Genomic DNA, 144,179 nt, shown 5'->3' with positions numbered 1-144,179 from the left:
CCTTTGTACACATGTTAAGTCACAATATCAATCTCCACTACCCCACCCTGAATGCTAGACACCTAGGATCACAAATGTGGTATTAGCCCCTGGAACAAAACAACTGTTCATAGTGTTAGGTGCAGCTGTGCTCTTCGCCTGTTGAATTCACAAACATTTTTCTTTAAAAAAAATCACCATGTGGTTCACACCACGTTCGCACATATCTGAAATACTTCAGATGTTGGTAATATCAACCAGCATCTCTGAAAAATTGCTAAGTTGGCAGGATTCACAGTGACTTTTGCATAAATTATGCAAGCACTGATCACTTCTCGTGTGCAAGATACCTTTCACAGTGACACTCAGTGGGTCACTCTAACACTTGCCTATTTAAAAAGAATACAAAACAGATGCGCAGCAAAGTTTACAATTTGGCCGCATGTTTCTAAAGCACTGGTGGATCACTGTTCTGTTAACATAGCAGGGTAAGAAAAGGGGCCAGATGTACAAAACGTTTTGCATGGTACAAACAGCGAATTTCGCTGTTTGCGCCATGCAAAACGCGCATCGCGATGCTCATTCCCATTTTGCGAGTCGGTAACTGGGTTACTGACTCGCAAAATGGGAATGCGACTCGCAAATAAGAAGGGGTGTTCCCCTTCCTATTTGCGATTCGCATTGCGGTGCAGAATTGCTTTGTGACCGCGAACGCGGTCGCAAAGCAATTCGCAGTTAGCACCCATGTGAAGTGGGTGCTGACCCATTCGCAAAAAAGGAGAGGTCCCTATGGGACCCCTTCCCCTTTGAGAATGGCACTGAAAAAATGAAACAAAAGATTTTCATTTTCTCGAGTGTATTGCAATTCGTTTTCCTTTAAGGAAAACGGGCTGCAATACAAAAAAAAAAAATCTGCTTTATTAAAAAAGCAGTCACAGACATGGTGGTCTGCTGTCTCCAGCAGGCCACCATCTCTGTGAGTGCAGGGAATTGCAAGGGGGTCGCAAATTGCGACCCACCTCATTAATATTAATGAGGTGGGTCTTTGCGACCCCCTTGCGATTCGCAGATGGTGTCAGGGACACCATCCTACATTCTGGATTGCGACTCGCAAATCCATTTCTACCTACATCTAGCCCAAGGGTCCAACCAAGAGCAAAAGTTACCCGAAGAAGCACACACAACTTAGTGAGCTAAGTTCTGCCACGCAGCATTCCTCATGTGCCATGTCTGAGTTACAACTTTGAAGTTAAACTCTTGTTTAGTGACATATGTTTTGAAGATGGTCAGATACGTGCATAGTGAAACACAAGAGTAACAAAGGGCACTGCGATAGCAAACTCTGTTGTTACCAATGAGCGGGCACACAGAGCTGAATTCACAAGTACAGCTCACTGAGCTAGCTTCTGAGCCCTTGGTGTCAAAAGGTACTGCTTCTCATTATTTGTAGTGCCACGAAGACCACATCAGGTGCTGCACAGAAATGTATCTTATAAATATATACTGAAAGGTCAGGCAATGTGCTGCTTTCGTTCATTTAAAAGATGCACACAAGTTGAACAATGAAAGTGCCTTGAGACACGGCCTTGAAATGGGTAGGGGTGCAGAGAACATGCATGGACTGAAGATTACACATTAGAGCTATTTTAAAACATGGTTACCTGGCACTGTTTTGTGGGAAGAAGAATCCAGCTCACAGGCACCTTCAGGGAAAACTCTGTCTTTGCATGAACAGCAAATGCTAGAAAGTAACATTTACAGCCCTGTTTTTTTCTAAGATTTAGCCACAGGGAGACGAGGACAAGGGGAGGTGGGAGGAGGACGAAATGAAAGCAAAATAATAAGATAAAAGACAAGCAAATGCAATAGTCTGTGCACATTTTGTACCTCGATCAAAATCCAAACATGGCAAAAAAAAAAAAACCCAAAACAGGTAACTGATTACGTTTTGATATAAAAGGCAAACGGGTTAAAAAAACTATGAGTGTGTTTTGTTCTGGATATTTACAGGACCTTTTTTTCAAAGATTTAGCGGATACAAGGTTTGGGGGGGACGAATGAATGCAGTCCCCCTTGCTTTCCTTCTTTACTACTTTGAGGCCAATGAAAGGAGTTTCCTCTTCTGAGCTTCCGGGGTGAAGTCGGAGCAGGCCCGGTCAGGTCCCGGAGTAGGTGTGTGAGTCTCCAGGCACACCAGGCATCAGGCAGCATTAGAAAGGAAAGGTAGGTTACTCTTTGGGCTTCGACCTTCTTCAGTCTTTCAAAGCAGTTCAGGAAGGACCTCAAGACCTGGCTCTTTGACTGAGCAGCACGCCTACATTCAGCGCCCTGAGACCCTAGGGGTGATTAGCCGCGCTTCACAAATCCATGATTGATTGATTGAGTCTTTATATTTTTACCAGGTATTGTGAGGCTCTGTGATTATTGGTCTATGAAAACAGTATATCGATTGGTTGGATGAGAACACAGGCTATTTCGATTGGTCAATTTTTTTAGCATTGGCAAGGATTCTTTTACATGAGCAATTCCCTTTCTCGCTGTCAGTGGTGACACTATGGAAGCGTAGCGCTAAGTGGCGGTCTCTTTTTTTTTTCTTTGTCGAGACAGAGTGCCAGATATCAGCAAGAAAGATTTGGGGCCATATGTATCATGCATTATTGCAGACCGCAAAAATGCATTTTGGTATGTTGCAATTGTAATTCAGAAGCTCTACACTCTTGAAGATTTCAATGATAACTTTGCCTTCGACTCGTAAGATTAATGCAGTTTTGGCTACTCTGATTGGTAGAATTCCTTGAACCCAGACTGTTCGATACCTGCCAACTTACAACATATTTTCACAGTGTGAGGAGGGGACGGGGCCTTGGAGGGGGCAGGGCCTAATGCCAAGAGCTAAGAGTCAATCTGCCCCTCACCACCCCCGCAGCTCCCCCCCAAAATCAATAAAGCGGCATTGAGGCAAAAACAAGGTTGTTGCCTATGTCCTGGGGTGTTTTTCACACCTTTTATGTACATCAACTGCTTACAACCTCCAAAACTGAGCAGGAAACTCACTGACAGCAGTGGATTTTCAGCTTGTTTTCCCTGCCACCGTGTGATTTCTGCTCGTCACTGGGTGACTGTGTGAAGGGAGCCAAAATCGTGTGACGTACATTGGCACCGTGTGAGTTGGCAGGCCTGCCGTTCTCCCACAGATTCTATGGATAGAAAGCTTGAAAGCACCTTGAAGAGGGTCTTTTCAGCTTAAAACCTTTCATTAAGATCTTCAACTTTTGCAGCTACTCAGCTCAGTCATTGGTGAAGGACTTTGATGGGCTGACTACAGCTATACAGAATGACTCTGACTGCTCTGATCTACTTTTGGCCATAGAACAGCAAGCAAAGCATTGCGCTGACATCTTCTCAGATGTTATGAGAGCATCTTCAGTGGCTGTAGGAGCTCTAGTAGCTGCTAAATGTAACCTTTGTATGCATGAGTGGAAAGCAGATCCAGCTAACAAATCACATTTATTAAACATTCCCTTTGACAAAAGGAAGCGGTAGGGGAATGGTTGGATGAAAGGATCACAAAAGCTTTTAAAGATAGAAAGGACACCCTCCCCTATAAAGGGAGGTCTTCAGCATCTTCCTTCCATCAGAAATCTTGGAGCCATTGTAGAAGATTGGGTTATTGGTTGAGGGGGTGAACACCCTTGTAAAACAACATCCACAATCCTCGTCAGGGAGAACCACAAAAGTCACTAAGTGAACCTGTGCTATGCAGCACACAAACAGTGATAAAATAAAAGCGCAACACAAGAAAAATCCCAAACCAATTTGCAAACATAGTATACATTGTATTAAATAAAATGACACCAAAATTAATTAAATCCAATTATGAGAACTGGAGTTAGGAATTTCGGAAACTTTTAAGTGTAAAAAATTATCAAAGCGCCAATCGTAGGTATCTGGTTGCATGAGACTGGAGCGTGGTCCTGATACGCAAGGTAGATTGGGCCCGGTCTCGGCTTCCCTTTGGACTTAAAAGACATTTTGGAGGAAAAGTTCCTGAGAAGGTAAAGTTAAGGAGGACAAGGGAACCAGCGGTGCCAGAGGAGGAGGTGTCGTCATCGGGTTGCCACCAGACGGAGTCGTGGTGAAGATTCCTACCTTCGGTCATTGTCACTTTTTTGGCAATTGAAAATCTCCAGTGGGGCGAAGCTGCAGGTGGTAACCAACAAGGGCTCCAGAATGCTGCATACCTTTGATGAGCTCTCCCGCTGAACAGGATTTGCTGCTGTGGAGAAAAATATTGATGGAACTACCACAGAGTCAGGCCGACCTGCAATGCACCTTGGCTAGGACTGTGAGCAGTTAGACCCCAGTCGTCTGTCGGCTCTCAGGGCACTTATTAGTGAAACATTTTCCTAATCCCAACTTTTAGGATTAGACAGGAGGCATCTTCAGCAACACAGCCAATGGTCCAGGACTGGGGGGCCATAACCTGGGGCAGGGTTGGGAAGCAGTGGTTCTGACTTCCCAACAGAGACCAGTTGCAGAGTTCAAGGTCTCTGCAGTTTGTTATGCCCTTGTAGTTCACACAGAAGGCCGGCCAACTAGCCCTTGGAGTCACTCTGGCTGTCCTGGGTTGAAGCAGCAAGGCAGGCCTCAAACAGCAGGGCAGTCCTCTGGTAGCAGTGGGGCAGTCCTCTGAGGTATAAGGCAGTCCTCAAGCAGCGGGGTAGTTCTCTGGGGGGGCCAAGGCAGTCCTTCTGAATCCTCCATGGGTCTTGGAGTGTACCAAAGAGGTGTTCTGAGGGCCCAATATTTATACCCGGTGCCACCCATTGAAATAAAGGAATTTCCTATGCCCTACACATCTGGTTCTGGAAAGTTTTTCCCTTCCCTTGCCAGGTTCCAAGATATCTGGGGTGATTACAGACTAGTGCCAGATTCCTGTGTGTGTATGCTGGAGGCAGCCAGTTGAAATGCAAGTGGAGTGGGCAACAGCACCATCCCCAGCCATCCTGGCAGGATGGCTCATCCTGCCAACAACTATTTCCCTTGTCTCACTGTCTGGGAGGAATACACAAAGTCCAAGTTTGTGTGATCCAAGACACTGGCAGCTGCCAAAAAATGAGTATTACAGGAAAATACCAGGTTTCTAAAAGTTGCATTTTCAGAGTTGTGACTTAAAACCCAACTTCACAATTAAAGAGGATTTAAAGGTACAATTCATTTGAGTCCAAACTTGATATCCCTATCTGCTCCCAGTCAATAGTTTGTACCTATTACATGTAATAAGGTATCCCAGTGTTATATAATGGGAGAGATAGGCTGAATGTAGGAGTTTTTCACTATTAGAACATATAATACCTAAGAACACCTGGCCTACCTTTTAAATATACTGCACCCTCCCCTATGGGCCTTTAGGACCTAACTTAGGGGTGACATATGTATTAAAAAAGAAGGTCTGTGCCTGGCAAAAGGTTTAATTTGCCAGGTCGTATCAGCAGTTTTAAAGCTGCACATACAGGCTGCAGAGGCAGGGCAGTAGACATGTTTTAAAGTGCCACTGTTAGTGGGTGACATAATGAATGCTGCAGGTCTACTAGTAGTGTTGGAAATGGCGTTATCCCCAAACCTTTTGCCTTCTTCCTCTTATTTTTTCTGATTTGTTTTTGCTGGTGTATTGTCTCTGCACACTTTACTACTGCAGATTAATACTAAAGTGCAAGTACTCCCTGTGTAAATTGTATTGGTGATTGGTTTATCCATGGTTGGCATATCTGATTTACTAATAAGTCCATAGTAAAGTGCACTATGTGTGCCCAGGGCCAGTAAGTCAAATGCTACTAGTGGGCCTGCAGCACTGATTGTGCCCCCCACATGAGTAGCCCTGTAAACATAGCTCAGACCTGCCACTGCAGTGTCTGTGTGTGCAGTCTTGGACTTCCAATTCGACCTGGAAAGTGTACACACTTGCGAGGCCCAAAACATCCTTTTTACTACATGTAAGGCACCCCTAAGGTAGACCGTAGGTAGCCCCAGGGGAAGGGTGCAGTGTATGTTAAAGGTAGGACATGTACTGATGTATTTTACATGTCCTAACTGTGAAATACTGCCAAATTTGGTTTTCACTGTTGCAAGGCCTATCTTTCTCATAGGTTAACATAGGGACTGCCTTTAAATATCTTCTAAGTGCAGTTTCCCATTGGGAGCAGATAGAGATGTGGAGTTTGGGGTCACTGAACTCACAATTTAAAATTACACATTTTGGTAAAGCTGGTTATTAGATTGTCAGTTTGAAAATGGCACTTATAGAAAGTGGGCATTTTCTTGCTTGAACCATTCTGTGTCCTGTGTCTCTGCCTGCTTGTGTATTCCACGTCTGGGTCAGACTGACAGTTGGGCTGTTGTGAATTCCCTCTAAACAGTGACACAAAGGGAGCCCGGGTGCAGCCTGCATATCCTGATGAGTCTCCTGGGCAAAGTCTGGACTTTGTTGTGTATCCTGCTTGTGAAATTTCTCCAAGGGCTTGGAGTAGAGATTGCCTCCTGTTGGAAGTCTCAGGGATGTCAAAACCTCAGCTTCATCTGCCTACGGCACTGGGAACTGTGTGGTTTGTGCTGCAACAGAAGAAAAACCATCCCGAAGCTTTCAGCGGCGCCGCTGATTGCACCGTGACACAATGACGCCACACGGAGCCATGCCCACTTCGCACTGCAACCGTGGTCTCACCGATGCCGCCACCTGAGGACATCAAGAAGCCGCTGCTTGCACCGAGACCCATGGGTCCCAAACTCTGCATCGCCTTGCTCACACTGCAGCCTTGGCATCCCAGACGACATCGCTTCACACTGACACCGCTGCCTGCACTGTGGCCTGAGGACACGCTCGTGAGGTACACAAAGCACCGTCCCGTCCCACACCGCAGCCCGGGTCCACCAACGCCATCGACTCCAGCATCGTCAACAGACGCCTCAGTCTGCACCACGACCTGTGGCCTCTGCACGGAGCCCGTCCCACTTCGTACCGCCGCCTTGGGCCTGACGACATCGTTTCAGCAACGACAACGCTGCTGCCTGCACCGTGACCTGGGGACACCGTACGTCACACTGTCCCACTAAACACCGCAGCCCTAGTCTCACCGATGCAGCAGGACGCCATCACTGAGCCGCTGCCTGCACCGTGACTTGTGGGCACCGCACGTCGCACTGTCCCGCTTCACACCGCAGCCCAACGCCATCAACGCCAGCGCTCCTAACTTCGTCATCAGCTCAGAGTTCGATCTGCAGCGCGTGTGACTTCAAGGGCCCAATGACCCCCGAACCGACCTCTGGAGGAGACTCCTGCAACGCCGCACTCCGGATCTCATTGAGAGGATCACGACGTCCTGCATTTCCAAGGTACTGTTTGCGGGTCTTCCTGACACTGTAGCTGGCCCACAACTCTGCAGCCGGCTGAACTGTTGGATTTGTTGTTCACAATGCCGTGATAGCCCCAGATGGAGCTATCTACTTCAAGGAACTGTATTTTTAAGTTAATTCTTGCAAAATTCATATCTTTATAACTTTATGTTCGATTTTTCTCAATTTGGTCTTGTTTTACACAGATAAATATATGCTATTTTTATAAAACTGGTGTGGTGTCCTTTTGTAGTGTTTTCACTGTATTACTGTGTGTTATGTGCAAATGCTTTACACATTGCTTCTTGGATAAGCCTGACTGCTTGTGCCAAGCTACCAAGGGGTGAGCAGGGGTTATCTGAGCTGGGTATCTCCCTTATCCTGACTAGAGTGATGGTCCCTAATTGGACAGGGCACAAACCGACTGCCAACTACAGACCCCATTTCTAACAAGTAGCATTTAGTTTACTGGCCCTGGGTACATGTAGTACCATATACTAGGATTTCCAAGTCAAATAAATGTTTCAATCAGGCGTAGGCCAGTTTGCCCATATGTTAGGGAGACACCACAAGCACTTTAGCACTGGTTAGCAGTGGTAAAGTGCAGAGTCTTAAAGACAATGAAACAAATACAGAATGCAGGGAGGGTGGAGGCAATAGGTTTAGGGGTGACCTTGCAGACGGCCAGGCTCAACCGGCACCTTTACAGGGTGTGGGGCTTTGGTATTGTTGTAGGAAATTGTTATCAATGAGAATAGAAGAGAACATACTAACTGAAGTGTAATTGGCTATGCAGATTAGGTTCACGGAGGAAGATGCTGGCCTCAATTATTATCAGCTGGGTTGTGATGAATTCCATGCACTCTTCAATGAATGCGATGTGAATGAATGTGTAGTCTAACTGTGGTAGATGACATTAGGGGCCTGATTTAGATCTTGGTGAAGGGAATATTCGGGTATCCTATCCGCGGTATTACAATCCCATTATATCCTATGGGGATCGTAATACGGTGGGTGGGAAATCCGTCACATTTGTGACAGTGTACTCCCTCTGCCGAGATCTAAATCAGGCCCTAAGTCTGAGATCACAGGCTTTGAAAATTGAGATTTTCAGTGATAGCCTTTGGAAGGAGTGTTCTTGTGGATAACAATTACTCCTCCACTGTGTCTGTCTTTAAGGTCACACCTGTGAGGGAGTATTGCTAAGGGAGAAGTATGTACAAGATATTGTTTGATGAGTCCCAAGCAAAGTTTCTGTCAGCGCTGGGATGTCTAGGTTGTATATCAGGTTGTGTAGCTGGTGTCAGATCTCACGCTGTGCTAGAATGCCACAGGGCAGTTACGTAGTTACTTAGTAGGCACTTATGCAACAGTCATGTGGAGTTAACTGGATTTTGAATGAGGTTATCCAGTTCCTCCTTTTTAAGTAGAAAAGGGGTGGTCTGTGGTTAAGATTACCGGGATCGAGACATTTCCTGATGCTTGGTCATTCACCAGTTTGGAGGTGCCACCTGTAATTATTCAGCTTTCAACAAGTTTGCAGAGTTTGTCGTCTTTGAAGGAGGGCTTTGTTCTTCTTGGAAGTTTACCTCCACAAGGGCTCTACTTCCAGGATGGACCTTTTTTTTTTAGTGATTGGGATGTGGATAGCCTTTTCGATTGACTAGCAATACAGAAAACTGATTATTTACCTTGAAAATGTTCCTCAATTTTCTCTGTTGGTTTAGCAATGCAGGGTTGTAGATCTGGAGAAGGGGAGGGGACGAAACTCTGGGAGAGAGGATTTAGGGTACTCATTCGTGTTATGGGTTGTGCCTACTGTTGTAGATTTGAGTAATATTTTTGAGGAATCAGGGCTGTAATAGAGGTCCCTGCAGCCCTCATGGTGCAGTGTGGCCCCCTACCCTTAAGGGGGTCCCAATCAGCCAAAGCCAATGAATATCTGTGAGATATAGGAGAGTCAGGGGCCCCTCTTTGTATTCTACTTGGGGACCTCTCCATTTTGCGTTGTGCCACTGAGAGGAATCTGAGGGTTGTGGGGGGGAGAGGAATTTGGGGAGCTTGAAGAAAAACAGAATTGGGAGTCAGGGGGAGGTCTGGCAAATGAAGGCAGTGAGGGAATGAGAGACTCGGTAGAGGGGATATGAGGGAGAGGCAATGGCGAGCTATAGAATGTCAAGGGTGGGGTTAAGGCTGAAGATTGGATGGTGGGAGGTAGAGGAAAGAGTTGTGTTGATTAGGATTAGATTTGGAGAAATGATCCTGGGGCCGATGAGATAGGAGGGCATCGGGGATTTTGAGAAAGTAAGTTCACTACCCCATACCATCCACAAACCAATGGGCTGGTCGAAAGATTTAACCAGACATTGAAAGGCATGATTAGAGGGCTCCCTCAGAAGGAGATGGGATGTCTTGCTTCCATGTCTGCTTTTTGCCTACAGGAAAGTGTCACAAAACGTTTGTTTGGGCATCCTGTTAGGGGTCCATTGAGTCTTGTAAGGGAAGGCTGGGAGAGGCCTCTCAAAGAGCCCAATCAGGACATAGTGGATTATGTGATTGGCCTCTGTTCCAGTATGGCTGAGTACATGGAAAAAGCAAGCCAAAACCTTCAGGCCAGCCAAGAGCTCCAGAAGCACCGATATGACCAAAAAGTTGCAATGGTGGAGTTCCAATCAGGGAAGTAAGTTTGAGTGTTGGAGACTGTGGCTTCTAGGGCTGTCCAAGACAAGTGGTTTGGGCTCTTGAAAGAAAAGAGGAGGTCACATACTTGGTTGACCTGGTTGTTGCAAAAATCCCAAAAGAATAATACATGTCAACTGCCTGAAACCCTATTTTGACAGAGCTGATGTCAACATGCTCATGGTTACAGATGAGGGACAAGACAGAGGGAGTGACCCTCTCCATAAACTCCTCTCCAGCAACCCACAAGATGGTTCTGTGGATGGAGTGGTCTTGTCAGACACCCTCACATGCCAACAGCAGGATGAATGCAGTCAAGTCCTCAACCAGTATGCTGAACTATTTCTCTGACCCCTGGTAGGACTAACTGCTGTACCCATGATGAGGACACTGGAGACAACTCACCTGTCAAAGACAACATTTATAGGCAGTCAGACTACGTCAGAGAAAGCATCAAAGTTGAAGTCAACAAGATATTGAATTTGTGTGTCATTGAACCCTCTGAGAGCCCCTGGGCTAGCCCAGTAGTTTTACTCCCCAAACCTCACTCCAAAGGAGAGAAAAAGGAAATTAGGTTTTGTGTGGACTCAATTCAGTAACAAAAACTGATGCACATCCAATTCCAAAAGATGATGAGCTCATAGACAGATTAGGGGCAGGCAAATATCTCAGTACCTTTGATCTTACATCTGGGTACTATCAGATTGGTCTGACCCCTGAAGCAAAAGAGAGATTAGCATTCTCCACCCAAGTGGGCCCTATCAGTTCAATGTCATGCCCTTTGGCTTAAAGAATGCCCCTGCCACCTTCCATAGGTTGGTGAAGCCCTGGCTGGGCTGGAATCTTTTGGTGGAGCATAACTTGATGATATTGCTGTCTAAAGCTCCATTTGGCAGGATCAACTGATCCACCTGGGAAAGGTCCTTGATGCCCTGCAAAAGGCAGGCCTCACTATCAAGGCCAGTAAGTGCCAGATATGGCAGAGAGAGGTTGTATACTTGGGCAACCTGGTAGGTGGAGGTCAAGTTCAGCCTCTAGAGCCCAAGAACCAGACAATTATGGCTTGGGAAGTTGCAGCTACCCAAGTCAGGACATTCCTTGGCTTGACTGGGTACAATAGGGGGTTTGTGAAGGATTATGACACCACAGTAGCCCCCCTCACAGAACTTACTTCCAAGAAAATGCCCAGAAATATCAAGTGGACAGTGAGTTGTCAAATGGCTTTTGACACTCTGAAGGATGCAATGTGCTCTGACCCAGTCCTGGAAGTTCCAGATTATTCCAGGTAGTTTATTGACCAAATAGATGCCTCAGAATTTGGGATAGGAGCAGTCCTAACCAAGACCAATGATGAGAGACATGACCAGCCTGTTGCTTTTATAAGCAGGTGACAACTTCCCAGAGAACAAAAATGGAGTGTCATAGAGAGGGAAGCCTTTACTGGGGTCTGGGCCTTGAAGAAGCTGAGGCAATACTTGTTTGGCTCTCACTCCATAGTTCACACAGACCACAGGCCTCTCAGGTGGCTTCAACAGATGAAAGGCGAAACCCCCAAACTGCTTAGATGGTCCATGTTCCTACAGGGTATAGACTTTAAAGTAGAACATAGACCTGGGACTGCCCAAGCCAATGCATATGACCTTTCCAGGTTCTTCCACTTAGAGGATGAAGACTCCCCAGGTGAAGGGTAGTTTCATCCCCTTTCATTGGAGGAGGGAGGGGGGTAGTGTGACAAAGGGCCTCTTTTGACATGGTAGCCTCCCACTTTTTTGCCTGGATAATGATGTGGTTTCAAACTGTAAGTGCCCCGGGCCCTTGCTAAACAGGTTCCCAGGGCCAGATCTCTTTCCCCAAAACTGTACTATGTATTGAGGTTTTAGCCACCCTTGTAAGTCCCTAGTAAATAATACCCCTGGTACCTACGGCATGAGTACTGAAGAGACCTCTGTAGGACTAAAGCACCATGTGTGCCCCTCTGAGAGGCCCCACACCAGCCTCATGCAGACCGCCATTGCGAGTGCATGACAAGGTATATTAAAAAGTTGCAAACTCAACATGGCACTCACCAAGAGTGCCCTGTTGAAGAAGGCTGGCCTGGTTTGTAGTGGTTACCTAAGATACTTACACCTTATGCCAGGTCCAGTTATCCCTTATTAGTGAAATGTAGACAGCATCTAGAAGCCAGGCTCTCTAGGGGTAGTGTGGATTGGCATTCATGGCCTAACTAGGAGACATGCAAAGCTCAAGCAATACCAATGTAGTCACACAGTACTCACACACATGAAAGAAAATACTCAGTGTTATGAAAATAAAGGTACTTTATTTTGGTGACACAAATGCCAAAAATACCATAGAGACTATACTCCCTTAGGAGGTAAGTAATACACAAATTATATACACTAGTATACAGAAATAGCTGTAAAAACAGTTAGAAAACAGTTCAAATAGTGAAAATCACAATAGATAGAAATGGGCCAAGGGGGGAACATAAACCATATACTAAGAAAGTGGAATGTGAAAGTCTGTTTCCCACCAAGGCAAGAGTAGTGTGTGGAAGGGCACTGGGAGTAGTAGAAAACGCCAAAGGTAAGTAATAGAACCCACCCCAGAGCCCAGGAAAGTAGGAGTAAATCACAGTAACTTTCCTAGAACACACAAGAACACGAGAAAGAAGATTATGCAAGAACCAGAAGAGACTGCAAGACATCAACAATGGATTCCTGGACCTGAAGACCTGTGGAAGAAGGGGACTAAGTCCAAGAAGCACTGAAGAGTTTAGGGGGAACAGGAGCCTCTGCTAACCCGGATGAAGGTGCAAAAGAAGAACTACAGGTGAAGAACAACAGTCAGTACTGCACCCAAGAAGACAGATGCGGGTTCCTGGCTGGTGCAGAAGATGTCCCACTCCAGATGGATGACTGCAGTCTGGTTTGCGTTGCTGGATTCCGCCAACAAGCCTTGGCACACGCAAAGCACCCGGTTAGCTAAAAATGGTGCTGCCCAGGACCAGGAGGTGGTCTACTCTACCCAGGAGGGGGAGTCAGAAGGGGCTCTCAGCAACTCAGAAAGCCCTCAGAAGACCAGGCAGCAGGCACAGGAGTCCCACAGCACAGGGTCAAAGAAGGTGCAAAAGGAGGCTCACTCAGCACTACACAAAGCAATTCCACGCCGCCGGAGAACCACTCAAGAAGCTGTGCGTCACAGGATAGAGTGCTGGGGGCCGGAGCTGCACAGTGCATGAAGAACTTCATGGAGAGATGCAAACAGGCCTTGGCAACTGCAAAACACACGGTGCACGGCGGTGCTGTTTTGCGTGGGAAGGCAAGCTCTTACCTCCACCAAAGTTGGACAGTTGGACGTAAGGACCATTAGGACCACTTCAGTTCACCACCTGTGTTGCTGGATCCACGCACTTCTTCAGGAGAGGGGATCCACGCCACCAGTCATTGCTGCAGAGGGGTGCCTGCTGAAGCAGAGAAGTGACTCCTTCACTTCAAGGGAGATTCCTTTTTTCTTCTGGTGCAGGCTGAAGACAAGCAGTCCTCAAAGGATGCACGACTTGGAAACAGTTGCAAGTGCTGGCAGGAGCTGAAGATACAATGTTGCAGAAGTTGTCTTTGCTGATTTGTTGCAGTTTGTAGAATTCATGGAGGGTCCAGATGCAGTTTCTTCTGTAAGAAGGTGAAGTAAAGAATGTAGAGGATTCCTGCTGGAGTCTGAAGAACCACCCAAGAGAGAGACCCTAAATAGCCCTGCAAGGGGGATTGGTCAGCTACACAGGTAAGAACCTGTCAGGGGAGGGCTCTGACGTCACCTGCTGGCACTGGCCACTCAGATGCTCCCAGAGTTCCCTGCCACCTTGGAATCCAAGATGGCGAAACCCTGGGACCCTGTGGAGGAGCTCTGAGCACCACCCCTGGGGTGGTGATGGACAGGGGAGTAGTCACTCCCCTTTTCTTTGTCCAGTTTCACGCCAGAGCAGGGACTGGGGTCTCTGAACTGGTGTAGACTAGATTATGCAAGGAGGGCACCATCTGTGCCCTTCAAAGCATTTCCAGAGGCTCTGGGAGGCTACGTCTCCCATGCCTGTAACACCTATTTCCAAAGGGAGATGGTGTAACACCCCTCTCCCAAAGGAAATTCTTTGTTTTGCCTTCCTGGGCTCGAGCTGCTTGAGCAACCGGAGGGCAGAAATCTGTCTGTGAGGTGGCAGCAGCTGGGGTTGCCTGGAAAACCTCAGAAGGTTGTAATGTCAGTACTGGGGGTCCTCTAAGGAGCCCCCAAAGTGCATGGAATCATACAACCAATGGGGTATGATTCCAACATGTTTGATACCAAACATGGCCATATTCGGAGTTACCATTGTGAAGCTGGACATAGGTGGTGACCTATGTCCAGTGCACGCGTAGAATGGCGTCCCCGCACTCACGAAGTCCGGAGAAATGGTCCTGGAGGTCGTGGGGGCACCTCTGCTAGTGAAGGAGTGCCCTCACACACAGGTACTCTGCACCGACCCTTCAGGGCTGGAAGGCCTGCAATATGGGTGACTTATAACTGGCCTGGTGCAGTGTAAATGGCAGTGAAAGGGTGCATGCATCATTTCACACAAGCTGCAATGGCAGTCCTGTAGAAGCCTGTGCATGGGCTCCCTATGGGTGGCAAAAGAAATGCTGCAGCCCATAGGGATTCCGTGGAACCCCCATGCCCTGGGTACCTAGGTACCATATACTAGGGACTTGTAAGGGGGGACTCAAACTCAATAATGTTTCATTACGTTGCAGCTTTCTCATATTACTGACCTTCATTTTATTTGGACACAACTTTGCTGACATCTCCGGTAGGTCGTTAGGATTTGCTTCTCGTGACTCTGAACAAACTCTTTTTAATCCAGCACGATACAGGGCTTGTCTCTATACTTCACAATTCATGCCTTGCAGCTACACGTATATATTGCATTGTTTTGGAAGTTACGATCTTTTACTTATAGTTAATCTAACCAGCTTTACTCTACTCATTTCTGCTATTAAAGTATGTGGCACGTTTTTCTCATCCTCACGGTGTAACATCCCTTTACCCACACCCACTTTTTTTCTATTTTTTGGTAATGTCATGTCTTTGTGCTGTAAACTCTTTTACAATTGAGAGTATATGTTCATTTCATATTTTATAGCCTTGAAAAAGTTACTGTGTGACGAAACATGTGTTGGCTGTTGTGAAAAGAAACGCACTTAGGTTATGTGAAAAAGACCCCTCACCCACCAACCAAGTTGGTGGCATGCTTCATCATCGGGGTCCCACCCGAGGCATCTAGCGTGTCACAGGTGTGCTGCGACGCCTGATTACAGCGGAGCAGGTTTTGTCATTTTTACCACACATACTGGTTGGATTTGGCACGAGGGCAGTGGCGGTTTCTGTATAAGGGCGTCGGGGGGCCGCCCTCCTTACATTTACAGACTAAAACATGGCAAACATAGCAGTACAAAATCTGTTTAATATACGCTTGTAAATTGCTTTGGGGCACTATCTGTCTCACTCGCTGTGTGACTGCTGTGATTGTCAATAAAAGTAGTGGGGACACGTGACTCACGCTCTTTCACAGCGTTTCTCAACCTGGGTGGGCCAAAAGTCTAAGTATTTGTTGGGCTGACACTCTCACAGCCCTGAGGCCTGTGAGGTCCCCAGCTCGGCAAAGACTGAGCAACAAGGCCCAGCCTCCACCCCCTGATGACGTGGAGGAAAAGTTAGCCACGGGCGTTTCATACGCAAGCCCTGTAGCTCTAAGTCTCCACGTCAATCAGGGTCTGGAAAGCACTGTCACCCCACCCTTTCCCAACTTGTCACGTGGTGGGGTGGGACCCACACCCTGTGACGAGATGGAAATGGGTGTGGTAGATTGTCTGCAGGCTGGAAGGCACGAAATCAAGTCTCCGCAGACTCAAGTCAACTTGTGGTGTGAGTGAGAAACACTGCTTCGCGCACATGATTTGAAGCTGGATGCATTTTAGCTCCGGTCTGTGGCTGAGTGTTCAGACACATGGCTGAATATTTACTGCAGTCGGCAGAGTCTGCAGTGTCCTTGTATATAGCACTGCACGTTTGTGTGGTTCTGGGATCTGTACTTCCTATTTTGCAACGACGGATTTGAGAATTCCTCACTTCACACAGAGCCCCGAAGATTACATACAGGATTCCTGGCAGCAGCCTTCAGCTGCCCGTCCTGATCAAAATATGTGTGCGGAGCACTTTGGACATGTATGTACAAGTTACGGTAACCTGTTTTTTTAAAAAGAATTTGCTTGATTAGCACTTTCCAGCTCAACGCGGATGTCAATTGATGTGCTGTGGTTCAAGGGCTCTGCTTGAGCACTTTTACCTGGCGTTCTTGTGCTAATGGCCATTCCTGCATGTGGTTAGGCTAGGGCTCCTGAGCCTCTGTGCTGGTCACAGATCAGCACACCATTATAATTAAAAGCACAACTCTTAATACTGACCTTCCGTAGACACGTGTAAAAGGACTGCACTCCAGTGTAAAAGTTATCTACATACAAATGGTGACCTTTGTTGAACAGTCGTCTACCAAGTTCCCACACAATTTTCTCAGTAACTCTAAAAGTGGGAGGGCAGCCATGGTGGTCAATACTGGAATCCCTACCAGTGTAGACACGGAAATTATACACATATCCTGTACTACTTTCAGACAGCATATACAATTTAATTCCACATTGTGCCCTCTTGCTAGGAATGTACTGCCCAAAAACCAAACGACCCTCGAAGAGGACCAAAGACTCGTCCACAGCTATTTCTTTGCCTGGAACATAGACCTCTGAAGAACGATCTACAAAATGATCAAGGACAGGCCTAATCTTAAAAAGACGGTCAGAATCAGGGTGATCTCGTGGCAAAGCTAATGCATTGTCAATAAAATGCAGCATCCTAAGAAGAAGCAGATACCGATTACGACTCATGGTTGCAGGAAATATAGCTGTTGCCATCAAGGGACTAGTAGACCAATGAGAAGCCAGTGACGGCTTCTTTATCAACCTCATCAAGAGAGTCAAACCTAAAAAGCTTTTCATCTCCTCCAAATTTGTGGGAATCCACTGGGCAGCTCTAGGGTGCGGCCTAAGTCTAGCAGCATTGTCCCTCAAATACTGCTCCGCATACGAATTAGTCTGCTCAACAATCTCTTCCAAAAACACATCATCCACAAATAACTCAAAGAAATTGACAGGCAAAAAGTTCTCAGTATTGACTCTACACCCCGGGAGACCAGTAAAGGCAAGCAACTCTGGCTGCTCCATGTTTGGGGCAACCCAGAGTTCAGGTCTTCTAACGGGAAACCTTTCAGCCCCAGGTTGCTGCACTAATGGCACATCAGTGTCCTCCTCTGAAACAGGCCCTTCATCTGCACTGAGTGTGGCTTCCTCATCAGAAGATTCCTCTCTGACAGAAACTTCACTGCCAGAATCCCTCACTTCCTCCTCTGCCTCAGATGCAGAGTCCGTCTCATAATCATGATCAGACAATGACTCAAAAAGCATACCAACCACCTGCTGAGCGGTCATCCTGCGGCTAGCCATGATCTTTCCTACGAAAATTAACAGGACAAATGCACCACCAACAACCAACACTGTGTAAGATAAGTAATAAAGTGTAGCTTTATCAGTAAGAGTTATAAACTCAAAAACTATACCACTCACTTGCCTGAAAAAGCTTGAATCACCAGCAACTACTCTGCACAGACACAGCAATCACCAATGATATCCCACTAAAAAGAAAGAAAGAAAAGCAAATTAGAAATAAGACAATACAAATATCATTGTGCACAAATCTAAGGACAATTTCACACAAACCTTCATTCAGTACACCACCTACAAACATGTCATTCATGCATGGCAACAATACTCCTTTGGAGTAAATTGTTTTTACTTACCTAAAACATGCAACTATGCAAACCTCAAGTCAACCACCACCAAAACCGCAAGGAGCCACAGCAAAGAAAGCAAAAGCTTTGAACTATAACAAAAAGGAGGAATTTTTTTTTCGCAAATACTTCGTCAGCTGACAAACATCGCACCATCAAGCATTTAGAAATTGGTGCCTAAGTGGATTCTGCCCTAGGGGCAGATGGGCCTACTAAAAAATAGGCCTATCTGCCCCAAGGAGGGCAGAAAATACCTTTAGTAGTGTGTCCTCAGGGGGAGCAACCCTTGCACAAGGGCCTACCCCCAAACAAAAATAAACACACACACACACTATCCCTGGTGCCTACGTGGCTTTTGCCCCCCTTCGGGGCAGATGGGCCTAAAAAAAAATAGGCTGATCTGTCCCCAAGGGGGGCAGAAATGGCCTTGGTACACGTGCCCCCAAAGGGGAGGCGACCCTTGCCCAAGGGGCCGCCCCCCCTCCACTAACACACACACACTATCCCTGGTGTCTAAATTGCTTCTGCCCCCCTTGGGGGCAGATGGGCCTAAATAAAATAGGCCCATCTGCCCCCTAGGGGGGCAGAAATGGCCGACAGTTCAATGTCCCCCTGGGGGGGCACCCCGTGCCCAAGGCACCCCACCCCCCAACAAAAATAAACATATTAAAAAATCCCTGGCGATCTAGTGGTTTCTGCCCCCCTTGGGGGCAGATCAGCCTAAAAATAATAGTCCGATCTGCCCCCAAGGGGGGCAGAAATGGGCAGAACAAACATGCCCCCAAATGGGTGCGACCCACGGCCAAGGGGCCGCCCCCAACGCTAAACATTGAAAACATTTTTTTTTTTAATCCCTGGCGTCTAGTGGATTCTGCCCCCCTTGGGGGCAGATCAGCCTAAAAATAATAGGCCGATCTGCCCAACGCTAAACATTGAAAACATTTTTTTTTTAAATCCCTGGCGTCTAGTGGATTCTGCCCCCCTTGGGGGCAGATCAGCCTAAAAATAATAGGCCGATCTGCCCCCACGGGGGCAGAAATGGCCACAAGAAAAATTCTCCCAAATGGGAGCGACCCTTGCCCAAGGGGCCGCTCCCCGACAGACAAACAACAAATTTCAGCCACAAAAGATAAAATCCCTGGCGTCTAGTGGGCATTCCTGCTGCCCGATCGCAATGCGATCGGGCAGCAGGAATGCTCAAAGAGACACCAAGGGAAAGGAAAAGCCACTGGAGGAGAAACTCACCTGTTCTCCTGTGATTGCACTGGAAGCAAATGGCTTCCAGTGCAACCGGCAGTGGGTAATGATGTCAGCGGGCATTCGCGCGCTGACCTCATTATGGGGGTGTGGGGGGTCTGTGGTGGAAGGGGAAGGTCTTCTCCTTCCATCCCCGCCTTGGGGGGTGGGGGGGAACCCCACGGAGGGAGCGCTAGCGCTCCCTCCGGGCTCCAGGCCGAGGACATAATGGTTACGTCCTCGGCACAGGAGCACTGTGCCGCGGGACGTAACCACTACATCCGCGGCACAGAAGGGGTTAATATAAGCCTAACTGCCCGCCCACACTACCACAAAAACAGAGCATTAGGTGGTCTGCTTTTTACCTCTGAAAACCAAGGTGGGGTTGCTTGGATTCTCTACACAGTGCTCATCATATTTGTACACTATATAGAGAGCCAGCCTCCTACAGGGACGTCTAGAGCTTGACCGCTCAGGGGATTGTTGGAAGGGGCGGCTGTCTTCCGTAGTGTTGTGAGACTATGTGCACTGGGACCCTTGCGGTTCTAGGTGGACTCAACAGCGAAATTACCTATCTTGCTGGGAGGTGTTAAGCTGTGATTATTAACGGTATGTGTAATCAGAGAACAGTGTGTGATCGTATGCTAAGGAATAAAGACGAATGTTATGGGGCTCCGTGTGTGGTGTGGTCATTTGCATGCTCCCATGCTGGGGAGGACGTTACACCCCCGTACATGCCAACATTTTAAAATTGGAAAGTGGGAGATTTTGAAAAACATATGGGGGGGAGTGTATTTTCTCCATTGCTTTGTTTACATGCAAACTAGAGCAGTCTGAGTTGCTTTTTAGTGTAAAGTGCACACATCTTCTCAGCGCTTGCCTGAACCGCAGGACCAAACCAATGGTGACCCACTGGTTCATGGATGCAAAAATATAGGAAGAGGTTTGGTGCCCGATGGTCTGGGAAGAGAGACAGTATTAAACAAGGGTGGAATGGTGAGGCGGTGGTAGGTCTAATTAAATATTTTCAGTGTGGTGGAGATGGAGGCAAACGAGGATAGGGGAAATGCTCTGGGATGAGCCGATATGGAGGAAGTGCTCTAGTTTAGTTACCAGAAGTAGCAATGTTGTTATATTGATTTATATAGCCCACTAATCACCCGAGAGGGTATCCAGGCGCTTGATGTCAATGTCAATACAACACTTATGCAGTACGGGCGCTAAATAACAACATAAAGTATGAAAAAAAGGTACCTTTTTTAGGTCGAGTGCACGAGCGCTTTGACCTGTTGTAAGTATTGTTGGGTTTTAACCACGCCCACCGCAGGCCCATCTCTTTCACTTGTTCATGGGCTTGCCTTTCAAAAATACTTTGTTATTACTGCTAAATGTTTTCCGTTTTTCCCTCCTAGGGGTGGTTTTGATATCGCCTTGCAGACTGCCCCTGTTACAAGGATAATTGCATGATTGCCCACAGTCAAACCTATCGGCAAACTTATTTTTCTCTTTGTGTCTCTCCTTCGCGCTCATGCTGAGGCGGCCATAGTGATTTGAATCGGCTCACTTATGTCAACTGTTCTACTGTTCATTTTCAATTTATGTGGCAAGAAAAGTCCAGCTAGGAATTTACCATGCAAATAGCTTTAACTCGAGCAAACGCGAGACCCATTGCATTGCAAATGTTCGTTTTTGAAAGGTAAGCAACTGAACAAAGCAAACATAAAGTAGCGAAATAAATCTTCCCTAAATGTTGAGTTGTGAAGTAGCTCTTCTGGGCAGTTGGGGGATTCTCGTCGCAGCGCAGAAACCCACACCTCTCTTTCCTTTTGAGGATGCTGGTTTTCTCTGTGTGGAGCGGTGTGGTCCCATAGGACTTCGGTGCGCCCCAGTGGACCCTCTCTCATGTGTATATAAATTCAGTCTTTAATCACATACGAGGCTCAAAAAGGACAGACACCAAAGTCTCAATGTAAAGATTTACTTCTAAAGTAGCCAAAGTACTATGGCATACATGCCAACATTTTAGAAGAGGAAAGTGGGAGATGTAAAAAAAAAAAAATATTGGTAGAATGCACCCCCCCAGTGGTCATTTTACCAGAATGGGGTCTATGGGCGTGTATCCAATGGTACAAAGTACAATTACTCAATAGAAGTTGTGTAAACCTATTACGCCCACAGCTGCTGAATCACAAACTCAGGAGAGTTCTTCAATAAACCCACAGAGATTGGCCGTCTAAGAGTGGGGAAAGGGCAGCTCCATTTCCTCTCAAACTAACATTCTTTGATAGTGTTTTAGGCAAAAGGTTCAACCATCCACAGAATTAGTGCGTGAATTATCAGGCGTGTGACCAATAGGAATGGAGTAAAGGGAAACATTTGCAACAGAATATATTCAGACATTTTCTCACTGATGCATTACATGGGATTCAGCGTTCACGCGGCCTACATCATGAGGGCCCAATGGTTATATCAAACGTTATTCAGTCTGAGACTGCCGGATTCAGCCTTGTGAGAGATACATTACATTCAGAACATTCAATAAAGTCCCCCACTTCCTCTGTGGAGCCTAATAGCTTTTATCCTAGCGGAGAGTGAAATAGCAAAGTTAATCACGTGACGTAGTACAAAGTCACATCAAGGGTGGACGACAGACACTAAGTTACCCTAACTGACTTAAAAGCACAAATTCTGCATTTATCTGCATTAAACTCCACAATTCTGCGTCTTCACTTTCCATGACTGACCTCTGATGCAATGACTGTCGTCCCTACCTGTGGTCGCTGAGCATTGTGTCATGCCACCAGCACCCCCAGACTCAGGATAACGCTTACATCAACCACTGGCACAGTTTGAATTCTATTATGAATATCGCTGGCAAAATTCAGGGCCTGATTCACCAAGGTAAACTTACACCTTTGTGTAAGTTTGCTTTATTTTGGTATCGCAAACTCTGAGTTAATAGTAAGTTTACAACTCATCAATAGGGGCAGAGAACTCTGCACATAAGAAGATCATACATGCCAACATTTTTGTAGAGAAAAGTGGGAGATTTCTAGAAAAAATGAGAGAATGTATTTCTCCCATTTACTTCTATTAGGGCCATAATCATGTTACTGTGATGTATGGGATTTGCAAGTCTGCTGTTGCAGGATCGGATATTAGATACGCAGGTGTACATTTTTTTTCCTTACCTGTCAGGTGCACGGAGAAAGGACTATGCCAGGCAGACAGAGTGTGATGCAAATGCTGTGCATTGGCCTGCAGGAGCAGGTTACTGGCAGAGCATACTGAGAGAGAGTGATGCGAGTTCTGTGCACTGGCCCGCAGGAGCAGGTTACTGGCAGTGCAGACAGAGCGTGATGCAAGTGCTGTGCACTGGCCCGCAGGAGCAGGTTACTGGCAATGCATACTGAGAGAGAGTGGTGCAAGTGCTGTGCACTGGCCCACAGGAGCAGGTTACTGGCAGTGCAGACAGAGCGTGATGCAAGTGCTGTGCACTGGCCTGCAGGAGCAGGTTACTGGCGGTGCATACTGAGAGAGAGTGATGCAAGTGCTGTGCACTAGACAGCAGGAGCAGGTTACTGGCAGTGCATACTGAGAGACAGTGATGCATGCGCTGTGCATTGGCCCACAGGAACAGGTTACTGGCAGCGCATACTGAGAGAGAGTGATGTGAGTTCTGTGCACTGGCCCACAGGAGCAGGTTACTGGCAGTGCAGACAGAGCGTGATGCAAGTGCTGTGCACTGGCCTGCAGGAGCAGGTTACTGGCAGTGCATACTGAGAGAGAGTGATGCAAGTGATGTGCACTAGACAGCAGGAGCAGGTTACTGGCAGTGCATACTGAGAGAGAGTGATGCATGCGCTGTGCATTGGCCCACAGGAACAGGTTACTGGCAGCGCATACTGAGAGAGAGTGATGCAAGTGCTGTGCACTGGCCCGCAGGAGCAGGTTACTGGCAATGCATACTGAGAGAGAGTGGTGCAAGTGCTGTGCACTGGCCCACAGGAGCAGGTTACTGGCAGTGCAGACAGAGCGTGATGCAAGTGCTGTGCACTGGCCTGCAGGAGCAGGTTACAGGCGGTGCATACTGAGAGAGAGTGATGCAAGTGCTGTGCACTAGACAGCAGGAGCAGGTTACTGGCAGTGCATACTGAGAGACAGTGATGCATGCGCTGTGCATTGGCCCACAGGAACAGGTTACTGGCAGCGCATACTGAGAGAGAGTGATGTGAGTTCTGTGCACTGGCCCACAGGAGCAGGTTACTGGCAGTGCAGACAGAGCGTGATGCAAGTGCTGTGCACTGGCCTGCAGGAGCAGGTTACTGGCAGTGCATACTGAGAGAGAATGATGCAAGTGATGTGCACTAGACAGCAGGAGCAGGTTACTGGCAGTGCATACTGAGAGAGAGTGATGCATGCGCTGTGCATTGGCCCACAGGAACAGGTTACTAGCAGCGCATACTGAGAGAGAGTGATGCAAGTGCTGTGCACTGGCCCGCAGGAGCAGGTTACTGGCAATGCATACTGAGAGAGAGTGATGCAAGTGCTGTGCACTGGCCCGCAGGAGCAGGTTACTGGCAATGCATACTGAGAGAGAGTGGTGCAAGTGCTGTGCACTGGCCCACAGGAGCAGGTTACTGGCAGTGCAGACAGAGCGTGATGCAAGTGCTGTGCACTGGCCTGCAGGAGCAGGTTACTGGCGGTGCATACTGAGAGAGAGTGATGCAAGTGCTGTGCACTAGACAGCAGGAGCAGGTTACTGGCAGTGCATACTGAGAGACAGTGATGCATGCGCTGTGCATTGGCCCACAGGAACAGGTTACTGGCAGCGCATACTGAGAGAGAGTGATGTGAGTTCTGTGCACTGGCCCACAGGAGCAGGTTACTGGCAGTGCAGACAGAGCGTGATGCAAGTGCTGTGCACTGGCCTGCAGGAGCAGGTTACTGGCAGTGCATACTGAGAGAGAGTGATGCAAGTGATGTGCACTAGACAGCAGGAGCAGGTTACTGGCAGTGCATACTGAGAGAGAGTGATGCATGCGCTGTGCATTGGCCCACAGGAACAGGTTACTGGCAGCGCATACTGAGAGAGAGTGATGCAAGTGCTGTGCACTGGCCCGCAGGAGCAGGTTACTGGCAATGCATACTGAGAGAGAGTGGTGCGAGTGCTGTGCACTGGCCCACAGGAGCAGGTTACTGGCAGTGCAGACAGAGCGTGATGCAAGTGCTGTGCACTGGCCTGCAGGAGCAGGTTACTGGCGGTGCATACTGAGAGAGAGTGATGCAAGTGCTGTGCACTAGACAGCAGGAGCAGGTTACTGGCAGTGCATACTGAGAGACAGTGATGCATGCGCTGTGCATTGGCCCACAGGAACAGGTTACTGGCAGCGCATACTGAGAGAGAGTGATGTGAGTTCTGTGCACTGGCCCACAGGAGCAGGTTACTGGCAGTGCAGACAGAGCGTGATGCAAGTGCTGTGCACTGGCCTGCAGGAGCAGGTTACTGGCAGTGCATACTGAGAGAGAGTGATGCAAGTGATGTGCACTAGACAGCAGGAGCAGGTTACTGGCAGTGCATACTGAGAGAGAGTGATGCATGCGCTGTGCATTGGCCCACAGGAACAGGTTACTGGCAGCGCATACTGAGAGAGAGTGATGCAAGTGCTGTGCACTGGCCCGCAGGAGCAGGTTACTGGCAATGCATACTGAGAGAGAGTGGTGCAAGTGCTGTGCACTGGCCCACAGGAGCAGGTTACTGGCAGTGCAGACAGAGCGTGATGCAAGTGCTGTGCACTGGCCTGCAGGAGCAGGTTACTGGCGGTGCATACTGAGAGAGAGTGATGCAAGTGCTGTGCACTAGACAGCAGGAGCAGGTTACTGGCAGTGCATACTGAGAGACAGTGATGCATGCGCTGTGCATTGGCCCACAGGAACAGGTTACTGGCAGCGCATACTGAGAGAGAGTGATGTGAGTTCTGTGCACTGGCCCACAGGAGCAGGTTACTGGCAGTGCAGACAGAGCGTGATGCAAGTGCTGTGCACTGGCCTGCAGGAGCAGGTTACTGGCAGTGCATACTGAGAGAGAGTGATGCAAGTGATGTGCACTAGACAGCAGGAGCAGGTTACTGGCAGTGCATACTGAGAGAGAGTGATGCATGCGCTGTGCATTGGCCCACAGGAACAGGTTACTGGCAGCGCATACTGAGAGAGAGTGATGCAAGTGCTGTGCACTGGCCCGCAGGAGCAGGTTACTGGCAATGCATACTGAGAGAGAGTGATGCAAGTGCTGTGCACTGGCCCGCAGGAGCAGGTTACTGGCAATGCATACTGAGAGAGAGTGGTGCAAGTGCTGTGCACTGGCCCACAGGAGCAGGTTACTGGCAGTGCAGACAGAGCGTGATGCAAGTGCTGTGCACTGGCCTGCAGGAGCAGGTTACTGGCGGTGCATACTGAGAGAGAGTGATGCAAGTGCTGTGCACTAGACAGCAGGAGCAGGTTACTGGCAGTGCATACTGAGAGACAGTGATGCATGCGCTGTGCATTGGCCCACAGGAACAGGTTACTGGCAGCGCATACTGAGAGAGAGTGATGTGAGTTCTGTGCACTGGCCCACAGGAGCAGGTTACTGGCAGTGCAGACAGAGCGTGATGCAAGTGCTGTGCACTGGCCTGCAGGAGCAGGTTACTGGCAGTGCATACTGAGAGAGAGTGATGCAAGTGATGTGCACTAGACAGCAGGAGCAGGTTACTGGCAGTGCATACTGAGAGAGAGTGATGCATGCGCTGTGCATTGGCCCACAGGAACAGGTTACTGGCAGCGCATACTGAGAGAGAGTGATGCAAGTGCTGTGCACTGGCCCGCAGGAGCAGGTTACTGGCAATGCATACTGAGAGAGAGTGGTGCAAGTGCTGTGCACTGGCCCACAGGAGCAGGTTACTGGCAGTGCAGACAGAGCGTGATGCAAGTGCTGTGCACTGGCCTGCAGGAGCAGGTTACTGGCGGTGCATACTGAGAGAGAGTGATGCAAGTGCTGTGCACTAGACAGCAGGAGCAGGTTACTGGCAGTGCATACTGAGAGACAGTGATGCATGCGCTGTGCATTGGCCCACAGGAACAGGTTACTGGCAGCGCATACTGAGAGAGAGTGATGTGAGTTCTGTGCACTGGCCCACAGGAGCAGGTTACTGGCAGTGCAGACAGAGCGTGATGCAAGTGCTGTGCACTGGCCTGCAGGAGCAGGTTACTGGCAGTGCATACTGAGAGAGAGTGATGCAAGTGATGTGCACTAGACAGCAGGAGCAGGTTACTGGCAGTGCATACTGAGAGAGAGTGATGCATGCGCTGTGCATTGGCCCACAGGAACAGGTTACTGGCAGCGCATACTGAGAGAGAGTGATGCAAGTGCTGTGCACTGGCCCGCAGGAGCAGGTTACTGGCAATGCATACTGAGAGAGAGTGGTGCAAGTGCTGTGCACTGGCCCACAGGAGCAGGTTACTGGCAGTGCAGACAGAGCGTGATGCAAGTGCTGTGCACTGGCCTGCAGGAGCAGGTTACTGGCGGTGCATACTGAGAGAGAGTGATGCAAGTGCTGTGCACTAGACAGCAGGAGCAGGTTACTGGCAGTGCATACTGAGAGACAGTGATGCATGCGCTGTGCATTGGCCCACAGGAACAGGTTACTGGCAGCGCATACTGAGAGAGAGTGATGTGAGTTCTGTGCACTGGCCCACAGGAGCAGGTTACTGGCAGTGCAGACAGAGCGTGATGCAAGTGCTGTGCACTGGCCTGCAGGAGCAGGTTACTGGCAGTGCATACTGAGAGAGAGTGATGCAAGTGATGTGCACTAGACAGCAGGAGCAGGTTACTGGCAGTGCATACTGAGAGAGAGTGATGCATGCGCTGTGCATTGGCCCACAGGAACAGGTTACTGGCAGCGCATACTGAGAGAGAGTGATGCAAGTGCTGTGCACTGGCCCGCAGGAGCAGGTTACTGGCAATGCATACTGAGAGAGAGTGGTGCAAGTGCTGTGCACTGGCCCACAGGAGCAGGTTACTGGCAGTGCAGACAGAGCGTGATGCAAGTGCTGTGCACTGGCCTGCAGGAGCAGGTTACTGGCGGTGCATACTGAGAGAGAGTGATGCAAGTGCTGTGCACTAGACAGCAGGAGCAGGTTACTGGCAGTGCATACTGAGAGACAGTGATGCATGCGCTGTGCATTGGCCCACAGGAACAGGTTACTGGCAGCGCATACTGAGAGAGAGTGATGTGAGTTCTGTGCACTGGCCCACAGGAGCAGGTTACTGGCAGTGCAGACAGAGCGTGATGCAAGTGCTGTGCACTGGCCTGCAGGAGCAGGTTACTGGCAGTGCATACTGAGAGAGAGTGATGCAAGTGATGTGCACTAGACAGCAGGAGCAGGTTACTGGCAGTGCATACTGAGAGAGAGTGATGCATGCGCTGTGCATTGGCCCACAGGAACAGGTTACTGGCAGCGCATACTGAGAGAGAGTGATGCAAGTGCTGTGCACTGGCCCGCAGGAGCAGGTTACTGGCAATGCATACTGAGAGAGAGTGGTGCAAGTGCTGTGCACTGGCCCACAGGAGCAGGTTACTGGCAGTGCAGACAGAGCGTGATGCAAGTGCTGTGCACTGGCCTGCAGGAGCAGGTTACTGGCGGTGCATACTGAGAGAGAGTGATGCAAGTGCTGTGCACTAGACAGCAGGAGCAGGTTACTGGCAGTGCATACTGAGAGACAGTGATGCATGCGCTGTGCATTGGCCCACAGGAACAGGTTACTGGCAGCGCATACTGAGAGAGAGTGATGTGAGTTCTGTGCACTGGCCCACAGGAGCAGGTTACTGGCAGTGCAGACAGAGCGTGATGCAAGTGCTGTGCACTGGCCTGCAGGAGCAGGTTACTGGCAGTGCATACTGAGAGAGAGTGATGCAAGTGATGTGCACTAGACAGCAGGAGCAGGTTACTGGCAGTGCATACTGAGAGAGAGTGATGCATGCGCTGTGCATTGGCCCACAGGAACAGGTTACTGGCAGCGCATACTGAGAGAGAGTGATGCAAGTGCTGTGCACTGGCCCGCAGGAGCAGGTTACTGGCAATGCATACTGAGAGAGAGTGGTGCAAGTGCTGTGCACTGGCCCACAGGAGCAGGTTACTGGCAGTGCATACTGAGAGAGAGTGATGCAAGTGATGTACGCTGGCTGGCAGTGCATACTGAAAGAGTGTGATGCAAGTGCTGTAGACTGGCCTGCAGGAGGAGGTTGCTGGCAGTGCATACAGAGAGTAATGCAAGCACTGTGCACCGGCCCGCAGGGGCAGGTTACTGGCAGTGCATACTGAGAGAGAGTGATGCAAGTGCTGTGCACTGGCCCGCAGAGGCAGGTTACTGGCAGTGCAGACAGAGTGTGATGCAAGTGCTGTGCACTGGCCTGCAGGAGCAGGTTGCGGGCAGTGCATACAGAGAGTGATGCAAGTGCTGTGCACTGGCCCGCCCGAGCAGGTTACTATTGGTGCATACTGAGAGAAAGTGATGCAAGTGCTGTCCACTGGCCTGCAGGAGCAGGTTACTGGCAGAGCATACTGAGAGAGAGTGATGCGAGTTCTGTGCACTGGCCCGCAGGAGCAGGTTACTGGCAGTGCAGACAGAGCGTGATGCAAGTGCTGTGCACTGGCCTGCAGGAACAGGTTACTGGCAGCGCATACTGAGAGAGAGTGATGCGAGTGCTGTGCACTGGCCCGCAGGAGCAGGTTACTGGCAGCGCATACTGAGAGAGAGTGATGCAAGTGATGTACGCTGGCTGGCAGTGCATACTGAAAGAGAGTGATGCAAGTGCTGTAGACTGGCCCACAGGAGCAGGTTACTGGCAGTGCATACTGAAAGAGAGTGATGCAAGTGCTGTAGACTGGCCTGGAGGAGCAAGTTGCTGGCAGTGCATACAGAGAGTAATGCAAGCACTGTGCATTGGCCCACAGGAGCAGATTAGTGTTATTGCATACTGAGAGAGAGTGATTCAAGTGCTGTGCACCGACCCGCAGGATCAGGTTACTGGCAGTGCATGCTGAGAGAGAGTGATGCATGCGCTGTTCACTGGCCCGCAGAAGCAGGTTACTGGAAGTGCATACTGAGAGAGAGTGATGCAAGTGCTGTGCACTGGCCTGCAGGAGCAGGTTACTGGCAGTGTATACTGAGAGAGAGTGATGCAAGTGCTGTACGCTGGCCCGCAGGAGCAGGTTATTGGCATTGCATACTGAGACAGAGTGACGCAAGTGCTGTACGCTGGCTGGCAGTGCATACTGAGAGAGAGTGATGCAAGTGCTGTGCAATGGCCTGCAGGAGCAGGTTACTGGCAGTGCAGCCAGAGCGTGATGCTAGTGCTGTGCACTGGACAGCAGGAACAGGTTACTGGCAGTGCATACTGAGAGAGAGTGATGCATGCGCTGTGCACTGGACAGCAGGAGCAGGTTACTGGCAGTGCATACTGAGAGAGTGATGCGAGTGCTGTGCACTGGCCCGCAGGAGCAAGTTACTGGCAGTGCATACTGAGAGAGAGTGATGCAAGTGCTGTACGCTGGCTGGCATTGCATACTAAGAGAGAGTGATGCATGCGCTGTGCACTGGCCCACAGGAACAGGTTACTGGCAGCGCATACTGAGAGAGAGTGATGCAAGTGCCGTGCACTGGCCCGCAGGAGCAGGTTACTGGCAGTGGATACTGAGAGAGAGTGATGCAAGTGCTGTACGCTGGCTGGCAGTGCATACTGAGAGAGAGTGATGCAAGTGCTGTACACTGGCCTGCAGGAGCAGGTTACTGGCAGTGCAGCCAGAGCATGATGCAAGTGCTGTGCACTGGACAGCAGGAACTGGTTACTGGCAGTGCATACTGAGAGAGAGTGATGCATGCGCTGTGCACTGGCCCGCTGGAACTGGTTACTGGCAGTGCATACTGAGAGAGAGTGATGCAAGTGCTGTACGCTGGCTGGCAGTGCATACTGAGAAAGAGTGATGTAAGTGCTGTACGCTGGCTGGCAGTGCATACTGAGAAAGAGTGATGCATGCGCTGTTCACTGGCCCGCAGAAGCAGGTTACTGGCAGCGCATACTGAGAGAGAGTGATGCAAATGCTGTGCACTGGCCTGCAGGAGCAGGTTAATGGCAATGCAGACTGAGAGAGAGTGATGCAAGTGCTGTGCAGTGGCCCGCAGGGGCAGATTACTGGCAATACAAACAGAGAGAGTGATGTGAGTGCTGTGCACTGGCCCACAGGAGCAGGTTACTGGCAGTGCAAACTGAGAGAGAGTGATGCATGCGCTGTGCACTGGCCCGCAGGAGCAGGTTACTGGCAGCGCACACTGAGAGAGAGTGATGCGAGTGCTGTGCACTGGCCCGCAGGGGCAGGTTACTGGCAGTGCATACTGAGAGAGAGTGATGCGAGTGCTGTGCACTGGCCTGCAGGAGCAGGTTGCTGGCAGTGCATACAGAGAGTGATGCAAGTGCTGTGCACTGCCCCCCCCCCCGAGCACGTTACTATTGGTGCATACTGAGAGAAAGTGATGCAAGTGCTGCCCCACTGGCCTGCAGGAGCAGGTTACTGGCAGCGCATACTGAGAGAGAGTGATGCGAGTTCTGTGCACTGGCCCGCAGGAGCAGGTTACTGGCAGTGCAGACAGAGCGTGATACAAGTGCTGTGCACTGGCCTGCAGGAGCAGGTTACTGGCAGTGCATACTGAGAGAGAGTGATGCAAGTGCTGTACGCTGGCTGGCAGTGCATACTGAGAGAGAGTGATGCAAGTGCAGTATACTGGCCCACAGGAGCAGGTTACTGGCAGTGCATACTGAGAGAGAGTGATGCAAGTGCTGTGCACCGGCCCACAGGAGCAGGTTACTAGTGGTATATACTGAGAAAGAGTGATGCAAGTGCTGTGCACTGGCCCGCAGGAGCAGGTTACTGGCAGTGCATACTGAGAGACAGTGATGCATGCGCTGTGCATTGGCCCACAGGAACAGGTTACTGGCAGTGCATACTGAGAGAGAGTGATGCAAGTGCTGTGCACTGGCCCGCAGGAGCAGGTTACTAGCGGTACATACTGAGAGAGAGTGATGCAAGTGCTGTGCACCGGCCTGCAGGAGCAGGTTACTGGCAGTGCATACTGAGAGAGAGTGATACAAGTGCTGTGCACTGGCCCGCAGGAGCAGGTTACTGGCAGTGCACACTGAGAGAGAGTGATGCAAGTGCTGTGCACCGGCCCGCAGGAGCAGGTTACTGGCAGTGCATACTGAGAGAGTGATGCAAGTGCTGTGCACCGGCCCGCAGGAGCAGGTTGCTGGTAGTGCACACTCCGAGTCACACAATACCAGGCCCTGTCAGCTGAAGCCTGCAGAGGAATCAGGTTTCTGCATGCAGGAATTGGGAGGCGGGAGACTAGCTTTGAAATTAGTAGTCTCCTGTCTGAATCGGGAGGGTTGGCATGTATGGAAGATAGGCCTGATGTTGCTAAAAAAGATAGACTTGTCCAGGCCGGCCATGAGCGCACTGGGCCCAGAACCGGGGCTTCAATATTCCAAGGGGTGCAGCAGTGGTGTAACAAAACTGGAAGGGGTCTCACCGTGCAAAGAAGATGGAGGGGAGGTCCTGGAATTACTCATGCAAGGTGCTGTGCTGGGAGCCCCCCCACAGCGCAGGGGCTGCCGGGGAGAAGTGGGGACGACGACCTTGTTACGCCATTGGTGCACAGCAGGAAACTACTGAACTTAGGGGCATATTTAAGAGCCCCTAGCGCCATCGGAGCATCACTTTACGTGATGCTCCGCTGGCGCTAACCTCTGCCTCATATTTACAAGGAGGTGTAACGTGACTTTTTGTGGTGTTACGCCACCTTATAAATATGGGCCCCTCCGACACATTTTTCTGCATCAAAGGGGTGTGCAATTGCCCACAGCAAAACGAGATTTCGTAAACCTGAGGCAGCGCCAAAATATAATGACACCACACAAGTGGCGTTAGCAAGGCGCAACGAGAAGGAATCGTTTTATTCCTCCTCTTTTTTTGCTTTTTCTATGCATGCTGCAGAATAAAGAGCAAAATGCCAGAAATTATTGTTTATATGCGGGAAAGTGTCCCTTCCTGCAAATAAACAATGATTTGCAAATGACGCTGTGGCACTTCAGCACACACAGAAGTGCTGCAGCGCTATTAGTGATTGTTTATGTGCAGGAAGGGACAGCTTCCCGCACAAAAACAATCAAACCCCTCAACGCAGACTGCCGCCTGCGTTGGCAGCTCAAATTAGCGCCAGCGCAGGGAACAACACAGGGGTGCGCTGTATTCCATTAAATACGATGCATCGCTGCATTGTGAAAATGATGGAGCGTGGTGCTGCCAATTTTGGCTCAGCGTCGCGCTCAGTCCTTTTCCCATAAATATGGGCCACAATGTCATGCAAACAGAGCCTCGTCCATTCCACTTGGTCTCAATCGGGTTCCATTAAAGGCTTTATAATCAGCCCTTGAAGCACCACAGCATAATTGTTAGCACCCCATCACCCCCGTGCCCTCCTCCCATCTTCACAACTCAACGACCCCCCCCCCCCCCAGCAAACACCAAGGTATCTTTCCGCCCTGGCGCTGCCCCGTCAGTCCGACTTCGGGCCGGCCCTGCCTTGCAAGGCGCTCTTTGACCAGCAGAGGGGGGCATTGGACCACAGGAATATCTCTGGACACTGCTGTTTCCACCCCAGGCTGGTAAAGAGTAGAGCGGGAAGGAAACCCGCCCTGTGGCGCACTTGGAAACCGTCCACCTTGCAAAATGTGGGTGTCTCCCCTCATCTGTGCCCCTTGCAAAATGTGGGTGTCTGCCCCTCCACTGTGCCCCTTGCAAATGTGGGTGTCTGCCCCTCCACTGTCCCCTTGCAAATGTGGGTGTCTGCCCCTCCACTGTCCCCTTGCAAATGTGGGTGTCTGCCCCTCCACTGTGCCCCTTGCAAATGTGGGTGTCTGCCCCTCCACTGTCCCCTTGCAAATGTGGGTGTCTGCCCCTCCACAGTCCCCTTGCAAAATGTGGGTGTCTGCCCCTCCACTGTCCCCTTGCAAATGTGGGTGTCTGCCCCTCCACAGTCCCCTTGCAAAATGTGGGTGTCTGCCCCTCCACAGTCCCCTTGCAAAATGTGGGTGTCTCGCCCTCATCCGTGCCCCTTGCAGAACGTGGGTGCATTTCTCTTTCACTTAGCCCCTCACACCCCCCTCAACCTGAGAACTGCTTTACCCCCAGAAGCAGAGCTCTCCGCCCTTTTGGCACGATTATATTTTGATCTCCACAAACAGAGAGAGGCACAAACGTGCGATACAGACTTGTTTTCAAAATATAGAGTTACTCCCCCCCCCAGAAGAAATGGCGGCTCTTCCATATGTGTTTGCAGTTTTCTATAGCGCGAACTCGACCCGAAGACATTGAAGCGCTTTACACCGGCGCCAGTTACACTATTACACGCGTCCTCAGTTCCACAGGAACAGGTTTCAGGACACTGAGCCCTGCGCCCCCCAGAGCAGGGAGCCGGGGTACGGGTTAACTGCACCCTCCCTCGGCCTTCGGGCCCTCCCCCTCCAGTGCCCTCCCTGCAGTCTCTGAGCCCTCCCCTCCTCCGTTAAACAGGAAGGCAGGAGGGGAGGGGGACCTATCCTGGGAGGAGAGACGTCAACAAGTGAAGGGAGAGACGGAGCTGTCCTGGGAGAAGAGACGTCAGACAGGTGAAGAGAGAGACGGATCTGTCCTGGGAGAAGAGACGTCAGACAGGTGAAGGGAGAGACGGATCTGTCCTGGGAGAAGAGACGTTTTACAGGTGAAGGGAGAGACGGATCTGTCCTGGGAGAAGAGACGTCAGACCGGTGAAGGGGGAGACGGATCTGTCCTGGGAGAAGAGACGTTTTACAGGTGAAGGGAGAGACGGATCTGTCCTGGGAGAAGAGACGTCAGACCGGTGAAGGGGGAGACGGATCTGTCCTGGGAGAAGAGACGTTTTACAGGTGAAGGGAGAGACGGATCTGTCCTGGGAGAAGAGACGTCAGACAGGTGAAGGGAGAGACGGATCTGTCCTGGGAGAAGAGACGTTTTACAGGTTAAGGGAGAGACGGATCTGTCCTGGGAGAAGAGACGTCAGACAGGTGAAGGGAGAGACGGATCTGTCCTGGGAGAAGAGACGTCAGACCGGTGAAGGGGGAGACGGATCTGTCCTGGGAGAAGAGACGTTTTACAGGTGAAGGGAGAGACGGATCTGTCCTGGGAGAAGAGACGTCAGACCGGTGAAGGGAGAGACGTCAGACAGGTGAAGGGAGAGACGGATCTGTCCTGGGAGGAGAGACGTCAACAAGTGAAGGGAGAGACGGAGCTGTCCTGGGAGAAGAGACGTCAGACAGGTGAAGAGAGAGACGTCAGACTGGTGAAGGGAGAGACGGATCTGTCCTGGGAGAAGAGACGTTTTACAGGTTAAGGGAGAGACGGATCTGTTCTGGGAGAAGAGACGTTTTACAGGTGAAGGGAGAGACGGATCTGTCCTGGGAGAAGAGACGTCAGACCGGTGAAGGGGGAGACGGATCTGTCCTGGGAGAAGAGACGTTTTACAGGTGAAGGGAGAGACGGATCTGTCCTGGGAGAAGAGACGTCAGACAGGTGAAGGGAGAGACGGATCTGTCCTGGGAGAAGAGACGTTTTACAGGTTAAGGGAGAGACGGATCTGTCCTGGGAGAAGAGACGTTTTACAAGTGAAGGGAGAGACGGATCTGTCCTGGGAGAAGAGACGTCAGACCGGTGAAGGGGGAGACGGATCTGTCCTGGGAGAAGAGACGTTTTACAGGTGAAGGGAGAGACGGATCTGTCCTGGGAGAAGAGACGTCAGACAGGTGAAGGGAGAGACGGATCTGTCCTGGGAGAAGAGACGTTTTACAGGTTAAGGGAGAGACGGATCTGTCCTGGGAGAAGAGACGTTTTACAGGTGAAGGGAGAGACGGATCTGTCCTGGGAGAAGAGACGTCAGACCGGTGAAGGGGGAGACGGATCTGTCCTGGGAGAAGAGACGTTTTACAGGTGAAGGGAGAGACGGATCTGTCCTGGGAGAAGAGACGTCAGACAGGTGAAGGGAGAGACGGATCTGTCCTGGGAGAAGAGACGTTTTACAGGTTAAGGGAGAGACGGATCTGTCCTGGGAGAAGAGGCGTTTTACAGGTGAAGGGAGAGACGGATCTGTCCTGGGAGAAGAGACGTCAGACCGGTGAAGGGGGAGACGTCAGACAGGTGAAGGGAGAGACGTTAGACAGGTGAAGGGAGAGACGGACCTATCCTGGGAGGAGAGACGACCAACAAGTGAAGGGAGAGACGGAGCTGTCTTGGGAGAAGAGACGTCCAACAAGTGAAGGGAGAGACGGAGCTGTCCTGGGAGAAGAGACGTCAGACTGGTGAAGGGAGAGACGTCAGACCGGTGAAGGGAGAGACGTCAGACAGGTGAAGGGAGAGACGGATCTGTCCTGGGAGAAGAGATGTCAGACAGGTGAAGGGAGAGACGGATCTGTGCTGGGAGAAGAGACGTCAGACCGGTGAAGGGAGAGACGTCAGACAGGTGAAGAGAGAGACGGACCTATCCTGGGAGGAGAGACGTCCAACAAGTGAAGGGAGAGACGGATCTCTCCTGGGAGAAGAGACGTCAGACAGGTGAAGGGAGAGACGGATCTCTCCTGGGAGAAGAGACGTCAGACAGGTGAAGGGAGAGACGGATCTCTCCTGGGAGAAGAGACGTTTTACAGGTGAAGGGAGAGACGGATCTGTCCTGGGAGAAGAGACGTCAGACCGGTGAAGGGAGAGACGTCCAACAAGTGAAGGGAGAGATGGACCTATCCTGGAAGGAGAGACGTCCAACAAGTGAAGGGAGAGACGGATCGGTCCTGGGAGAAGAGACGTCAGACAGGTGAAGGGAGAGACGGATCTGTCCTGGGAGAAGAGACATCAGACAGGTGAATGGAGAGACGGATCTGTCCTGGGAGAAGAGACGTTTTACAGGTGAAGGGAGAGACGGATCTGTCCTGGGAGAAGAGACGTCAGACAGGTGAAGGGAGAGACGGATCTGTCCTGGGAGAAGAGACATCAGACCGGTGAAGGGAGAGACGTCAGACAGGTGAAGAGAGAGACTGACCTATCCTGGGAGGAGACACGTCCAACAAGTGAAGGGAGAGACGGATCTGTCCTGGGAGAAGAGACATCAGACAGGTGAAGGGAGAGACGGATCTGTCCTGGGAGAAGAGACGTCAGACAGATGGAGGGAGAGACGGATCTGTCCTGGGAGAAGAGACGTTTTACAGGTTAAGGGAGAGATGGATCTGTCCTGGGAGAAGAGACGTTTTACAGGTGAAGGGAGAGACGGATCTGTCCTGGGAGAAGAGACGTCAGACCGGTGAAGGGAGAGACGTCAGACAGGTGAAGAGAGAGACGGCCCTATCCTGGGAGGAGAGACGTCCAACAAGTGAAGGGAGAGACGGATCTGTCCTGGAAGAAGAGACGTCAGACAGGTGAAAGGAGAGACGGATCTGTCCTGGGAGAAGAGACGTCAGACAGGTGAAGGGAGAGACGGATCTGTCCTGGGAGAAGAGACGTCAGACCGGTGACGGGAGAGACATCAGACCGGTGAAGGGAGAGACGGATCTGTCCTGGGAGAAGAGACGTCAGACAGGTGAAGGGAGAGACGTCAGACAGGTGAAGGGAGAGACAGATCTGTCCTGGGAGAAGAGACGTCAGACAGGTGAAGGGAGAGACGGATCTGTCCTGGGAGAAGAGACGGATCTGTCCTGGGAGAAGAGACATCAGACCGGTGAAGGGAGAGACGTCAGACCGGTGAAGGGAGAGACAGTTCTGTCCTGGGAGAAGAGACGTCAGACTGGTGAAGGGAGAGACGGATCTGTCCTGGGAGAAGAGACGTTTTACAGGTGAAGGGAGAGACGGACCTGTCCTGGGAGAAAAGACGTTTTACAGGTGAAGGGAGAGACGGACCTGTCCTGGGAGAAGAGACGTCAGACAGGTGAAGGGAGAGACGGATCTGTCCTGGGAGAAGAGACGTCAGACAGGTGAAGGGAGAGACGGATCTGTCCTGGGAGGAGAGACGTCCAACAAGTGAAGGGAGAGACGGATCTGTCTTGGGAGAAGAGACGTCCAACAAGTGAAGGGAGACACGGATCTGTCCTGGGAGAAGAGACGTCAGACAGGTGAAGGGAGAGACGGATCTGTCCTGGGAGAAGAGACGTCAGACCGGTGAAGGGAGAGACGTCAGACAGGTGAAGGGAGAGACGGATCTGTCCTGGGAGAAGAGACGTCAGACAGGTGAAGGGAGAGACGGATCTGTCCTGGGAGAAGAGACGTCAGACCGGTGAAGGGAGAGACGGATCTGTCCTGGGAGAAGAGACGTCCAACAAGTGAAGAGAGAGACGGATCTGTCCTGGGAGAAGAGACGTCAGACAGGTGAAGGGAGAGACGGATCTGTCCTGGGAGAAGAGACGTCAGACCGGTGAAGGGAGAGAATTCAGACAGGTGAAGGGAGAGACGGATCTGTCCTGGGAGAAGAGACGTCAGACAGGTGAAGGGAGAGACGGATCTGTCCTGGGAGAAGAGACGTCAGACCAGTGAAGGGGGAGACGTCAGACCGGTGAAGGGAGAGACGTCAGACTGGTGAAGGGAGAGATGTCAGACAGGTGAAGGGAGAGACAGTTCTGTCCTGGGAGAAGAGACGTCAGACCGGTGAAGGGAGAGACAGTTCTGTCCTGGGAGAAGAGACGTCAGACCGGTGAAGGGAGAGACGTCAGACAGGTGAAGGGAGAGACGGATCTGTGCTGGGAGAAGAGACGTCAGACTGGTGAAGGGAGAGACGTCAGACAGGGGAAGAGAGAGACGGATCTGTCCTGGGAGAAGGAACGTAAGACAGGTGAAGGGAGAGACGGATCTGTCCTGGGAGAAGAGACGTCAGACAGGTGAAGGGAGAGACTGATCTGTCCTGGGAGAAGAGACGTCAGACCGGTGAAGGGAGAGACGCCAGACAGGTGAAGGGAGAGACGGATCTGTCCTGGGAGAAGAGACGTCAGACAGGAGAAGGGAGAGACGGATCTGTCCTGGGAGAAGAGACATCAGACCGGTGAAGGGAGAGACGTCAGACAGGTGAAGGGAGAGACGGATCTGTCCTGGGAGAAGAGACGTCAGACCGGTGAAGGGAGAGACGTCAGACAGGTGAAGGGAGAGACAGTTCTGTCCTGGGAGAAGAGACGTCAGACCGGTGAAGGGAGAGACGTCAGACAGGTGAAGAGAGAGACAGATCTGTCCTGGGAGAAGGGACGTCAGACAGGTGAAGGGAGAGAATTCAGACAGGTGAAGGGAGAGACGGATCTGTCCTGGGAGAAGAGATGTCAGACAGGTGAAGGGAGAGACGGACCTATCCTGGGAGGACAGACGACCAACAAGTGAAGGGAGAGACGAAGCTGTCTTGGGAGAAGAGACGTCCAACAAGTGAAGGGAGAGACGGAGCTGTCCTGGGAGAAGAGACGTCAGACCGGTGAAGGGAGAGACGTCAGACAGGTGAAGAGAGAGACGGATCTGTCCTGGGAGAAGAGACGTCAGACCGGTGAAGGGGGAGACGGATCTGTCCTGGGAGAAGAGACGTTTTACAGGTGAAGGGAGAGACGGATCTGTCCTGGGAGAAGAGACGTCAGACTGGTGAAGGGAGAGACGTCAGACAGGGGAAGAGAGAGACGGATCTGTCCTGGGAGAAGGAACGTAAGACAGGTGAAGGGAGAGACGGATCTGTCCTGGGAGAAGAGACGTCAGACAGGAGAAGGGAGAGACGGATCTGTCCTGGGAGAAGAGACGTCAGACCGGTGAAGGGAGAGACGGATCTGTCCTGGGAGAAGAGACGTCAGACCGGTGACGGGAGAGACGGATCTGTCCTGGGAGAAGAGACGTCAGACAGGTGAAGGGAGAGACGGATCTGTCCTGGGAGAAGAGACGTCAGACCGGTGAAGGGAGAGAATTCAGACAGGTGAAGGGAGAGACGGATCTGTCCTGGGAGAAGAGACGTCAGACCGGTGACGGGAGAGACGTCAGAGTCCAGTGAGAGAGAGGTGGGAGGGGATGCGGCTGTGTGTGCTGCGCGGATGCTGACATCTCCCACTCTCCCTTGCATTAAACATGTCCTATATGTGACATTTTAGAGCAGTTGTGGCTTTTTAGCGCCCTCAGGCACGTCTGTTCTGGGGCTTTGTAAACTTGGGGATTTGATGGCTCCTGGTTCCCACTGCTTATATACTGTTTTGCTTTACGTGAGTATCAGCTGCATTATACAAAGACATTAATTTTTTTGTAGTCACTGGAGATTTAATGATGTTGAGCTGATGCCGTGACTTGAACCTGGGTCCTCGGTTCCACACCTTTCACTTCTCGAGCTTGTTTCCGAGGAGCGCTTGAGTCCTCCCAGCTCCTGTAATTGGTGCAGCGCGGCCGCACCATACTTTATTGAGCCGTTTCCAGTTGCTGGACCTTAAACAAAGGTTCTGTCGCTTTAAGAACACTCTCTGCCCCTTCAGCTCTCTCCGGTTACTTTCTTCTGTTGTGACACTTTTTTCGTTTTTCTCTTCCTCCGTCTTTCTCATATGTGACTTTTGCTCACAGTAAATGCTTAAGGCAGAAAAATAAGCGCCGGCCCTCAACAATAAGTGCAGGTGCTCCGCACCGGAAACAGCAAGCACAAATGAAGCACTACATACATCTGCATTTTCTAATGAAGAAATTAAAGATATTTTAAAGATGGTGGATAGGTGCGGTTAAATAATTGTTTCTGGCGCTGCTCGCTGTGACTCCATCTTGGCGCCAGGTTGTTACAAAAGGTGCGATTCCACGCATTGCTTTTGAAGGGCTAAAGGCTGCCTGAAACCTAGAAATTACACCCCTAGGCTTTGAAAATACTCGCAAGAAATACACCTGCAAATATGTTTATTGTGTGTTTATTGTAAATAATAAGGTAAAAATAGTGCTTAGAAATACCAAAGAAGTTACTTAACAACAAAACTAGAAAAATAAAACATTTAACAAAAAGCAAGACTTTTTTATTTAATAATTCACCATACACACTGCACCACACACCAACAAAGATTAAACATAAACATGTATAAATAACATCAGAATTGAATATGTTCATACTAATACACAACAGTAATAAAAAAAAATGCCGTCACATCCAAAGGCGAGACCTATTGGCTATGCCAATGCTTGTTTTGAATGTCTTAATACTTCCAAAAAGTAACATTTTGGGAACAATAAACTGCACAACAATTCCGTGTGGTTTGTGGAGAGGAGGTTTTTTTTTGTTTCTCTAGTTTAGAAACTCAGAGAATTTAAACCCAATGTAATCTATTGGATTCTTTACTTTACAGCTCACAAATGTGGAAATGTATTCTTTTTCAGTCTTGTTATAGATTGGTTGAGCAAACCTCATGTTATCAATTTTTCACAATATTAGTGCTTTAGAGACAGGGCCAGGCCCCTTCTGCTGTTAGCATGTATGTGTGTTCCATGGTTGCCCTTGCTCGGATGCTCTGTCCATCAAGGCCATGGCATCTTGAAGATGGGTACAGGGTCCCAAGAGGCTGGGTGACGAGGGTCATCAAGTATGCCTTTTGTTAGACTGCAGAGGTGACACTTCACAAGCACATCCATGTTCTCTGATGCTTTGCTTTGCTGGAAAGACAAATTTTAGTTGCTGATTTCTCACTTGTTTGTTTAGGAAGTGCATGCAGTTTGGAAGCCTTAACTTGTTGTAAAGACCGTGTTGTTCACTAATCACTGTTATGATAAAATGTTATTGAATTTACACCTTTCTTTGCTCAGAAAGAAAAGTTGGATGCTCACAGTTATCTTGAATAATCAACAAAAAGTATCTGTTATACAATATTTTACAGTGCAGGCCTTTTAAAGTTCACCACTTACAACACAAACTTCAACTTCTGACTTTGTTGCGTGAGACTCGCCTTTGAGGTACAGCTGAGCTCTGTTGCTGTGGTCTGTGCAGAGGAGGCCCTGCTCCCCGCTTCCATATTGTTAGTGCCCTGGATGTGGTGTCTTTATGGGAGTTTCCTTCTAGCGCAGCACCTGCAGAGTTTCTCAGGTATTACTCTTAGTCATTCGTTTGATGGTCACAATCATTACAAATCAGCTGGTCCCACACTCCTTCCCTGCACTGGTCCAGCCTGCTCTCCGGTGTCTGGTCCTCGTCGCCTTAGACTGGTCCCACATGCCTACCCTAGACCGGTCCCACACGCCTACCCTAGACTGGTCCAGCCTGCCACCCAGTGTCTGGTCCTGCTCACCCTAGACTGGTCCCGCACTAGTCAAACACTTGTCCCGCACTCCTACCCTAGACTGGTCCCACACTCCTACCCTAGACCGGTCCCACATGCCTACCCTAGACCGGTCCCACATGCCTACCCTAGACCGGTCCAACACGCCTACCCTAGACTGGTCCAGCCTGCCACCCAGTGTCTGGTCCTGCTCACCCTAGACTGGTCCCGCACTAGTCAAACACTTGTCCCGCACTCCTACCCTAGACTGGTCCCACACTCCTACCCTAGACCGGTCCCACATGCCTACCCTAGACCAGTCCCACATGCCTACCCTAGACCGGTCCAACACGCCTACCCTAGACTGGTCCAGCCTGCCACCCAGTGTCTGGCCCTGCTCACCCTAGACTGGTCCCACACGCCTACCCTAGACTGGTCCAGCCTGCCACCCAGTGTCTGGTCCTGCTCACCCTAGACTGGTCCCGCACTCCTACCCTAGACTGGTCCCACACTCCTACCCTAGACTGGTCCCACACTCCTACCCTAGACCGGTCCCACATGCCTACCCTAGACTGGTCCCACATGCCTACCCTAGACTGGTCCAACACGCCTACCCTAGACTGGTCCAGCCTGCCACCCAGTGTCTGGTCCTGCTCACCCTAGACTGGTCCCACACTCCTACCCTAGACTGGTCCCACACTCCTACCCTAGACTGGTCCAGCCTGCCATCCAGTGTCTGGTCCTGCTCACCCTAGACTGGTCCCGCACTGGTCAAACACTCGTCCCACACGCCTACCCTAGACTGGTCCCACACTCCTTCCCTGCACTGGTCCAGCCTGCTCTCCGGTGTCTGGTCCTCCTTGCCTTAGACTGGTCCCACACTCCTACCCTAGACTGGTCCCACACGCCTACCCTAGACTGGTCCAGCCTGCCACCCAGTGTCTGGTCCTGCTCACCCTAGACTGGTCCCGCACTAGTCAAACACTCGTCCCACACGCCTACCCTAGACTGGTCCTACACTCCTTCCCTGCACTGATCCCACACTCCTTCCCTAGACCCGGCCTGCACTCCTTCCCTAGACTGGTCCCACACTCCTTCCCTGCACTGGCCCCACACTCCTTTCCTAGGCAGGTACCACACTCCTCTCCTGCACTGGTCCAGCCTGCCCTCCAGTGACTGGTCATGCACAACCTAGACTGGTTCGCACTGGTCCCACACTCCTTCCCTAGATTGGTCTCACACTCCTTTCCTGCACTGTTCCCACACTCCTTCCCTGAAGTGGTCCAGCCTGCTCTCCGGTGTCTGGTCCTCCTCGCCTTAGACTGGTCCCACACTCCTACCCTAGACTGGTCCCACACTCCTACCCTAGACTGGTCCAGCCTGGCATCCAGTGTCTTGTCCTGCTCACCCTAGACTGGTCCCACACTGGTCAAACACTCGTCCCACACGCCTACCCTAGACTGGTCCCACACTCCTACCCTAGACTGGTCCCGCACTCCTTCCCTAGACTGCTCCCACACTTGTCAAACACTCGTCCCACACGACTACCCTAGACTGGTCCCACACTCCTTCCCTAGACTGGTCCCGCACTCCTTCCCTAGACTGGTCCCGTACTCCTTCCCTAGGCTGGTCCCGTACTCCTTCCCTGGAATGGTCCCGTACTCCTTCCCTGGACTGGTCCCGTACTCCTTCCCTAGACTGGTCCCTCACTCCTTGCCTTAGACTGGTCCCGCACTCCTTCCCTAGACTGGTCCCACACTCCTTGCTTTAAGCTGGTCCCGCACTCCTTCCCTAGACTGGACCCGCACTCCTTCCTTGATTGGTCCCACGCTCCTTTCCTAGACTGGTCCAACGCTCCTTTCCTAGACTGGTCCCACACTCCTTCCCTAGACTGGACCCGCACTTCTTCCCTAGACTGGTCCAACACTCCTAACCTAGACTGGTCCTGCACTCCTTCCCTAATCTGGTCCCACACTCCTAACCTAGAATGGTCTCACACTCCTTCCCTAGACTTGGCCTACATTCCTTTCCTAGTCTGGTCCCGCACTATTGCCCTAGACTGGTCCCGCACTCCTTCCCTAGACTGGTCCCACGCTCCTTCCCTAGACTGGTCCCGCACTCCTTCCCTAGACTGGTCCCGTACTCCTTCCCTAGGCTGGTCCCGTACTCCTTCCCTGGACTGGTCCCGTACTCCTTCCCTAGACTGGTCCCTCACTCCTTGCCTTAGACTGGTCCCGCACTCCTTCCCTAGACTGGTCCCACACTCCTTGCTTTAAGCTAGTCCCGCACTCCTTCCCTAGACTGGTCCTGCACTCCTTCCCTAGACTGGACCCGCACTCCTTCCTTGATTGGTCCCACGCTCCTTTCCTAGACTGGTCCCGCACTCCTAACCTAAACTGGTCCCGCACTCCTTCCCTAGACTGGTCCCGCACTCCTTCCCTAGACTGGTCCCGCACTCCTAACCTAAACTGGTCCCGCACTCCTTCCCTAGACTGGTCCCACGCTCCTTCCCTAGACTGGTCCCGCACTCCTAACCTAGACTGGTCCCACACTCCTAACCTAGACTGGTCTTACACTCCTTCCTAGACTGGTCCCACATCCTAACCTAGACTGGTCCCGCACTTCTTCCCTAGACTGGTCCCGCACTCCTAACCTAAACTGGTCCCGCACTCCTAACCTAAACTGGTCCAGCACTCCTTCCCTAAACTGGTCCCGCACTCCTTCCCTAGACTGGTCCCACACTCCTTCCCTAGACTGGTCCCACACTCCTTCCCTAGACTGGTCCCGCACTCCTTCCCTAGACTGGTCCCGCACTCCTAACCTAAACTGGTCCCGCACTCCTTCCCTAGACTGGTCCCACACTCCTAACCTAGACTGGTCCCGTACTCCTTCCCTAGACTGGTCCCGTACTCCTTCCCTGGACTGGTCCCGTACTCCTTCCCTAGACTGGTCCCGCACTCCTTCCCTAGATTAGTCCTGCACTCCTTCCCTAGACTGGTCCCGTACTCCTTCCCTAGACTGGTCCTGTACTCCTTCCCTAGACCGGTCCCGTACCCTTTCCCTAGACCGGTCCCGTACTCCTTCCCTAGACCGGTCCCGTACTCCTTCCCTAGACCGGTCCCGTACTCCTTCCCTAGACTGGTCCCGCACTCCTTCCCTAGACTGGTCCCATGCTCCTCCCCTAGACTATTCCCGCACTGGTTCTCGGCAGTCCTTCCCTGCACTGGCCCACCCTGCCGACCATTGACTGGTCCTGCTCACCCTAGGCTGGTCTCATTCCTCAGAGGGGATGAGTATGCCAGGGAGGAAGTAACCAATAGACGTAAGTCTGTCATTGTCCTTTGTAGAACTCTTCTTTCTGCTACAACTTGTTGTGACCTCACCCAGTTCAGTTGTATTTTTTGCATTTTGGTACCTGCAGTCCTGAATCTGAAATATGCTAAGCATGCTCTTTCCCTGCATTCTGGTACTTGTAGTCTTGAATCTGTAATGGGCTACACATGCTGTCCCTATGCATTCTGGTACTTGTAGTCCTAAATCAGTAATGGGCTTCATATGCTCTCCGTCTGCATTCTGTCACCTGTACTTTTGAATCTGTAATGAGCTAAACATGCTCTTCCCCTGCAGTTTGGTATCTGTAGTTCTGACTTTGTAATGGTGTGAGAAAGTAGCCTCTTTCTAGCATGGTTACCCCCACTTTTGGCCTGTTTGTATGTGTCAGTGTGTTTTCACTGTCTCACTGGGATCCTGCTAGCCACGACCCCAGTGCTCATAGTTTGTGGCCTAATGTGTGTGTGTCAGTAGTGCTTGTAGGAAAGTACCATCTTGCCTAGCATGTTACCCCCATATTTCACTGTATATATGTTGTTTTAGTTGTATGTTTCACTGGGACCCTGCCAGCCAGGGCCCCAGTGCTCATAAGTGTGCCTGGTATGTGTTACCTGTGTTATGACTAACTGTCTCACTGAGGCTCTGCTATCCAGAACCTCAGTGGTTATGCTCTCTCATTTCTTTCCAAATTGTCACTAACAGGCTAGTGACCAATTTCACCAATTTACATTGGCATACTGGAACACCCTTATAATTCCCTAGTATATGGTACTGAGGTACCCAGGGTATTGGGGTTCCAGGAGATCCCTATGGGCTGCAGCATTTCTTTTGCCACCCATAGGGAGCTATGACAATTCTTACACAGGCCTGCCTTTGCAGCCTCAGTGAAATAACGTCCACGTTATTTCACAGCCATTTACCACTGCACTTAAGTAACTTATAAGTCACCTATATGTCTAACCTTTACCTGGTAAAGGTTGGGTGCTAAGTTACTTAGTGTGTGGGCACCCTGGCACTAGCCAAGGTGCCCCCACATTGTTCAGGGCAAATTCCCCGGACTTTGTGAGTGCGGGGACACCATTACACGCGTGCACTACACATAGGTCACTACCTATGTACAGCGTCACAATGGTAACTCCGAACATGGCCATGTAATATGTCTAAGATAATGGAATTGTCACCCCAATGCCATCCTGGCATTGTTGGTACAATCCCATGATCCCACGGGTCTGTAGCTCAGACCCGGGTACTGCCAAACTGCCTTTTCAGGGGTTTCACTGCAGCTGCTGCTGCTGCCAACCCCTCAGACAGGTTTCTGCCCTCCTGGGGCCCAGCCAGGCTTGGCCCAGGAAGGCAGAACAAAGGACTTCCTCAGAGAGAGGGTGTTACACCCTCTCCCTTTGGAATAAGGTGTGAAGGCAGGGGAGGAGTAGCCTCCCCCAGCCTCTGGAAATGCTTTCATGGGCACAGATGGTGCCCATTTCTGCATAAGCCAGTCTACACCGGTTCAGGGACCCCTTAGCCCTGCTCTGGCGCGAAACTGGACAAAGGAAAGGGGAGTGACCACTCCCCTGACCTGCACCTCCCCTGGGAGGTGTCCAGAGCTTCTCCAGTGTGCTCCAGACCTCTGCCATCTTGGAAACAGAGGTGCTGCGGGCACACTGGACTGCTCTGAGTGGCCAGGGCCAGCAGGTGACGTCAGAGACTCCTTCTGATAGGCTCCTTCAGGTGTTGCTAGCCTATCCTCTCTCCTAAGTAGCCAAACCCTCTTTTCTGGCTATTTAGGGTCTCTGCTTTGGGGAATTCCTTAGATAACGAATGCAAGAGCTCATCAGAGTTCCTCTGCATCTCTCTCTTCACCTTCTGCCAAGGAATCGATTGCCGACCGCGCTGGAAGCTTGCAAAACTGCAACAAAGTAGCAAAGACGACTACTGCGACCTTGTAACGCTGATCCAACCGCCTTCTCGACTGTTTTCCTGGTGGTGCGTGCTGTGGGGGTAGTCTGCCTCCTCTCTGCACTAGAAGCTCCGAAGAAATCTCCCGTGGGTCGACGGAATCTTCCCCCTGCAACCGCGGGCACCAAAAGACTGCATCAGCGGTCCTCTGGGTCTCCTCTCAGCACGACGAGCGAGGTCCCTTGAACTCAGCAACTCTGTCCAAGTGACTCCCACAGTCCAGTGACTCTTCAGTCCAAGTATGGTGGAGGTAAGTCCTTGCCTCCCCACGCTAGACTGCATTTGTGGGTACCGCATGATTTGCAGCTGCTCCGGCTCCTGTGCACTCTTCCAGGATTTCCTTTGTGCACAGCCAAGCCTGGGTCCCCGACACTCTAACCTGCAGTGCACGACCTCCTGAGTTGTCCTCCGGCGTCGTGGGACCTTCCTTTGTGACTTCGGGTGAGCTCCGGTTCACTCCACTTCGTAGTGCCTGTTCCGGCACTTCTGCGGGTGCTGCTTGCTTCTGAGTGGGCTCTTTGTCTTGCTGGACGCCCCCTCTGTCTCCTCACGCAATTGGCGACATCCTGGTCCCTCCTGGGCCACAGCAGCATCCAAAAACCCTAACCGCGACCCTTGCGGCTATCAAGGCTTGTTTGTGGTCTTTCTGCATGGAAATACCTCCGCAAGCTTCTCCACGATGTGGGACATCCATCCTCCAAAGGGGAAGTTTCTAGCCCTTGTCGTTCTTGCAGAATCCACAGCTTCTACCATCCAGTGGCAGCTTCTTTGCACCTACAGCTGGCATTTCCTGGGCATCTGCCCACTCCCGACTTGATCGTGACTCTTGTACTTGGTCCCCTTGGTCCACAGGTACTCTCATCTGGAAATCCATTGTTGTTGCATTGCTGGTGTTGGTCTTCCTTGCAGAATTCCCCTATCACGACTTCTGTGCTCTCTGGGGAACTTAGGTGCACTTTGCACCCACTTTTCAGGGTCTTGGGGTGGGCTATTTTTCTAACCCTCACTGTTTTCTTACAGTCCCAGCGACCCTCTACAAGGTCACATAGGTTTGGGGTCCGTTCACGGTTCGCATTCCACTTCTAGAGTATATGGTTTGTGTTGCCCCTATCCCTATGTGCTCTCATTGCAATCTATTGTGACTATACATTGCTTTCTATTGCTATTACTGCATAATTTTGGTATTGTGTACATATATCTTGTGTATATTTGCTATCCTCATACTGAGGGTACTCACTGAGATACTTTTGGCATATTGTCATAAAAATAAAGTACCTTTATTTTTAGCATATCTGTGTATTGTGTTTTCTTATGATATTGTGCATATGACACCAGTGGTATAGTAGGCGCTTTACACGCCTCCTAGTTCAGCCTAAGCTGCTCTGCTAAGCTACCTTTTCTATCAGCCTAAGCTGCTAGACACACCTCTACACTAATAAGGGATACCTGGACCTGGTGCAAGGTGTAAGTACCCCTTGGTACCCACTACAAGCCAGGCCAGCCTCCTACATTGGTTGTGCAGCGGTGGGATAAGTACTTGCAACTACTTACCACTTTGTCATTTTGTACTTTTCATAAGAGAAAAATATACAAAACAAGTTCAGTGTATGTACACCTAACCAAAAAGTTTGGCTTTTCTTCTCTTACTCTTTTGCTAAGTGCTGAAAAGTACCTCTAAAACTTTCAAAAAGTTCTTAAAAGTTGAAAAAGTTTTTTTTCCTGTTCTTTAAAAAGTTCTGAAACTTTTTCTTTCTTTTTCTGTCCCTTAAACCTTTTCTATCTTGTCTGGTACAGGTCAAACCGTGGATCTGACCACAGTTGCATATGATCACCTTAGCTGGAAAGGAACAAGGAGTCTCTGCATTGAAAGAGGTTTAGGGGTAGGGAAGAATCCCTCAAGGGAACTGTTAGTTAATATGCTAATTGAACAGGATAAGACCTTAGTTGGCACCTCTGGTGAGAGATTGGCTGATGGTTCACACTCCGATTCTGGGGTAGCCCCAGTTAAAGGGTTAGAGGGGAACCTTCGCAACCTGCCCCTTAGCAGGCCACCTAGCATGGCTGGTACTAATGTGAGTTCTCATCATTGTATAGAGGTTACCCCTTTAGGCCAGGTTGTTAGAGTGCCATCTGTTAGGGACAGGTCTCCCTCTGTTCATTCTCACCATTCTTCTGTGTCAAAGCATGCCCAACCCACCCTCCCTGAAGACAGAGTGTTAGAAAGGGAACTCAATAGATTGAGAGTGGAAGAATCCAGGCTGAAGCTCAAGAAGCAACAGCTGGATTTAGACAGACAAGCATTTGACTTAGAAAAAGAAAGACAGAAGTTGGGGTTTGGACCCCATGGTGGCAGCAGCAGTATTACAGATAGTAATCCTGTGAAAGAGCATGATTCTAGGAATCTGCATAAGATAGTTCCCCCTTACAAGGATGGGGATGACATTAACAAGTGGTTTGCTGCACTTGAGAGGGCCTGTAATGTACAAATCCTCTTCAAATCAAGTTAAGAAACCATGGTGCTATTTATGTAAAGTAAAAGGCCATTGGACAACTGATCCCAGTTGTCCAAAGAAAAGCACCAAGCCTCCTACCACTACAACCCCTGCTGCTACACCTAGTGCCCCTTGTAATAGCAGTGGTGGTGGGAGCAAACCTACTAATAGCCAATCCAAGGGAGTAGCTAGGCTCACTTTTGGTAATTTAGTTGGGGTTGGTCTGATTAGGGAGACCACAGAGGCTGTGTTAGTCTCTGAGGGGGCCATTGATTTGACCACCTTGGTTGCTTGTCCCCTTAATATGGATAAGTACAAGCAACTTCCCCTAATAAATGGTGTTGAGGTTCAGGCCTACAGGGACACAGGTGCCAGTGTTACCATGGTAATAGAGAAACGGGCCCACCCTGAACAACACCTACTTGGTCACCAGTACCAAGTGACTGATGCTCATAACAACACTCTTAGCCACCCCATGGCTGTTGTGAATCTCAACTGGGGGGGGTTACTGGTCCAAAGAAAGTTGTGGTTGACTCAGATTTACCTGTAGACTGTCTACTAGGGAACGATTTAGAGGCATCAGCTTGGGCAGAAGTGGAGTTGGAGGCTCATGCAGCAATGCTGGGCATTCCAGGGCATATTTTAGCTTTGACAAGGCCTCAGGCAAAAAAGCAAAAAGGACAGGGTGACTTGGATCCTGGAAGAATGGACCAAGTACTCCCTAAAGCTAGGGTTAGTAAAGGTAAAACACTACCTACTATCCCTCCCTCTACAGTGGATCCAACTTCTGAGGAAGAATAATTTCCACCCTGTGCAGAACCTACACCAGAGGAGCTGGAAGCAGACACTGCCGAGCTTTTGGGTAGAGGGGGGCCTGCCAGGGAGGAGCTAAGTGTGGCACAGCAGACCTGTCCCACACTAGAGGGTCTAAGACAGCAAGCTGTCAAACAAGCAAATGGGAATGTCAGTGACTCTCACAGAGTTTACTGGGAGGACAACCTCTTGTATACTGAAGCAAGGGATCCAAAACCTGGAGCTGCCAGGAGATTGGTGATTCCTCAGCAATACAGAGAGTTCCTCCTAACTCTAGCTAACGGCATTCCCTTAGCTGGACATTTAGGGCAAATGGAAACTTGGGACAGGCTTGTTCCCTTGTTTCATTGGCCTAGAATGTCAGAGGACACAAAGGAATTTTGTAAGTCCTGTGAAACCTGTCAAGCCAGTGGCAAAACAGGTGGCACCCCAAAGGTACCCCTTATTCCACTACCAGTGGTTGGGGTTCCATTTGAAAGGGTAGGGGTTGACATAGTTGGCCCCCTTGACCCTCCTACTGTTTCAGGCAATAGGTTTATCTTGGTGGTAGTGGACCACGCCACCAGATATCCTGAAGCAATTCCTCTAAGGACCACTACAGCTCCTGCAGTGGCAAAGGCCCTCCTGGGAATCTTTTCCCGGGTGGGCTTCCCAAAAGAGGTGGTATCAGACAGGGGAAATAATTTAATGTCTTCTTACTTAAAGGCCATGTGGAAAGAATGTGGTATTACATACAAGTTCACCACACCCTATCATCCACAAACAAATGGACTGGTAGAGAGGTTTAATAAAACTCTCAAAGGAATGATAATGGGACTTCCTGAAAAACTCAGGAGGAGATGGGATGTCCTGTTACCTTGCCTCCTTTTTGCTTACAGGGAGGTACCCCAAAAAGGAGTGGGCTTCAGCCCCTTTGAACTCCTATTTGGACACCCTGTAAGAGGTCCTCTAACACTTGTGATGGAGGGTTGGGAACAACCTTTAAAAGCTCCTAAGCAAGACATAGTGGACTATGTACTTGGCCTAAGATCCAGAATGGCTGCGTACATGAAAAAGGCCAGTAAAAACCTTCAGGCCAGCCAAGAGCTCCAAAAGCAATGGCATGACCAGAAGGCTGTTCTGATTCAGTACCAACCAGGGCAGAAAGTGTGGGTTTTGGAGCCTGTGGCCCCAAGAGCACTCCAAGACAAATAGAGTGGACCCCACATTATTGTTGAGAAAAAGGGAGAAGTCACCTACTTAGTTGACTTGGGCACTGCCAGGAGTCCCCTTAGGGTGCTCCATGTCAATCGCCTGAAACCCTACTATGACAGGGCTGATCTCACCCTGCTCATGGCAACAGATGAAGGACAGGAAGAAGAGAGTGACCCTCTCCCTGATCTCTTCTCTTCCACAGAACAAGATGCTCTAGTGGAAGGTGTAGTTTGAGCAGATTGTCTTACTGCTGAGCAGAAAGACCACTGCATAAATCTCCTGGGTCAGTTTTCTGAACTGTTTTCTACTGTGCCAGGCACCACTTCTTGGTGTGAGCACACTATAGATACTGGAAACAGCTTGCCTGTCAAAAGTAAGATCTATAGGCAGCCTGACCATGTCAGAGACTGCATAAAACAAGAGGTTCAGAAAATGCTTGAACTGGGAGTGGTTGAGCACTCTGAAAGTCCATGGGCCTCTCCTGTGGTACTTGTACCAAAGCCTCATTCCAAAGATGGGAAAAGGGAAATGAGATTTTGTGTTGACTACAGAGGTCTCAACCAGGTAACTAAAACTGATGCTCACCCTATACCCAGGGCAGATGAACTAATAGATACACTGGCATCTGCCAAGTATCTAAGCACCTTTGATTTGACTGCATGGTATTGGCAGATCAAGTTATCAGAGGATGCTAAAGCAAAAACTGCATTTTCAACCATTGGAGGGCACTACCAATTCACAGTAATGCCTTTTGGATTGAAAAATGCACCTGCCGCTTTTCCGAGGTTGGTGAATACAGTCCTGCAAGGGCTGGAAGCTTTTAGTGCAGCATATCTAGATGATATATATCTGTCTTTAGCTCCAGCTGGGATGATCACCTGGTCCACCTATGGAAAGTTTTGGAGGCCCTGCAAAAGGCAGGCCTCACTATCAAGGCTTCAAAGTGCCAGATAGGGCAGGGGAAAGTGGTTTATCTGGGACATCTGGTAGGTGGAGAACAGATTGCACCACTTCAGGGGAAAATCCAAACTATTACAGATTGGGTTCCCCCTACAACTCAGACTCAAGTGAGAGCCTTTTTAGGCCTCACTGGGTACTACAGGAGGTTCATAAAGAACTATGGCTCCATAGCAGCCCCTCTTAATGACCTCACTTCAAAGAAAATGCCTAAAAAGGTATTATGGACAGCAAACTGTCAGAAAGCTTTTGAGGGGCTGAAGCAGGCCATGTGCTCTGCACCTGTCCTGAAAAGCCCCTGTTGCTAAAAAAATTAATTGTCCAAACTGATGCATCTGAATTAGGGGTAGGGGCAGTCTTATCACAACTAAATTCTGAGGGCCAGGATCAACCTGTTGCTTTTATCAGCAGGAGGTTGACCCCTAGAGAAAAGCGTTGGTCTGCCATAGAGAGGGAGGCCTTTGCTGTGGTCTGGGCACTGAAGAAGTTGAGGCCATACCTGTTTGGCACTCACTTCATTGTTCAGACAGACCACAAACCTCTACTTTGGCTAAAACAAATGAAAGGTGAAAACCCTAAATTGTTGAGGTGGTCCATATCCCTACAGGGAATGGACTATACAGTGGAACATAGACCTGGGAGTACCCACTCCAATGCAGATGGACTCTCCAGATATTTCCACTTAGACAATGAAGACTCATCAGGTCATGGCTAGTCTTATTGTCCTTCGTTTGGGGGGGGGGGGGTTGTGTAGGAAAGTACCATCTTGCCTGGCATGTAACCCCCATATTTCCCTGTATATATGTTGTTTTAGTTGTATGTGTCACTGGGACCCTGCCAGCCAGGGCCCCAGTGCCCATAAGTGTGCCCTGTATGTGTTACCTGTGTTATGACTAACAGTCTCACTGAGACTGCTATCCAGAACCTCAGTGGTTATGCTCTCTCATTTCTTTCCAAATTGTCACTAACAGGCTAGTGACCAATTTCACCAATTTACATTGGCATACTGGAACACCCTTATAATTCCCTAGTATATGGTACTGAGGTACCCAGGGTATTGGGGTTCCAGGAGATCCCTATGGGCTGCAGCATTTCTTTTGCCACCCATAGGGAGCTCTGACAATTCTTACACAGGCCTGCCCTTGCAGCCTGAGTGAAATAACGTCCACGTTATTTCACAGCCATTTACCACTGCACTTAAGTAACTTATAAGTCACCTATATGTCCAACCTTTACCTGGTAAAGGTTGGGTGCTAAGTTACTTAGTGTGTGGGCACCCTGGCACTAACCAAGGTGCCCCCACATTGTTCAGGGCAAATTCCCCGGACTTTGTGAGTGATAGGACACCATTACACGCGTGCACTATACATATGTCACGACATATGTATGGCGTCACAATGGTAACTCCGAACATGGCCATGTAACATGTCTAAGATCATGGAATTGTCACCCCAATGCCATTCTGGCATTGGGGAGAGAATTCCATGATCCCCGAGTCTCTAGCTCAGACCCGGGTACTGCCAAACTACCTTTCCCGGGGTTTCACTGCAGCTGCTGCTGCTGCCAACCCCTCAGACATGTTTCTGCCCTCCTGGGGTCCAGCCAGGCTTGGCCAAGGAAGGCAGAACAAAGGACTTCCTCAGAGAGAGGGTGTTACACCCTCTCCCTTTGGAAAAAGGTGTTAGGGCTGGGGAGGAGTAGCCTCCCCCAGCCTCTGGAAATGCTTTCATGGGCACAGATGGTGCCCATTTCTGCATAAGCCAGTCTACACCGGTTCAGGGATCCCCCAGCCCTGCTCTGGCGTGAAACTGGACAAAGGAAAGGGGAGTGACCACTCCCCTGACCTGCACCTCCCCTGGGAGGTGCCCAGAGCTCCTCCAGTGTGCTCCAGACCTCTGCCATCTTGGAAACAGAGGTGCTGCTGGCACACTGGACTGCTCTGAGTGGCCAGTGCCAGCAGGTGACATCAGAGACTCCTTCTGATAGGCTCCTCCAGGTGTTGCTAGCCTATCCTCTCTCCTAGGTAGCCAAACCTCCTTTTCTGGCTATTTAGGGTCTCTGCTTTGGGGAATTCTTTAGATAACGAATGGAAGAGGTGGTGTATGCTGTGGGGGTAGTCTGCCTCCTCTCTGCACTAGAAGCTCCGAAGAAATCTCCAGTGGGTCGACGGAATCTTCCCCCTGCAACCGCAGGCACCAAAAGACTGCATCACCAGTCCTCTGGGTCTCCTCTCAGCATGACGAGCGAGGTCCCTTGAACTCAGCAACTCTGTCTAAGTGACTCCCATAGTCCAGTGAATCTTCAGTCCAAGTTTGGTGGAGGTAAGTCCTTGCCTCCCCACACTAGACTGCATTGCTGGGTACTGCGTGATTTGCAGCTGCTCCGGCTCCTGTGCACTCTTCCAGGATTTCCTTTGTGCACAGCCAAGCCTGGGTCCCCGACACTCTAACCTGCAGTGCACGACCTCCTGAGTTGTCCTCCGGCGTCGTGGGACCTTCCTTTGTGACTTCGGGTGAGCTCCGGTTCACTCCACTTCGTAGTGCCTGTTCCGGCACTTCTGCGGGTGCTGCTTGCTTCTGAGTGGGCTCTTTGTCTTGCTGGACGCCCCCTCTGTCTCCTCACGCAATTGGCGACATCCTGGTCCCTCCTGGGCCACAGCAGCATCCAAAAACCCTAACCGCGACCCTTGCAGCTATCAAGGCTTGTTTGTGCTCTTTCTGCACGGAAACACCTCTGCAAGCTTCTTCACGACGTGGGACATCCATCCTCCAAAGGGGAAGTTTCTAGCCCTTGTCGTTCTTGCAGAATCCACAGCTTCTACCATCCAGTGGCAGCTTCTTTGCACCTACAGCTGGCATTTCCTGGGCATCTTCCCACTCCCGACTTGATCGTGACTCTTGGACTTGGTCCCCTTGTTCCACAGGTATTCTCGTCAGGAAATCCATTCCACTTCTAGATTATATGGTTTGTGTTGCCCCTATCCCTATCCCTATGTGCTCTCATTGCAATCTATTGTGACTATACATTGCTTGCATTGCTTTCTATTGCTATTACTGCATATTTTTGGTATTGTGTACATATATCTTGTGTATATTTGCTATCCTCATACTGAGGGTACTCACTGAGATACTTTTGGCATATTGTCATAAAAATAAAGTACCTTTATTTTTAGCATATCTGCGTATTGTGTTTTCTTATGATATTGTGCATATGACACCAGTGGTATAGTAGGAGCTTTACACGCCTCCTAGTTCAGCCTAAGCTGCTCTGCTAAGCTACCTTTTCTATCAGCCTAAGCTGCTAGACACCCCCCTACACTAATAGGGCATACCTGGACCTGGTGCAAGGGGTAAGTACCCCTTGGTACCCACTGCAAGCCAGGCCAGCCTCCTACAGTGCTTGACTGTGTCACTGAGGCTTTTCTAATCAGAACCTCAGTGCTTATGCTCTCTCTGCTTTTAAATTTGTCACTGTAGGCCAGTGACTTCATTTACAAATTTCAATTGGCACACTGGACCCCCCTTATAAGTCCCTAGTATGTGATACCTAGGTACCCTGGGCATTGGGGCTCCAGGAGATCTTTATGGGCTGCAGCATTTCTTTTGCCACCCATAAGGAGCTCAGACAAACCCTTTTCACAGGACTGCCACTGTAGCCTGAGTTAAATAGTGCACACATTATTTCACAGCCATTTTCACTGCACTTAAGTAACTTATAAGTCACCTATATGCCAAATCTTCACTTGCTGAAGGTTAGGTTCAAAGTTACTAAGTGTGAGGGCACCCTTGCACTAGCAAAGGTGCCCCACGCTGTCCAGGGCCAATTCCCCAGACTTCGAGAGTGCGGGGATACCATTACACGCACGCACTACATATAAATCAATACCTATATGTAGCTTCACAATGGTAACTCTGAATATGGCCATGTTAGGTGTCTAACATCATGGAATTGTCCCCCCATTCCCAATCTGGTATTGGGGAGCCAATTCCATGCATCCTGGGGGCTCCACCGTGAACCCCAGCACTACCAAACCAGCTCTCTGTGGTTTGCACTGCAGCTACAGTTGCTGCCACCTCACAGACAGGCTTCTGCCCTCCTGGGGTTTGAGCAGCTCAGTCCCAGGAAGGCAGAACAAAGCATTTCCTTTGGGAGGAGGGTGTTACACCCTCTCCCTTTGGAAATAGGTGTTACAGGCTGGGGAGGGGGAGACTCCCCCACCTCTGGAAATGCTTTGAAGGGCACAGATGGTGCCCTCCTTGCATTAGCCAGTCTACACCGGTTCAGCGACCCCTTGTCCCCTGCTCTGGTGCGAAACTGGACAAAGGAAAGGGGAGTGACCACTCCCTTGTCCATCACAATCCCAGGGGCGGTGCCAGAGCTCCTCCAGTGTGTCCCTGGCGTTAGCCATCTTGTTTTTCCAGGTGTGGGAACACTCTGGAGATCTCTGAGTGGCCTGGGCCAGCAGGTGATGTCAGAGACCCCTCCTGATAGGTGCATACCTGGTTAGGTAGCCAATCCCCCTCTCAGGGCTATTTAGGGTCTCTCCTGTGGGTTCTCTTCAGATTCTGCTTGCAAGTTTCCTTCAGGAATCCTCTGCAACTCCTGCTTCATCCTCTGACCTCGGATCGACCGCAGACTGCTCCAGGAAACACTGTAACTGCAACAAAGTATCCAGAAGGGCCTCTTTGACTGCAACTTCAGCTCCAGCTAGCAACTGCAACAGTTTCCAAGGTGTGCTCTCTCTGGGGACTCCCTGCCTTTACCCTGCACCAGAAGGACCGAAGAAATCTCCTGAAGGAGTATTGCCTCTAATATATTTTTGGCCTTGTCTCACTAAAATAAAGTACCTTTATTTTTGGTAACACTGAGTATTGTCATTTATTGTGTACAGGTACTGTGTAACCATAGTGGTATTGCAGGAGCTTTGCATGTCTCCTAGTTCAGCATTGGCTGCTCTGCTACAGCTACCCCTAGACAGCCTGGCTTCTAAACACTGACTACATTCCAGTAATAAGGGATAACTGGACCTGGTATAAGATGTAAGTACCTTAGGTACCCACTACAAACCAGGCCAGCCTGTAACAAATGGGATACGCATGCTCACTCTGTGCAAACTGGTACCTGTAGTCTTTAATGTGCAATGGGATACAGATGCTCTTCCTCTTCATCCTAGTACCTCTAGTTCTGAATCTGTAATGGGATACGGATGCTCTCCCTCTGCATTCTGGTACCAGTAGTCTTTAATGTGTAATGGGATACGGATGCTCTCCCTCTGCATCCTGGTACCTGTAGTCCTGAAGCTGTAGTGTGCTCCTCATGCTCTTCCTCTGCATTTTTAGTTTTTGAAGGGAAACCTAGGCCAAGTAGTACGAAAAGCAAGAAAGAAATTTAGGCTACATGAGCTACTTGTGCGCCAACCTGGGAGACTCGGAGCTTGGATTATTTAATTGATTTTCCAGATCCCAAAAGTGAATTTTATAACACAGTTTTTATAGCTAAGTCTCTCTTTTATAGTAGGTAAAACAAAACTTGCCCTACCAAGATGGCAAAGAAAGCATTCCTTTCACAGGGACAGCAGATGCTTCAGCTTGTGTGAGGCTTCGCTTCCAATCTGTCTTTTCATTACTAAAACAGTGCATTGTGGGAATTGTAGTCTTACCTAATAACACTTTGTTGTGCTTCTTGAAGTGCTTTTGCCAGCTGTAAACAGGTGTTCAATTCCATATTTAATGGCTCTCAAGTTATCGATCTCAGAAGGATGGTAAGCTAAGATGGTCTTATCGGAATGTGAATATTTGACTTACAAATCACATCATGTGTCAGCAGTGCATGTCCGCTAACTGAAACATTTTGTATCCTTTGGGCTCAAACAATTAATTGTATAACCAGTCTGGGAGAAGCAAAGTGGTGTCCCGGAGACATGGATTCATCTTGTAATCCTATTAGCTGGCACTTTGTTTTCAGTCCTGGGCTTTCCTTTAACAACCGGTGCATCCTGGGAGCTGAAGTCCCAGTTCAGTACGATTTGAATCAATTGAGTAATGGTTTTCAAGACACAAGCCCACAAGTGGACAATGATGTCTCAGCGGCATGCAGTCATCCAGCTTGTTAGCCAGGAGGAACTACTTGCACCTGAAGCGTGGCCACCTGAAATAGCTGGTGACTAGCTGCTTCTCACGCCACGTTGATGGACGCATGGGGTATATTGGTGGCCAATGAGAGTCAGAGGTCTCAAGTTTCCCAGGTCTGTGTGTGACGAGCCTTCCAGTTGTGTTACTTTTTGGGTGTTTGGTTTTCTTGTGTCTGTTCCCACCAGTTGATATCTGGGTGTCTGCTGATCTTCGGATGTCTGTAGGACTGTGTGTTATGTTATGTGTATCTGTAAAGTGCACAAACACCTGTGAGGATATGCTGGTGTGTGCCGAGCCCTTCCTGTGTCGGTTAATTGAAGTCGGATCTTCAGCTTGCTGCAATATTCAAGAGAGGAGGAGGCTTTGATTCTGCATATTCATGGATGTGTGTGAGTAGGAATCCTGTGGAGCGGACGTATGTAGGTGGTTGTTGGAAGTTAGGTGGGGCCTAAGTGCCTTGAATGGGTGTGTGAGGAGTTTGAAATGAGCAGTTTGACTATTGGGAGCCAGTGGAGCTTCCTGAGGTGTGATGTGAGTTCTGTGTGGTAGGATCCGGATGAGTTGGGCTGTCGAGTTGTGGATGGCTTGTAGACTTCAGGTGAGTTGCTTGGGATCCCAGTGTAGAGGATGCTCCTGTGGTCCAAGTTGCTGGTGGCTAGGGCATGATTGACGTTTTTTCTAGTGTTCCTTGGTAGCAATTTGAAGATCTTCCTCAGCATCTGCTGAGTGTGGAAGCAGGATGCAGAATGGTGTTCACTTGTGTGGTTATGTCCAGTTTGCTGTCAGGGATGATTCTGAGTTCCTGGCGAGGTTGGTGGATGTGTGTTGCGTTCCATGGCTCTCTTGGGCAACTGTTCTGTTATGCCAAACTGTAGAGTGCACTCTCACCTGGGAGGGTCTCCTGGTGCTGAGCCGGTGTTAGTCTACTCGTACAAAGAGCTTAGTAAAAATACTAAAAATACAGGTCTTCAACTTCTTCCAGAATGTATTAAGTAAGGAGGAGCTGTGTGTGTGGTGGCAGGTTATTCCACTCTTTAGGAGCGATGTACAAGGCTCGACTGACGGATCTGGCTTTCCATATACATGAGATGTGTGCAAGTAGGAGTACGGATGAGCGGAGGTGTCCGGACGGTTTGTGAAAGCAGATGTTATTGTTGAGGTATGTTGGGCCAGTGTTATGTAGTGTCTTGAAAGTGTGGGTGAGGACTGTGCATCTTCAGGGTATGGAAACATGAGGCGGTGACAGCATTGACTTGGGCAGTCATGTTGAGTTTGCTGTCAACTCACACATTTCTTGGTGTTGGTGGTGGGGGTCAGTTCTGGCTGTGCTGGTACCCAGGTGGAGTTCCACTGTGAAGTGTTCTTCCCGAAGATCACTATTTCATTAGTCGGTGCTCAGCTTCAGACAAGTGTCTTAATCCAGTGGACGATTTCAGTAGTGTATGTGTGTGTGTTGTTGTATACCAGTCAAGTTGTCCCTTGTATTGTGACACCCTCAGTTGGTCCTGGCTTTGTAGCCAGCAGCATTTGCATGCTGGTTTCTTTGACTCCAGAGTTATCATTGTTCCAGGTGTTTGCTGGTCCTTGTAAGTTGGCTAGAGTGTGTTCTTTGTTTGATATGTTTGTTTTGGTTCCCACTGGTTGTAAACAGTGTCAGTCCATCTCAGGGTACCCGATGGCAGCTACATTGGCATAATGCTGATTTTCTGCTCTTTTCTTTCCTCTCCTGTCTTCAGCCCTGTCAAGTACCACGCATCAGGGGTTAGACTGATGCATTTTAGTGCTGGTGCCCGCATCCCGGCACTAAAATGCATTAGTCATGCTTACAGTGTTGTGATGATCATGAGGTGTGCCAAGCAGCCTTATGTACAATCTATGAACACAAGTGATACAATAGTAGGGAAAAATCTAAGTACTAATTTATTCACAATGAGCTTCTTAATTGGTCATTGAAAGTGTACTTTAATTGCAGTAAAATTATTTGGTTCATTTTTTGGACATAAAAACCAAAATGACACACATACAACATATGTATAAATCACAGTAGACTTACCCCACAATTATTTACAGAAACATATACATAATCGTAACAGAAACTGTCTTCATCACTCTCCAAGATTTTTTGAAAAATGTGGTTGTCAAAATATACTAAAACTCCAATTCACATCGAAGAGATGGTTGCAACAGCTATCACATCATACATTTTTATTTTCCTTAACTACTTTTTAAAGGAGAGATGTGTGCTCTAATCATAGTCCATACACTCAATATTTCTTGCAACCCCGCTATCAAAAAGTCAACGCATTTCGGCCTCTCCACATATGGGCCTCTTCAGGACTCATGGAGAGATAAAGACCTATAAATGATATACAAAATTAAATTTGACTCTAATAAAACTTATTTAAAAATTATTCCAGAGAATTCCTTCACCGTGATGAATTATCCATGATCTATCGCACCCATATGTGGTGTTGTTAGTTTTTCATAATCAACTTACTCTCCATCTCTTTGTGCAATCAAAAATCACAGTCACTAATGTGGTTTATTATACTAAAAGGAAAGAGAGAAATATAATTAAAATGCTCTCTATCTATTTGTGCAGTTAACAAATCACCGGTAGAAATGTGATTTCAATTTCTTAAAGAAAAGAAAAGATAAACTATAGATACCCAACTGACCATCTTGATTAATCCAAAATATTAACTGTCTTACAATGCAAGTCCGAGATTCTCCAAACTAGCAGCTGCTAACGCGTCCTTTTATGACAAAATTATTTCACATTAGGACTCGTTTTAGGCCAATGAATCTTTTGACCCTGTTGAGAGACACCTTAGGACGAGATAGCTAATCAACATGTCAATCAATAATGTCATCAATATTTATCACAATAACGCATTTCACTTTAGTCAAAGACAGTAATCAACTCAAGACATCACCATGACCATGTTGGGCTTCATACAAAACAATTTTGAACACCAATTTGGAAAACATCAAGCTATGGTCTCTGTCGAAGGTAAGCAGTTGGTACCTAGAATGGAAAAGCAAACAGACAAATCACAAGTTCATTGTCATAGTTACCCTCCAAGGTTTGGGTCAGCACCCAGGTTCAGTCTTCGTCTTCAGGACATCAGTTGATTCGCCATCAGTCAGAGACTCAGCTCACGGGGAAAAACGGGGCATTTCCCTCATAAGGAGGTAAAGTGTAAATGGGCAATCTAAGGAAGAGGATGGTTTAAGTAAAACCAATAAACCACCAAACAGAGTGACAAAGTTTCTGGATCAAATCGATAGCATTTCCCTACCCAATCTAAATGGCTCCCGTGTCATAGGTTTTTATCCTTTTGCCATTGTACATTCCCCTAAAACTTGATTGGACAAATGTTGCACCCCACTATCTCTAGCCAATTAAAAACAGATTATGTCATTAAATCTTTCACCTGCATTAGTTCTCAAGCAGTTTATTGGTCCATATGATTGACGTCTTCAGAGGTAGAACGTCTGGTATGATTTCATCCTTCTGTAATTCTTTGCACATCTTCGGTCAGTAGCTCCATTGTCTGTACCGGTTTGGGTGACCTTGTACATTATACTAATCTACACTGTTGCATTTTAGCTTAATACATTTCTACAAGTAATATGAATTTCCCTGGGAACGGATCTACTATAGTTACATTCAGCTTCTAATTTGAAGAAAACAAGAGTTCATGTCCTTTGCAAGTCAGCACACTGCACGTTAGAAAAATACATTTAATATGAGAGTCAGGCAGCTAGGCCTCGACTCATGCTAACTAAGGCCTACAAAATTTATTAACAAAAAAAAACTCTAATAACAAAGGGGGTTATTACAACTTTGGAGGAGGTGTTAATCTGTCCCAAAAGTGACGGTAAAGTGACGGATATACCACCAGCCGTATTACGAGTTCCATAGGATATAATGGACTCGTAATACGGCTGGTGATATATCCGTCACTTTACCGTCACTTTTGGGACGGATTAACACCTCCTCCAAAGTTGTAATAACCCCCATAATCATTAATAATTAGTATAAAATTATTTTAATGCAATATTTCATAAACATTAGTCATTTTCATTAGCCCCGTGTACATTGGTGGCCACTCCCCGTGGTCACATTTCAAGTGCACGCTTTTAGCAAAACATACTAATACAGTTTCTACGCGGCATTACTATACATTAGTTCATAAACATTTCATGGGAATATAGATTATACTGTATAAGCTACGCTCTCTCACAGCCTCTATATATGTACAAGTAAAGGAAACAACTTTATTGTTGTCTGGGAATCAAATACTAAATCACTAGTCCAACTTGTGTAAACCAGGAAAGTGTTTATATGGACTTACTTCTTTCTTTATGCAAAGTCTGCCAATTGCTTGGCAAATCAGTCCTCCTGTGCGCGTTCCCGCCGCTGTTAGTCCTCGCTGTGGCTGCGGCCATCCTAGAAACGGGAAGCAGATATTTAGGGCCTCATTAGAACCCTGGTGGTCCAAGACCGCCAGGGCTGTTTTGACGGAAGCACCGCCAACAGGCTGGCGGTGCTTCCTGGTGTATTGCGACCGTGGCGGTAGCGCCGCGGTCGCACCACCGGGGCCGGCGGTTTTCCGCTACAATGGCCCCGGCGGTTGTAATCCGCCAGGGCAGCACTGCTTGCAGCGCTGCCCAGGGGATTACGAGTCCCCAACCGCCAGCCTTTTTCTGGCGGTCTGAACTGCCAGGAAAAGGCTGGTGGTACGGGGAGTCGTGGGGCCCCCTGACAGGGCCCCATGCGGCTTTTCAATGTCTGCTGTGCAGACAGTAAAAAGCGCGACAGGTGCAACTGCAAGTGTCGCACGGCCGCAACACCGCTGGCTCTATTTGGAGCCGGCTCCCATGTTGTGGCCAACATCCCTGCTGGGCTGGCGGGCGGAAACTTGGTTTCCGCCCGCCGGCCCAGCGGGGATGTCCAAATGGGCACTGCGGGAGTGCGGCCGCATTAGCGGCCGCCCGGCGGTTACAGCTTGTAATGAGGCCCTTAGTGTTCATTATAAAGCCAACGTTAACCTTCCTTTCTGAGTTTGTACAGTAGTTTCAAGAGGCTTTTTTAGTACTTTTTGGCTCAAAAGGGTGCAATATCTGTTATTTACCTCTTTACATGGACTTCATTACTTGGTTTTACTCGCGAGAAAGTGCCATTCTAAGTGTCATATTTGGCATTTGAATGTCACTGTTAAGTGGATTGAACCCATGGAATCGTTATGCATAAACAATCTGAAAACTTGGCAGTGTTGTGCCCCTCTGCCACAAGCAAGAGCCCCCAGCATGCTGGGACTTGTAGTCCCAGACTTGTATATGGGAAAAAACTATTCCAGAACCGTTGTTTTTTTTTGGACCAGCTGCTACTTTAAAACATTCTTAATATGTGTATTTCTGGTTGTTGAGTGCGCCGGGTACTGATGGGGCACCAAACAGAGGTATGTTGGCACTGGAGGTGCCCTCTTCTGGGTACTAATGGGGCACCACACAGAGGTATGTTGTCGCTGAAGGCCCCACTTCCAAGCAGTGATGGATCATCACACAGAGGTATGTTGGCGCTGAGGTATGATGGCGCTGAAGGCCCCTCTTGAGGGCAGCGATGGGTCACCTCACAGAGGTATGTTGGCGCTGAGGTATGTTGGTGCTATAGACCCCTCTTGTGGGCAGTGATGGGTCACCACACAGAGGTATGTTGGTGTAGAGGAATGTTAGCGCTGAAGACCCCTCTTGAGGTCAGCGATGGGTCACCACACATGGGTATGTTGGTGCTATAGACCTCTCTTGTGGGCAGTGATGGGTCACCACACAGAGGTATGTTGGTGTAGAGGAATGTTAGCGCTGAAGACCCCTCTTGAGGTCAGCGATGGGTCACCACACATGGGTATGTTGGTGCTATAGACCTCTCTTGTGGGCAGTGATGGGTCACCACACAGAGGTATGTTGGCGCTGAGGTATGTTGACGCTATAGGCCCCTCTTGTGGGCAGTGATGGGTCACCACACAGAAGTGTGTTGGTCTCGTGCTGCCGGTTTGACGTCACTTTTATATACAAAGCGGTTGCGTGAAATCCCCGGAATGTTCAATGTGGAAACAAGCTGAAGGTCGAAGCAATAAATCTCAGAAAACAAAACGTCCGGGGAGTTTCACAGCCGCGAGCTGGAACTTATAGAAACGCGTTTACCCCGGATTATTGTTGCGTTATGTGTTCAGAGCCCCCTTGAGAGGTGCAGACAGCCGACCTCCCAATCCATCAACGCCTCCAGCATCCTATAGCTGCCAAGTTCTCAGGTTGCTTGTGTGTGACACGTTTGTGCTTCCAATGTGTTTATGAGTGGCATCTACTGCCGAATGTGTGGCACTTTCTTGCGAGTAAAACCGAGCATTAACGCCCATGTAAAAGGGTAAATGGCCCAACCACTTAAAGGGCATTGAAACTGCTGCAAACTCCCTGAAATGCGAGACCAGTGACCTACCCAACAGTCAGTCCACTGCAGGAGGCGTCTTTGTGCAGCCTGGGCACAGGTTTGGCTTCTCAGCAAGAAGTTTAGAAGGTCAAAGGGTCAGCTGCAAACCACAATGTATAGCACAATGGCCACGGGTTTATATCCTATGTACACAGCTCAGTGGGTCGCTGCTTGTGCTGCACATAATATGCTGTTATCTGCAGGTCACAAGTTATAATCATTCTAATATAAATGAGTGAATTATGCACTGGCTTCGAGGCGCTGCCTGCAAAGCATAACTGCAGAATATGACTATTTCTCTCTGTGTATTTTTTTATACTGTAATCTGAAAACCTGACTGTTTTTACCTCCTCTAGCTGCTTCTAAATACTGGAAATGTTAGTATTAGCCCAACCTACACAGCGTGTTTATTTTCCAGTTTTGCACCCGTAATGAATTGGGAGTCACTATTGCAACCTCGTCCCAGGTCCCAAAGGTCACCTCATGAGGCCCCCTACACACACAAATAAAGCCAGAAATGTATGCACCTGTCCTGTCAAATGCAAGCTCTCCTAATGGGAAGGATGCCACAGTCTGACCCCGCAGTGATTGAAAGCCCAGGGCATTTCCATTTCCATAGTTAGAGACACTTTCATATTTCCATTTCATGCACAAGAATGGGCGCAGTGAGCACAGCTTTGCAGGAGCTTGTTTTACAAATGCAAAAGAATTGTTTAAAATCAGAACGCACACTTGACTTGCTCCCCTGTTGCAGCATCTCTGAAAGGCGTCAACTGATACTAGACAAGGTGCGATCACAAGCATCTCTTGCGTCACACGGGGGTTGTCACCGAGGAGAAAGATGCCGGCATCCAGGCACCTCTCATAGACCCTGGGCCTAGCTCATATTCTTCAGGGGCACACAGCAGATACGCCTCTCTGGCTGTGCAGCTTAAAAGGAACTCTACGGCCCTGAGCAATTTGCTCAGAGAGGAGGGTAATATTCGTGGCTTTACATATAAGTGCTGTTTTGCGGGGGCCAGCACACAAATGCGTGACATTAACCCCTGATGCGTCGCACCTGGCAAGACTGTTTCCGAAGTGATAAAGACTTCCGCCGCTCCGAACCCATATGTGTCAACACCAGGGAAAAAGGACATAATTAAAAAAAAAGGTAAATGTTTCCATGAATAACGTTTTTGACCACAACATTGTCTCCTACTTAAAACAAGAGAGTTGGAAATGGCAGCAACATATCATACCGGGGCGAGTGGTGAATGGAAAGAAAAACAAGCATTGGCAAAGCGAATAGATCTGGTCTTGCATCAAAAAGTACACATTGGGCTTGTAGTCTCTGGCACTAAAAGGGGCTATTATTTAACATTAGAGCACTTTGTGCAAGAGCAGAACACCCGCCCTCACTGTGAAGTTAGCCAATGGCTGAAGGGGGCTGAACTGTTTCCACATCTTGTACTGGGTGGAAGAACAAGGTGACTCATAACAGACCAATGGAAGACATTGGAAACCCCTTACTAGTGCTTGTGTATGTCTGTGTATATTTTCACTTAACAAAAATAAAGGCTACAAGGGCGTTAGAGTTGGGCTCCCATTTTTAACGTACAAAACCATAGAAATTCACCAGTTATAGTTATTTATCTCAAGTAACTATTACCCGTACCATAAGGTAACTATAACTTGCACCCTTACCATGCACAATTTTCTTCGGCAAAAATGTTACTGCAAATGTTACATTGATATTATTAATGATGTTATCAAAGATGTCATGAGTGCCGTAATTTGTGGGGTAATAAGCACAGCATGGCCAGGGCGCGAGTGAATTTTAAGTGATTTCTGTTTTTTTTTAACACTGTTTCCTAACTATAATGTCCCTGTAACCTTTTCAGTGAATTCCTATGTTTGTTAAACCTATTGTACTTTTCATTACTATACGTTAATCCAACCACCAATGTGGCTGGAGTTAGCTGTAGGTCCTGGCCTGTGACCAGTTCCTGCGGCCAACCCCTGTAACCACGCAACCCACATGACTCCCTTTCTCAGGCTGATATCAGCCCCGGAACCCTGGGGTCCAGCTTAAATATAATTTTTTTTTGGGGGGAGGTGGTCTGCATGGCCCCCTTCCCAGGGCCGATGTCGGCCCTGGGGACCTCATCCCCTGGGACCCAGCCAAGCCCATCCGTGTGGCCTCCCTCCCCCGGCCTGAGGAGCCCATCCCCGGAGTGTGAAGTTAATATATTTATTTTCTGGGCATCCCATCCCTCAGGGCCTGGCCTAAAGACTTTACGACAATGAGACAATATTTAGCCATTAAATTGTGTGAAGGTCGTGAGCCATAACTTTCCTTGGCAAGAAATGTCTGGGAACATTCATTGTGTTTTTTTTTTAAATTTCTTTATTGGTATTTAGCACATTCACCAAAGATTGAACAAGATGTATCAAGCCACGTTTGCAAGAGGTGAATAAGTTGACATTCCACATTCATATGAGCATCAACTAGGTTTTGGTAGCATATCCTACAAAATCACGGAATTGTCAACATGAGAGAGCAAAAATAAACAAAATCAGTAGGGCTACTAATAGCAAAGTCTTACATCCTGTCTTGTTGATGGTAAACCCAATATGTATGTATCACTAAATAGACCCAAAACAAAAACAGTAACTTTAAGTGTTCTTTGGCTGGTATGGTGATGGGTGGCCACACGATCAAATAGACACCAATAATTAAGGACAGTTATATACGTATAGGTCTCAGGCTGATAGTGTGATGCCAGTTGGGGGGGAGGGAGGGAAGGCGCGGGGAGGAGCATGTCGTCCTGTCTCGGGCCAGCACCAAATCAGCCAGTTTCATGTGGTGTTTGTTGTGCTTGGTTCGTTACCTGATCCCTAGTAGGCAGAGAAGGGGGTCTGGAGGGTCACTCAGCTCCAAGTGTGCGTTAATGGAGGACATTCCAGACCACAGGAAGAAATGTGGTATCGGCGTGTCCATGTCTGGGGCATGACAGTGAGGCCATTGGAAACATCCTGTGTAGGCAATGCAGTGTAAGAGAGGTTTAGTGCACGTAATTAAATTGTGTCAACTTTAGTCGGGCATTAGGAGTCAGTGCCCAGTGGGTTGGATGTAGCGGTTCCAGTCTAATTTGGCCATCCAGGTGAGTCTACCTAGTCCTCTGGACGGCCTCCCTGGCGGGAACAACCATTCTACTATGTCAATGTCTCCCAAGTCTGTCCAAACCAGGCCACCCGCTAGTGTCCTGTCCCTGGCTAGCCATTGCATGGGCCACTACAGTTGAGCTGCAGCAAATTACAATTCCAGGTAAGGGACTGCAAGACCCCACTCCAGTATAGGGCGCTGAAGCTTGTTGATCGCAGCCCACTTCCTAGCACGTCTCCAAACCAGCTCCTACTCCAGACTCTTCAACGTCCTAAAGAAGGATCTAGCTGGTATTACTGGCATGGCTGTATAGAAGTAGAGGAGTCGCAGAAGGTTTACCATTTTGGCCACCGAGGCTCTGCCCATGGGTGAGAGAGGGAGTGGGGTCCAAAAGCTAATGGACTGGCGAATCGATGTCAAATCCTTGCCACGTTTACCGTCAAGCAGATCCTCTTCAGAGGGTAAATATTAATGCTGAGGTATCGGAGAGTATCAAAGGACCAGGGAAGCTGCCCTGTTCACAGCATTACTCAGTGCTATGCATCAATCTGGTGTAAGGGAAAAATACAAGACTTAAACCAGTTGACCTTAAGACCGGTGAGGTCTCCGAAGTGGTCTAGTACGTCATAGAGGGCTGGTAGCATATCAGCCTGATCCCATAGATGTACGAGCACATAATCAGCATAAATGGGACACAGTGTGCCCTTCCTGTCCCACCCTGATGCCCCAAGCAGGCCCTCTGGCACGCAGCAGGGACACCAGTGGTTCCATGGCTAGTGCGAAAATTACTGTGCATAAAGAGCACCCCTGGCGGGTCCCTCTGCCAATGGAGAATGAGCGTGAGATCCGATGGCCAGTGCAGACCTGCCCCTGTGCAGCGGCGTAGAGTAGTTTGACCCAGCCTAGAAAATTGGGGCCTATCCCTAACTCCTTGAGAACTTGTAGTAAATAGGACCAGCTCAGCGTATCAAACGCCTTCTCGAAATCCAAGGAGACCTCCACAGGTGGGTCGGTCTCCGAGGTCATTGCATCCATGAGACACTGGATGTTGTAATGCATCGCCCTGTGGGGTGCGAATCCGTATTGGTCCGAGTTGACAAGGGAGTTAAGCATCGGGAGCAACCTATTTCTGAAGATCTTACTTAATATTTTGTGATCAATGTTCAACATTGAAAGCGGCAGATAGGAGCTCCCTTCTAGGGGATCTCCTCCTGGTTTTGGAAGCTCCACTATGAGCGCCTCACAAAGGGAGCTTGGCAAAATACTGTGCTGGTGTTCCTCCTGGTATACCTCAAGTAGCCACGGGGTCATGGTGGCTTGAAAGGTGGCATAAAACTCCTCAGAGAACCCATTGGTACCTGAAGTCTTGCCTTGTGCCATCTGTTTTGCCTTGTGCCATCTGGCGGATGGACAAGTTACTCTCCTCTGTCTGGAGGTGCTGTTCTAAATCTAACAACTGTATTGGGGTCAGGTGAGGAAGTACACTGCCCTCAAAATAATCCCACATTTGCATCAGGGAGGGCTCCTGAGGGGGTGGATATAAATGTTCATAGTACTGAGCAAATACTTCATCAACGTCCGCTTGAGTGTTTTTTATGCGCCCCTCCCTATCACGTATGGCACCTACCAGTGTCCTGCGAGTCTCGGTTCACAGCAACCATGCCAGCATACATCCTGGCTTGTTGCCATCGGCATGATGACGTGCCAGGAATGACTTGTGGTCCAAGGCACATAGCCGCTGCATCTCCTCTCAGTATTGGCGAAGCAAGATTGACAAATGGGGGCACGTGCCGGATACCTTCACAGCCTCAACCTCTGTGGCCCTTATACGTGTTTCTAGGTCTGCCACATAGCGGGTTAGAGACATCTTAGCTCCCCAGGTTGCAACCCATTCAAGTGCACAGGGCCCAGCTGACCCATATTCTCCCCAAAATACCCAGTAAGGTATTGAGCTACAGTATCTTTATAGACCATGTTTGTAGAGCTTAGTGCGGAGCCACCATGTTGGGATAGGTGGCCTCGCCCTCCCCCATTGGAGTGTAACTCTGAATGGGCAGTGGTCGAAGAGGGTCCTGCCTAGGTATTCAGAACCATGTACAATGGGCCAGCAGTGTGCACTGCAAAATAAGTAATCCAATTGAGTGTGTACCTGGTGGCCCGGTGCATAATAGGAATATTCTGCATCACTTGGGTGCCCCATTCACCAGATATCATACAAATTAGACTGCCTGGACCACTACTGAAGGCATTGTGTTGCCTGTACACCCTGTGTGCCAGGGAGCAGGGTTATTGCTTGGACAATAAAAGTGTCATGTACCGAGTTAAAGTCATCCCCTCCTCCCCCACAGCCCAGGGGATGAGGGTCCAGCAACATAGTCGGGGAGAGCGAGTCTAAGAATGCACCCTGGGTAATGTTGGACACATAAAGGGACTCTATGAAGAAAGGATGGCCATCTAGAGTTCCCTCTAGGATAATGTAACGCCTTCTTTATTGTCTAGCACTCTGGATTGAACAAAGGGCACCTCTGGGGCAATCCAAATGAGTAGCACCTGGGCATAGGCTGAGTAGCCTGTACCATAGATCTGCCCACTCCAGCTCCTCTTTAATTTGTCAAACTCACCCACTGTAAGGTGAGTCTCCTGGAGACAAGCTAAATGGGCATGCATACGGTGCAGGTATGTGTATATTCTGTCTCTCCTGGCGGGGGTTGACATGCCCCATATATTCCAGGTTAAGGCATGAAGAGTAGTGGTCATGATTAGCAAGTAGTGAGTATGGGTTCTCATTGTCCTTCCCGACCCTTTCCAGCCCCCAGTAGCACCCCCTCGTCAGCCTTCCAGCCAATCAGATAGAAAAGAGCATTCAAACAATTACAAAAAACAACTCCCATACTCCAGGCCTGATCACCTTCCGGCTCCATGCCACAACCACTTGAACAGTGTAGCATTTCTTTGTTGTTCCCGGAGTATTCTTATGCGTGCCGATGTCAGGTATTATATGTGCAAATGCTGGTCTAGGGCTATCCTCAGTTATTCAGCCAGTGACCTCCTCAGTACACTATGAATTCTCCTCCAGAATGGTTCTGCATCAAACAATAGAAATGGAATCTAAATCTGCCCAATAGTTTAGTGGTCCTTATTTTTATTTTTTTTAGCCGTACTTTTTATGCCTTGCGTTAGCCAAACCATCTTAATTTTTTAAAATATATGTATTTTTTATTCGCTAATATACTCACTTAAAGTGGCTCTTGGCTAGCTTTCTTCTTCCATTGGTCTGTTGGTTTGCTTCTGCCCGCTACAGCGTACAGCATGGGGGCAGCGGTCAGCCCACTTCAGGTGCTGGTTACCTTCACTTTAGGTGACTGCATTTTGCTCTTTCACAAGGAGCACATCCACACAAAAGCTAGTTTCCTTCTGCACTAGTGATTTTTTATTGATTTCTTTGATGTTACCTTTGTGTTTAGAGTCTGGTGTGAGAGCAGGAGATACCAAGGCCACATTCCAGGCTTTATCAGTTCCTGCCAATGCTGTTGTAAATTCCTTTTGGAGAGTCCTTTGTTTATTGTTTGACTGACGGTATTTCACAGCACAACAGATTGTGCCCATTTGAAACAGTTCTGTTTTAAATTATCAAAAGTTTTAATATTATACATGTGAATTCATAAACAGATAATTCTTCAGAACTCGTTTATTCGGGACTCAATTTAACCAATTCCACCAGTTTCACCAATGGTTCTTTGACAAACTGTGCCCAGGAAGAAAGGCAGCCTTTATTGTGTTTTATTTGCAGCACTTTTAACACTTGTTATTTAATTCTTTCTTTCTTTCTTTCTTTCTTTCTTTCTTTCTTGATTTTTTTTTTCTTTCTTTCTTTTATTAATTCCTTCTTTTCTCCTTTCGTTCCTTTCCTTTTCTTTCTTTTCTTTTTTCTTTTCATTCCTTCTTTCCCTTTTTCTTTCTTGGTTTAATTTCCACATTCTTGCTTTCCTTTCTTTCTTTCTTTTCTTCCTTCTCTCTTGCCTTTCTTTCTCTTCTCTTTCCGTCTCTCAATGCATAATAGCTACTAAAATGGTAATTTACGAAATTCATCCTAAAGAGTGAATTATCGCATAGCATTTTGTACACAGCACTAATGCTGCCACCGTCAAAATGCCGCAACATCCTGGAAATACTATAACAAACAAAGCGGGCACCGCTCTGAGCCAGGAAGGAGGAGAGCTCTGTGAAAGATAAAATGGCTGTTCATGAAGCAGATAAAATAGTCCGTGAACAGAAAGTAACATAGAAAAAAGCAGAAGCATCCAAGTCCTGCAACAATACTCCAGGGAAGTGAACAACTTGGAAAAAGGAGGGACCGAGAAGCCAAATTACCCACTAGCAAGCAAGGATATTTACAAGACAACCAACAAGACAAATCCAAAGCGATAGGAGGAGTCAAAGCCCACAAAGTACATACAACAGAGCATCCTGACAGAGCAAGCACTGTCTAGGCTCAACCTAAAAAGCAGTTCCCTGAATTGAAGCAGTGGAAGGATGCAGCTTATCAAATCAAAAGTAGGGTAAAGAAGTTATGCTCAAGGGGACGGACAAACCCAAGAAGGGTAAGGCAAGTCTTTAATTTAGAAGCAAGCAAATTAGATTGACAAGAAAACCAGCCAACACCCAATATTAAGTATTGGTACTGTTGACCATCTTTTTTTTTTTTAACCATTTAGCTCATGTGGACCCCCACTGAATCAAGATAGAAAGCCGTGGACCCCTGGCCTAAGCCATTTCTGTTTGAACTCCAAACATTATACAAAAATACAGAAACAAGTATACATCAAACAAACACAAATTTATGACATTTTATTTTACTCATAAATAAAGAAAATGTCAATTTAAAGATTTTAATTGTAATGAGAAGATTAGAACAGTGGTTCCCAACCTGTGGTCCAGGGACCCTTGGGGTCCAGGAAGTCTCCTCAGGGGGCCTGTGACTGCTTAGAAAATAATAATAACATTTACAGTTTATTAAATAAATAAAGTTGGGTGACTCCTAACCCGACTTGGCATCTCAACGCCTGGCATTTAAAAAATCGTGATTGTACTGACTTTTAGCTACAGAAATTCAAGCCTATTTTGTTACCAATCAGAGTTCGGTCTCCTCTGCAACCACACTATGAGCAGCTTTGAAGGCAATGATCAGAGGGATGGCTAAAGCCTTTATCCTTAAAAAAAAAAGCAAAAGAAATTAGCTCAAATAACCAACCTAGAATTACTGATAACGGAGCAAGAGAGGTAATGCCAGATAGCACAATCTGTGACACTCCAACAACAGTTGTCCCTAGATAGATAGCTGGTGTACCACCTGGTCCTGGAGGAAGCCCATCAATGCTGGAGGGCATCCTTGTGCATAATCTATGAAAATGGTGGTAAGTCCACTTGGGACATGACCTCACAGATTGTACCCACCATTCTTGACATCTGGGGGATGAGACACAACAACACTGCGGACATTGCTGAGCCATTTGTCACCTATTAGCACAATCCCACAATCCACCCCACCCCGCCAGATCCCCTGCTTTGATAACATGACCCTCCTCAATGACATCCCGCTGCCTTGCCCCACTGCCACAGCTCAGAATTAACTAGATGTGTGCCTAAAAGCAGAGGAAATTAGCGAGGGCCTTACTGTGGTGAAACTGGGCAAGGCTCCCAGCTGAGACTCTCAGCCACTATCGAGAAGTCTGGGGTCAACTCATCCCCTCCCCACTCTTTGCACTCTATACAGAAGCCAAGGAAATAACAGCATTTCCAGCTGAGCTGGATCAAGCCAGCACAGTGGTCCTTCACACAACCGGGACACCCACCAGATCAATGTAGAACTGAAAATCTTCACAAAAATACTCGCTCATAGGCTGATCAAAGTGCTCCCTGACCTTGTCCACCCGACCGTGTGGGTTTATCCCTGATGCAACACCAGACATTGCATTCGGTGACTGTATGTGGGGCTGGCTCAGACACAACCACCCAAGACCCCCAGGGCCCTGCTGCTGGTAGACCTTGGGAAAGCCTTTACTCCAGTGGACTGGTCCTTCCTATTCTTCATATTATACATAAGGGAGAAAGTAAACCTCATCAGAGACTGGAAAAAGTCCTCCTCTTAAGCCGCTAACTCCAATGAAGTAATAATGACATGAGTCATTGAAGAGTTGAATATTTTCCTATCTAGAGGGGCAGTAAATTCACGTTTCCTTTTGGAGCATCAAAAGGGATGCATTTGGGGATCTCCTGGCCATTTTAAGTGGCTTATCATGGCCTTCATGTAACTATTAAAATCAATGACAGTCTAGTCCTTATTAAGTGGTGACCATCACAGAGGAGATTACTATAGCTTCTGCCTGTGTTCACAGTACCTATTTCGTTCGAGTTATTGTTTGAATTGGGTACGTTACCTTATACTTTGTGAGAACTTCCAGTTTGTTGACAAGTTGAGTATAGCTTCTGACTTTTAAGGAGGAGGAATTTTTCCAGTCTCTGATGATGTTTACGTTCTCCCTTACGGATGATATGAAGCCTTGAAAAAGCCAGATGTAGATGAAACCCGTTCTGGCAGCCAGGGCAACTCAAGAATTGGCTGTTCTACAAGATTTGCAGGACTGTTAAAACTAAAACCATGAACTAAGACTTGTGGGACTTTGTATGTATGTATGAAGAAAGATGGATCTATATAAATATTTACCCAGAATTTTGACGTGTGCTTTTTGACTTATCAGACTTTGGCTTTGTGTATTGTCCAGTTCACAAACAACATGCTGTACTGGTAGCAGAGTGTCAGGATACCATGTGAGCACCGATTTCCGAGCAATCACTTTCTATACAATTGTTTAGTTACTCTGCCCGGACGCTTTGATTGAGGATGTGCTGTATTGTAAACCACTGCTACCAATAATTTTGGCGATTTAGCATCTCAGCAAATCTCCTTACTTGACATCTCACGTACCAGTCTATCCAAGCAGATCTCTTAGTCCCACCCGCTACTTTCCCACATCGGTCACTTCCCTGTCCTATAAAATCAGAATGGAGGACCTCTTGCCAAAGCCAGCTTAGGAAATCTGATTGAAAACAAAATAAATAAATTCCTACCTAGATAAAGTGACCAGCAGAACTAATCAAAGTGGCACAAACTATAAAAATGTGTGTCTGTCACTCACAGTTCCTCATCCACCACACTGCTTCCCATGTCCTCCTAGAGTAAGGAATGTGACGAGAAGGTGACTGAGTGTGGACTGGAGGATTACTCAACAGGACCTTCCTTGCACAGAATCCTTCTCTTCCTTCTAGAAGTCTTGCATCCCTGCTGTCCTTCTATGGGTATTCATGGTCATGCTTGGCAAGTTCACTGGATGAGCTTAAGGTGGTGATTTGTTTTGGTAAGGTCTTTAATAGAATATCACCCACTTTGAGTATTAACTGTAGGGTAGTTGATCGTAAACTAGCATTGTCATCCAATGCACAGCCATCATAGAGAGGTGTCTTAAAGTTGGTGGCTTTTACAAATGTAAACTGAATTTTTGATGTTAACCTACTTCCATATGACAGCGTTTGAGAAAAAGCATGGAGAGATTTAAAGAAAATGAGAAATAAACTTCCACATTTACTTTCGTTGTAGTGAAGGCAATTTTAAGCAGAGGAAAAGTGAAATTACATCATGTTTAGCTTTAAAAATCAGGAGCCTCCAGCCTCCTCTGGGGTATTGGCATGATCTTTTGATCAGATGGAGAATGTGCAGATTGTTTGGTTTGTATTTTAGGGTTGGTACTGCAGACTTCACTGATTCTTCTCTCCTCCTTCCAGGTGGGCACCATGTCTTCCAACATCATCCGCGTCAATGGGGTCGAAGTGGCAAGCGAGGCCTCCAAGCCGACTGTCATTAACATCAACATCAACCAGCCCTCGGGTGTGACCTCTATGCTGGAGTCTGCCAAGACAGCATGGAACGGGCAGAAGATCCTCTCTGAGAATGCTAGCAAAACCCCTGCCACCCGCATCAGAGGAGAGCAGAAGGTGTTGGGGGTACGTGAGTAAATTAGGTCGGTCTTGTGCTCTCCTTTGTGGGCAAGGAATGGTTGAGGGTGGATGAGGTACGCTTTCTTCTATGTGTCTGCAGCCCTGGCACTTGTCGTGCCAGAACGGGTAGTCAAATGGCATGATATTTGTGGTTTGGAGATATCTTGGTATTTTGGAATGCCAGGGTGGGATGTAAGCTGGCATGCTTGTGTAGTCTATGAAGTCAAGTCTCAGACTTTATGCTCCTCCGTGCTGGGACATATAGCTGACTGGTATAGAGAGGGGGGTATGTGTAGCATTGGGGTTGTTTTAGAGAAAGCAACAAAGGACATAGAGGGCTTTGGTGAAATAGATGTGTATTGGGGGAGTAGTTCTAAAGCTGTGACTGTGGGCATAGAAGAAAGATTTGCGAGAGAAGGTGTATAGAGAATCAGAGTCAAGGCTTTAAAAGGAATTGTTTAGCTTGTGTTAGAGAAAGTGGGAACAGAGTGTTTCGAAGAGTCTAGAAAGGGTACAAGTGATCTTGTTTTAAGTGTTAACGGAAAGAGAGTGTAGTGAACAAAGAAAGTGGACAGAGGAACAGTTTGTGGACCCACATGTTTTCTTCGGGTTGGGTCTATTGTCGAGGTCCAAGAATCATTGAAGAGTTTGGCGATGGTGAGCATCCCAACAGTAGAGTCGTTGTGAGTGCGGCTAGTTCTTATGGTTATGGAAAGAGGGATGGAAGAGCTTGCTGATGAAGGAGTGGTGGCTGAATGAGAAGCCAGCTTAGGGGAAAAAAGTGGTGGGTGTCCGTTTATGGCCAGTTTTGCGTTGGTAGCCCTAAGTGGGAAGGGTATGCCCCGACTCGAGTATATGTGCTCACTGTGCCACCAGATTCAAGTTAGCCTGGCTGATGGGAAATGATACCCCGAAACCGGTCATAGGATGCTTGCTTCTGGTCCTTGCAGTTTGGGCTGGACTGTTTCCATGGAGAGAACGGACAAGACTGATTTGCAAATGACCAGGTCCAAACTTAAATGGCATGGCGAACAAATAAACTGATGGATTAAACCCAGATCTGTGACTTGGGGTGAATGTTTGATTTGTTCTGCATTCCGTCCATAGGTTATTTTTGAAGTTTGAGATGCTTGCAGCTACTTAATGGTCATCATTTGAGAGTTGAGGGTGCGCAGGATTAATACTCACTTATGTCTGCTGCTAAGAGACCTCATCAGGATGGTATGTTAATATTTGGAGCCCACCCTGTGGTGTTGAGGGTACCACTCAAGGAAATGACCACCACAGATGTGTTAACAATCTATTGAAACTACATAAAGGGTTAGAGTCATCAATGGAACTGACAAATAAATGAATGAATATTCATTTAAATACCTTTAGAGAAGAGCAGTTTTGCCCTAAAAATGAGGCAGAAAGACACCAAAAAATAAGACTATCTAGAGACTATTGAGAAATGGTGAGTACACCCGTTCTGGAGGAAAGAACTAAAGCAGAGCCATATACATAATCTGTTTGGTCAGCCTTAGACTGTTGGGAGTACAATCTAATCCAATATTATTATTACAGGTATTTCGCAGAATAAGTATCTCTTCAGCTCAGGTTTGCAAACCAAGAGGCAGAAAACCATTGGATATACTGATGTAAGGAATTCACTCATATATTTCAACTGTGTAACCGGGAAGAACACAAGGTGACCCCGAAATGTAGGAATACAAGTCTGAAGTCCACCTATGAGAGCAAGTGTGAAATATAAAGAGGCAAATAAACAAGTTTGGTAAAGTAATTGAAAGTACTCTAAAGGTCTGTGGGAGCAACCCAGGCAAAGGTTGAGAACGGGTGACCCTCAGACAGAAGGAGGTGAGACTGTAGGATGCTGTCCAAGGTTGCATAGCAACAGGTGTGGTTATCTAAGGAGCCCAGCCATGAGTGGCAAGAAGCGTGATGCTGAACACAGAAATGTAGGAGCCTGTGGAGTAACTACAGGAGTGGGTCAGTGAAGGCTAGGATGCAACAAAGAGTTTTGAGACCATGGGTTTTACCCAAGAGCTACAGAAGGTCCAACCCAAGGAAACAACAAAAACATCACCTATAGCAGTCAAATGGAGTCCACCCACGAGCAATCAGGTGTAACACAAGGAAACAACATTACAAACTGGTACCCCAAACTGTGGAGTGCACGTGTGGTGGAACTCAAAAGATCATAGGTACCAAAGTAATTTATCTGGTGCATCAAGGAGCAGAGTCGCAGCTAAACTCTTTCATGCACTAGAGATAAAGTGCATCAATGGCTGCTCTTGCTAAATACTAGAAATTGCAGCCTCCTTTCTCTTGTGACCACATGTTAATTTTAGGAAATAGCTGAAGACCTGGTATAAACACTGGCAAGACATTCCATGGGTTTTTCTCCATTGGTGACCAGGAGAAGTTTAGGAATTCTTGGGTCTAGTAGTCTGTATCACCTGCAGGATTATGACCTTACAGCCTAGGACAGGACATACCACGTGGCCAAGAAACGAAGAAAGCATTGGCAGTCTAAGAGAAAGCATTGCCAGTCCAGGATGAAAGCATTGGCAGTCTAAGATGACAGCATTGGCAGTCTATGATGAAAGCATTGGCAGTCCAAGATGAAAGCATTGGCAGTTTAAGAAAAGCATTGGCAGTCCAGGATGAAAGCATTGGCAGTCTAAGATGACAGCATTGGGAGAGTCTAATATGAAAGCATTGGCAGTCCAAGATGAAAGCATTGGCAGTCCAAGATGAAAGCATTGGCAGTCCAAGATGAAAGCATGGCAGGCCATGATGAAAGCATTGGGAGTCCGAGATGAAAGCATTGGCAGCGTAAGATGAAAGCATTGGCAGTCTAAGATGAAAGCATTGGCAGTCCAGGATGAAAGCATTGGCAGTCTAAGATGAAAAAAAGCATTGGCAGCATAAGATTAAAGCATTTGCAGTTGAGGATGAAAGCATTGGCAGTCCAGGAGAAAGGTGTTTAATCCAATGGAATCACTGCCTGTTTAACATTGGTAGGCAACTGACTGCAGCCTGGTTTTCCTTGGGACCAGAAGGGGAACCCTGTTTTAGGCTTGATAGAGCTGCAAGAAGCTGCTCAACCCTCCTGTTACAGGAGCTCTGATAATGTCAGCTTCTTGCAGCTACGCCTGTATAGTTCATCTCTAAAGGGTAAGGGAGGCCCACGCTGTCGAGCGAGCCGTGAAGGAGTCGGACCCCTCAGGGCTGGCTGACCCTCTGGCCAGACAGAAGCTCGCTGACTTTGTAACGGTGACTTCTAGGTAGTGTCATTTCTCTAGTTGTGAATGTAGCATGCTAACTCATCCAGCAAGGATAGTGGGGGTGTTAGATCTGGCATCCTTGGCACGGTCTTCCGTCTTTTTTGCCTCTGCTTCCCATGTTTTGACTGTGTGCTGGACTCTGTTTTTGCTGTTTTTGGTACTCTGGGCACTTTACCACTGCTGATCAGTGCTAAAGTGCAAGTGCTCCTGTGTAAAGTGTATGTGTAATTGGCTTTCCCATGATTGACACATTTGATTTACTAGTAAGTCCCTAGTAAAGTGTACTAGCGGTGCCCAATGCCTGTAAATCAAATGCTACTAGTGGGCCTGCAGCACTGGTTGTGCCACCCACATTAGCATCCCTGTCAACCTGGCTCAGACCTACCACTGCAGTGCCTGTGTGTGCAGTTTTAAACTGCCAATTCGACTTGGCAAGTGTACCCACTTGCCAGGTCTAAACCTTCCCTTTTTATACGTGTAAGGCACCCCTAAGGTATGTCCTAGGTAGTCCCATGGGCAGGGTTCAGTGTATGTTAAAGGTGTGACATGTACTTATGTGTTTTACATGTCCTAACAGTGAAATACTGCCAAATTTGGTTTTCACTGTTGCAAGGCCTATCTCTCTCATAGGTTAACATGGGGGGCTGCCTTTAAATATTATTAAAGTACAGATTCCCTTTGGCAGCAGATATAAATATGGAGTTTAGTTTGGGGTCTCTGAACTTTAAAAATACATCTGTTAGTGAAGTTGGTTTTTAGATTGTTAGTTTGAAAATGCCACTTCTAGAAAGTGGCCATTTTCTTGCGTAAACCATTCTGTGACTCTGCCTGTTTGTGGATTCCCTGTCTGGGTCAGACTGACAGTAGGGCTGTTTGTGAATCTCCTCTAGTCAGTGTCACAAAGAGAGCTGGGGTGTAGCCCACATGTCCTGATGAGCCATCTGGGCTACAGTGTTGGGAGGAGTGGTCACTTACACCTGAATGGGATGTGCCTGCCCTCTCACAATGCAGTCTCCATCCCCCTGGTGTGTGTCTGGGGCCTGGCCTGGGCAAGGTAGGATACTGTAAACAACAGAGACTCCTCTTTGAAGTTTGCCTACTTCAAAGGCAGAAGAGGGTATAAGTATTGGACCCAAAACCCCAGACTTTAGATCACTTCTGGGACCAAGAGGAACCTCTGCCAAGGAGAAGAGATGAAGAGCTGAGGAGAAGTGGTGCCCCTGCCTGTGACTATGCTTTGATGGGCTACTCTGCAGTTGCTGCTTCTGCCTGTGAAAGGGGACAAACACTGGACTTTGTTGTGCATTCCTACTTATGAAGAATCTCCAAGGGCTTGAACTGAGCTTGCCTTCTGTTTTGAAGTCTCAGGGCAATCAAAGACTTTCTCTGCCAGCACCTGGACTCTCTGCTGAGACTCCTGCCCTGCCAAGTGGTGTCCTATCCAGTCCCTGGGCCCTTGAAAGGTGAAGTTGGCAGAACAAGAGCTGAAATCCATGCACAGAACGCCGTGCGGGGAAATTTTCAACGCACCATCTGCAACCTGGCTGATAAACGACGCGACACCCGCTTTGCTGCTAAAATCGACGCTCCACCTGCCCCAGCGGCTGGAGAAACACAACACCTGCTTGAGGCTGCTGATAACGATGCAAACCACACGCAGTGCAGTTTTCTAACACCGTGCGACCAGATTTCCCCGGGCGTCAAAGTAATTGTGAATTGGGGCAGACCCAAGGTGCCCTGTCCGGAAATTAACGCATCGCTCTCTTTGTGAGGGAGAAAAATGACGCATCGCCTACCCAGAGAAGAAACAACGCACTGCCTCATTTTTGAGTAAGGAATCAGCGCATCGCTGACTTTTCCCGACACATGCTCGACCGTGCAGCTTTATTTTTGACGCAAACCAGGTGTAAAATCAACATTTCCATTATTTTCTATGGAGTAAGACTTATTCTTTTGAAAATTCATATCTTGACTTGTGTATGTTGGATTTTTGTCATTTTTATCTTGTTTGATTTAAATAAATATTGCCTATTTTTCTAAACTGGTGTGGTGTCCATTTTGTAGTGTTTTCACTGTATTACTGTGTGTGTTGGTACAAATACTTTACACATTGCTTCTCGGATAAGCCTTTCTGCTCGTGCCAAGCTACCAAAGCGATGAGTGGGAGTTAACCAGGCGTGTTTCTCCTTTGCCCTAGCTATAATGAGGGTCCTTGCTTGGACAGGGAGTAACCTGACTGCCAACCAAAGACCCCATTTCTAACACGCGCATCAAAACATGTTTGCCATTTTCATTCTTTTTTGTATTGTTGGGTTTTGTTGAGAAAACAGAGACCTTAAGGGTTTTCTCTTTTTTTTTTAACCACTTAGTATGTTTTCAAACCACACCTGAGTAGAAACTCTGTCGATGGAAGCATGCCTCCTCCATGTTTCTTTACATAACCTTACATAATGTTTGGTTTTAGTGCATCCATGCCCCTTTTTTGGGTTAGCAGTGTATTGTGCTTGGCACTGTTCTTCGATGCCATCTCTCCATTGGTAGCCACACCATTCTATTTTGATTCTGGGCATCATGTTTATAAGGTCCTATCTATTCCCAAAAAAGTGGGCGAGAGGAGTTTTTTGTCAGGTATCAATGTCCCAATCTTCCTAACGGCACAGTTGAACATGCACCAGTGTCACCAGTGTGTGTATTTAAAGGAACACTGATGAAGGTGCCAATAGCGACCACTTGTTTAAAAGGATTAACTAAGTATACTTGTGAGGGAAGCATAGCAAACATGCTGGTGCCTTACCACACAGGCCAGTGTGCAAACTCCATGAAGAAGACAAGGGAGGTGTAAGGGTGCAAGGAATGGGGTGATGTGTCTTTGTAGGCCGTACAGAGTGCGAGGAGGGAAGGGTGTAAGGGGAAGGTGCTATGATTAACCTCTTGGTGTCTGTGTGTGCAGGCCGTACAGAGTGTGAGGAGAGAGGGGTGTAAGGAGCCAGTGCTATAATCTACCTCTTGGTGTCTTTGGTTGCCGGTTGTACAGAGTGTGAGGGAGGAAGGGTGTAAGGAGAGGGTGCTATCACAGTGTCAGGAGCTGATAGTATGAGGGTGTAAGGAGCGGATGCCATGTTAACCTCTCAGCGTCTTTGTTTGCAGGCCGCACAGAGTGCATGGAGGGATGTTTGTAAGGAGTGGGTGCTATGATGAACCTCTAGGTGTCTTTGTTTGCAGGATGAACGGAGTACTAGGAGGGGTGTTACTAAGGAGCAGGTGCTATGATCAACCTCTCAGTGTCTTTGTGTACTGGCCGCACAGAGGGCGAGGATGGGTGTTGGTAAGGAGCAGGTGTTTTGATTAACCTCTTGGTGTCTTTGTTTGCAGGCCGTACATGTGTGGAGAGGTGTTTGTAAGGAGCGGGTGCTATGGTTAACGTCTTTGTGTCTGTGTTTGAAGGCCGTTCAGAGAGCGTGGAAAGGTGTTAGTAAGGAGCGGGTGCTATGGCTAACCCCTCAGCATCTTTGTTTGCAGGTCGTACAGAGTGCGATGAGGGCTGTTTGTAAGGAGCGGTTGCTATGGTTAACGTCTCAGTGTCTTTGTTTGCAGGCCATACAGAGGACGAGAAGGGGTGTTCGTAAGAAGGGGGTGCTATGGTTAACCTCTCAGTGTCTATATTTACAGGCCGCACAGAGGACGAGGAGGGGTGTTTGTAAGGAGCGGGTGCTATGATTAACCTCTTAGTGTCTTTGTTTGCAGGCCGTACAGATGGTGTGGAGGGGTGTTAGTAAGGAGCGGGTGCTATGGTTAACCTCTCAGTCTCTTTGTTTGCAGGCTGTACAGAGGGCGTGGAGGGGGGTTAGTAAGGAGCGGGTGCTATGGTTAACCTCTCAGTGTCTTTGTTTGCAGGCTGTACAGATTATGAGTGGCCTGGTTTGCATCTCCTTAGCAGTGATGTTCTGCCTCATTCAAGAAGGCATCTTGTTCTACACCGGAAGTGGGTTCTGGACTGGGATCCCGGTAAGTAGATGCTGAGGTGCTGGATTATAGGGGGGTGGATGAGTCTCATGAAACAAGATTATTGAAGGGGAGGAACTTGGAGTGGATGTTATCCCAGTAAAACACTTGAAGGGAACCTAAAAGTCTGCTTTTCATGACCATGGGATCTAGCTGGCAGATTATAGGTCACAGCATCCTCCCCTTGTGTTCCCTCTGAGCTAGAGCACTCTGTCACTCTCCCTGGAACTAAATCTCTCAGAGGTAAGTGGACGTTAGGGTCTTGGTAAGTACAGAAGCACTTGCAGAACAAGAGAGCGGTGAGATGTAAGTGCTAACGGGAGGTGAGAACCTTCATATGCAGAGAGAAAATCACCAAGTTTCTTCCATCGAGTACCTGACTAGATGTGGAGGACAAATAGTAAAGGCTTTCTCTGGGAGGGAGAACTCAAAACTCAAAACTATTCCATACAACAGAGTAAATAACAGCTATCAACATTAGAGACCAAACAGTGCTATAACTTTAAAGAAGAATAGGTTTTTTATTTATAGGCATGCAAAGCGAGGACTAAAATAGTGTGCCCTCTGTAAAGTAGAATGTGCCAGAAACTCTGGTACAAGATGTGATTTCAGCTGTTGTGGACTAGGTTTTCAATTGGGCCTGACTTTTGGTTGTCTCAGATCTTCACAACTCCTCTGTCTCTGACTCTCTACGTGGGCATTTCCCTATAATGCAAGCATGTCCTAACGATAGAGATGCAGTCTGTATACTGGTCCAACCTTTGGTACCAGGCTGGGCAGCTTGGTGGGCTAATGCCTTAGTTGATGAATTTGCAACACCAACATTTAAAATGGGCCACAAATCCCATCTCCCACACAACTATGACCATCAGTAGGAAGGGACATGCGCAGTTGAGGATTTCCCAAGTTGCACTGTCTACATCAGTGGTGATGGTGGGGTTCAGGGGAGGATGGAGGGCATCTTCGGGTTCCTGGTCTGGTTCAGGAGTCGGGTCACTGGAGTCCGACAACCAGTTAAGCGCGCCTTTCAGTACTTAAACGTTAAGGTACTTGTGTTCTGATTGTTCTGTTAGCAGGTATGTCCACAGGACTGGGTCATTTCTGGTTAGGGCTTGATCCTGACATCACCTGTTGATCTCTAGAGGTGTATAAGGGAGGAGGATGGCTCAAGAGGTTGTGTTTCAGCACAGTCTCCTACAGCCAGCATAAATGAGCATGCACCAGTAGAGGTAGGTGTAACAGTTTCTATATAGAAGGGAGTAGAAGTTACTGGAAAATATATACCCAACGAGGGTCGTACTCTTATTAAACCGTGTTATACTGTTATACTTACTTGCAGGATATGCTTCGAATATCGTGTAGGAAGCATCCAAAATAAGAGAGCTATTTCAAAGAATGAGTGGAAAGGAGGTAAGCAAGTTGAGGAAAAGTTTTCGTATAGAACGATACTCGTTAGAGAGATAAGTGAATGAAAATATAACTACTTGATACTTAACATGGTTTCATTGTATATAGAAACAGACTGGTGCTATTCAATCGGATATTACGGAAGAATTCAGAGTATTGGAAAAGGACAGATTTGGAGATATAACAATAAAAGACAGGTATAATGGCCTTATATGAGATACAGATTCTACATGGATAAAACAACATAAATTTACAATTATGGGGCTGGGAAGTTTACTTGTGTGTGCATGCTTGGAGTACTAAGGAGATGTGACATATTATTAAGAATATAGGGATATACAGAGTTGGAAAATGCAAATGACATTTCAAATTATAAGTTTGTTGACAAATGCTAATACACAACAAATTAGAATGGTTTCCACCTATTGAATATTAATTTAAAAAAATGTACTGCACTAGTTTTGCGGTTGGCACATATAGATACCTATATTGGACATTTAACTGAAGAATGTATATGGTATATTGTTGACAGCCATAGGAAGCCCTGAGGAAGTCGAGGGGCGATACACCCCAGATGAAACACGTATTGGCTTGGCTGGAGTGGAATGGAGAGGAAGAAATAAAGAAGAATATTTGGAATCAATTTGGGACTCAATTTGTATTTTATATCATTATACTTAGTAGGATGGGTGCTTGTTGTGTAAGAGAGCAGTATTTATCCTACTTGGGTGGCTACGGCAGGCAGCCAGGGACAACCCAAGGGCTGGATCTTTATAATGTAGAAAAACTCAACAAATTCTCAAGGAGTGCATCTTCTGTTGTTCCCTAAGCTTTCTTATGCTTTCAAGCAAGAAGTTGCAGGTGAAACACGTTTAGGCTAAATCTAAGCAATTATTTGTACGGATTAGACAGGGCCGTGCACAGTCCACCGTTGTCGATGTGACCAGCAGCATCACAGGAAGATACACATCAGTGGGTTTTGTTACCAGATAGAAATCCACAGCCACGAGGTAAAACTGATTTCAGAGAGACCTGCTGTGAGGGAGTATGTGTAGGCTGGAGTTTCAATCTTCTACAAAGCTAGTGTTCTGAGCAGAGTGCCACCATCCCAAAAGGTAGCATCCACCTGGCTTCCAAATGGACCCCACCATTTATTGTCACCAGTAAACCACACTGTTAGAAATGGGGTCTCTAGTTGGCGGTCGGTTTGCACCCTGTCCAAGTAGGGACCCTCACTCTAGGATAAGGGAGATACCCGCTCAGATAACCCCTGCTCACCCTCTTGTAGCTTGGCACGAGCAGTCAGGCTTATCTCAGAAGCAATGTGTAAAGCATTTTCACATAACACACAGTAATAATTGAAAACACTACAAAAGGACACCACACCAGTTTTCGAAAAATAGCCAATATTTAACTATATAAAACAAGACCAAAGACGATAAAAAATCCAACATACAGTAATAAAAATATGAATGCTGCAAGATGTACTTAACAATACAGTTCCTTGAAGTCGATAACTTCACCTGGGGCTATCACGGTGTCGTGAACAACAAAACCAAAAGTTCAGGCTGGCCTCGGCGTCGCGGGCCAGCTGCGGTGTCAGGGACGGTGCTTCGTGACCCTCACGAGCGGTGTCCACAGGCCAGAGTGCAGGCAAGGATGCCTGGAGACGACACTGGAGCCGATGGTGCTGCGTCGGTGGACTGGGTCTGCGGCGCGGGATGGGACGGTGCTTCATGCTCCTCACGAGCGGTGTCCAGAGGCCACAGTGCAGGCAGCGGCGCCGGTGTCAGCAGGAGTGACGTCGTCAGGGATGCCCAGGATGCGGTGTGAGCAGGTGACGTCGGAGTGCGGGGCCCACAGGTTGCGGTGCGAGCAGCGGCTCGGTGAAGTCGTCCGATGACGGCGTCGGTAAGACCAGGGTCGCGGTACGAAGCGGGGCAATGCGACTCCGTGTGGCGTCGGCAGGTCACGGTGCAGGCCAGCGGCGTCATTGGCGGTGTCGGAATGGTTTCTCCTCTTGAACAGCACAAAACGCACAGTTCCCAGTGCTGCAGGTCGAGGAAGCTGAAGTCTTTGGTGTCCCTGAGACTTCCAACAGGAGGGAAGCTCTACTCCAAGCCATTGGAGAATTTTCTCAAGCAGGACACACAGCAAAGTTCACCCTTTGCACTCTTTTCAGGCAGAAGCAGCAACTGCAGGCCAGTCCAGCAAAGCAACACAGCAAAGGGACAGTACTCTTCCTTCAGCTCTTCAGCTCTTCTCCTTGGCAGAGGTTCCTCTTGATTCCAGAAATATTCTAAAAGTCTGGGGGTTTGGGTCTGCTTCCTATACCCAGCTCTGCCTTTGAAGTTTGCAAACTTCAAAGCAAATTCTCAAGTGTTTGCAAGATCCTTCCTTGGCCAGGCCCCAGACACTCACCAGGGGGTCAGAGACAGCATTGTGTGAGGGCAGGCACAGTCCTTTCAGGTGTGAGTGACCACTCCTCCTCTCCCCTCCAGCACAGATAGCTAATCAAGATATGCAAGCTACACCCCAGCCCCCTTTGTGTCACTGTCTAGAGGAGAGGTGTGAACAGCCCAACTGTCAAACTGACCCAGACAGGGAATCCACAAACAGGCAGACTCACAGAATGGATTAAGCAAGAAAATGCCTACTTTCTAAAAGTGGCATTTTCAAACGCACAATCTTAAAATCAACTTTACTAAAAGATGTATTTTTAAACTGTGAGCTCAGAGACCCTAAACTCCACATGTCCATCCGCTCCCAAAGGGAATCTACACTTTAATCAGATTTAAAGGTAGCCCCCATGTTAACCTATGAGAGGGACAGGCCTTGCAACAGTGAAAAACAAATTTAGCAATATTTCACTGTTAGGACATATAAATCACATTACTATATGTCCTACCTTAACCATACACTGCACCCTGCCCTTGGGGCTACCTGGGGCCTACCTTAGGGGTGCCTTACATGTAAGAAAAGGGAAGGTTTAGGCCTGGCAAGTGGGTACACTTGCCAAGTCAAAGTTACAGTCAAAACTGCACCTACAGACACTGCAGTGGCAGGTCTGAGACATGATTACATAGCTACTTATGTGGGTGGCACAACCAGTGCTGCAGGCCCACTAGTAGCATTTGATTTACAGGCCCTGGCCACCTCTAGTGCACTTTACTAGGGACGTACCAGTAAATCAAATATGCAAATCATGGATAAATCAATCAACAGTACAATTTCCATAGGGAACAGTTGCACTTTAGCACTGATTAGCAGTGGTAAAGTGTGCAGAGACAATAAACCAGCAAAAACAGACCTGAAAAAATAGGAAGAAGAAGGCACAAAGTTTGGGGATAACCCTGCAAAAAGGGCCATTTCCAACACACACACACACAAAGCTTTCATAAATGTTTCAAGTAAGAAACAGACATGCGGCCCCTGTTATGGCTCTTACGTAGTTCTTTAAGCAGATCGCAGAGTTATAGGGAAAAAGGCATGTGTCCCTGCAGTAGCAACTTGCTGCCACCACCACCAGTCAGTGAAAAGCATATGTTGAGGGGGTAGCAGCGACCTTCACTCACATTATGCTTACACATTTCATGTGCATCCAGCTTCCCTTAGCAAGCCAATGACAGCTCCGATAATGGACCATCCTGGATATGGTTGAACGCCTTCCATAGGCTCACATGACTGTCCATTTCAGTGGTGGGAAAACACAAGGCTGGCCATAGTAGAACCTCATTCTCTTCTAGCTCAAAGCGATGACGTTAGCGCAGACGTTGATCTGAATGAATCTACGTGGACCACTTGACCACTCTGCTTTACATTCAGAAACAAGGGGTCCACACGCTCTCCCGCTGTCCAGAAAGGCACATCAGGTTTAGCTGTGGCCACTAGCCTCACAGACTCCTGGCCGAACACCTCTCGGGCATTGACAACGACTTTGCAGATCTGCTCAGCAACACAGAGTCAAGACACTCACAAGTGGAAACTAAATTTCAAGATGCAGTCCTGCACTTTCAAGAGTGGAGAACACCATAAGTGGATCTATTTGTGAGTCTAGAAACAAAAGATTCCACCTTAGTGGCGTTTAAGTTTGCCGTTCCCTCTTGGTGCAGTCAGTGCGCTCAATGGTCTGTCAATTGAAAAACAGGCGGTTTTGGAGTTTGGCTGTGGTCCCAGCGAAGAGGGTGTTGCCGTAGTCCAGGCGGCTCGTGACAAGGGCGTGGGTCACGGTTTTTCTAGTGTCGGCAGGGATCCAGCGGAAGATCTTGCGGAGCATGCAGAGGGTGAGGAAGCAGGCGGAGGACACGGCGTTGACTTGCTTGGTCATGGTGAGAAGAGGGTCCAAGATGAAGCCGAGGTTGCGGGCGTGGTCTGTGGGGGTCGGTGCAGTGCCGAGGGCCGTGGGCCACCAGGAGTCGTCCCAGGCGGACGGGGTGTTGCAGAGGATGAGGACTTCCGTTTTTTCAGAGTTCAGCTTTAGGTGGCTGAGCCTCATCCAATCTGCGACGTCCTTCATACCCTCTTGTAGGTTGGTCTTGGCGCTGGCGGGGTCCTTGGTGAGGGAGAGTATAAGTTGGGTGTCAGCGTAGGAGGTGATGATGATGTCGTGCTTGTGTAGGATGTTGGCGAGGGGGCTCATGTTGACATTGAAGAGTGTCGGGCTGAGCGATGAGCCTTGAGGTACGCCGCAGATGATCTCGGTGGGGTCTGAGCGAAACGGAGGGAGGTAAACTCTTTGGGAACGGTTTGAGAGTAAGGAGCCGATCCAGTCCAGGGCCTGGCCTTGGATCCCGGTAGAGCGGAGGCGGGTGATTAGGGTGCGGTGACAGACGGTGTCGAAGGCAGCCGGGAGGTCGAGGAGGATGAGGGCGACTGTTTCACCGTTGTCCATCAGGGTTCTGATGTCGTCTGTGACTGAAATGAGGGTGGTTTCCGTGCTGTGGTTGGTTCGGAATCCGGTTTGTGAAGGGTCGAGCAGGTTGTTGTTTTCCAGGAAGGTGGTCAGCTGTTTGTTGACGGTCTTCTCTATTACCTTGGCTGGGAAAGGCAGGAGAGAGATGGGGCGGAGATTTTTCAGGTCGCTCGGGTCAGCCGTAGGTTTCTTTAGTAGGGCGTTGACTTCGGCGTGTTTCCAGCATTCGGGGAAGGTAGCAGAAGAAAAAGAAGAGTTGATGACGGCCTGGAGGTGCGGGGCGATGATGTCGTCGGCTTTATTAAAGATGAACTGAGGGCAGGGGTCCGAAGGGGCGCCTTAGTGGATAGAGTTCATGATGGATTTGGTTTCTTCAGTGTTGATGTGGGTCCAGTTGTTGAGGGTGATGGCCGGGGGTGCGGGTTCGGTAGTGTTTGGTTGGGTCTGGTGTCCGAAGCTGTCGTGGAGGTCGCTGATCTTGCGATGGAAGAAGGTGGCGAGGGATTCGCACAAATCCTGTGAGGGTGTGACGGCGTTGGCGTTTGGGTTGGAGAACTCCTTGACGATGCTGAAGAGTTCTCTGCTGTTGTGGCTGTTTTTGTCCAGTCTGTCGGTGAAAAAGTTCCTTTTGGCAGCGCGGATCAGGTGGTGGTGTTCGCGGGTAGCGTTCTTGAGAGCGGTCATGTTGTCAGCGGTGTGGTCCTTGCGCCTTCTCGAGGGTGCGACAAGTTTTCTTTGATTCTTTGAGGGTGTCAGAGAACCAGAGAGGTTTTTTGGTGTTGGTCTGTCGATGCGTGCGTTTGAGGGGAGCAAGGTTGTCTGCGCAGTTGGAGATCCAGTTTGTGAGGCTGAGGGCTGCGGCATTGGGGTCGGTGGTGAGGGTGGGTTGGTTGGCGGCGAGTGCGGAGAAGAGTTGCTCTTCGGGGATCTTGTTCCACTGTCGACGAGGGATGGGTTGAGTGCGGAGGTGGCGGGTCTCGCGTCGGAATGTGAAGTGGACACAGCTGTGGTCGGTCCAGTGTAGGGCGGAGGTGTGGCTGAAGAAGATGTGTTTGCTGGCGGAGAAGATAGGGTCAAGCGTGTGTCTGGCGATGTGGGTGGCGGTGTTCACCAGTTGCTTGAGGCCGAGGTTGGCGAGGTTGTCGAGCAGGGTGGTGGTGTTGGGGTCGTTGTTCTGGGCGTGCGGCGTGCGGGGAGATGAAGTCGGCGATGGCGTCGGTGAAAGGGGCGTGCGGTCCGGGGGGTCGGTAGACGAGGGATCCTCTGAGGGTGGTCCTAGGGTCGGTACGAATTTGAAAATGCAGATGTTCAGCGGCGAGAGGGGTGTTTTCGGTGGAGGTGGTGACGCTGATGGAGTCTTTGAAGACGATGGCGATACCTCCTCCTACTTGGTTGGTGCGGTCTTTTCTGGAGATCTTGTAGCCTTCGGGGATGGCAGTGGCGATGTCTGGAGCTGATGAGGCGTTCATCCAGGTTTCCGTGATGAAGGCGACTTCCGGAGCTGTGGAGTCCAGGAGGTCCCAGAGTTCGACGGCGTGCTTGTGGACAGAGCGCGCGTTGACCAGGATGCACTTGAGGTGGTTGATGGCGCGTGGGCTGGTGGTTGTGGTAATTGCGTGGGGGAAGATGCGTTTGCAGGAGTTACAGGCGAAGGGTCCATGGGTGCGCTTGGGATGGGCTTGGAAGCAGGTGTTGTAGCGCCCGGGGTTGAGGGCGTGGAGGGTGGTGGGGTCGTAGCGGGTCAGCGGGGTAGGGGAGGGCTGGGGACCAGGGGTCGTGGCGCTGGGCGCGGGCCAGGCGCGGACGGGCGCAGACGGGCTTGCCTCTGGCGCGCCTCCGGCGCGCCAGCGGCCGCCATAAGAGGGAGGAGGGGCGGAGGGGTCAGCTGGGGGCGAATGGGAGCTGGGGGGCGGGGGCGTGCAGGAGGTCGTGGCGGGAAAGCGCGAGGGGGGGACAGGTAGAGTGAGAAGAGCTGGGGGAGGGGGATTTAAGGGTGGAGGGTGGTGAGTGTTAGGAGTTTTAGGAGATTAGGGAGAGAGATAGGAGTAGGGTTGAAAAGATAGGGGAGGGGGGGTGGTAGAGGTGGGTGAGGGTGAGAGGTAGAGTGAGAGGATAGGGTGGGTGAGGGTGAGAGGTAGAGTGAGAAAATAGGGAGATAGGTAACAGAGGGGGTGTCGGGACGGGGGGAGAGATAGGGAAATAGATAGGTGGAGAGATAGAAAAATAGGTAGATAGGAGGAGGGGGTCAGTGAGGGAGTTAGATGGAGAGATAGGTAGAGGAGTGAGGGAGGCAGGTAGCGAAAGGGTAGATGTGGGTGATAGTGAGAGATAGATGGAGAGATAGAGGGGGTGAGGCAGGAGCAGGAGGGCAGAGACAGGGGCGGGAAGAGACAGGGGTCGGAGAAGACCGAAGAACAGAAGAAGCGAAGAGCACAGAAGACCGGAAGAACACAGAGGAACAGAAGAGCACAGAAGAACAGAAGAGAAGAACACAGAAGACTGGAAGAACAGAGAAGACCGGAAGAACACAGAAGAACAGAAGAGAAGAACATAGAAGAATGGAAGAACACAGAAGAACAGAAGAACACAGAAGAACAGAAGAGAAGAACACAGAAGAACAGAAGAACACAGAGGAAGATGCAGGGGACGAAGAAGCAGAAGAGCAGACGAACAGAAGATCAACAAAGAAGATACAGAAGACGAAGAGCAGAAGGCAGAAGACCACAGAGCAAGATGAGGAAGAAGAGAGGCGACAGGAGTGACTGAGGAGCGCACAGAAGAAGAGAGAAGACGGGGAAAAGAAGAGTACAGAAGAAGATTGCAGAGGAGGAGCGAGGAGGAAGAGACAGAGAGGAGGTAAAGAAGCAGGAGCAGGAGAGAGGGTGAGTAGCGCGGGGCAGGGCGAGGGGCTGGGAGGTGGGGGCTACTTACTGTGAGGTGGGTCTCAGGAACCTGGAGGAGCTGGAGGAGCTGCAGCGACAGGGGGAGCGACCTACCCTTGGGTCAAGGGTCACTACCACTGTCGCGCAGCGGCCGCCATATGAGGTAGGAGGGGGGGGAGGGGTCAGCTGGGGGCGAATGGGAGCTGGGGGGGCGTGCAGGAGGACGCGACGGGAAAGCGTGAGGGAGGGGGGGACAGGTAGAGTGAGAAGAGCTGGGGGAGGGGGATTTAAGGGTGGAGGGGGGTGAGTGTTAGGAGTTTTAGGAGATTAGGGAGAGAGATAGGAGTAGGGTTGAAAAGATGGGGGGGGTGGTAGAGGTGGGTGAGGGTGAGAGGTAGAGTGAGAGGATAGGGAGATAGGTAACAGAGGGGGTGTCGGGACGGGGGGAGAGATAGGGAAATAGATAGGTGGAGAGATAGAAAAATAGGTAGATAGGAGGAGGGGGTCAGTGAGGGAGTTAGATGGAGAAATAGGTAGAGGAGTGAGGGAGGCAGGTAGCGAAAGGGTAGATGTGGGTGATAGTGAGAGATAGGTGGAGAGATAGAGGGGGGTGAGGCAGGAGCAGGAGGGCAGAGACAGGGGCGGGAAGAGACAAGGGTCGGAGAAGACTGAAGAACAGAAGAAGCGAAGAGCACAGAAGACCGGAAGAACACAGAGGAACAGAAGAGCACAGAAGAACAGAAGAGAAGAACACAGAAGACTGGAAGAACAGAGAAGACCGGAAGAACACAGAAGAATAGAAGAGAAGAACACAGAAGACCGGAAGAACACAGAAGAATAGAAGAACACAGAAGAACAGAAGAGAAGAACACAGAAGAACAGAAGAACACAGAGGAAGATGCAGGGGACGAAGAAGCAGAAGAGCAGACGAACAGAAGATCATCAAAGAAGATACAGAAGACGAAGAGCAGAAGGCAGAAGACCACAGAGCAAGATGAGGAAGAAGAGAGGCGACAGGAGAGGCTGAGGAGCGCACAGAACAAGAGAGAAGACGGGGAAAAGAAGAGTACAGAAGAAGATTGCAGAGGAGGAGCGAGGAGGAAGAGACAGAGAGGAGGAAAAGAAGCAGGAGCAGGAGAGAGGGTGAGTAGCGCGGGGCAGGGCGAGGGGCTGGGAGGTGGGGGGTACTTACTGTGAGGTGGGTCTCAGGAACTCAGGAACCTGGAGGAGCTGCAGCGGCAGGGGGAGCGACCTACCCTTGGGTCAAGGCTACCTCATATATTGTCCTCAACATTGCCTTGGAGGTCCTGGGTACCAATATTTCATCTGTCCTCAGCATGTGACCTACAACAGCACATGCCGCAAACCTGTATCTCTGGGTTTGTATGTTGTAGATTCAAAGGCGACCTTCCCACCTCCAGGGTTGTGGGAAAATAGCACAAACTTTTACCCAGTCATTATCAAATTGCTGCTCTTCCTTTCACCATCCTGAGGTACTTTGGCAGGTGGGGAAAAAGGCATAATCTAGAAAGGTGTCTTGTGGGAATTAGGAACATGATCATGTCAACATGCAAGAAAATGATACTTAGACCCAGAAGAAAAATAACTTGCAGTAGCCTGCACCCAACAATAGATGGTGGGGGAGGGCACAACATGTGATCTAGAACAGTACAAGTTGCAAACAGAGTGCTGGAGGTAAGTAAAGTTTTCCTTTCTTCACATGCTATAATCCCTGTATTTGGGCTAAAATATCAATATTGAATTGGTCTGGCCTTTACAAGACCCTTGCACAGGGCTCAGCGGTTGAAACCCTTGAAGGGTGTGGGGAATGTGAGGTTGGAGTCTTTAAGGCTGGCTAGTGCTGCTTTGAACCTGATGGATACCTATGTAGTGAATATTGGTGGACTGAGTGAACTACAGTTTATTCAAACCCCTGTTCCTCTTAACATTAATGAAGTCTCCGGAGCTCTTGTCAGCCTTCTGTGGAAGACCTAAAGACTTTAAAAAGTTTTTGGCAGATCAAATAGCTGAAAGCTTTTTGGTCTTCAATTGGAAATGTAGCAAGCCTTTTAAGCTGAGACCTTGGGCCCGATTCACAAAGGTAAAGTTTGACCAAAAGTCTAACTTGGACCAAAAGTCTAACATTACTACATTTTGGTATTCACAAAGGTAAAGTTAGACCAAAAGTCTAACTGGAACAAAAGTCTAACATTACTACTTTTTGGTATTCACAAAGGTAAAGTTAGACCAAAAGTCGAACTTAACCGGTAGTAAAGTTGTACTTTTGGCCTAACTTTATTTACCTTTGTGAATCAGGCCCTCCATTTTTAAACATGATTGAGAGCCCTAGTTTAACTCTCTGCCAGCAGCACTGGCTAATGTCTTCCAGGAAATCTGGAGGATTTTCCATGGTACCAGTCTAGTACAAAAAGTGTAGAGCCTTACTGTTTTTTTCTTCTAAATACATGTTATTTGTTAAGGAATTAAATGATATAGTCACATTTTTACCTTAAAAAAAAAACCTGAACTAATAGCATTTCCTGGCATTTGCAATTCCTTTCTTCTCCACAAGTATTTCTTGAATTATGCCTGAGACATTATCCTTTCCTTCCCCAGTTCATCCTGGCTGGAGCGGTCTCCATCATTGCTGAAAAGCGTGCTGGCCCCTGCTGGGTAAGTGTTTCAGCACTTCCACCTCCCTCAGCACCAACCAGTCACACTTGTGAACTATCTGAAGAGAGTGGTCTCACAAGGGGCACACCGCACTGAGACATGATGCTGGCATGGCAGTTTCTTTCTCTGGCACAGTTTTTCTTGGCCCACCTTGAAGTTGTTGTATTAGAACCAGGTGTCTTCACACTTCCAGTTCCAAGTCTGTTATTTGGTAGCACTGCACTGGCCTATGTGAGCTCGCAGACCTCCTTGCCTGAGGTGTGTTTGGATCCATCCCCTCCCACCACAGCTCACATGTCGCTCTTTAGGTCTGATGACCTGCCTCTACTGGGTTCTCCACCCCAAGATCTCTGCTCCAATGACCATCAAGAGCTTCATAGCATCTCCTAACTCATCCTTCATCTCATTTGTGATTGGCTGGACTCCATGGCGTGATCCACCACCCTTCTTCCGATCATGCTTCGCAGACCCTCTACAGGAGCTTCTGACCCTGAGAGATCTGTCCTTTCACTTGGTGCAGAATTATTTCATCTGGTGATAACTCGTTCATCATTTAGAAATCAGCATCCATGAAGGTCTTAAATAGAAAATGTTTTTGATTAATCAGGAGTTCCTCAAAAGTTGTTTGCCTTTTGCTGATAGAAGTGAAATCTTTGATATGCTGATTGGCCCATAAGGCGAAGCCCAGTCCCAAGTTCAGAACTCGATGCAGGGAATGCGGGTTGAAACCCTACCTGTTATGTGTGTTTGTGACTTCACCTAGGAGGGGGCAAACTCCATGTCAGTGGTCCTTATCATAGTTTTGTTTATTTGTTCTACAGCTGTATGTCGCATGGCTGATGAACCTGGCGAGCCTCGCTGTGGCCATTGCTGGAATTGTGATCATCGCCAATGACTTCATACGGTTCCCTTGGTACCGGTGGAGCGCCTTTTACTTTTGTAAACGAGAGAGTAATGTTTACAGTGATGACTACGCTCCCACTGGACCACAGTCCAGAGACTGGCAGATGGAGCAATGCATGGATATGTTTTCCAACTTCATGGTAAGTAGAGGCTGGGACAGGGAACCTACTGGTCTGCCTACACACATCCACGCAGTGACTACAACATGTGGCATGCCCACAGCCCTGAAGAACAAAGATTCATGCTATTGACACTGGGGATAGTGCTATACACTAGTTATTCATAGTTATTCATTCCTGGAGAATGAGCCATAAATATGAATGCTCATCGACACCAGAGTCGGGAGTCAGCAGCCCTTCCTTGCCTAAGCCGCTTCAGTATTAATGTGTGGGTTATTCAGGGAACTGCTTGACCTCTCTACGCCTGAATTATACAGACATCATTTCCTACTTACTCGCCCACTTCCCCTCTGTCCCTGTGGAGGGCTCCTCTGCTTCTCAATGGGGTTGTCAATTCACCTAAACGCTCTTCTAACTCTTTTGGATATGTTCCTACTTTGTAAATACAACGTGAATATATATATATATATATATATATATATATATATATATACACACATACACACACATAGACACACATGTACACACATACACACACAACATGACATACCTATAATTATGAGGCCGGCCACTGAACCTATTGAAGTGTATATTTAATATTCTAACTCCACGTGCTGTTTGATAATAGTGAAGGTTATAAAGTGGGCTGAGTCAAATATCACTGCACTTTTATTTTTTTCGATACACTCGCTCAAAACGACCTAAACACACTATGGGGACCGATCCTCATAACGCACCGGTCCTCACAAGGATAGTGTTTGTCTGGAACTAACAGTGTTTACCCACTCTATCACAGCGTGGGCTACACATGCCCACATATACACACACATACACATATTCACACAAGTACACATACACTTCCATACACACAAATACATATACACTATGGTAAAGCCCAAGAGTGCTCCGAGCTGTGTTCCTTTTAGGAATGTTGATGGACATTAAATTTGTGATAGCCACAATCACATAAAAGGAAGCACCCGTGCTAAAGTGTTCGGCAGGAGCTCGTGGCATTTTGGATTGTGTGTTTGGAAAACTGCCAGAACCACCGCAGCCAAGTATCTACATTTCAACTGCCAATTAATTGGAACATTACTGAATGTTTCAGCATTCGAGTCACTGTACCGGAGCTGTCAGATGAAATGAGATTAACAAGGCAAGTGCGGTTACGTGGGGCATAACATCTTTATTTTATTTCATGAAAACAATTTCACATCTTAAGAATGACATCTTAAAAAATGGCATGCCTTTAAATAAACGACGACTTTGAAACGGTGATTACGTCAACACCACGGAACTTCCAATGAGAGGCAGTCAAGCCGGATTTAAAAGGACATCATGTGATGTGAAATGTTTTTCTAGCATTGAGAAAGGCATATAATAATGCTGAAACGCGTCTGCTGTTTAAACTTGAAATAAATGATTGGTAAAGCCCAAGAGTGCTCCGAGCTGTGTTCCTTTTAGGAATGTTGATGGACATACACACAATGATATAGACAAACATAGGAGAAAACAAAGTGAACAAGAGATAGTAGATGATAAGAGAATGGCAGACGGTGAGAGGGATGGTGTGTGGAGGGGAAGTGATGGAGAAAGAGAAGAGATATGTTGGCAGAAAAGGTGATGGGTTGAGGAGATGGTGGCAGACAGTAAGGACTAGTGGTAAGGCTATTGTCATTGAAAGGATGCAAGTGACAGGTAGTGACAGGAACAAGAGGAATTTCTGACATCAATGAAATGGTAGTGTTGGGAGACTAAATATTAAGGTCAGGGGTTTATCTTCAACCTCACCAGTAAAGTGTAAAATAATTGATTTAATATGAAGACTCTGAAATGACCAGATCAGGGCCCGGCAGGAGAGCTCATCCGCGGTGGGTGGGTTAAGGTTGGGTGCAAAGAACCTATAGGTTTTGGCATCACACAACAAGGCAATCATGCAAACAACCCCTATAGGTGCTGGCTTCAGACAGCCCCGTACACTGATTTGCAATGTGCCCTGGTTACCTTCAGCTGCCCTTATTGATGGGGAGGAGGCTGTTCCTGAGTGATGATGCATCTAACAGTGTTGTGTCTTCTCTCCTCTGCAGTATGTGCTCAGTGGCATGAAGGTCATGCTGCTGGTGGCCACCTCCCTGACCATCTGCATTGCCCTGTGGTCCCTGGGGTACGGCTGTAAGACCCTCTGCTGTAAACTGGCCTCACAACAGGTACGTATCAGGACTTGTGGCGGCTGCCTGTCCTCACTGCTTCTTCTGAATGAGGCGGGAGGGTATGAGAGCATGTGTTCTGTGATGTTGTGAATAATCCCACTGAGATCTGCAGCTGTTTTTGGGATGATCCCCATGGGCCCTATTACACACAGAGCGCACTTTCTCTGTTTGAGAAGCATTGCACTTTAAAACAGGTGCACCGGGTGCAAACAGAAAAGTGCACCCTATTACTTTAAATGCGCTGCCTTCAGGGCAGCCGAAAACTCACCCTGTCTTCAGGGCAGTGCATGCCTCTGCTTTAAAGCCACTCTGTGTTTCACTGTGCCTACACTTATAAGGGGGATTAGAGATCCCCATGCGGGCGGGTGCAGTGAATGCAAGGCAATGTGTGTGGAGTTTATAGGACACCCTTGCCCCCCCTCCAAAGGGTTGCCATCGGGGATGCACTGACAGAGCGTCCTGACAGCTTCTTTGCCTCTGTGGCCACTTCTATAATACGGAGCAGGCGCAGAGGCAAACTGGTTCCCTCATTTGCATGGGACCACGCCCCATGCAAATGAGGGAACGCCCTCTGGTGATAGCGCTGAATTACAGAAAGGGTTGCACAAGTGTCTGTAAAGTGCCCCCGGGGCACGCAAAGCAGGCGCACATGCTTGTTGTGCCCAGGGGCACTTTGTATAATAGGCCCCCAGGTATATACACAAAGCAGTCTTCCTTCCCCAAAATACCTTTCCGCCAGCCATCCCGAACGCCACAGAAAGTCTTTCTTTCTCGTTTGTTGCTCACCCCAATGTGTTTCTTAAGCTTCCTGCTCGTGTTGTTGAATTACCCCTCACACTCTTCCTGTGTGCATGGGATGTCCAGAAAAACTGTTTTGCAGTTGACACTTTTGAGAGTCCGGCACTTCCTGTTTGAGGGGCTCTCTGTATGTGAGTGTTCGCTGCACTGGGATGATAACTGGGCCAGGTAAGTCACCAGACTCCTGGGGGAGCCAGGACAGACATCTTGCTTGGCCCCTCACAGCCAAAGCAGAAGCCAAACCATCAAATACCCAGTATGTAAACCAAGCAGCAAATATCACTCTTTAAAATGCAAAAGGAGATTTATTTCTTTATTGTTTGTCTTTAAGCTCAGTACAACACTGCCTTGTGTGACATTTAATAAAATTAATATCTTCAAACCCTGAGCTTAGAAATAGTCAAGAATCCAGCAGCACATACTGACAATGTGTGACCCAGGAGACAAGGCAGCCTGCCACCTGCTGTGTGAATGGTACAAATTGTTATTTTATACATAACAATAGTATCATCTTTAAAACCTTATGACAGGCAGCTTTTGGTATTACAGTCCAAATTAAATTGAATTACTTGTAAGTGTTCTCTCGCAAATAAATTCAACACTGAGAGCAAATAAGGTACAGTGAAGGACATAAGGCGCAGTGAAGTGAAGGTGCAGTGAAGGACATAAGGTACAGTGAGGTAATAAGGTACAGTGAAGGACACAAGGTGCTGAGAGGTAATAAGGTATAGTGAAGTAAAGGTACAGTGAACAACATAAGGTACAGTGAGGTGATATGGTACAGTGAAGGACATAAGGTACAGTGAAGTGAAGGTACACTGAACGACATAAGGTACAGTGAGGTAATAAGGTACAGTGAAGGACATAAGGTACAGTGAGGTAATAAGGTGCAGTGAAGGACATAAATTACAGTGAGGTAATAAGGTACAGTGAAGTGAAGGTACAGTGAACGACATAAGGTACAGTGAGGTAATAAGGTACAGTGAAAGACATAAGGTTCAGTGAGGTAATAAGGTATAGTGAAGTGAACGTACAGTGAAGGACATAAGGTGTAGTGAAGGTACAGTGAAGGACATAAGGTGCAGTGAAGTGAAGGTGCAGTGAAGGACGTAAGGTACAGTGAAGTGAAAGCACAGTGAGGTAATAAGGTGCAGTGAAGAACATAAGGTACAGTGGGGTAAAAAGGTGCAGTGGAGGACATAAGGCGCAGTGAGGTAATAAGGTGCAGTGAGGCAATAAGGTGCAGTGGGGTAATAAGGTGCAGTGAAGGACATAAGGTACAGTGAGGTAATAAGGTGCAGTGAAGGACATAAGGTACAGTGAAGGACATGAGGTGCAGTGAGGTAATAAGGTGCAGTGAAGGACATAAGGTGCCGTGAATTGAAGGTGCAGTGAAGGACATAAGGTACAGTGAAGGACGTAAGGTACAGTGAAGTCAAGGTACAGTGAAGTGAAGGTACAGTGACGGACATAAGGTACAGTGAGGTAATAAGGTGCAGTGAAGGACATAAGGTACAGTGGGGTAACAAGGTACAGTGAAGGACACAAGGTGCAGTGAGGTAATAAGGTGCAGTGAAGGACATAAGGTACAGTGGGGTAATAAGGTGCAGTGAAGGACATAAGGTACAGTGAGGTAATAAGGTGTAGTGAAGGACATAAGGTGCAGTGGGGTAATAAGGTGCAGTGAGGGACATAAGGTACAGTGAAGGACATAAGGTACAGTGAAGGACCTGAGGTGCAGTGAAGGACATAAGGTACAGTGAGGTAATAAGGTGTAGTGAAGGACATAAGGTGCAGTGGGGTAATAAGGTGCAGTGAAGGACATAAGGTGCAGTGAAGGACATAAGGTACAGTGAGGTAATAAGGTGCAATGAAGGACATGAGGTACAGTGAGGTAATAAGGTACAGTGAACAACATATGGTACAGTGAAGTGAAGGTACAGTGAACGACATAAGGTACAATGAGGTAATAAGGTACAGTGAAGGACATAAGGTACAGTGAGGTAATAAGGTATAGTGAAGTGAAGGTACAGTGAAGGACATAAGGTGCAGTGACGTGAAGGTGCAGTGAAGGACGTAAGGTACAGTGAAGTGAAAGTACAGTGAGGTAATAAGGTGCAGTGAAGAACATAAGGTACAGTGGGGTAAAAAGGTGCAGTGGAGGACATAAGGCGCAGTGAGGTAATAAGGTGCAGTGAGGTAATAAGGTGCAGTGGGGTAATAAGGTGCACTGAAGGACATAAGGTACAGTGAGGTAATAAGGTGCAGTGAAGGACATAAGGTACAGTGAAGGACATAAGGTACAGTGGGGTAATAAGGTGCAGTGAAGGACATGATGTGCAGTGATGTAATAAGGTGCAGTGAAGGACATAAGGTACAGTGGGGTAAATAAGGTGCAGTGAAGGACATAAGGTACAGTGAAGGACATGAGGTGCAGTGAAGGACATAAGGTACAGTGAGGTAATAAGGTACAGTGAGGTAATAAGGTGCAGGGAAGGACATAAGGTGCAGTGGGGTAATAAGGTGCAGTGAAGGACATAAGGTGCAGTGAAGGACATAAGGTACAGTGAGGTAATAAGGTGCAGTGAAGGACATGAGGTACAGTGAGGTAATAAGGTTCAGTGACAGACATAAGGTACAGTGAGGTAATAAGGTGCAGTGAAGGACATAAGGTACAGTGAAGGACAAGGTACAGTGAAGGACATAAGGTACAGTGAAGGTACAGTGAAGATCATAAGGTACAGTGAAGTGAAGGTGCAGTGAAGGACATATGGTGCAGTGCAGTGAAGGACATAAGGTACAGTGAAGTGAAGGTACAGTGAAGGGCATAAGGTACAGTGCAGTGAAGGAAATAAGGTGCAGTGAAGTGAAGGTACAGTGAAGGACATAAGGTGCAGTGAAGTGACGGTGTAGTGAAGGACATAAGGTGCAGTGAAGTGAAGTGATTACTCTGTGATCTCACAAGGAGGTGGGACATGAGCTCTGGATTCCTGGTTCCACATTGTGTCCATCCCTTAGATGGACCGATCGTTTGTTTGTTTCACAAGCCGAATGAAATAGTACTCTGCGTTCAGCTTCCAAAACAAATGTATCCTGTTCAATTGTTAGAACTCTTTCAGGAAAAAAAAGTTCATATCATTTTTTTAAGGGAGGCAAAATCAAAATCAATGCATAGGTTGGTCCGCACAAGGCAGTGCAGTGAACAGCATGGATTCAAAAATCCATCTAAATTGGTGTTCATTCCAGAAAGTCCAGTCTAAAGGGAGAGTGGTTTTGATGTTAACATCATTGGCTCTCCCTGCCTTCATAATTTAAGGATGGGCCTTCCCCCTTAGAAACAGAGGTCCCGGACATCCCCACAGTTTCCTCTCTGGTTACAAGGCTCCAGCAGACCACATGGGAAGTTCAGGTGGGCTGCAGGCGGCAGACATGGTTCCACTCAAGTGTTCTATGTTCAACCTCCACTTTCAATGGAAAAGGTTCAAGCAGAAAAGCTGCCTTTCAGGTTTGTGCACGGCTGTGTATCTGTCTTTCTAGACCCGCACGCAGAGGGAAGGGCACTGGCTAGTGTCTTGAGCTTAGCACCGTTTGTGCGCACCGGTCTCATGGGACATGGGACATGGGACGTGGGCCAGAGTAGAAACTTGACCCAAGCCTGGCTGTAACTTTGACCAGCTTGTCCTATAAATGATTCTGGCGTTAGACACCACAGATGCCCCACTCCCAACTTGCTCAACTCCACACACTTTGTGAAGTACATATGTTCTTACTCCGCTCTGCCCAGGATACAGGGTGGCACCTTCATCCCTAGCTTATTGCCCTATGACCAATCCTATTAGCATCTCCTTCTATAACCTCCACGTGGTCTCTTAAATCCGATTGTGTCCTATGCGGATGAACGACGAGCTTCTCGCTTTTGGTTCGTGCACTGAGCAATCCATGGGTATCTCTTGTGGATCCCTGAGCATCTGCTGAGCTTCCACCTGAGTCTTTAACAACTAAAATTTACAATCACAAACCTTACATGATGAAGTCTTCCTCGAATCCTCCTTATTTCAGGAAGAAGATGAGGTTGCAGACGGCTCCAAGGAACCGCTGGCCGCCTCCCAGCCCCTGAGTCCTGAGAAACTTCAGAAGGTGGAAACTGTGTAGCGGCTTCCCCCAGGGGCACCAAGCGTCCATACAAGAGACGAATGGAGCAGATTCCTCAGTGCTCTTCTTCAGTGCTTTTTTCACTTGCAGCAAAAAAATAATAATAAATAGAATACACCATTGAAGATAGATGCACCTTTTAATAGAATTCTGCATATTTTCCATATAATAAAAACTATGAATTCCACAAGTGTTTAGTTTGTGTTTGCGGGCTGCAGTTAGGTGTTTGTTGCACAGGGTTATGTTAAGTTGCCTCCAATTGCTTGCTTCACTACTTAAAGAGCAGAACATCTCCAAAGAGTGCTATCCCTAAATAAAGAAGATGGCTCCTGTAGGTAAGTGCCCAATGCCAACAGCTGTGTGTGGCCTGAGGATCAGATGTGGGATATAGCCAAGCTTGTTCAGTACACAATACCTCAAATGCATGGAAAATGAATACTATTGAAATAGGTAGTTGTGCTGTCTTTCTTCATTGCATGTTTTTCAAAGTGCAAGGAAATGATGTTTGAAAAAAACAAAATCCCAAAATGTATATCTCACAAAATCACTGTATTTCACTGCTTCCATATATAATGGCACCACATCCCCTTTCGTTGCAGTCCTTGATTCGAGGCGATGAAGCATCACTTCAGAAGTCTTCAAAACGTTGCCCCCTGATTAAAGAAAAATAAATTTTTTAAAAATATTTTTGAATTGGTATCCGATCCCCTTCTGCTGCACATGCATGTGCTATCATCACAAGACTGGATTGTGTCGCGCCTCTAAGTGAGACTGGCGCTAACGCATTCTTCATGTCACCATCTAAGGGTTAGTAATTGTGTTAGACTTTGTATCTGGCCCAGGCTGCAGCACCTTTTGGGTAATGGCTGGTTCTTCATGCCAGTTATGGGGGCCTCTGTACCCCTCCTCTCCCCCACCCCCCCACGTCACAGCCTCAGTGCTCCATGGGGTACACTCCCTCATGGTCATGGTGAAGGCCACCAGCTGCTGACATAGAAATGTTGTGGGAGGGCTCCCTTGGGCAGACTGTATTTTGTGGGAGGGTGGTGGGGGGTCCCTGCTGGCTACCTTTCCTTCGCGTGGTTGACTCCTATGAGGTAAGGCACGGGCCGCCGCGCCTCGAGAGAGCCAGCTGTCATGGCTAGCGCATGGAGGGCCTTTCACTTAAAGGGCTGCTGCAGAGTTTCTACATAATGGGTCAACTTCTCCATTTTTAAATCTAATGTAAACGTCAAGGATTTCAAAATTGAAGGCAAAACATTCAATTCATATCCTCAGATTGATTTATGGGAGCAGTGCAGGTACAGCAAACAGAATATAATATTAACAATGTGTGGCTTCAATTGAATTTAGAAAAGAGCTAACCTTCCTATTTATTTTTTTAATTTGTTTGCAAATTTAATAAAATGTGCTATCATTTGTGTATGTGTTTGATAGAATGCTTCTCTTTGTATTTTTTGTGTATTGTTTTGAGGTTCGAATCATCAACAATGTTTAGGCCACGGTCCCCGGCTTCCAGTAATGGCTCAGTGGGGGATCCTAGTTATCCAATAATGATTCAGTGGAGGACCCCAGGTTCTAGTAATGGGGGTCCACAGAGGTCAAAAGTTTGGGAACCACTGGTCTACAATGTTCTAAACCACCATAAGACACTACTTTACTCTAAGCCACTCTACGTCACTGTACTCAATTCTTTACTCCATACTATACAACACTCTTCTGCACTCTACTCAAAACTTTACTCTACTCTGAAACTCTGCTGCACTCTATTCAATACTTTACTCTACTCCATACTCTACAACACTTTGCTGCACTGTACTAATACTTTACTCTACGAAACTCTGCTGCACTCTACTCAATACTTTACTCCATATTGTACTCTACGACACTCTGCTGCACTCCACTCAATACTTTACTCAATCAAAACAAAAGTGACCATCTTAATGAACACCACTCCTCTGGAAAGGGTTGCTGAGTATGATTATCTGGGGATTAGATGAATGGATTCGGGTAGCTGGGATGCGGCTATCAGAAAAGGGAGCCTCATCCTATGTCAAAGTCTAAGACTTAAGATCCTTAGGTCGTAAAGCAAGAAGTGTAGTCAGCCCACCCTTAAACCCTACCTTTGAAATATATAAAGTCCAAATCCGAGGTGCAGCATTATATGGAGCTGAGCTCTGGGGGTTTCATAGGCAGATGGACGCCCTACAAACTAAAGAGAATCATTTTATTAGATATATAACTAGGCTGGGGAAGGGCACGCCAATGACCCCCCTTAGACTCGATTTTGGAACAAACAGCATTAAAGATATAGCAGGTCTGAAACCTCTTTTATACTTGATCCGCATATGGAAAAAGGAAGAATTAGCTCCCTTCCGAGTGGCAATTAAAGAATTTACTAAGATCTTGTGTAACTGGAAAAAGGTTAGTTGGTTAAGGGACATGAATTTGGCCTGGGATAAACCGGCTCTCCCCCTTTTTTGGGAGAGACCGGAGCTGATTCCCACTAATGCCATCTCACTAGTTAAGCAAAAGTTCTGGGGGAAGGCTAACGAGGAGATATTCCAGAGCAATGGGGTGGGCCGATCGACAACGGAATTCTTGATGGCCAAACGTAAACCAAGCCCGGGGAAATTCTTGGATTTGGCCATACCTGCACATGCCCGTGCCCTAGTCCTCCAATTTAGATATGGAACCTTACCAGTTAACAGTTTTACTGCCCGATGGCCGAAAAACAGCTCCGAAGCTAACAAATGTCTACACTGTAACACGTGAGGAAACCATTGAACACGTTTTATTCTTTTGTCCTCTGTATAAAAATCCAAGGGGAAGGTGGATCATCCCCCTTTGTAAAGCTTTTATATGACCGAGCTAATGCTTACAGAATATGTAAATACGATTCGTCCACTCTGGCAGTAAGTGCAGTAACCAAGTTTCTATCAGCGGCCTGGTCCGTTCGTCACAGGGCTACCTTAGCCTCCGATTTCCAACACGGCGCTGGATTCTAGAAATATTGGGAACCTATAGCGGGGCCTGTTTTAGGGGATGCTTCTTTCTTTTTTAGTGTCTCTGTTTTTATGGTCTTAGCTACGATATTTATGAATACGATTTTATCTCCATTTATAGTGTTTAAATCAGTATAATAAATAGCATTTGTGACCGGGCCTTTGTGCTTGAATAGATTTTTACGTTTTTCAACACATCTCACTTTAAATAATCATGACTGGCACTTTAGCAGTTTATAGGCGGAGATTATAGGTAAGAGTTGATGATTGGATTTTAGATTTAGCACCCTCCAGAGTCTTAAAAAGTTTTTCTTTCAACATCTATGTATTGTTGTATTGTTGTCTGTCTGCACGTACCTATCTGATTTACATCCTGCTCTGGCTGAGAGACATACTGCTGCTTCCTTTCCAGGGAAGTTGCACGGAGTATAAACTGTCTTGATTTTTCACGTGATATCCTTGATGACAAACTTCATGCACAACATCTTCACACTTCTATATATGGAGGTCCCTTATGAGTCAATCCCAATGTTTGCTTATAATCTGATTTAACATGGATCTACTATTGCCTCTTTGAGAAGTCTGTGATTTGGAATTTTGCGTAGTAGTTTTATATAAGCCTAAATGTTTGTATGGGGCTGTGCAGAACTGCTCATGATTCTATGAATCTATGAACTCATTCAATTGTTTCCACTGCATTTGACATGTTTTAAACTGTTTTTATCACTTTTTTTGTAGTTATGTGAATGTATATTTTTATCATGTGCTTTAATGGCTTGAGAAAAACTGAATAAAGTTTTACTGATAATACACATGAAGGTCACCAGATACAGGGCTTTTACTCTGGTCGGAGAGTGAAGTGTGCCAGCTACACAAAAGCATGTCTGGGGTTAGATTGAGCTGTAGTTTGCAGTTCCCAGGCTTGGCATCCCTTACCAACTCACAGGAAGATGCTCCCACTGAGCTCAGTGTAAGGATGGGCAGGTGGAATTTTTCCATGCCTGGTAGTTTACCTCCTGATTTTTAAGCAGCAGGGTTTCTTATATGTACCAGCAGTATCATCCTTGCCCCAGAAAATGGAGTCAGTCAAGGATTCTGCTTCTGGTCCTCTCCTTCTACACTGGTCCAAGTGTTGATGTCTCGCCCCTTGAAATAATGGAATTGGTTCTGAGTTTCAGCCAGAGCACTGAAGGTCTTTTCTAAGAATGTTATCAGGAGGCAGACAGTGTGTGGGGTGATGTTAGGAGTAGAGCCGGGATGTGAAAAGGGGTGACAGCTACTTCTGGTCACCGCTAACCAGGTGGACCACTCTACCACTTCAGCCTGTTTATGCACAAGGACAACCGTGGCGTCCTGAGTGGAAAACGTTTGTGGGATGTTTCCATCCAACTCCAGCATTACCTGATGAATTTGTGCAGCCGGTCCCATCTCAGTGGAACCCCTCTCTTGTAGGATGAGTTTTCATTGCTTGGTAATGTTTTTGCACTACATAGGTTTGCAGAGTTTTAGATGAAGAAGTAAAACAACCCCACCATAGGTACACCATCCTAAGTTACTCATACACACTCAATATAAGAAAAGAATGAATAAGGGGCCCCAGTCTTAACATTATAAGTGGATTTACCAGGGGCAACCAGTAAGCAGTCCCTGCGTGAAGTTCAGATAAATAGGCCTGCACCCCACTATAAGGATCAGTTGCCACAAAACTCTTTACTACTGTCATATGATGAGCACGAGAATGACATTTTGGCCCTCATTCTGACCTTGGCGGGCGGCGGAGGCCGCCCGCCAAAGTCCCGCCGTCAGGTTACCGTTCCGCGGTCGAAAGACCGCGGCGGTAATTCTGACTTTCCCGCTGGGCTGGCGGGCGGTCGCCTTCAGACCGCCAGCCAGCCCAGCGGGAAAGAGGCTTCCACGAGGAAGCCGGCTCGGAATCGAGCCGGCGGAGTGGAAGCTGTGCGACGGGTGCAGTTGCACCCGTCGCGTATTTCACTGTCTGCGCAGCAGACAGTGAAATACATGTAGGGGCCCTCTTACGGGGGCCCCTGCAATGCCCATGCCAGTGGCATGGGCACTGCAGGGGCCCCCAGGGGCCCCGCGACCCCCCCTACCGCCATCCGGATCTCGGCGGTCCGACCGCCGGGATCTGGATGGCGGTAGGGGGGGTCGGAATCCCCGCGGCGGTGCAGCAAGCTGCGCCGCCGCGGAGGATTCAATGGGGCCGCGGTACACTGGCGGGACCCCGCCAGTGGTGCCGGTCCGACCGCGGCTTTACCGCCGCGGTCGGAATCCCCATTGAAGCACCGCCGGCCTGTCGGCGGTGCTCCCGCGGTCCTCCGCCCTGGCGGTCAAAGACCGCCAGGGTCAGAATGACCACCTTTATGTTTCCTAGTAGAGCACAAAGAGCCACGTTTTCAGTTTCTTCTAGAATTGTAGAACTGAGCTGGAAGCTCTGCTGTGAAGGCTTCAGTGGTGGTTGGTGGGGGTAGGGAGTGTTGTTCCAGGCTTTGGGAGAAGGTGCAGTTTCCAACTCTGGCTCTAAGGAGGTGAGCAGAAGGCTGGCAGCATGAAAGTATCTGGTAAGGATGTGAAAGCTGATGCGGATGTTTAGGTAAGCGCAACAGTATGTGTGTGTGTGTGTGTGTGTGTGTGTGCATGTGTGTGTGGGTGTGTGTGTATATAGTTTGAACATGGCGCGTCTGTGGATGGAAGTCACTGGAAGTCCTTTAGTTGAATGGATATATGGGTGCCGGGTGGGAGGTTGAGTGTGAGTCTTGCAACTGGATCATCTGGAGTCTTTTGGGGAGTTGGGGTGGGGATTCTGAGGTAGAAGGTGTTCCTGTAGTCTAGCTTGCTGGTGATTTGGGCTAGGTGATAGTTGGACGAGTGTTGAGAGGAAGCCATTTGAAGATTTTCCTGAGGATCTTGAGGGTGTGGAAGCAGGAGGAGGTGATTGAGTTGACCTAGTCTGACATCGCTATTTGGTTGTCCATCACGATCCCTAGGATTCCAATGGCCGGCAGGCCAAGAGTGTAGTGTCTTTTCCAAAGAGTACCACCTCTGTATTCTCTGACTTGAGCAGCAGGCAGTTGAATTTCACCTAGGGGGTGACTTCTGACATGCAGTAAAACTTTGCTTTTGTGCTGTTTGGGTCCTTGGAGGGGGAGAGGATGAGCTGTGTGTCATTGGCACATGAAATGATGGTAAACCCATGGGTTTGGACGATATCGGCAAGAGGGGCAATAAAGACAATGAAGCGTGTGAGGTTTAGTGATGATCCTTGGGGAATGCCACAGACTAGATTGGAGGGTTCGGAGGTGTAGGGGGCCAGGCTTACCATCTGTGTGCTGCTTGTGAGAAAGAAGCGGATCCATTGAAGAGCTAATCCCTGTCTCGTGGAGGTATTGGGTAAGGATCGGATGGGAGATAGCGTTGAAAGACACAGAGAGATCGGGAAGGATGTGAAGTGGTCAATAACACTTTGAAACATTGGTCCCCTTCAATGATTTTGGAACAACTCTGGACCTGTGACTACTTGCTTGGTCTCAACTGCTGCTGCTTCTCGATGGACACTAGTCAGCTCAGACTTCACCATTTAATTTGAAGTCTTTCTGAGCATCAGCTCAGAGAATGGATTGCACCAGATGCTTTCTCGCTGCTCCCCTCGCCCTTGTCAGCCCCACAATCTCTCTGACAGTGAGCCCACTGACCAGCAGCTCTTCCTGGAATCAGGGAGATATTTATTGAGCATAGGGGTGCTCTGCTCCCCTGCTCCAGAGTGTGTGTTTCCACCCAGCCCTCAGAAATATCAGCAATTCACATCTCCTCTCAAGGGGCTGTGGTCCTCACCTTCACTAGCCTTTCAGCCACTAGGCTTCAAAAATGGAACACACTGGCCTCCATGTTAAGCACCATGCAGAGGCACACATACATGCCAGGACTCATACGCAAGTATCACATGCTGTCCGGCCCTACACATAGTCACCATGTAGGCCAAAGTTGAGTCAAGTACACAGCAGCGGAACTTTACATGAGTGAGCCAGTAGACAAATCTCCTGTGGCACAGATAAAAAGACCTGTTCACACTACTGATCACTACTAATTGCGCTCGTGACACTTAAGCCCACAATGAAGGTAGCGCTTGGTGCACCCCTCCTGGTCTAACAAGCCTGCATTACCATGCTTTGATCATGACCAAATATTGTTACCAAGGGTCATATATCCCTGCAGCCGGGCACTCAGGGCAACGATGCACATCTGTCACCATACAAGGAAGTTTTCCATCCCAACACCTAGAAACTAAAAAAAAGACACCTGAGACTTAGGCCCTCATTACAAGATTGGCGGTATTGACTGCCTACCGCCACGACGACGGCTGCCAACATACCGCTGCCGTGGCTACCAGCCAGCAACGCGTATTATGACCGCCGACGGTATTCCGCCAGAAATCTGGTGGAACACCGCCGACGGTCATGGCGACGAACGGCAGTAAACAGCACCGCCACACCAGCAAAACACCGCCGACTGTATCATGAGCAATGATAGGCCTGGCGGTGTTTTGCTGGTGGACGCTGCTGCTGACAGCAGCGCCGTGGACCGTCTCCAGCCGGAGGACCCCCTGCAAGCAGGTAAGTCGGGTTCTTCGACCAGAGAGGGGGGGTGTTGTGTATCTGTGGGGGGAGGTAGATGTATGTTTTGGGATGCGTGCATGTGGGTGTGAGTTGCATTGGATGCATGCGTGAATGAGGGATTGTGAGTGTTGTGTGTTGTCTATGCATGTGTGTGACAAGCTATGTTGGTGTATGTTGTGGTGTGTTGGTATGTATATGTGCATGCGTGGGTGGAGGTGGGTATGCATGTGTGCATGTGTGTATATGGGTGCGTGTGTGGGTGTGTATATGTGCGGGGCAGGAGCGGGTGGGGGAGGACTCTGGGGAGGGGGTGGGGGGCGAGGGAGTCCCCTATCAGTGCCAGGGAATGCATTCCCTGGCACTGATAGTGCCTACTGCCATGGTTTTTGTGGCAGGATTAAAAAAAAACAGGGAAACCATGGCGGTAGTCCGGGTCGTTATCCCGAGGATGGGAATGTGATGGCCGCCGGGCTGGAGGCCGAAGTCTCCAGCCCAGCGCCCGTTACCACCCTGGCGGTCTGTGTGTTAAAGTGGTGGTGTTGGATGGCGGTAACCGCCAGGGTCCAAATCCCTTTTTTTTTTACTGCCGGCCTGTTGACCGTATTACCGACCACCAGGGCTGTAATGAGGGCCATAATGTGCATTGAGAGACAGAGATACAGAGGGGACACAAAAATTCCAAAGGCATAAAAATCTTAAAGAGACAGAGAGGGAAAAGGAGCCACAGAATTAATTAAATGATTTAGAATGTGAGTAGATGCACTGAGAGACAAAAGGGGCAGCGAGACGCTGGAGGCTTGCAGATGGCGATGAAGTAAAAACATAAAGGGCGCAGAGACAGGAGGAGCACAAGAAGAAACCACAGGACATATTTACAAGCCACTAGCGTCACCGGAGCCTCACTTTTAGTGACGCTCCAGTGGTGCTGTGCCCTGCTCCATATTTACAAGGCGGCTGTGACCGGTATGTCAGTGACGACACGAAGGCAGTGGGATATGAGGTCAGGTGAGTTTTATATATTCTGTTAAGTCTGTTAATTCTGGCGTGACATATACAGTATTGATGTAGGATTGTTCACTCTTTGTCTGTCTTCCTCTGGATTTCACGTCTCCTTTGTTTCCTCTTTCTTACAGGGCTCCCAGGAGGAACCTGAGTATGCCACGCTTCTTCTGAAGCATGGCTGGTAGTTTCGCTCTGCGACTCCTGTGCCGCGGCCGGTGTTGCCGATAGCCCCAGGCTCTTCCCTTTGAGTTCCCACTTCTGTCCGTGTCTTGATTTCGCCGCCATCTCGCTGCTTCCACTTTTCTCCTCCCCCTTGCCGTCTGTCCACTTCCCCTTTTCTTCCTTCTCTGGCGTGCGTTTCCATTGCGGTGGACCCTCTGACACCGGAAGTCCACGGGGAATGGCTGCTCCGTCGACAAGTTCCGGGGTAGAGCAGGCAGCGACAGTACAGGACGCATTCACGGACCGGCCGAACAGCGCCGGCCCGTCACAGCGGTGTTTAGCCACTTTTTGTGACTTAACGCCACCTTGCTAATCTAGCCCCCTTCACATGCAGCACTTTGCGTGGAAGGGCATGCAATGAGTGTTGCAGTGGGCATTCCACAGCAACACCCATTGCATTTTGGCGCTGACCCAGATTTACGAGTTTTCGTAAATCTGAGGCAGCACCAAAATCTAACGCCACCCCAGGGGTGGCATTTGCATGGCGCAACGAGGAGAAATGATTTCATTTCTCCTTATTTTTTGCTCTTACATGTGTGCAGGAAGGTATCCCTTCCTGCACACAATCTCCCCCACAGCGCAGCCATCCTTGCAGCATGGCGCAAAGGTGTCTGCGTTTGCGCTCGGCAGCTAATTTAGCGCAGCTGCAGGGAGAAACAGGGATTCACCGTATTTTTTTTAATGCAGCGCATCCCTACGTTTTAGAAGTGACGCAGCGCGGCGAAGCCCTTTGGTGCAGTGCTCGTGTTGCAACACTTCTAGTAAATATGCCTCCAAGTGCCTCATTTACTAGGTTTCAGAGCAGGGCAGCGCCGCAAGCCTTTTTTCTGTGCCGCCCTGCGTCAAAACAAAAGGGCAGGAATGCTCTGTATCTATGAGATACGGCGCATTCCTGTCCTTGTCCCCTGCGCTGGTGCACCCTTGCACCATGGTGCAAGGATGCCTGCGTTGCAGGGATGATTGTTAATGTAAAGAATCATTAATGGCGTTTTCCTGTTTCTATGCGTGCTGTAGAATGCACCACTGAGGTGGCGTAGCAATCTGATACATTCCCAGGCTTATAAATCTGGGATTGCGTCAGATTCCGTTGAGCTCCGTGGGTGCTGCTGTGAGAACACCCACAGAAACACGCATGAAACTCCCTTTTCCTGCAGAGTTATGCGTAAAAGGGGTCCATATTTACAAGACCATGAAAAGCCACGCAAGATGGCTTTGCGGGCCTTGTAAATAAGGGCCAGCATACTGCGCCACCGGAGCGTAAAAAAAATAATGCTCCGGTGGCGCAGTGTGCCGCCAGGGCCTCGTGAGTGAGGCCCTAAATGCGATAGGAGAACGAGAAAAGATAGTTCAAAACTCAGAGACACAGAAAATGCAAAGGGAGTTAGGAGGAGCACGGACAGAAAAATCGCATAGAGAGAAGGGGCGCCTCTGGGAGAGACACCACAGACAGACCATAAAGATAGCAAGTCGAGCCTAGCACGCAAAGCAGATTGCAATGTATCAACCACCCCACATTGCTATCAGGGAGTAAGTTCACTGCACCAAGGAGATAGAGAGCTCGCTTTAAAGAACAAACATTGTCAAAGCCAACAGGTCTCTCCTTTGGGACCTATTGGCTTTGTCAATGGCTCTTGCAATGCTAAACAGCTTCAGCAAAAGATGATATGCAGCATGGTTAAAAGTAAAAAAAAAAAATAGAAAAAAAGCGAAAAATAAATCTGTCAGTAGCAGTTAGACATTTACTAGACATGTGAATGCGGTATGACGTACGCGCATGCCTATGAAACGATGTAGGCGACAATTCATGAAATGGATCGGTAAATAAAATAAAAAAATCCGATTGAAGGAGCCCGAAAGCGGTGTTTTTAAGCTGCTCGCCTCTCCCCATGCCCACAAATAAATTGTTTTCCTATAAAGAGTACTGCAGGAGTGGTTGGGGGGGAAAATAAAGCCAGGAGTAGGGAAAATGTAGGGGAAAAGCAGCGCACGATGGAGAGAGTAATATAAGGATTGTGGGAGAGTGCTGTGATGTGTACAGAGAGCGAGAGCAACGCGAAGTGTGTGGATGTGGGTGTAGCACACAGACAGCTGGAAAATACATGCACTCTTATGAAGTGCGTAACCAAAAAGAAACAAGCATTTGCAATGCAATGAGTCTCATGTTGTCTCGAGTTAGAGCTATTAGCGTTGTAAATTCCTAACTGGACTTTTCATTCCACATAAATTGAAAATGAAAAGTAAAACAGTTGACATACGCAAGTCCCACCTCAAATTCTTTGCTAGAACTGACCGCACCAAGATAATGCCTTCAGCTTGATATCTGCCGGGTCGGTGCTCTTTTAAAACTTTTGTAATGGCAATGTCTGCACTCAGTAGGCCACATAGGGGTAAAGACGGCTTCCTATTCACTACTTTAAGTTATATTTCTAGCAAACCACTCGGTACCGCTCACATCAAACACATTTTGATAATTCGGCCCCAGATTTACAATAAACGTATTACACAGGATAAGAAATATCTACCCTCTGAATATAGTGCTTTAGAAACAAAGGAAGTACAGGCGTAGGACGGGCCTGTCTTTCATTGGGGACCCACAAACTACTGATGGAAAGGCCGAATGGAGTGTCTTGGCAAACTGCTGCTGCTCGGTGGACTGTAAAACCCTGAGGCCTGCTAGAGCCTTGTTGAGTTATTGGCTCTCTGCGTGAATGTCTAGAAAGCTTTGTGGCTGGGATGAAAGACAAACCGAAACCAGAGGAGGGGTCATCACACACTGTAACAGGAGGAAATCTGACGTAGTGTGATGGCCAACAAAAATGTTCACTTAGTGAAATCACCTGGAGGGAACTCAGCACACAAAGGAGGGACATTTCACAAAATGCACCAATAAAAATGAAGCATTTAAAACATGCACAACAAAGAATGAATAGCAGAAGTGGGTGTGGTGAAAAGCCCACAGAGAGATCACAACAGGCCAGAGCGCTTGCGCACTTGACCCTAAAAAGTAGTTTCCTGAAAGTGGAATTCTGTAAGTGAGCCTATCAAAAGGATTGTAAGGAGTCTATGTCCAGTGGAGGGACAAACACAAGAAGAGGCAGGCAAGCCATCGAACAAGAATGCAAATGAGAGCCAAAACAAAAGCACCCACTAGTAACCAATGAGCAGGCTCCAAGCCCACTGTAAGTTCACAATAGGTCTTTGCAACCAGACAACTAATGCTGTCTGGTAGGCGAGACCTAAAAACCAGAGCCTGCCTTTGCTGAGGGAGTCCATAGCTTTCAATAACACTTTATCGTGGAGAGAAGAAAGCAAGACGTTATGTCATTAGAAACATTTCCGAAAAGAAGGCTTTTTTATGCAGTATTGTGGTCTGGTAAATACTTCTGCAATGCTTCATTTCAAACAGGGTCAGCTGGAAACAGTTGTAGCTCTTCAAGAAACAATTATTTTACAGTCAATACTTTACTGTCCTGTGCCTGATGCAGATAAATTAAACCACCTTTTCAAACTATCTCATCACACTTTTTTTACCAGAAAGTCTTGGGGACGTACATACTGTAACCAGGGCCACTAGAATTATGCAAATCTGCGGCCACAACATTTGCCACTCAGGGGCATAATTATAAGCCCCTAGCGCCACCTAATGCCACATTTCTGACATTTATTTTGATGCAAAAGCGGCGTTAAGGTGGCCTTTTCCCTGCGCCATATTAACAAAGAGGCGCAATGCATACATTGCAGAAATTTGTAACCACTTTCGCCACATTATGCCTGCGCTAGGCATAATGTATGCAAGGGGGGGCATTCCCAGGTTAGGGGGGATGAAAAAATGGCGCAAGGAAATCTAAGAGATTTCCTTGCGCCATTATTTTGGGCACTTTTAACGCCGGCTCGAGAAGGCATTAAAAGGGGCTTCCATTGAATACAATGGGCTCCTGTGTACTCTGCAGGAGTAGTGCCAACATTTTGACAATAAATGACGCTATTGCTCCATACCCTGCGCCATGGTGCGCCGTATTTTACAGCACACATGGTGGCGGTAGGGAGGCGCTACGGGGTGCAAGGAAAGTGGCGCTGCACTAGTTGCAGCTCCACTTTTCTTAAATCTGCTCCGCAGTTCACCACCTGCTGCATAGTATGCAGATTTTCTCAACAAAAATGTGTTTCTAGCTCAATCGGATCAAAATGTATTAAAAAATGTGTGGACAAGTGGAAGCCCTTCCTAAAGGGCGACTGGTCACCTTCCAGCTATTACGTATGTGGTTGTTAAGAGGTATTGATCAGGAAAACCCTTTGCCCAGACAGAGTTCCCATGTGTAAAATACCCCAAATAATGAAGCAACACTATCCCAAAATGTGTCCTATTATGCTGCATAATTTAGACGACTCTGCTGCATAATTTGGTCCTCCCCAGCCGCATAACTCCAGTGGCCCTGACTATAACCAAACCTAGAAATGAAAATACATGGTCAGCTTTGAAAAGGAATCAATTTTAAAGCGATACAGAGGCTCCTATTGCCTGAACCTTCTCTTGATGTTGTGATTTTTAGGGGTCAAGGCCTCAAAACCACTGCTCCTGGCTGTGGTCCTGGGGGCGTCTCAGACAGACCTGAGAGTTGGGGGGCAGGCCCATAAATTGTGGGTGCGTGTGACAAGACAGCTGAGGCGAATGGCTCTGCACCTTTAAATGAACAGGTAAGGGGTAGCTGCTACTAGAGGTGAAGAACCTGTTCATACCAGAAACTACCTGAAAAGGTGTTTTTTAAAACTGTTTCCTGATACAAACAGTGGGCGAACAGTATTGATGTTTGCTCTGTGCTAAATATAGTTTTTTATCTGAAGGCTCTGAAATTTATCGTCACACCATCCAAGTTTTCCTGCAAGCTTTTCTGCATTCATCCCATTGCACCCATGTCTCCTGCATTTTATTCATATCAGACGTCAACAGCAGTCATTTCATTGTCTGTAGGTTTCTGAGCACAGGACAGGGTAGTCACTTCAAGCTCACACCTCTGTAATCACAGCTACATTAGGGAGTTTCTTTCACGTCTGCCTTTTTAGGGTCGAGCCTGCGTCCCATGCTCTAGCGCATGCGTTTCGCTAGCAAGAGACTTTAGGAATTAAAGAGGGCTCGGAGCCCCGTCCACATCACGTCAGTGTCTTTCATTGGTTCGTGGGCTTGCCTGTTAGAATCTCCTTGATTTCATTAGTGGACGGCAAGCATACGTCATGCCTTTTCCGGTGGCTAGCCCTCCTCGAGCGCAGCGACCAAGTACAGAAAACATACGAGGCTCACTGTTTTCCGTCTGGTTTGTGGACTACTTTTTCTCTATTTTCACAGCGCGATCTCGCTTGGCAGAAGTCAAATGCTTTGCATAATATCGTCCCTGATTCACAGTTAATTGCACTTTTTCCAGTTACGTACATGGTTTATGTGGCAAGAAAAGTCCGGTTAGGAGTTTACAACGCGATTAGCTCTAACACGAGCAAACGCGAGACCCGTTGCATTGCAAATGCTTCTTTGTTTTGCAACAAGCATTTAAATGGCTGGAATGTAACATGTTATTTGAACTTGTTTCCTCTTGTTTTCCCATAATCCCAGAGTCAGTATGACACTACAGTGTGTTGCCCTCTTGTATAATAATCTTCTGCCATAAACACTTGACCTTCAGAAACTAGGGTTATTCAGAAACCAGGGGTGGAACTGTCTCTAATTCTCTACATCAGAGCCCACATTCATCAGATTTACCTGTTAGTTTATGAATGCAATAAACTATTTTCTGAACAAACTAGTATTCTCTGCAGCCATCAGTGGTCTCTCAAGGATGGGTTGCAGTTTTCCTTAGAATTGTCAATCATCCATCAGTTGCTGGTTTAAAGAGCTTGCTCTAAATGTTTCTTGTATTTTTCACTTTATTTGTGTGTACTCCATTTGGTGTTTGCTTTCTGGCGGGCCCGTTTCTTGCACTGTCGCTTTGTCTATCTTTCTGAGAGTGATGCCTCTTTTATAATTGACTTTGCCTTCTGTCACACTTTGAAGAATGTATCTACAGGTCTCATGATAGAAATGTACCTCAGTCAGACATTTACATTACACTATATTTTTTAGATTTGGATCTTTGGATCCATGTATATGACCCTAGTAGCGTTCCACTTGCACCACGCAAAGTGGTGCATGCTCGATGCAACTCAAAAATTAGATTTATGAAGCCATGCAAGGCCAACTTGCGTGGCCCTAAGTAGCTTCACAAATCTCAAGTAAAGCAACCTAGCACAAATCGCTGCGTTGCCTTACTCTGCACCAGGGAGGCGTTCCATTGTGTGGGTGTTCCCGCGCAACATCCATGGATTTTGGTGCATTCCCAGATTTACCAGAAGTTCTTGACCTGGGAATGGGCCTAAAACCTACACCTCCCCAGGTGAGGTGCAACGAGAAGAAATATCTTTATTTCTCCTTGTTTTTACCTCTTTCAGCAGAAAGTGGAAAACGCCTTAGGGGATTGTTTTTGTGCAGGAAGGTGCTCCTTCCGGCACAAAAACAATCCTACATGGGACAGAGGCACCCTTGCACCACAGTGCATGGGTGTCTGCGTTGGCGCTGAGCAGCCCATTGTGCGCCAGCACTGGGGGAAGGACAGGAACGAGCTGTATTGGGATAAATACGGCACATTCTTGCCCTTTTACTGTGGCACAGCGCAGCAAGGTGACTTGCTGTGATGCACCACAAATTCATAAATATGCCCCATTGATTTAATCAGGTATGTCTAAGGATTTAATATTTTAGGGATGTATGCCGACATGCGTGGAATTTGTACAGTGCAAACCTAGTCAAAATGCAGAAGAGCATGTACATGGTAAAAGACAAAGACACAATAATTGTGTGATTGGAGCGGAAGCAGATTACTGCATCATGATGTTGTATTCTATCAATAAATGTGCCATCAGCTATATGTATTACTGTAGGACCTGTGGGTATACTCAGCTTCAATGCCTCCCCTTGCTCTTAGGAGGTGGAATCCAGCAATACAATAAATTATGGATGGTCATGCAGTAGGAAACGAGAGTTGATGTATCACTTGTGTTTTGTGCACGCTGCCAAAGAACTCTTGAAACTTCATGTTTCATGTATAAATATCTCTATTATTCTCTACTTCACGACACCGTGACTTTGAGTGCATGATAAGGGGAGTCCCCTTTTAGGTGTTTACACGAACTAATACATGAATTCTCTTGGATCACTTTTGCATTATTTAATACTAATTCATCCACAATTTTTCTTGATATTGGCTTTCACGATGGCACTAATGTTATACGTATATGTTAATGAACTCAATACAATTAAATTAAATATATTTCTATGTCTTTATGATGACTCTTGGGTTCCAGAAAAATGTATTAAGAGAAGCGACTATATTCCAGCCCTGAGGAAGTCAAGTGACGAAACACATGTTGGCTGTGAGGTCCTTGTAAGGAATTTGGACATTTTGATTTACTTTGGATATTCTACTCGAACTAGAGGTGATGAAAAGGATTAGAGGAACACGTGTGTTTGAATCAAATGGAACTTGGAAATCAATGGAACATTTTTAGTTTATCCAGTTTACTTGGAAGGAAATGGACTGGTGATTTTGGACTTTTGAAAAAACTAACTAACATTTAGGTGGAATCTTGATTGTTTGATTGAATATTAAAAATTAGAAATATAAAATAATAGGAATTCAAGGTTTGTTATATTTTTTATGAAGTGTCTATCAATTAGTTACTGAATAATTATAGTTGTTGTTCTATGTACACTTATAGCAATACATCCAAAAAATAGAAATAAGAGTCCCTATTTTAGGGATTATACTCCAGGTCAACGGGTGCCTCAGCATATACATAGGTATATTGACTGTTTTACACAGTCAACATTTGGGGTTAAGGTGTATTCCCCATAGAAGTGCACCGTTGTCAATAATTTGGTCTGATTTAATTTAATGTTAGAGATTTTTCCTTGGTGCACCACGTCTCCCCTCCAAATACACCTCCCTTGTGTACAAATTATACAGTATTATAATACACAATAAAAAATTATCAGTATTAATGGCAATAAAAAAGCATGACCACAAAATCTTTAACAATGCATCCCAATGGTTACCAATGAGCAGGGGGTACTTCAACAGAACATCAATTACATACTAGGCCCCCTACCCTTAAAGTGCAAGCGTGCCCTAATTCACTGACAACCATAAGGCGCACGGCAAGCGGCCAAGGTGAATGTTCTGATAATGCGCAAAATGGCCTGACCTGAACGGGGCAAGAGCGCGTTAGCTCGCGCTCGCAGTGCCCCAAAGAAATTTGGCCACGGCGACCTTGATAAATTTGACCGCTGAAACATTTTGCATTGTGTTCCTATGATCCAATAACACTATTACAGCCTGGCGACAGGAGCGGACCCCCAGTTCCACTTAGCCTGCAGCAATCTTCTTTGCTCATCCGCTAAACTCTAAATCAGGGCCTAACTATGGTATAGATCTACCAACAAGATTGGTGTTAAACTACTTGTCGTGGCATGGATTATGAGCGTTAGTCCAGAGGATGATAGGGTGGGAGGGATGCAGCTCAAGGAAACTGACCTGCAGGACCCTTCCTCCCTTCTGAATATGTAGGTCTTACTCCTTGTTCCTGTGGCAAGATTGACAAGAGATTAAGGGCCAGACTTATGCTGGCCTTGCACTGTTCCAATGCCAAATTAGCGTAGGTTTTTTTTACGCTAATGTGACGTTGGAAGAACGCTATGTCATATTTACAAAGAGGCGCAGTGCTTGCATTGCGCCACTTTGTAACCCCTCGCGCCACATTATGCCTGCGCCAGGCATAATGTATGCAATGGGGGGCGTTCCGGCACTAGGGGATCCATAAAATTGCCACAAAGGATCCATGAGATTCCTTTGCAACATTTTTATCAGCATTTTTTAATACCTGCTTATCCTGCAAAGCGCTGGACTAGCGCAAATAATTATGACGCTAGTCACCCTAACTACTGACATGGTGTGCTGTATTTTAAATATGGCGCTACCATGGTGGCATTAGGGGGGCGCTAAGGGACGCAAGAAAAGAAAAGTGGCGCTGCACTAGGTACAGCGCCACTTTTCATAAATCTTCCCCAAAGGTTCTTACTGTCCCCACATGTCAGGATTTCTCTTTTGGATGAGATTAAGGTAATTATTCTGCTTCCAGTTTTCAATGGCTGGAATTCAGTGGTCTGGTCTGATCGGTCAAAGTCCCTTCAGTTTTCCAGTTTTAAGATGGTCTGAGAATAAGGATGGTAGTTGTGGCCCATCTGGTTAAAACCTTTGATGACACCTGGTTCTGGGCTGCAGTGGATATTGAAGAGGAGTGGAGCAAAGATTGACTCGAGGTAAACCAGCCTTGATACCGAAAGCCAGTGATGTGAATGGGGCGGCTGTTAGCCTCTGTCTTGTTGGTTAGATGAAGTTGCAAAAGTCTTGAGACCAGTGAGTATTGCAGTGGTGAATTCTGTGAGGATCTGGAGGTTTTCCCTTGTAGGGAACCTAGTATTGAGATCCAGTTTGAGTGCTGTAGTCTTTTTGCTTTCTTTGCAGGATTTTAGCTTTTGTTTAGTGTGTAGAGGTAAACTCTGTCGATTATGCATCTGACTTTCTTTCGTTTGTGTTGAATTGCAGCCATTTGGAAATTAATTGTTATTTCTTCATTGACTTATGATACCTTATGTCGTCAATTAAGATATGTGGATGTTTTGAGAGATGTTAATTTGTGGAAGGCTTTTGGAAAACTAAATTTGCAGCTGGTTGACATCTTTTAAGAAAGAGCTTAGAGACATGTTTTGCATGGTCCAGTTTGTTTTAGTGTCTTTAGGAGGATGACATGAGAGTTGAGCATGGTGGTTCCTTCCCTGTGAACATGGTCAGTTCACACCTGGCCAAGACTGTATCCTGTGGCTGACTGCATGCAGCAGCCATGACGAGCTGAGCAAAATGGAGAGCTTACATGGTAGTAATAATTGCTTTTGGCTGTGGCTCGAAAGGATTTTGAAACAATTGTTGAGGTCACTCAAGATGCTGAAATTGCTATGTTTCCGTCAGATTCGCAGGATGACATCAAGGAAGGCACCTGTGAAAACTTCATTGTTCAGTGTTGGTCTGTAGACAAGCAAGGAGGTATACATGAAGGTGTATAGTGGACCATGCATAGATTCACTATTTGTCAGGAGCATATCTTCCATAATTCTTTGAAGATCACAGTGAACCTCCTCTGAACTATCCTTAGTAGTTGTATGTATGAATTTTATATCTGTGTAGGATTGCCCCTTGGATTACACACGGAGTGCCGTTTACAATCCATGATTTGCTTCTGAAGACTAGATGGAAGTCTGATACTATGTCGAAGATGTTTTCTGGGTGTTCTTTCTTGAAGGCACGCTGATAAGCACATCTACTCAGGTGATGGGGATAGCCAGGGGAAGTTGGAATGGAGCATTAGTATGTGGTGGTGATGGTGGGGGGAAGCGGTGGGGTGTTATTAGCATCTGGGAGATACATGGGATAAAAGAGAGGTAAGTAGAGGGCTTAGAGAGATTTTCCTGCTTAGAGGGATTTAGTAAAGATGTAGATGGGTTAGTAGGGGGCAAAGAGGGAGGTGAGTTGGGCTGGTTATTTTTTGAGTAAAAAAAAAGAGGTGGGTTAGCCAGTGTAGTAAGCATAGGCTATCGGGGTCGGATGGTATTAGCAATGGAGATGAGAAAGCGATTTTTAGTTAGAGGTGTGTTGGGGGGCGGGGGGACAGAAGGCAATGTGGCACAGTGGTTTGTTTCTTTTATGCTGCATGCCAGTTGTGGGTGTATCTATTAGGAATAAGTTAGAGGGTCAGAAGGTGAGTTAAGAAGGAATTGTATGTTAGAGCTGGCCATTGTGCTGTCAAGGAGAGTCAGAACTGACCAGTAGATGGAATATGATGGGACTGTTGAGGTTGCAGCTGTTGAAGGTTATGTTTGTTCAGAGGGCAGGTGGAGAAGACCCACAAAGAAACCAAATTAAAACTTCATGCAACTTAAGTAAATGGCCGTAGGAATGCTGTGGATTTTGATTTGAGTTGTGAATTCTCTGAGCACAATCTCTGCTTTGGGCATAAGACACTCCATGAATCCAAGGCAGAGTACAGGAAGGTGGGTGCTCTGGAACACTTAACCAACAAGGGTTTGCACACTTCTTGCGATTGATGGTGATTGCTCCAGCCAGGATGATCTTGAGACGGAAAAAACAAAGAAGTCTTATTAAAGGAGGATCAGTCCATTGAAGATTTATGAAGAACAAACATGGTGGAAACATCATGTTAGGATTGCACTCAATTTGATGCTAGCATCTTGGAATATATCAAATACAGGCCTGTTGACATAGCTTTCTGATTTCAGCCGAGCGTGCTAGTAAATGACCTGAAGGAATCATGTCAGCAGTTAAGAGATATTTTTACCCCCATCTAATGATGAAAGGACTGGGAAGGAGTTTAAAGTATGTGTCATGAAGTCTCTTCATGGTCTTACCAACATCTAAACCAACACTGCATGTCGGAGAAAGGGCCAAACTCACCTAGAGTGCCTTGCACCCCAAACTATGTTGCACTTGTGCTAGGAACCGAGGCATGCCCTGGATATACAATGTCAGTATTTACAAAACCCATCAATTAGGAGGGGTTCAAGAACACACTTGTATCTTAATGTGCATTTAGGTAGCAGACGCAAGCACAGCCATAGAACATAGGCCAAACATACATGTCTAAAACCCTATGTATCCTGTCTTATAAATGTCAGTTGAGCCTCTATTGTACTTACTAATCTATTTGAAACAGTTCAGATAACTCTAAAATACTTTTGAAGAGATTCCTTCCTGCATTTTATGTTTAATGTTTATATGTTAAAGGGAATAATACCCACTTGTTTTTTTTTTGCTGTTATTAACCAGCGTTCACTTATAAATATTTGCCAATTTAGTAAAATAAAAGCCAGTTTGCAACCCTACCCTTGCCCCCAACCAATTCAGAAACAAAGACTGAGATTTTCCATTTCCAGGTGCTTAGTTAGTTTTGTTTGTGGTATATAGTGTAACATTTCCTCCCCTACTCAAAACTGTTCTTTAAAATTTAAAATTAACTTAGCAGGGACTTCTATTGTGATGGGGCATCTTTGCACCTCTTGCCTGTGTGCAATAAGAGAGTTGTTCTTCGATAGCAAGAGCAACCTTCTCACGCTGGTCGTCCCTACCTCCTGATAGTGTCAACCTAGAAATCATATCAGATCTACTTCCCATCGCCCACCCAGAGGTCAATGAGAGTGTCATGCTCCAGAGTGAAACAGCGCCTAGCTGAGTAAATGAGAATACAAGTGGGTGGAAAAAAGAGATCCAGCTATAGTACAAACATATGACAGCTTGTTAAGCCCAACCTCTGGAAATTATTCCAGAAAATAAAGGTATCAGAGGTCCCAGTTGCCCGAGTCATCTGCAAGAAGCAAATGAGGTTCATACTAATATGGTCAAGCAGAATGCCACAGCACTCCACTGTGAGCCGACGGATGAGAAGGGGGCCAGATCAGGAGTAAAAGCGCAATCCTAATCAGGACCTCATATCAGATCCACAAATAAAATGGACCTAAAAAAAGTGATATCACGGCCAGGAGCAACAAGGCTAAGGGCCTGATTTGAAACTCGGCGGATGGGTTAGTCCTTCTCAACGGAGACAGATATCCCGTCTGCCGAAATCTAAATTCCATAGCATTTAATGGGATTTAGATTTCAGCTGACAGGATACCAGTCACTGTTGTGATGGAGTTCTAAATGAGGCCCAAAGTTAGGAAATCTGGGAGAGGACGATGAAGATTCTATGGAGGCCGGACAAGTTGTTGGAGCCCCAATCTTTAGTAAAAGGCAAAAGATTTACTAGGTTTGAAGAGAAACCAGAGTATTGGAGCTTCAGTCTTGATCCATCAATTCCCCCAAAAAGGTCTTAAAGGAGCGACACTCAAAAACATATATCCTTGAACTGACATGATATCTGCCCCACATTCTTTAGACCACAAGGAACAGAACACTTCGCCATTTGGCAAAGGTCGTGTGTCTTCACTCATCAACAATTTCTTACTTCCCTTAAACAACTAGTACCAGTTCCAAGACACAGCTGGTGAGTTGAAGCATCCACAACCCCCTGACCTTGCTAAGAAAAGAAGCCTTGTGATGCTTGAAGAATCTGCATTGCACGTATGTCCCGAGAATGCTCCAGACAACATAGCAAGCATTAAACTAAACAGGGAAAACAGGGAAGATGCTAACAAAGAGGCATTAAAGGAGCGGGTTGATCTAAAGGAAATCTTATTCCTTCATCAAAGGTGCCCAGATGAAGATGTGGAAAATCGGACTTCTGCTCCTGGAACAAATATGTCTGTGGAGCTCCTCGTTTTCCAGGAGCTAGGAGAAAACATTGCCCACTGTTCACCAAATGCACCAAGGAGAAATCATCCACAAAGGCGTAAGCAAAATCATAGTCCAGACCCAGTGATAATTTGGTCCTATGATGAGTGCACCCTAAAAAACAGCTGCTGTGGGAGTTTAGAGCAGGAAAGCCCCTGATTGGTGAGGAAAACTCAAAGAATATAAGATCCTCATAGAAAACAAAAAAGCAATGCAAATTGAATTCTTCCACAAGAAATGGAAATAACTCCACCAATAACTCCACCTGGTGAAACTGAATAACAGTGCTTTCTGGAATATAGCTCCTTAAGGTTTTCCTTGAGTCCAAAACCTCTGAAGTCAGGGGAGTATGTTCCTTACAAATGTTTTCAGGAACAAAGCCTAGTTTGACTCTCATAATAAAAGAAAAGTGGACATGGACATTGAAGTCTCAGTGACCTGGAGTTCCAATGCACAAGAGCAGGTCAAAATGGAAATGAAAAACTGGTTTACAGTAAAACATATTGAGGAGGCAGTCTCCAGTCTGGAAAATGAAAAAGCCCTTGGGCCAAACTCTTTGCTAACAAGCTGTTCTAATGCTTCTCAGCCTGGAAGGTAAAAATCTTGCAGAAGCTTTTGCCCATGATATTGAAACCTGCACCTTCCCAGACTCGTGCTTAAAAGTGTTTAAGTGCCAATGTATAAGATGAGCAAGATTTCAGATTCAAACTTATATAGACCTTTCAGGCTTTTACTAGCAAAATCCTGAAAAACATCTAGGAATGGGAAGCAAATGAGGGCATCTTGGCCAAGTGTTAAGGCTGGTTCACACCTGATCTCTGCACCATCGATAAGGCCTTCACCCTCTAGAGTTAAAATATTGAAAACATTACTATAGAATGCCTATATGCAAACAGTTTTTGAAAAAACATCCCTGAATCCACACCTAATCTTATTAGGAAACTACAAACAACACAACTGCGCAGATGAAGTATGAAGTGAATGTCCAGCTCACCTACTTGCCTATAAAACTGATGTAAAACAAGGTTGCTTGCTGCTCTCCTTTCCTTTCAATATGTATATTAACCTTCTAACCTTCTGAAAATTGTCACAAAAAAAACAAAACATCTGAGTTTCAATCATACTTTATGCCATGATGTTGTGCTCCTGGTGTGCTCCCCAAACACCTTCATCAATAGTTTCATTAAGCAGAAATATACTGAAGGAGAATAGTATATTGATCAAAAAAGATAAAAGTAAGATCATGGTGCAGGTCTCCCACCCAAAGAAATCAAACTCCAAGCAATTTCTATGTGTAAGATAAGACAATAGATTGAGTACAAATCTTTACCTACTTAGGTTAATGTTTACCTCCTCAAACCACACTTTGGCGAAGCCTTCAAGGAAGATGGAAGCTATTGAAAATGGGATCCTTCATTTGTCCCTCTTCTTCAGAGAATCAATTCTGCTCTCTATACCATCCATAACTAAAACAATGATTGACTCTATTACCACCTACAGTACAATGGTATGGTCAGCTATGCAGAGTGTTTGGGAGCTCCACTGCAAAAAACCTTGCTCCAGGTACTATAGTTAACCCCAACAGTAGCTCTCCAGGCAGATGGTGCATACACCCCAGTTAAACTTCAATGCTGCAAAAGCCTCATCCGATATGTGGTCAAGTGAAGCAAAGCATACTCATCCCACCTGAATGATCTATGTTCGAAGGAATTAATCAGTCTAACAACAAAGCCATCAAGGATGTTCAGTTGACTTGCAAAGCAAGGATATTGAATTTACTACTCCAGATGTTTCCTTCCCATAGATTCTCTTCAAGCCAAGCAGCCTACATATCAGTACTCAAAAAGAAATGTTTGCTGTTTCAGAATTGGGAATGACAAGTGAGGATGAATTTTGTCAAAAGTATTCCATGGATCGAGGTCTACGAGTTGCAACTCCAAGGAAGACTGAAAACAGTACTAAAGTATTTAACTCCTTAAAATGTCTTTACTGGCTTAACAACACATGGAACACTTTGAAGCCAGCCACTTTCCTATTTTATGCAACCTCTTTAATCCCCAATTGCCCTTACCCTTTCCCTCCTCCCACACAGTCTGCCTCCTTGATCAACTACTCACCACGGTCCCAGTCCAGAACCCGCTACCTGTCCAGTTCAAGGTGCTCATCTGTACAACCCAAAAGATGGCAGCGAAAGAGACACACAATAGGCAGCTCATGATCTGCATCACATGTAGGAATGAGTGAGAGGTTATTCAAAGCATCCTCCCTCCAAATACCATCCCTGTTCCAATCCTCCATGTACTACAAGACATACAAACCCAATACCCTTGGTTAATACCAATGAAATATAAAATTGAGTTGTACTTCTGACTTTTCAAGACAGAAGATTAAATAAACATGATAAATAAGAACCAGCAATGCCAAGCCCATACTCCCATCCATCCGAGACCAAATCAGTGCCATGACCAAGAATACCCCAAAATCTGCAAAGTTGATCAACAGGAGGTGGTTGAAGAGGCAGTAGTCTTCTGCTCAGTGAAGCCTCTGGTGGATAGGGCAAAACTGTGTTGCAAAGGTATGGCGGGATGGATCCTGGGGGGGGTGGACCCCGTGTGTATTTTATTCATGAGGTCCCTAGTTCGATTTAAGTGTTAGATTTTCTAGGAGAGAGGAGAGTCTTTCCTCTTTGCTGACTATTTCACATACTACACTTGGTGCAGCTGAAGATCAGGTGGAATAGTATATAGGTTGTTTTGGAGTGGACAAAAAGACTCCCATCTACTCCACTCTACCATTAATGCCATTTGCCCTCTTCTCCATAATGTAAATATTTGCAAATGCATATATGCTGCTGCCCCCATTGGGTTTATGTTGCATACGGTTAACTATTTTGTCAGCTACAATGAATTTTCCTAGTCTTTGTTCTTGAGCAAAATCCATGTTAGTCATTTTCATTTACAAGATGAGCCCCAGGGATGGGGGTACTGTGGCAATAAATACATGTTAGAAATAGGGTCTCTGGTTGGCAGTCAGTTTGCACTCTGTCTAAGCAGGGACCCTCACTCTAGTCAGGGTAATGAAGATACGCACCCAGGATAACTCCTTGTTTTGCTTCACTAATGACCGAGCTGAAACACTCATGCACTGACAAAAATCTCTAGAATGCGCTTCTTAGTCTAAAGAAGACATTTATGAATTCACTTTGCAAGGTTCATAGAGTAGATTAGCATTCTGAAAGTGCAAGTTTAAAAATGCTCACAGCAATTAAATGAAAACATGTACAAATGATTCTCCACTGCAATATACACAGCAAAAATATATATTAGAATGCAAAGCAAATAATGAATTCAAAAATGCATCACCATGAGGCAAGGGCAAATCTGCTTCATCTCCCTCCTAATCAGCATCAGACCGCCAGATCCCAGAATCGATCATGGAGAGAGAGATCAATTATCCTCACAGGAAGGGTGACACACCTCAGCGTCCTGAGCATGTCCGAGATCTGAGACACTCCCCAGTATATCTGGTCTCGGCCTCTTATACTTTGAACAAACAACAGAGGAGAATTCTAGAAACTCCCTCCCACTGCATAAGTTTATTATTCAAAAAATGCTGGTTACTTTACGTCAGCTTTGAAAAGAACACGTCAGGAATTGGCCAAAATCCCAAGGTGCCACTTCAAAACAAGACTGTTCCCTGCCGTCTTAGTACATTCTTATAAGCCTAAGCCCTTGGTGAGAAAGAACACACAAACATGCAGAATAAAAACATGAGCACATAGTATAACATGGAAAAATACTTGCAGCTTTTAACATAGCGGTGGCTAATGCTAAAATAAAGTCAAAAGGAAAAATGAAGTTGGTGGTCACTAATGTGACAGTGTGCTGCTAGGCAACGTGGAGTCAGTAGTCAAAACACAAATATTATTACACTCCTGCTCACCCCCTTGGTAGCTTGACACAAGCAGTCAGGCTTATCTCAAAGGCATTGTGTAAAGTATTTGCACCAACACACACAGTAATACAGTGAAAGCACTACAAAAGGGACACAGCACCAGTTTAGAAAAATAGTCAATATTTATCTAAATCAAACAAGACCAAAACTACAAAAATCCAACATACACAAGCAAAGTTATGATTTTTTAAAGTAAAAAGTGTCTTGATCCATAGAAAACAATCGATGCATTGCTTTTTCACAAAGTATCTGGTTTGCGTCAAAAATAAAACTGCACGGGTGAGTGTATGTCAGAAAATTCAGCGATGCATAGATTCCTTACTCGCAAGTGAGGCCGTATGTCATTTCTTCTCCAGTCGGGTAGGCGATGGGTAGTTTTTCTCTCCTGCAGAAGAGCGATATGTCGATTTTGCGAACAGGAAGCCTGATATCTGCCCAGGTTCACAGTGATTCTGACACTCAGCGACGATGCATGTAAAATTCCGGCGCACGGTGTTGTATTGCCACGGTTACGCATAATCAACCCGAGCCGACAAGCCCATACCCCCGGGGTACTCGAGAAAGGAGCGTCATAGCAGAAATGACGTCAGACGCAGGATTCCTGAAGAGAGGGACTGAAATAGAAGTAGGACGCTGTGCAGAGACGTCGGAAAAGCCGGAAGTAGAGCTGCCTACGACGAACGCAGAGAGGAAGACGCCAGGAGAACCACGAGAGCGGAGAGACAGAGAATCCCGGGAGAAGAAAGCCGCCAACGAGAACCAGAAGAAGCTGGAGGCCGGCGAGCCGCTATACGAGGCGCTGAGGAGCTCCATTGAGACGCCGGGGAAACACGGAGGAAGCCGACACGTCCCAGGAGGGGCGTGGCACTCACAGGTACGATCGTACCTCCAGTTTGGTTTCTTGCCTGAATGGTTACCGGGCGGGAGGAAGTCTAATGGGGCTGAAGGGAGGATCGGGGAGAGGTGCTGTTAGGAAGGAGAGGTATTCTGAGGAAAACAAACGATTAACCCACGGACAACTATTTAAAGAACCACCCGCTCTAAAAGTTATTAAAAGAGAGAGAAATAGAGAGAATATTCACGGGGAGGTGAACCCACTATAGAAATAAACTCCCATACACAACCCTGCACCCCTACCCTCCCATTACCCCTACTAACCACCTAAAATCCACCTGAAACCAACATCTACACTTACCTGTTGTCCTGTTCTTTTCTGTTTTGGGGAACCGGTCCATCTCCACGGGCGAAGACCAGAGTATATTTCACCACCGAACGGACACGATATCCAGCCGAACGCCTAGAGGAAGTAAAAACTTCACATCACACTGCTGAACTCACTAGGAATTAAACAAGAAAACCCAAGAATAAGATAAGAAAGAACTGGAAACACAAATAAAAATATAGAAATATCAAACAAAAACCGGTGCCTATAGAGTTATTCCAATATCCATCCAGTATAGACCTAGAACCCTCTACAGTGGGTGATGCGTCAATTTTCGCAGCCACACACGGGTGTTGCATCGATTTCCTAGTCGCAAAGCAGGTGCTGCATCGATTTTTCTCCAGCACGGCTCCTATGCATGGATTTCAGTTTTGATACCACCAGCTTCTCCTTTCAAGGGCCCAGAGACTGGACTAGGCACCACTTGGCAGGTAGGAGTCTTAGCAAGAGAGTACAAGTGATGACAGAGGAAGTCTTTGATGGCCCTTTGATGACTTCAGAACAGGGGACAAGCTCAGTTCAAGCACTTGGAGACACTTCACAAGGAGGAAAACAGAGAAAAGTCCAGCCTTTGTCCTCTTGAAGACAGAAGCAGCAACTGCAGGCCAACCCAGCAAAACACACGCACAGGCAAAGGAGCAGTACTCCTCCTCCAGCTCTTCAGCTCTTCGCCTTGGCAGAGGGTTAAGTCCACTACTTATACTCTTTTCTGCCTTTGAAGTAGGCAAACTTCAAAGGAAAGTTTCTGTTGTTCACAAGATCCCGCCTTGCCCAGGGCTGGCCCCAGACATACATCAGGGTGTTGGAGACTGCATTGTGTGTGGACAGGTACAGCCGTTTCAGGTATAAGTATCAGCTTCTCCCTCCCCATTCTAGCCCAGGAGACTCACCAGGATATGCAGGCCACAACCCAGCTCCATTTGTATCACTGTCTAGAGGGAATTCACAAACAGCCCAACTGTCAGTCTGACCCAGACATGAATTCCACAGAAAGGCAGAGGCACAGAATGTTTAAGAAAGAAAATGCCAACTTTCTAAGAGTGGCATTTTCAAACTGACTATTTGCCAAAAGGTGTATTTTTAAAATTGTTCAGAGACCCCAAACTCCACATCTCTATCTGCTCCCAATGGGAAACTGCACTTAAAAGGTAAATGAAGGCAGTCTCCATGTTAACCTATGAGAGAGATAGGCCTTGCAACAGTGAAAAACAAATTTGGCAGTATTTCACTGTCAGGACATGTAAAACACATCAGTGCATGTCCTACTTTTAACATACCATGCACCCTGCCCATGTGGCCACATAGGGCCTACCTTAAGGGTGCCTTACATGTACACAAAGGTAACGTTTGGGCTTGTCAAGTGGGTACACTTGCCAGGTCGAACTGGTAGTGCAAAACCGCAGACACAGACACTGCAGTGGCAGGTCTGAGACATGTTTACAGGGCTACTCATGTGGGTGGCACAATCAGTGCTGTTGGTGGCCCATCAGTAGCATTTGATTTACAGGCCCTGGGCACCTCTAGTGCACTTTACTAGAGACTTAGTTGTGAATCAAATACGCCAATCAGGGATAACCAATCATAAGCACAATTTACACAGGGAGCACTTGTACTTTAGCACTGGTCAGCCGTGGGAAAGTCCCCAGAGTACCAATAAATACCAAAAACAAAGTCCAGCACACAGTCAAAACATAGGAAGCAGAGGCAAAAAGACAGGGGAGACTACCCCAAGGATGCCAGGTCTAACAATACACCTCACGAAGACCAAGTTTCTATACAAGACAAACGAAGGACATTTCACAGCCCAAGGGTCTCACATGCAATCAGCCAATGCCTACTCAAGGAGGTGGTAAAGGTCAGAACTCAATAGTTAGATATAGTTAGATATCGTAATTACATATAATGACGGTGAATGTCCAGCCACAGCAATAGTTCATAAATCATTGCACTGCTGCCAGCGTCCCACCTGATGACAGCACCTGAGGCTATCTTGAGCAGGCGGGACACACGGTTCCCGCAGAACCGTGAGAGTGCAAGTGGGCTACCATTTAAAAAAAATCTAAACTAACCTTTAGGGGGCCAGCCCACCAATGTTGTTCCCAACTCAACGCCATTCGCTCCTCGATACTTCCAGTCCTTTCACTCTCCCAGAAACCCTTGTGAGGATTTCCGAAGAATATTATTTTACCAATTTCAAGATGGCCATCACAGTATTGAAGTCTTTTTCCCAATCCAATATGAACTCTTTGGTATTCCCTGTTCCTTGGGCCACATAAGGAGGGAAACTGGTTTATTCAATGTGTCGCATTGCTTTATACAGACCTGTTGTCTTGTTCCAACACACCTGATTGAATAGCAATTTTCTCCTGGGATTTTTCTAGTTCCCATCCTAGCCTTCTTCCTTCTGGGTATCCTGCTTATCCAGTCCTTTCCAGGTTCCTCCTTGAAATTGTTCTGCAATGATCTCTTCTTCTCCAGCAGTGTTTACATCCTCGAGTCCTGGTCAGCATTCCAGTCCAGGACTTCCATGTCCTCTTTGAGGGCTTCTTGCCTTTGGACTTTTTCCTCCATTCAGGGCCTTTCCAGGAGGCACCTTCTGCTTAGGTGCTACCTAGTGTCGGCAGCAACATGGCTACAGGTAGGGGGTCGCACATACCTCTGGCAGACAAGATGGTGAAAACCAGGGCCACTGGACCAAGCCACAGCTAAAGTCTCCCCATAAGGCGTCATCTTCATGACACCTAAAAACCAGTACTACCGCCAAGAACGTGGGTCCAGCTCAGACAGTCCAGATGTATCAAGCCCTAGCTACAGACCAGGGAGCACTGGTGGATCACGCTCAGGTTTTGGTTCAGACGGTCCAGCAGCAGACACAGGAGATACAGCAAATGCGAGATGAAAACCCTGCCCTCACTTCTAGAGCCTCTGGCTTGATAACAGTTTGTCACCTATTCCTCATTTCTCTGGGGATCCAAATAAAAGGCAAGAATTCATGGATTTATTGACCATCTTTGCCTTTCGTCCAGCTCAGTTTTCACAAGATCGAGCCAAGGTGGGATATTTAATGAATGCCTTTTCTGAACCAGCTCTAGCTTGGGCATCCCCTCTAATAGCTGCAGAAGATCAAGGTTTGTCTAATTATTTGACTTTTCTCAACCACTTGCAAACAGATGCTTAAAAGGCCAGACCTGGAATTCTTAGCTGAGGAGGATCTCTATGAAACTGAGTAAGGTAGACAAGATGATTTGACTTCCAGTAGTCAGTTTCGCCTAAAACCTTGTAGAACGAAAACTTGTGACATTTTCGCAGAGGCCTCAGAGAAACAATTACAGATGAGCTGGTTCACTCGATCCAACCTGGATCTTTTCCATGCAATTATGGATCAAACCTTACAGTTCAAGGAACGCAGGTCAGAAAGGCGAAGAGTCTGGCCTTCTCCGACAGCTAGAAGACTTCAATTTCTTGCTCAGAAAACTAAGCCTCTCCTGAAGAGCCATCCACTTCTTCTAGTAAGAACCAATACCGGTAAAAGTGGCTTGTGGCTCTCTTTCCGACTTTGAAGAAGAACATCATCGTAAGGACGGCATATGCATGTACTGAGGATCTCCTGAACATTAGATCCATGCTTGTCCAGGCCGTCCTCAAAAGCCTTTAAGAAACACCAGATTCTGTCTTTTTTATGAAAAAGAATGGGACAAAAAAAACTCCAAGTCTCCTTCGAGTGTCTGAAGAATTTCATGTTCCACTCTTACTTTTTCCAGTTGTAATGGTTTTCCCAGACAGAAGAAAAGAGAGACTCTTGCCACTACTCGATTGTGGAGCTAGTGGCTTGAATTTAGACAAGAACCAGGCAAAAGCAAAAAATATTCCAAGGATATCTGAGGAACCTCCTGAGCAAGTCCAGACAGCCAATGGTACTTCCTTGAGATGACTGTGCCTTTAAGGACGATCTTTGGTAAACAACCTTCGACCTCATTGCTTCTCAAAAATCACATTGCTATTTTAGGGGTTCCTTGATTGGCTCAACATAATCCTTTCAACTGGGAGACTAGAACGATTTCCCTATCCTCTGAGTTCTGCCACAAGCATTATTATTTTTCAGAAGACTTGGACTCCCAAGGAAGTAGATTCAGACCAAGTTTCAAAATCTAATATGGTTAACCTACTTCAAGCTATACCTGCTCAGTACCAAGGATATGTAACTCTTTTTGGAAAACCCAAATAATTGATCCAGCCTCCCCATCAGGATTTTGTGCCATCACTATTAAACCCAGAGCAACTATTCCCTTTGGTAAAGTTAATTCTCTTTCAGAGTCTGAAATACAAGTCTTAAAACAATACTTGCAAGGAAATTCACAGAATGGCCTACTAACTCTATCTACCTCTCCAACCAGTGATTCTATGTTCTTTGTTCTGGAGAAAGCTGAGTTAAGACAGTGCATAGTCTAAACAAGGCAGATATCCCCTCCCTTTGATGAAAGATATGTTAGAGTCCCTTAGACAAGCTAAGATGTTTACCAAGTCAAATTTTCTTGAAGCATATCATCTTCTCCCAATAAAGGAAGGGGACGAATGGAAGACTGCCTTTAGAATACAGTTAGGTCACTTTGAATATTGAGTTATGCCTTTAGTTTTGAGTAAAGGTCCCGCCATTTTCCCGCATTTCATGGATCACATCACTTATCATTTATTATAATATATCTCAATGATATCTTGGTCCATTCCAGTGATCCCTCGTTACATCACCCGCATGCCCATCAAGTGCTGATCAGATGCGATCAAAATCAGCTTTTTTGCAAACCTGCAAAGTTTGGGCGTTATAAATCTTAAATTGAATATCTGGGTTGCAGACTAAACCACACTAGAATCTCAATGGACCCATGTAAATTATCTGCCATTCTGGATGGTCAGCCTTTTTTTAGTATTAAGGAAGTGCAGTGTTTTCTTGGGTTTGCCATTTTCCATCAGCAGTTTGTGCGTAATTTTTCTCAATTAACTACTAATATCACCTGCTTACTTAAGAAGGATATGATTAGCCACAGTTTCCAGTGGGATTCCGTAGCCAAGAAAGCTTGCAGAGAACTGAAAAAGCCATTACTAAGCCCCAGTCTTACAACACCCAGATCCAACTAAGAAATGTATTGGTCAAACTGACGCATCTGACCAGGTCACTGGTGCTATGCACTTGCAGCTTCAAGAAGATGATGGGCTAGAACTCCCATTTTTTTTACCTCTCACATATTTTGCCCAACTCCAAAAGGAATTACTCTGTCATAGAGAGAGATCTTCTGCCAATGAAAATGGCTTGCTCTGAAAACATTTTATGATGGGTGCCTGTGAAAATTTCAAAATTCATACTGACCATCACAACATACCAGTGCCTCTGAAATATGCATTACAGGAATAGCTGCAAAGTTCTATTTTTTCAATCAGTATGACTTCTTTATAACTCATATTCCTGGTTCTAAGAATTCCTTGGCTGAAGACCTCTCATATTTCTGTTTCTAAGAATTCCTTGGCTGAATATATTCCAAATTTTCTCCAACTTTTGGTCAAAATATCCTCTCTTCAAAAAAGACTATTGGGGTGGCCACAATTTTTCCTGAAAGAGTACAAGCCAGTATTCTAACGTCACCAGAAGTGTGTGTGAAACGTTACAAGGACAGATTTACATAAGGGGAGTCTTGTATTCAATGGAAAGGCCTTATTCATTTCCTCCAAGTAATTAAGGTTGTAAGTCTTCAAAATGTGCCAAGTTTCTCCTATTGCTGGTCACAGAGGAAATACATCTACCCTGGAGTTCCTTCTTTGTTCAGTGACACTGAACTTTATGTTAAGTCATGCCCCGTCTGTGCCTAGGGGAAGGTTTCTCACTCTTGACCTTCTGGACTTCTGCAGCCCTTACTAGTACATCCAAAGCCATGACACACTATTTCCACTAATTTCATTTTTGTCCTATGTAAGGAAATGGCTCCCTGTTGCAATTACCCCCCCACTTTTTGCCTGATACTGATGCTCACTTGACTGAGCAGTGTGCTGGGACCCTGCTAACCAGGCCCGAGCACCAGTGTTCTTTCACCTAAAAAGTACCATTGTCTCCACAATTGGCACAACCCTGGCACCCAGGTAAGTCCCTTGTAACTGGTACCCCTGGTACCAGGGGCCCTGATGCCAGGGAAGGTCTCTAAGGGCTGCAGCATGTCTTATGCCACCCTAGGGACCCCTCACTCAACACAGACACACTGCTTGCCAGCTTGTGTGTGCTGGTGGGGAGAAAATAACTAAGTCGACATGGCACTCCCCTCAGGGTGCCATGACAACCTCACACTGCTTGTGGCATAGGTAAGTCACCCCTCTAGCCGGCCTTACAGCCCTAAGGCAGGGTGCACTATACCACAGGTGAGGGCATAGGTGCATGAGCACTATGCCCCTACAGTGTCTAAGCAAAACCTTAAGACATTGTAAGTGCAGGGTAGCCATAAGAGTATATGGTCTGTGAGTCTGCCAAAAACACAGAATACTGGGAAGTTTGGTATCAAACTTCTCAGAATAATAAACCCACACTGTTCCCCTGCAGGAACTGTAACACCTAGCAGTGAGCCTCAAAGGCTCAGGCTTCGTGTTACAATGCCCCAGGGCACTCCAACTAGTGGAGATGCCCGCCCCCTGGACACAGCCCCCACTTTTGGCGGCAAGTCCAGAGGAGATAATGAGAAAAACAAGGAGGAGTCACTGGCCAGTCAGGATAGCCCCTAAGGTGTCCTGAGCTGAGGTTACTCTGACTTTTAGAAATCCTCCATCTTGCAGATGGAGGATTCCCCCAATAGGATTAGGGATGTGCCCCCCTCCCCTCAGGGAGGAGGCACAAAGAGGGTGTAGCCACCCTCAGGGCTAGTAGTCTTCGGCTACTACACCCCCAGACCTATACACACCCCTAAATTGAGTATTTAGGGGCTCCCAGAACCTAGGTAACTAGATTCCTGCAACCTAAGATGAAGAAGGACTGCTGACCTGAAAGCCCTGCAGAGAAGACAGAGACACCAACTGCTTTGGCCCCAGCTCTACCGGCCTGTCTCCCCACTTCAAGAAAAACTGCAACAGCGACGCGTTCCACAGGGTCCAGCGACCTCTGAAGCCTCAGAAGACTACCCTGCATCTAAAAGGACCAAGAGCTCCCGAGGACAGCGGCTCTGCTCCAAAGAAGAAACATCTTTGCAACAAAGAAGCAACTTTGAAAGAACACACGTTTCCCGCCGGAAGCGTGAGACTTTGCACTCTGCACCCGACGCCCCCGGCTCGACTTGTGGAGAAACAACACTACAGGGAGGACTCCCCGGCGACTGCGAGCCCGTGAGTAGCCAGAGTTGACCCCCCTGAACCCCACAGCGACGCCTGCAGAGGGAATCCAGAGGCTCCCCCTGACCGCGACTGCCTGCTTCTAAGAACCCGACGCCTGGTAAGGACACTGCACCCGCAGCCTCCAGGACCTGAAGGATCCGACCTCCAGTGCAGGAGCGACCCCCAGGTGGCCCTCTCCCTTGCCCAGGTGGTGGCTACCCCGAGGAGCCCCCCCCCCTTGCCTGCCTGCTTCGCTGAAGAGACCCCTGGGTCTCCTAATAACTACATTTCAAACCCGACGCCTGTTTGCACTCTGCACCCGGCCGCCCCCGTGCCGCTGAGGGTGTACTTTTTATGCTGACTTGTGTCCCCCCTGGTGCCCTACAAAAACCCCCTGGTCTGCCCTCCAAAGACGCGGGTACTTACCTCCTGGCAGACTGGAACCGGGGCACCCCCTTCTCCATTGAAGCCTATGTGTTTTGGGCACCACTTTGACCTCTGAACCTGACCGGCCCTGAGCTGCTGGTGTGGTAACTTTGGGGTTGCCCTGAACCCCCAACGGTGGGCTACCTTGGACCCAACTTTGAACCCTGTAGGTGGTTTACTTACCTGCAAAACTAACAAACACTTACCTCGCCCAGGAACTGTTGAAAATTGCATTGTGTCCAGTTTTAAAATAGCTTATTGCCATTTGTGTGAAAACTGTATATGCTATTTTGCTAATTCAAAGTTCCTAAAGTTCCTAAGTGAAGTACCTTTCATTTAAAGTATTGTTTGTAAATATTGAACCTGTGGTTCTTAAAATAAACTAAGAAAATATATTTTTCTATATAAAAACCTATTGGCCTAGAATTGTCTTTGAGTGTGTGTCCCTCATTTATTGCCTGTGTGTGTACAACAAATGCTTAACACTACCCTCTGATAAGCCTACTGCTCGACCACACTACCACAAATTAGAATTATCTATTTTTGCTACTATCTTACCTCTAAGGGGAACCCTTGGACTCTGTGCATGCTATTTCTTACTTTGAAATAGTACATACAGAGCCAACTTCCTACACCCTACCTCTATAAGAAGGTAATAAAGTAATCACAGTCACCGTTGATTCCTTTTCTAAGATGGCTCATTTCACTACGCTTAAGAAACTATCTTCTTCTAAAACCTTAGGACAGTTTTTTACATCAATGTTTTGTTTACATGGGCTACCTCAAGTTATTATTTCACATTCAACACCTCAATATGTTTCCTTGTGTTGGAAGTCCTTTTGTAAATCTCTCCACATTGATGTGATCCCATCTTCTGGATTTCATCCTTAGACCAAAGGTCAAACTGAACAACTTAACCAGGGACTGGAACAATATCTTTGCTGTTTTTGCAATTCCTCTCAAAGTGACTGGTCTTCACTTTTAGCCTTGGCTGAGTTTTCCTATACCAACTCTGTTCATTGTGCCAGGCAGTCTACACAATTTTTCTGTCTTTTAGGTCTTGATCATTAACCCTTTCTTACTGTTCTTCAAGGTCCAGGTATGGTTCCTGAAGCTGCCAGCTTTGTTCGACAGTTGTCAACTGTTCGACATAAGATTTTGTTCAATCTTCAGAAGTCTGAAGAGAATGGAGTTCTAAGCCTTAAGACAATCATAAATGTTCTCCCGATTATAACATTGGGGATGATTTGGTTATCTGCTATGTTTTTGCCTTCTCATCTCTCCATCAACAAATATAAACCTTGTTTCTATGGGCAGCTTAAGATCTTCCAAAATGTGAATCCAGTTGCCTTTAAAGTTCAATTACAATTCAGTTGGAAACCTCATTCAGTGTTTCAGTCCTCCCTTATGGATCCTGTTAGTAGTCTTTTTTCTATACATCCCCCTAATTTATTGAACAACAAACTAGAATTTGAAGTCCAACAGATTTGTTATTTATGTTTCTTTCAGAAGAATTTACAATTCATAATTCACTTGAAGCAATATCCCATAGTGAATGATCTTAGGATCATTCTTCCTCGGTAAAGCCCCCATTTTTGGTTTGACGTTATTTCAGGCAATTTCCAGACAAACTCAGAGCTTCGAAAGGGGGGCAGATTGTTTCACTGCTGCCAGCGTCCCGCACAATGTCATGCTCTGAGACTATCACAGGCGGGCTGCACGCACAGTTCCTGCATAGATTGGAGATCTATGAGAGTGCTGGAGGGCTGTTGTGCAATCAATCTAAATTGTACAGAATTAAAGGCAAGCATAAAGACAACGAGTGAAAGGAGAGATATCTGGTTATTGGATTGTTACTAAATTGCAATCTTGTTTTCTTTAAAGGGGTGTGTCTTCACTTCTTTCACAAATTGGAGAAGCGTTGGGGCTGTCCTTATGGATACAGGGGATGTTGTTCCAGATCCTAGAAGCATAGATGGAAAAGGCCTGCTGCCTTGTTTTTTTACACGTCTTAGGCTCCAGTCTGCTAGAGACCTGGCTGCACGTCTGCAAGGGCAAACAGATATGGAGAGCTTGTCTGAAAGATAAGTGGGAGTGCTGTCTATGATGGCTTTGTAAATAGTGCAGTTGGTATTGATGAGGCTGCGTCCCGCAAGTCCACATGGGAGCAAATGGGGTTCCAGCAGGATGGGGGTGATATGATCATGTTTCTTCTGGCCCTAAATGAGACATTCTACAGTGTGTAGGATGCTCCTATTGGACGCCAGTGTGGGGTCTGGTAAGCCATGGAGCAGTGCATTGCCACAATCCAGATGCGCAAGTACAAGGGCCTGAACAGCAGTTCTGAATTCGCTTTCAAGAAGATACATTCTCACTTTCTTTAAAAGGAAGAGCTGGTACCAGGTTGTCTTTAATTTTTGACAATGTGTTCCTTGAAAATGAGACTGGTGTCCCAGGTGAATCCAAGTGGCCTGGCCTCCTTCTGTGAAAGTTGGGTTTCTAAGCCATCAAGGTTTATGTCATTATGCCAGATTTATACTTATTCTTGCTTGCTGTTCTTGGCAAATCACAGGAATTCTGTCTTGGTTAGGATAAGCTTCAGGTAGCCACTGGACATCAGGTCTGGATGAGGTGCGGGCTCTCTTTGCGGTACTGGAGTTCTGGAGCAAAGGTCACGTTTAGGTTGAGTTGTGCCTCATTGGCATGCTGATGACGTTGAAGATGACAGGGGAGAGTGTGGAGCCTTGGGGAACTCTGCAGTTGATTGGAATGTTTTGGCAACCAGAGGTGCCCATGTGAACAAATTGATGTAGACCGTGTAAGGCAGGGGTCTTCCTTCTTCAGCGTGAGCTGAAGCCAGATAGGTAGCTATGCAGGATATGGTTAGCACTGATGTACTTGGAACGTTAAATGTTTAGGGTCTTCCATAAAGACAAGAGAATAGTATTATCACATTTAGCTAGGTTGAAAACTAAAATAGTCTTACTCCAGGAAACACATCTTTCTGTAGTTAAAGCTAAGCAATTAAAGTGAAAATGGGCAGGCAATGTTTTCATTGCAGAAGTCTTCTATTAAAAAAAACAATGTAGTAATTGTATTTCACAAATCTTTATCTATTTGGATAACAAATATAAAAAGCGACTTAGAAATCAGATGACTTCTGATTAAGACTGGTGTTGATGGCTTGTCAATATTATTTGTTTATATTTAGAGCCCTACTCATGTTGACCTTTTGTTTTGGGAAAGCAATAGATTTTTTACAGGATTGCTCCAGTGAAAAATATATTTGGAGGATATTATAATCAAATATTAGAATGCATTTCTAGATAAGAAGTCAAATGTAGTCATGTTAGTGCTGGGGTGCAAATAACCATTTCAAGAATACTCTCACAAAGGGCTCCTCCAGCTACCTGGAGAACATTTAACTTTGATAGTCTTGAATGTACCTTCTTTTCCTCAATACATGGTTATGTGGTTATATTTTTGTTAATACTGCCTTGGTTAACAACTGTCCGCATTCTGAAATTGGAGCTGTTGTAATCTCTGCCTAAGCCCCTTTATGTTTTCCACTTTCACTATGTTTTTGTGAAATCCTTTTTCTGCTATTTCTGTTGAAATCACTTGGGGTGTAATTAAAAAAAAAACTAGATATAATATAATGAGTTTTGCTTCCTGTGAAGTTAAATCTAATGACAAATTGTAAAACTGGTAATGTCATAGTTTGAGAATATAGAACAAGCTTACTATACACATGACCTGCAAGAGTTGTTAAAAATTAAATTAATTATAAATTAAAATGTAATAACTTCTTCTTGGAGTGTGCTTTAACTATATTATTCAAGAAGCATGCAACAGTTTATGAAGCAATTAATAAATCTGACAAATTATTGGCAAATTAATTGAAGGTTAAGAAAGAAAAAACTTCCATGCAACTCATAAGGGATTCTCAGGTAGAGAAGTACATGAAAATCCTGAGATTTTTACTTGTTTGCAAGATTTCAACTTGAAGTTATACACTTCTGAAATGTATGCTTCCATCCAGTAGTTTCATGATTTTTTCTGAAATCTAGTATTATTAACTATTCTTTAAAAAAATTTACTTTGGAGGAAATCCGGTTTTTTTGCTATTAAAAAAGGGAAATTTCTGGGTCCAGATGACTTTCCTCTAGAATTCTAGTAATTGTTTGCATTATTAACTCCTGAACTGTACAAATTATATAGGGGGTCATTACGACCTCAGCGGTCTTTTCGCAAGACCGCCGAGGTACCGCCGTGCTGAAGACCGCCATTGGTGGCGGTCTTCCGCTCGGCGTATTATGACCGTTGGCAGCCCGCCGTCCTTGTTCCGACGGAGAGCCGCCAACAGCCATACTGGCGGGAGGCAGGGAAGTGGAGGTTGCTTCACCTCCACCGCCACGCCAACAGAACACCGCCCAGCGAATCACGTCCTGTGCTTCACAGTAGCGGTGTTCTGTTGGCGGTGTGGTGTCGGCAGAGCTGCCCCCATGGCTCCTGTCCCCTCCCGGAGGATCGTCGGACCAGGTAAGTCGATCGTCCGTGAGGGGAGGGGGCGTGGGGGGGTGTTGTGAGTTGTGGGGGTGCATGGGGGTGTGCGGGTGTGTATGTAGAGGGGGGTGTGAGTGCGTGTATGTCTGTGGGTATGTCTGTATGGATGTGTGCGTGTATGTTTGAATGTGGGTGTGAGTGTATGACTGTGTGTGTGGATGTAGGCATGTATGTCGGCGTGTGTGCGTGTAAGTATGTAAGTATGTAGGTGGTGCCTGCGTGCGTGTCGTGTGGGTATGGGTGAAGTGATGTTGGGGGTCGGGGTGGAGAGGGGGGCCCTGCCACCTTTGAGGGTTGGCAGGGGTGGGGGGGGTAGGGGAGGGAGTCAGGGTCGGGTGGAGGGTGGGGGAGACCCCTATCAGTGTCAGGGAAGGAATTCCCTGGCACTGATAGTGCTTACCGCCATGGTTTTCATGGCGGTTCAGACCGCTGGAAAACCGCGGCGGTAAGCCAGGTCATAATACCGCCGGCGGTATAGTGACGGGCGCCGGGCTGGAGACCCAGGTCTCCAGCCCGGCGGTCGTCTCCGCCCTGGCGGGCGGAACAGAGAACCGGCAGATGACAATGGCGGTAACCGCCATGGTCATGATACGCTGAGGTAAGACCGCCAGCCTGTTGGCGGTCTTACCGCCGCTTTAACACCGTCCGCTAGGGTTGTAATGAGGGCCATAATGCTTTATTACCACAGGTACTGCAAATATAACATTTCTATTATTTGTTTAATTTCCAAAGGTGATAAAGAGCCCTCATTTTGCAAGAATTATAGACCAATCTCTTTGATAAACTTAAATTGTAAGATTCTTGCACAGGTTGTGGCTTTGCGCTTGGAGCGCATTCGTAAAAGGACAAT

The 144,179-nt window shown here is 47.5% G+C and overlaps 1 protein-coding gene across 11 annotated transcripts; it reads left to right on the top strand.

Annotated features, from left to right (window-relative positions):
• The first annotated feature begins 33,862 nt into the window (after positions 1–33,862).
• LOC138293695 (transmembrane protein 176B-like) lies at positions 33,863–120,056 on the top strand. 11 transcript variants are annotated; one of them, XM_069233014.1, is made up of 7 exons: positions 33,863–34,012; positions 75,925–76,143; positions 83,322–83,432; positions 95,247–95,303; positions 96,125–96,346; positions 98,413–98,532; positions 103,393–107,304. In XM_069233014.1, exons 2-7 carry the CDS (start codon positions 75,934–75,936, stop codon positions 103,483–103,485), a joined length of 813 nt encoding a protein of 270 aa, XP_069089115.1. In that variant the 5' UTR covers positions 33,863–34,012; positions 75,925–75,933; the 3' UTR covers positions 103,486–107,304. The 11 variants fall into 11 exon arrangements, with proteins under 11 accessions (XP_069089115.1, XP_069089119.1, XP_069089113.1 ...); XM_069233018.1 differs by having other exon boundaries at positions 33,870–33,966; XM_069233012.1 differs by lacking the exon at positions 33,863–34,012 and adding an exon at positions 34,532–34,632.
• Positions 120,057–144,179: the final 24,123 nt, after the last annotated feature.

Source organism: Pleurodeles waltl, chromosome 4_2, assembly GCF_031143425.1.
Source record: "Pleurodeles waltl isolate 20211129_DDA chromosome 4_2, aPleWal1.hap1.20221129, whole genome shotgun sequence".
NCBI lineage: Eukaryota > Metazoa > Chordata > Amphibia > Caudata > Salamandridae > Pleurodeles > Pleurodeles waltl.
The sequence above is the reverse complement of the archived record's forward strand: the minus strand, read 5'-3'. Positions and strand labels throughout refer to the sequence as shown.

Bases quoted from the DNA above. Each gene is read 5' to 3' on its own strand.
- LOC138293695 (XM_069233009.1), top strand. From the start codon at position 36,224: ATGGAGAGACGGATCTGTCCTGGGAGAAGAGACGTTTTACAG. The intron at 95,304-96,124 runs GTAAGTGTTTCA...TTTGTTCTACAG, and splicing joins AGCGTGCTGGCCCCTGCTGG to CTGTATGTCGCATGGCTGAT. The intron at 96,347-98,412 runs GTAAGTAGAGGC...TCTCCTCTGCAG, and splicing joins ATATGTTTTCCAACTTCATG to TATGTGCTCAGTGGCATGAA.